General features: G+C 47.5%; 3 protein-coding genes and 1 pseudogene across 10 annotated transcripts in view; 2 read left to right on the top strand and 2 right to left on the bottom strand.

Moving 5' to 3' along the window:
- The window catches only part of LOC142576384 (cholesterol transporter ABCA5-like), a 152,245-nt gene extending 103,962 nt beyond the window's left edge, over window positions 1-48,283 (top strand). For 6 of the 7 annotated variants that reach the window (XM_075686494.1, XM_075686495.1, XM_075686497.1 and 3 more), the window contains 24 exons: window positions 1,128-1,400; window positions 2,780-2,915; window positions 3,626-3,744; window positions 4,716-5,418; window positions 8,059-8,221; window positions 10,907-11,255; window positions 12,727-12,846; window positions 16,132-16,270; window positions 17,797-17,887; window positions 18,698-18,983; window positions 20,991-21,089; window positions 22,221-22,304; window positions 28,388-28,501; window positions 31,773-31,965; window positions 33,565-33,707; window positions 35,094-35,366; window positions 36,832-37,116; window positions 37,495-37,632; window positions 39,292-39,594; window positions 42,481-42,687; window positions 43,515-43,687; window positions 44,598-45,127; window positions 45,638-45,693; window positions 48,058-48,283. In XM_075686494.1, the coding sequence (XP_075542609.1) occupies window positions 1,128-1,400; window positions 2,780-2,915; window positions 3,626-3,744; window positions 4,716-5,418; window positions 8,059-8,221; window positions 10,907-11,255; window positions 12,727-12,846; window positions 16,132-16,270; window positions 17,797-17,887; window positions 18,698-18,983; window positions 20,991-21,089; window positions 22,221-22,304; window positions 28,388-28,501; window positions 31,773-31,965; window positions 33,565-33,707; window positions 35,094-35,366; window positions 36,832-37,116; window positions 37,495-37,632; window positions 39,292-39,594; window positions 42,481-42,687; window positions 43,515-43,687; window positions 44,598-45,127; window positions 45,638-45,693; window positions 48,058-48,126 (5,046 nt within the window). In that variant the 3' untranslated portion in view covers window positions 48,127-48,283. The remainder of the gene's footprint in view (window positions 1-1,127; window positions 1,401-2,779; window positions 2,916-3,625; window positions 3,745-4,715; window positions 5,419-8,058; window positions 8,222-10,906; window positions 11,256-12,726; window positions 12,847-16,131; window positions 16,271-17,796; window positions 17,888-18,697; window positions 18,984-20,990; window positions 21,090-22,220; window positions 22,305-28,387; window positions 28,502-31,772; window positions 31,966-33,564; window positions 33,708-35,093; window positions 35,367-36,831; window positions 37,117-37,494; window positions 37,633-39,291; window positions 39,595-42,480; window positions 42,688-43,514; window positions 43,688-44,597; window positions 45,128-45,637; window positions 45,694-48,057) is intronic. The other variant, XM_075686500.1, reaches the window with a different exon arrangement.
- A 35,462-nt stretch (window positions 48,284-83,745) lies between these two features.
- LOC142576824 (U2 spliceosomal RNA) lies at window positions 83,746-83,915 on the bottom strand (annotated as a pseudogene).
- A 6,004-nt stretch (window positions 83,916-89,919) lies between these two features.
- Window positions 89,920-125,419, bottom strand: LOC142576383 (TAR DNA-binding protein 43-like). Of its 2 annotated transcripts, none has more exons than XM_075686492.1 (4): window positions 125,086-125,419; window positions 116,084-116,274; window positions 110,530-110,682; window positions 89,920-96,455 (listed from the first exon to the last, which is right to left on the bottom strand). In XM_075686492.1, the coding sequence occupies exons 1-4, from the start codon at window positions 125,321-125,323 to the stop codon at window positions 95,550-95,552; spliced, it is 1,488 nt and encodes a 495-aa protein (XP_075542607.1). In that variant the 5' UTR covers window positions 125,324-125,419; the 3' UTR covers window positions 89,920-95,549. The 2 variants fall into 2 exon arrangements, with proteins under 2 accessions (XP_075542607.1, XP_075542608.1); XM_075686493.1 differs by having other exon boundaries at window positions 110,542-110,682; window positions 125,086-125,418.
- Window positions 125,420-125,569: 150 nt separating this feature from the next.
- On the top strand, window positions 125,570-137,886 carry LOC142576382 (uncharacterized). The gene is made up of 2 exons (XM_075686491.1): window positions 125,570-127,317; window positions 137,129-137,886. The coding sequence occupies exons 1-2, from the start codon at window positions 125,626-125,628 to the stop codon at window positions 137,483-137,485; spliced, it is 2,049 nt and encodes a 682-aa protein (XP_075542606.1). The 5' UTR covers window positions 125,570-125,625; the 3' UTR covers window positions 137,486-137,886.
- The last annotated feature ends 2,969 nt before the right edge of the window (window positions 137,887-140,855 follow it).

Raw genomic sequence — 140,855 nt, 5'->3', positions numbered from 1 at the left:
CCCTTGTGCAAGTGTGGCACAAGATACACAATACAATAACTTCTGCATCAATAATTTTTATTCACCAATTAGCCGCCTGAGTCGACGCCCTAATTTTCGACTCTAGCTTTCGCAAATTAATTAGATATTACATTTAAAGTTCTCATAAGTACTTTTTAGAAATATTGAAGAGCAGATGGTCATAACAAGGTACTGATTTGGGTGACTTGGAATTTATTGATCCATGGCAGGCTTTCGAACAAAAAGATAGACAAAGCGCCTGTGTTCCATAATTGTTTTCCAGAAACATATGAAACATATGCATGTATATTTCCACATTCATTCAAATAGTCCACACACACACACACACACATATATATATATATATATATATATATATATATATATATATATATATATATATATATATATATATATATATATATATATATATATATAATACCTTACAGGCCCTATAGGGGCATTGTGTAAGGGGGGTTACAAAATCAGAGCAAAAACAAGAATAATCAGCCTTCTGAAGTCTAGTACGAAAGATACGCCTCAATGCAGGGCTCATCAACATTACCACAGAGATCAAAACATGAAGAAGAAAAATATGAAGTAATACAATGCCATTAAGGCAATATTTGTTTCTAGGCACACCGCCATCATTGGCACTCACCTAATAGTGCAGCATTTGTTGTTTTAAGAAACAACGAGTAATTATAATGTGCATTGTAATGACAAAAGATCGCTAACGTTGTGAATCCACTAGCATGCCAACATTTGTTTTATAAAACGGCCCCTCATTATTCGAAGACTCTTCGAAAAGTACTTCGTGTTTGATTCGATTGGTATTTTCTTGTATTCGATTCGGTCTCGTAAATTACTATTCTCATCCCCGCGCTCGGGATACCGGGGCAAAATTCGAACTCTTTGCCTGACGAGTTTCGTACGAAGGAGGATATTTCCACGTGGTTGCCCCGTCTAAATGTTGCCACAGTATATTATGCCCACCCGCATAGCGCAAACGCGCAAGCGTAAAGAAAACACAAGTTTTTTTCGGCGCAATTTTTTTTTTTGTTCTTCGGTCGGAGCCCCAGGCTCGCCACCTTCGCTCTTCTTCACGGTGTGCCTCCCCCGCGCAGGAGGTGGTGATGCCGCTGCTCATGGTGGCCTCCCTGATGAGCATCCGGAGCGGGCTCAAGCCCAGCTCCAAGCCCGCGCACCTCACGCCCGTGGGCCACGTGCGGCTGGTGACGCCGTCGCACCTCGCCCAGCTCACCACCGAGATCATGGCGGCGCCGTCGACGCCGCAGACTAGGCTATTCATGCGCGACGTCATCAACTTCCTCAACGCCAACACGTACACCGTCGGGTTCAACTTCTCCATGTACAACTCCTCCAAGGACATGGAAGCGGTACGCGTTTGGAGATCGAGTATACGGAGATTAATTTCCCTTACGGTACAATCCGACTGGTAGCTTTCGATCGCTGTGTGTAGCACTCTTGTCGTCTGCTCGCGCTGTTACTCTGTTACCGTGAGTCACCGACTACAGGCCTGACCAAGGCTCTGCTCGATGACGCTTCGGGCGGCCCGTTTTCTTTCTCCCGGTTCAATCAGAGTGCCGCGCTCCAACTGGGTGCGGCGTACTGACATTTCCCGTTGGCACCGCAACCTTGATCTGATAGAATTGCGGTCACGTGACTGCTCCGATTGCGCGGTAGCATCTGAACGTCAAGCCAAAGTAGGCCTTCTCTGACTCCGGTCGGCGAATCGACTCGGAATGCGGTGGGAGCCAGTCGAGTACTGCACCGTCTGTGTACCCATCCGCCCGCAAACACGCGTACCAGCACGCGACATTACGGCCTGTCAACTGCGAAAGCAGATTCTATGAAGTCGGCTATGCTACTAAACATGCATATGTCTACCCATGGGCTGAATTTAAGAAAGACGTTTCGTTCGCAAGTGCCACTTGGCGCTGGCCGCAAGGCGCCCTCGCGAGTAATGCGTCCGACATCACCATTGGATCGCGTTTGCTCCCACGAACAGATTTAATGGATGAATTTATTTGTGGACGCGAGCCCCCGTCCTTTGCATCAGCTTTGAGAAATGTGAAATTACGGCTTAAAATGCGCTTTTTTTTTTTGCAGTTTCAATCAACATTTTTTGTGATGTATTTTTTGCGCAGTGCGCAAACATATGTCGACTAGAACGGCATTGCTCTTAGCTAGAGATTTAACGTGTTGCAAGGGATTGAGTTTAATGAGACGGAGTTTCGAGAACGGTGTTACGCTTAGAGTACAATTCTGTCAACGTCTTCCGGTTCATTGGTCCGAAATGGAAATAGTGAAGCTTTATTAGTAACGGGTCGTATCAACGAGTATCGCGCTCTGCTGATGTCAACCACTGGCATGAACCTATGAAAAAATTAATACTTTAAATCGAGTCCCCCGTTTTTCCTTATCAGAAACGTTGCTTAAACACCTGGTCGATCAGTTGTCTAATTGAAGTGGAGAAAGTCACTGAAGAAGAATGCATCCATACTTGGGACCTATTTCCAGAATTATTGTAAACTGCCACTCTCTTCTGTTGTCTGTCTGTCTGTCTATGTATGTATGTATGTATGTATGTATGTATGTATGTATGTATGTATGTATGTATGTATGTATGTATGTATGTATGTATGTATGTATGTATGTATGTATGTATGTATGTATGTATGTATGTATGTACTGTCTTCCGGTTTCCCCTCACCCTCCTGCCTCATGTCTGCGCCGGCTTCCGATACGCACACAGGCATTCCGGCAAAACTCGACGCGGTCCTTAGTGGGCGTGGTCTTCGAAGGCGATGACCTAACCAAAAATGGCTCCTACCAGCTGCGTTTTCCCCTTCGGCACCTGCCCTCGCCTGAACTGAAGAACGTCGGCATAGGTAAGAATACGGAGGCTTCGTGCGACTCGGTTTCCACGCGTGGAGTTCGGTTCAGCAAAGCCATACCGTGTTGTGAAAGTTGGAGCGCGTTGAATCGGCGGCCCGTATATGTAAAACTAATTTGCCGTTGTCTGCACAGCTTAGGTAACGGCCACGGTGTTCCCATTGGCCTGCGCCTATGCGACCTATGCGCCTCTTTTGAATCGCTCTAACATGAATACGGCTCCTGTCCCTCAGAATATTTACAGGCTCGACCAGTATAAGAAGGAGAGCGAGTAAAAGACGCTATGTGGTGTAGCAGCCCTTTAGGGGCCACCGTATGTCTGTGTGCCCTATCTCTGCTTTCTTTTTTCTATTTCGAAATTTCGAAACTATACACTGCCTTCTGTTTCTTCCAATATATGCATGACTCGTCTGTTCGAGAAGTGTTGTCTAACTGTGCTTCCATTTTCAAGTGCCGCGTATTGTACACTTGAGCATTTGCCCTGCTATATTACAAAGCACTCCTATCCGTAGTCACTACAATTGGCTCTGCTACTGTCGCTTAGAAAGCTGACTAGTCCTCGAAAGAGCGGCGAAAATTTGACGTTAGTGGGTTCGTCATAGCGGGAGCTCAATTCTTATACGCATCTTCAGAGTTCGAGGGCCAATGTCGCCCTTGTGAAATGTCTGGGTTTTCTTTTTTTTCTTTTCTTCCTCCCCAATGGCAGAGATGTGCCGGATAAAACACTTCGTACACTCGTCTGACACGACGCTGTGCCCTGCCGGGGCCTACTACTCGAGCGGATTCAGCGTTCTACAGGCGGCCGTCGACTACACGTTCATCAAGGTGAGTAGGGTACACAAACGAATACGCCTGGCAACGTATCGATGCGATGCGAGCACAGCAATGTTGCACGTGTTCTCGATGCGCACCTGGGAGGCGGTCTGTTATTGCGAATAGCTTTCTCGAGGTTGGCAGACCAGTCTTTTTTTTTTTGGCTAGCTATCTATCTTTTCTCGTGGGCGGATCCCAGACATAGAGCAGTTTCAAAATGAGGACGCTTTCCAAAGTTAGCTCAGCCTGAAAATGTGGGCCTAATCTCGTTCACGGCGCTCTTCAATAAAAAAAAAGCCTTAAAATTTCGCAGAATTCATTTTCATCTCAGAAGAATGCTACTCTCATACTTGAAGAATCGTCCTCGATGAGTTGTGCCCGAATTTTTCTAGTGGGCCTTTTTTCGTCTACTTATGGAGGGTCTGCTCATGGGTAAAACATTCAACAGCGTAGACGTACGCCTTGTGTCCCGAAAGTTTTGATTGATTGATTGATTGATTGATTGATTGATTGATTGATTGATTGATTGATTGATTGATTGATTGATTGATTGATTGATTGATTGATTGATTGATTTTAACATATCCGAACTGGTACCTGTCGTAAAGGAGGATGCCGAATTAACGCGGATCGGTTGTGCCTTATTTTAACGTGCGCCTTCGCGCACGGCGCCTTCTGTAATGAAGGTGTATCGTATGTGAAAACATGGTCCACTTGATATGCGCTTCCCTTTGAGAACCTTAAGAGAAAGATGACTCACCGTCGACATCGACTATTGCGGCCCACCACGCAGCACCTCGAACATCTCCCATTTCAAAAACTGCAGACGCTGGAGCACTCCCAAATGAAAAAAAAAAAAAGGTTCACGCTTAGTATTTCCGCAAGTTCGCCACCGCGACGTAGCACGTGGAGGAAACTCGGTAGGTGCAAATTCGGCACGACCAGGTTCCTCCTTGACAGCAGTCTTCCCCGTCCTTTGCCAGCTGTGGGCCGGCAATGACGTGCGGCTGCCCGAGGTGGTGGTGCGGCTGCTGCCCAAGCCGGCCTACGTGGACCCCGGCACCACGTGGCGCACCCTGGTGCCGCTCTACCTGACGCTGGCCTTCTCGCCCTTCGTGTCCGTGCTGTGCGTCAACATCGTGCTCGAGAAAGAGCGCAAGATCAAGGAGGGCATGCTCATGATGGGCATGATGCCGTCCGCCTACTGGACCGCCTGGGCCTTGGTCGAGGCCGTCGTGGTGGCCAACGTGGCGGCCATCATGACCCTCATGGTGTACGTGCTGCACATCCTGCCCAACACGGACATCTTCATCGTGTTCGTGCTGTCGCTGCTCTACGGACTGACCATCGTCATGTTCAGCTTCATGGCGACGCCCTTCTTCAACAAGTCCAAGGTGGCCGGCTCCGTGGTGGGCCTGCTGATGCTCGTCTTCAGCTTCTTGTACATGCTCGCCGTGTTCCTCAAGAACCGCGTGCCCACGTGGGTCTTCTACGCGGTGTCGCTGCTGTCGCCCGCCGCCTTCACGCTGGGCGCGGAGAAGGTGAGCCAGATGGACGTCAGGGGCGGCATGCACTGGAGCGACCTGTTCGAGGACAACTTCTCCGTCGGCAGCGCCATTATCATGCTCAGCGTGGACGTGTTCCTGTACGGATTCCTCGCCTACTACTTCGACGCCATCGTGCCAGGTGAGAGAGAGAGAGCCGTGCTTGATGATTGCAAGGAGGTTCTTTGTTCAAACTGGAGAGATCCGTGAGCGACACGCGTCCGTTCTATTCATCATTAACACCACAGACGAAGCAGCAGGGGATTTCGTACGAGAAGCGAGCGTCTTTGTTAAGAACCAGCGGATTCGTATCAGCTAAATTCGAACAGTAAAGTGCGGCTGTAGCATCGCGCGCAAGACGACGACGCACAAGGATGACTATCGTCTGAGCTTTGTTGTAACAGATGGTTCGTGCATATTAGCAACAGAAACAGTGAACCCTGTAGAGGGTGCAATACTGCACGCAGTACCTTTCTGCGGAAAAGCCACCTTTACAGTTCGAAGTGCAGTACAGGGTTGGAAATATTTTGCGATTGGGACCCCACAGCGTCTGAGGTAGACTACAAGACCTTCTCAATTCCATCGCAGTTCTGTTAAGGTGCCTAGCTGATATGCGCAGAAACCTCGAAGCTGTCATATTAGGCCACTGTATTTCAACACTTCTTGCGATCATGTGGCTTTACACATTTTCTTTTCTTCTGTTTCGCCTGACTGATCTGTATTTACTTCTCTTCCACGTTTTCTCCTTGCACCGGTTAGATTTTAATGTCAGTTCTATTGCATTTCGTTTATTCTGCACTTGCACTAATACGTTTTGCTTTGCTTTGACCACACGGACTTCCCTTCTGCGATTATGATGCATCTCTTATTCGACACCCCAACGGCGTCCCGTAAGGTATTCCCAAAGAAAAATAAAATAGACGTACTTTGGGCATAAAAAGCGCAAACAGTTGACATAGTCACAACTACATGCCACCGTTTGCATGCGAAAGGCGCAAAAAAGGAAAGCGGCTCTGATTTCATTCGGGATAATTTGAAGCGCGTATTACCTGTGACGTATCGTGACGAAGTGGAGTCGCCGAGGAGCATTGGATTCGAATGATGCTTCACTGAAAAAAAATCGCGTATACGTGCGTCTATATTCATTCCATCCGTCACATACGCGTATTAATTGGCAAAACAACAGCCGGAAAATTTAGACTCTGCGACTGTGCGGCGCCATCTCCGGGAGCTCGCGGGCGTAAGCTCCGAACTAGCAGTTGGCGACGATGCTGGAATGGTCGCTCATATTCTTCCTCACACACGCAAAATATGACTCGCTAACATTGCTTTTTTTTTGTCCATATTTATTTCGCTTTGCCTTTAACGCTTCATGTCCTTCCTCCGAAATTCATGAACACTTTCGTCATCGACAACTTACCGTATTTGCGCAAATATAACGCGTTCTTTTTTCTCATGCGCCTCGCGTGATATTCAGGTTCACGACGCAAATATACCATGTTTTCCTTTGTTCTCTATGTTTATGCAGCTTCAAAGTGCAGTGACCTAAAAAAAACTATACGCACCCCCGCAATTGCTACTACGTAACGAGCAGTGTTCGAACACACCAAATTGAACACGTCTTCGTCATGTTTGAGCATCCGCACTTATGCATTCGTTCCCGTTTATTTGCGGTATTGACTTCGCGTTATAATCGTAATATATGTATTCTTTGTTTTCTTCTTAGTTGCGGAATGTACCCCCTCGCGTTATATTCGGGTTCGCGTTATTTGCGAGCAAAAACGGTATTTTACGTTCACAGCAGAACGAAAGTATCTGCTATCCATCTCAAGTCACGCCCCGTCTCTTGTGTCAACCAGCTCCGTCTTACTAAGCTTGCAAATGCTCTAATCTCATCACACCACTTAATCTTGTGCCGTCTTCAGTTTCCTTCTATTGGCACTCATTCTGTTGCTCTAATAATAGACGGACCGTTATTCCCCCTACGCATCACATAGCATGCCCAACAGTACATTCATTTAACTCTAGAATATCAGCTAATTTCTTTTACTCTTCTTCTATCGCTCATTGTGCGATTCTTAGCTTCTTTACAAGTTTCTTTGTTATGCTCCAAGTTAGGGCCCTGCAATTTTCTACTGCCATTGGTTGTATACCTTCCTTTTCAGGTATATAGGTAAATAGGCGTTTATTACCCAATACTCACTGTCATGAGTGCTCCAATACATTTTCATCCGTCTCAAAATGTCATCCTTACAATACCATTCTCGGTATGGGTACTTGACCTGGATAAACGCGCTGCTGCACAGCTTCAAGGAACTGATTCTCTATCACGTACTGCCACCTTGCCACGGTAATAAGCATTACCTAAATGTATTGAATAATATTTCCATAACATTCCCGTAAACTTTACCCTTTAAAGGCCTTCGATGATTACTTGTAAGTCATCTTCGCCGTTTCTGAACGACGGTACGATGTCATCTTCACGACGCAGGGACTGCCGATACAATCCCAGCTGGTGTTTTCGCTTTTTTCTCGCACGTAATCTTTTCAGTGTAACATTTGGAACGCCGTTTCACGAGATGAACTAGCAATGAAGAGATTGCGTCTTCCTGCATGACACCGTTCCGAATCGGGTGTTTTTCTGCTTATCGTATGCAGAATCACGCGGTAGCTGTAGCACCTCCGTAGGGCATTCATTAACGTTTTCTACAGCACCAGGATTCCTCCGCGAACAGGCCACCGCGTTTGAACGCACGACACGGCCCTCGACTATCCTTCGCAGGCGAGTTCGGCCAGCATCGCAGCCCGTGGTTCATCTTCCGCTGGTTGTGCTTTGGCCGAGGCGGCAAGTCGACCGAGCCGGATGACCTGGTCAAGCCGGAGAACACGCCCTGCCCCGACGTCGAGGACCGGCCGGCGGAGCTGCTCGGCAGGGAGGCCATCAAGTGAGCTGACGTTCTTTTTTTTCTCTTCTTTTTTTGGCTGGTGTGATCTGGCGTCGCGATGTGCGTACACAGTTTGCGAGACGGAGTAGTACTCAATCGGTGCAATGTGTCCATGCTTGGGAAGGCGAAGCAGCGAAAACAGTACAGCGGAGCAGAGGCGCGAAGGACCACTTGCGGCTCTTCTGGCGGGCTCAGCTGGCGCTAACAGAGAGCTAATTACCTCGTCCACCTGTTACCGCTTACGGAATACCGCGGGCTACCCGAGAAGCGTGTGCGGCAGCAACGGCGCTGTTAGTGACGTCTTGCGACGCTCAACTTAACTAGAGTGCAGACAACGCCGCAGTGCAAAGAGTTGGCAGCGGAACAATCGTTAAAGTGCGCTCATTTGATACGAGGACGCTCGCGCGACGCAAGATTTTCAGGCGCACTGTAGTTAGACAAAGCGCCACAAGGTGTCGCTGCCAACTTTTATAGCGTAAAACCCCTTAAACTTCGTAAAGTAGTGCCACGCTTTGAAGAATGCCGCTTCCTCCTCGCGCGCTCTGGCCGAGGCCGCCGCCGCGTTGCTATTGGCCTAATAGCATCACGTGGGTCCTCGCGCCTTGCTTCAGCGCCATTTTTGCACGAGAAGCGTCTACGGAGTGTCGAGGAGCGCATGTTGACGCATTGCTACGCTCGAGCAGTGTAGGTGGCGCCACGGTCGAGGAGGCAGCGTGAAAGAGAGGATAAACGAGGAGGAGTGAAGGCGGAGGAGGAGAGTGTCGCTACTTTACGAAGTTTAAGGGGCTTTATTCTAGTGTTTACGGAATCCTGCCTGCCATCCAAAGGACCAGGCATTATTCCGTAAAGGCTACTCAACAATAGACCATATTCTCACTATCAATCAGGTGATAGAGAAATGTGTGGAATATAACCAGCTCTTATATGTAGCTTTCATTCATTACGAGAAAGTGTTTGATTCAGTCGAAACCTCAGCAGTGATGGAGGCATTACGGAATCAGGGTGTAGACGAACCGTATGTAAAAATACTGAAAGACATCTGTAACGGCTCCACAGCCACCGTAGTACCCCACAAAGCAAGCAACAATATCCCAATAAAGAAAGACGTCAGGCAGGGAGATACGATCTCTGCAATGCTATTCCCAGCGTGTTTACAGGAGGTATTCAGAGACCTGGATTGGGAACAATTGGGGATTAGAGTTAATGGAGAATACCTTAGTAACTTGCGATTCGCTGATGATATTGTCTTGCATAGTAACTCAGGGGACTAATTGCAATGCATGCTCACTGACCTGGAGAGGCAAAGCAGAAGGGTGGGTCTGAAAATTAATCTGCAGGAAACTAAAGTAATGTTTAACAGTCTCGGAAGAGAACAGCAGTTTACGATAGGTAGTGAGGTACTCGAAGTGGTAAGGGAATACATCTACTTAGGACAGGTAGTGACCGCGGATCTGGATCATGAGACTGAAATAATCAGAAGAATAAGAATGGGCTGAGGTGCGTTTGGCAGGCATTCTCAGATCATGAACAGCAGGTTACCATTATAACGCAAGAGAAAAGTGTATAACAGATGTGTCTTACCAGTACTCACCCTACGGGACAGAAACCTGGAGGCTTACGAAAAGGGTTCTACTTAAATTGAGGACGACGCAACGAGGTATGCAAAGAAGAATGATGGGTGTAACGTTAAGGGATAAGAAAAGAGCAGATTGGGTGAGGGAACAAGCGCGAGTTAATGACAACTTCGTTGAAATCAAGATGAAATGGGGGGGGGGGGGGCATGGGCAGGGCATGTAATGAGGCGGGAAGATAACCGATGGTCATTAAAGGTTACGGACTGGATTCCAAGGAAAGGGAAGTGTAGGAGGGGGCGGCAGGAAGTTAGCTGGGCGGATGAGATTAAGAAGTTTGCAGGGACAACATGGCCGCAATTAGTACATGACTGGGGTAGTTGGAGAAGTATGGGAGAGGCCTTTGCCCTGCAGTGGGCGTAACCAGGATTATTATTATTATTATTATTATTATTATTATTAGTATTATTATTATTATTATTATTATTATCATTATTATTATTATTATTATTATTATTATTATAGTGCTCTTGCATGTCTCCAAAGAGATTCTGGAACCATGTAAGAGCACTGGGAACTCCAATTAAAAAAAATTGTAGACGGTTATAAGGGATGAATTTAAGGCAGAAAACTGGGCTAGTTGATGGTTATTCGTATAAGGGGACATTGCACCAGCGCGTAAAAAAGGACACGGACAGGAACATGAAAACCTAGCGTTCGGTGTCTCTTTTTCATGTTCCTGTCGGTGTATTTTTTTACGCGCTAGTGCAATGTCCCCGTATACGAATAAGGGATGAAGACGGTAACATCTTCGAAGGAGACGATTCGCTGTGGTATATCAGAGACGTTACTAAGGATAACTTTGGCACAAAAGAAAGCATAGTTGAGACTCACAGATCCAGCATCAACAGAGAAGTCTGGGAGATCAAAACTTACCACAAAAAAAGTTTTGCTGAAAAAAAAAGCCAGAAGAAAATTTCCTTAATGCCGTCGCAGGGCCCAATGAAATCCCAATACAGTTGTTGGCAATACAGCAAATGACCCCAGTGGACTGCATTTAGAGCTCATCGGCCCCTGCGCGTGACACGCGTTTACCCGCCTCCTCACAACGCAGGGTGCAGGGCCTTCGCAAGGTGTTCACCTCGTGGCGCAAGGGCCCGATTGTGGCCGTGGACGGCGTGAGCCTGACCATGCACGAGGGCCAGATCGCCGCGCTGCTGGGCCACAACGGCGCCGGCAAGAGCACGCTGCTCAACATGCTGGTGGGCACGCTCAAGCCCACCGCGGGCTCGGCGCGCATCTACGACCTCCACACCGACAGGCACGAGGACGTGGCCCAGATCCGAGCCATGCTGGGCGTCTGCCTCCAGGAGGACATCCTGTTCGACACGCTCACGGCCCGCCAGCACCTGCGCTTCTTCGCTCGCATGAAGGGCGTCCCGGCGACCAGCATCGACCTCGAGGCACGTCTCTGCACGTGGCCGAAATTTTTAGGGGTTTTTGTAGGAGAGAGAAACCCGCCGCTCGCTCGCACGAATCTGCGAAAGAAGCGCGTGCGGTTTCCTCAGAAAGGAAGCTTCGCAGTTGAGAATAATTAAGAAAAAAAAACAACCGTCCAGGTATCGAGCCATTGGCCGATGCCTATCTGTGGCGGCCACTCCTCTACCTGAGCTACAACCAGGAAACTAGCGCGAGGCCGGTCAACTAGCGTTTCAAAACGCAGGAATCCCGAATGTAGGCATACTAGGTATCAGGTTCGATTCCCAGACCATAGCGAATATTTCTTCAACTGCGGAGCCGTCTTTCTCAAAAACTCGTGCGTAGGTTCCCTTGGTATTGATTCAGCTTTGGCATTGAATTGTTCTTCGCCGCCACTACACCGTGACAGTAAGTTTGGCTGCAGTTCCGGGTGGATCACTGGATTTACTTAATTAAACCCATCTACCTTGCAGAGTTTCGCTGAACTTAATCTGCTTTGAAGACTTCGCCTTGTCAAACAAATCACGGTCAGACGTAGATGGCATCAATATACTATATACGGTCAGTACATACATACGGTCAATCTACTACATACTACATACGGTCAGGGCATCTTATGGGATTCGCAAGAAATGCTTCCACGATAACTCGACGGTAAAAAATCTTGTCGCGGAGTGTTCGACATGCCTCAGCCCGCTTACGCAGGCGCTGACGGTTTGCGTAAAGGACAAGTATATGCCTGCGCCAAGCCACATTTCTGTGCATAGAAATCAGGAGTTTGACGAAAACTCGTCTGGTCGGAGTTGCTCATAGTCGAGGGTAAAACTGCCGCTGACCAAAAACATTAAAAGAAAAAGAAGCCAAGACGTTTAGGCTCCCATACGGGGGCCTTCTTCACAAGTTTTTCATTGTGGACAAGACCCCCGTATGGGAGCCGAAACGTCTTGGTTTCCTTTTCCTTTATTGTTCTTTGTCGGCGTTCGTTCTACCCTTGACTATTTCCGTGCATTCTTCAGAAAGCGCCCACGAGCGAAACAGGTCGAATTGCTCTCCGTATGGCAGCGTAGCGTATTAAACCTATATCATTGATGGGAACAGAGAAGCTACAGTAAAGATAACTATGTTATTTCTCTTCGTATGTTACGGCGCGATGCGACAATAAACGTCAGCTCCGTAGAAGGTATGTAAAGCGTAAACCCGACGTGGACGCATCAGCGCAGTGTCGCCACCTTCGCAACCATGCCGCGCAATTACCGCGCTGCTGCGACCGAAACACATGAAATTTCCCATACGCTTGAATGAGTAAACCACCCGAAAGATTATTTGAGGCTGGATACGGATGAATGGAAGTATACATACAAGGTTCCAAGAACTGTTTTGTTTACGGCCTATAAAAACCTGCTTTCGGGCCGCCACGGTATAAGCGCGTGCTGTATGTGTGCCACTGTTGCGCAGGTCAAGAACATCCTGCTGGAGTTGGACCTAGCGGAGAAAGCCGACGTGCAGGCCATCAAGCTCAGTGGAGGACAGAAGCGGAAGCTGTCCGTCGGCATCGCCCTCATCGGGGACCCTAAGGTGTGCAGACACGGCGCGGTCCTTGCACAGTGCACTTGTAACAGGCCGCACGCTTAACGCGCAAGCCTGGCTCACTAGGTCACTTTTCTTTTCCCCATTTCTTAATGCGAAAAGTGTAAGCGGATAGTATTGCGTGCGGTTGCGCTATCTACAGGTATAACGTTAGCTCTTGAATTATGTAATTACTTACTGGCGCTATTGGAATCAATATTGTTACGTGTGAAAAGACAGAGACAAAAGAGATTATTGACACGGCATTTACACTGGAGCAGACCGCCAGGCAGACACGCGCCTGTGCCAGAAGCCCAAGCACTTCATCGTCTCTCTCGCGACGGCTCGTCCCTTGAGCATCTGTCGAGGGTATCGTAATACTACCTCTCTCCCACCCCCTCCCGGCGGCAAAAGCGCCGTGCCGGTGTTGTTAATTATCTAAGGCGCGTGGAGAGTTTAGTAAGGCTTGAGTCTGGCGACGTGGACAATGTTACTGGTAGTCACAGCGGAGGACGCAGTGGGCGTGGCTAGAACGATTTCATTGGTGACATCGGTCACTTGGCGGAGCACGCGATATGGGCCTGTGCAACAGGAGAGTAGTTTTTCACAGAGGCCAGCTTTACGAGATGGTGACCAAAGCAACACGCGGGTGCCGGGTGAAAAATCGACATAACGGTGGCGAAGATCGTAGCGGTGATTCTGTTTGTCTTGAGACTCTTGCCGACGAGCGCGTGCAAGTTGGCGAGCATGGTCAACATGGGCAATAGCATCACGAGCGTTATCACTAGTTGAAGCTGTCGTGGACGGAAGCACAGTGTCTATTAGTAGCGTCGGTTCTCGTCAATACAAGAGGTAGAACGGACAATAGCCAGCAGTTTCGAGACGGGAAAAGTTGTAAGCAAAGGTAATGTAAAGTAGACCAAGGTCCCGGTAACGCTGGTCGGCTGAAACGTATTTCGATAGCATGGCTGTAAGGGTTCGATTCGGTTATGCTGTATAAAGCATACACGCATGATGTCGTCAATGACTTTGGACAAAAACGTACGGCCACAGTCTGTGAGTATTTCCGTTAAAATGATATCGTGTAAGAGGAAGTCCACAAAATCAGTTGCGCAACTGGTCGCAAGAGCGCATGTTATGGCGCAGCGGGTCGCGTAGTTCGCAGCGACGGCAACCCACTTGTTCCATGATGTAGATTCAGGAAAGCGGCCGGGAAGGTCTACGCTGACACGATGGACGGGCTTGGTTGGGATGTCGAGTGGCTGCAGGTAACCAGCGGGGAGCTGGGATGGCTTCTTGCGTCGCTGGCATACGTCACAAGCGGCGACGTAACGTCATACGGAACGGGCAAGGCCCGGCCAGAAAAGACGGCGGCGTACTCGGTCGTAGGTTCGAGATACGCCGAGGTGACACGCCGCTGGTGCGTTGTGAAGCCCCTGTAGAACGGTTGAGCTGAGGTGTCTAGGTAGTAGGAAGTCAGAGCCACTCGGATGAAGGTTACGACGATTCAGAATACCGTCGCGGAGGACGAAGAGGCGTAGAGTAGCGTCGGCCGGAGAATGTTCAAAGCGGTCGATGAGTTCTCTGATGTAGGCGTCACGACTTTGCTCGTCGGCGATATGGAGTAGCGGTGATATGGAGAAAACTCAAGCAGCAGTGTCAGGATTTGAGTGGTCAGAGTCGTCAGCAGGGTAACTCGACACGATGTCAGCGTCTTGGTGGAGACGGTCAAACTTGTAAACCAAGGAACATCTTGGAAAACATCAAGGAAAAACTCTTGGAGCTTCAATGCCCATCGACCAAGCCTGCCTGTAGGATCTTTCAGGGTTGAGAGCCAGCAGAGAGCGTGATGACCAGTGACTACGGAGAAAGTACGCCCGTAGAAGAGAGGGGCGGAACTTAGCAACCACCCAGACAACAGTAAGGCATTCCCTTTCCGTATTAGAATAGTTGCGCTCCGACTTTGATAGGAGGCGGCTTGCATAAGCAATATGCGTTCCTGGCCACGCTCACGCTGGCGCCAGCGATCATGGCGTAGGACAGCACCTACGCCATGACCGCTGGCGTCTGTACACAATTCTGTAGAGGCATCGGGGTCGAAGTGGGCAAGGATGGGTGGCGAGGTGATAATAGTGACGAGACGAGAGAAGGTGGCGGCTTCTGAAGTACCCCACGAGTATTGTGCGCCTTTCTTCGAAGTATTAGTGAGATGTCCAGCAATTGCCGCAAAACCTTGAACAAAACGACGAAAGTACGAGCACAGCCCGACAAAACTCTGAACGTCTGCGGTTGTCTTCGGAACCGGAAAGTCTCAGACAGCACGAGTTTTGTCGGGATCAGGCTCTACTCCGGAAGCGTCGACGAGATGGCCCAGAACAGTAATTTGGTGGCGGCCAAATCGACATTTTGACTTAGCTTTGCTTTTCGAAAAACATCAAGTATAGTTGCTAGACTCTCAAGGTGAGTGTCGAACGTTGTCAAGAAGACGATGACGACGTCGAGGTGGCAAATACATGTGGACCATTTAGGCTCAAAGGTGCCCGGAGGGCCACTTTTGTCAAAAGGGCATCCCTTTAAATTTGTATAGGCCATCGGGCGTTATAAACGCGGTCTTTTCTCCGTCCATATCGAGAACGAAGATCAATAGAAGAAAAATAACTGGAACCGTGGAGGTAGTCAATGGCGTCGTCGATACGTGGGAGCGGGTGACGTTCTGCCGTCAAGCGCGAGGTCGCGGGTTTTATGGCCGAGCCGCCCGCCCCATTTCGTAAGCCGACACACTGCGGAAACTATTGCACAGGCGCCGACAAAAGTGGTATACTCCAAGTAGCGGGAGCCGAAGCAACGGCAAACTGCATCGCAACGCCATCTACAGGCAGCATCTGGGATCATGTCTGCCGATAATAAAGGGCACCCATTAGCTGTCTCGATCCCAGATGCCGCCTGTAGATGGCGTTGCGATGCAGTTTGCCGTTGCTCCGGCTCCCGCTGCGTGGAGTATACTACTTTTGTCGGCGCCTGTACATACCGCGATTTTCCGTTAAGGTTAAAGAACGTCAGGTGGAAGAAAATTAATCCGTAGTTCCCTCCTCCGTCCCCTTGTACCTCGCTACGTTGTTTCTCACAACCCCTATGATTACTTGGCAGGTTAAACAGCGCCGTTCAATAAATCAATCAATCGATCGATCAATCAATCAATCAATCGATCGATCGATCAATCAATCAATCAATCAATCAATCAATCAGCCAGTCAGTCAGTCAGTCGATAGATCGATCAGCCAGCGCCGTTTGCAGATCGTGTTCCTCGACGAGCCGAGCAGCGGCATGGACCCGTACTCGCGGCGCCACCTGTGGAGCGAGCTGCAGAAACGCAAGGAGGGCAAGGTCATCGTGCTCACCACGCACTTCATGGACGAGGCCGACATCCTCGCAGGTGTGTGCGCTGTGTCGAGGCGAAGAACGGAGAGAAAACGCTGCGTGTCGTCAGCGCTGCTATTGCGTCGCGCCGCTGTCAAACTCCGGAACGTTAAATTGAATCGCTCGTTCATTTGACCCCCAACGAATCGGAGAGCGCGTAACCGTCCGGCACGTTAGCCTCTCGGCGCGGACATGGTAGCGAAAAAAGTGGACGCTCTTATATCATTGTCATCCACGCGATAGCAGCGCGAGGCCGCGAGGAAAATTCTACGCGGGTTCCTTAGAATTTCACTATTTTAAGAAAAAAACGTCCTGGTCCGGAAATCTGACCCAGAACCGCCCCTTTTCTGGGCCAGTCGCTCTGCTAACAGACCTAACCAGACGCATGGTTGATGACAGGGCGAGAACTAAGTGTTGGACAAATCGAAGCGAACGAACATCGAATAAACAATCAGTATAACAAATCTCCGGAGTCGCACTTCGGCTGTTTATAGAAGCAAGACTCCCACGATACTTGCGGCTATTATTATTATTATTATTATTATTATTATTATTATTATTATTATTATTATTATTATTATTAGTTATAACAGATAAAAATAGGTGGCATTTGTAAATGTTTGCCGGCACAAACCGCGTTTCTTTCTCGACAAAAGCCACATACGTAGGAAAGCGGACTTCACGAATTTCTGCCGCTGGCTCTTACGAGTCTATATAGACCACTGTTATAGCTTCGGTTTCTCGATTCCGTTGTCCTAGGCTGTCATACAAACGTTTTCGCATCTGACAGCATCTATAGGCAAGGCGCTTATGAAATGCCGAAGTGTGTGTATTGCTTTAGAGATGCCCATTACTCAGCAGCACTACCATGTATTCGTCAATAGAGGGTTTTAGAATTGGGGACCCAAAACTCGGTCCCCAAGCCGCGCCGGGTAGGCTGCTCTTTGCGTTTAGAGGAGCAGCAGAGTTTAAGAAGTGGGTCAAACGCAGGCAGCATTGGGTCGAGCGCTCGCGACACCGCAGTGGGTAAAATAAAAAGGTGCTCGAAAGCAAAAAAAGAAACCAAACAAACAAACGAGAGCTTTTCTTACCAGTCAAAACTAACGGGATGAATTTTTGAGCATAAAGGGCAAACAATAAAATCTACTAAACGTAATAACTGTTAGTATACAAATGAAGTGTGCTGTTTTAAGGCCGAAGACGGCTTGGAAACCCACGCTAGTTCTCGATTTTTGGCTCGTGGGTCAACGCGGACGCAAGAGCCTAAGACTGTCTTGGGTTCTGCGCATGCCCATTTGCGAACCGCAATTTTCTTGGGTCCTCAAGCCGCTAGGGTCCCCAATTCAATATCTCTCTGATAGATACAGTCACAAACTGAGCGTCCAGCTGTCCGTCACGGTGGCTTTTCAGCGTTTCCTCAAAATCGAACAGATGGATGCACCCGTGCACAGGAACACTTGGCGTAAATGAGGAGCGCTTTGTTTCTTACCGAGCAGCTACAAGGCTTAATTGTCATTTAACTGTCACTTAATTGCGTCGCAGACTGGAAGGCTATCCTGTGCAAGGGCAAGCTGCGGTGCGCCGGGACATCACTCTTCCTCAAGAATCGGTTCGGCATTGGCTATCACCTCACGTGAGCGAGCTTGAACTTACCTTTAATACGAATGTTTTATTCAGGGTTGCGCTGGTCCGCTTGGCTGCATATGGCGCGGCTGAGCACGGCTGCGCAGGCCCAATCTTGAAAGCGATCTGCGCTGGGTACAGGGTCTAGGCGCGCCGACGCCTGATAGCTTCGTGTGTGCTGTGTTCCGGCCGCTTAATTTAGTTGGCGTTGAAGCGAGAGGCAGCAAGAATGGCAATTCGCTCACTGCTTCTGCCGCTCTTCCTCACGCCAGCGTTTTGAAAGCGAGAGTCCGCGGTCATCGAGCGAGAGGTGTTCACGTTTGTCTGTGCGCGCGCGACACCATGGTCGTTAATTTAGTTAGTAAGCGAATACTGACAAATTTATACGGCCGATAAAACTGCTAACCTTAGTTAGTGTAGCTGTCTACTAATTTGCTTTCATAATCGATGCTTCGCCTTTCGGGAGAAACTGCGACTTTATGCTAATACGAAGAGCAAAGCACGCTCAGACGCACCTCGGTGGAAAAAAGTAACACAAGCTGTCCTGCAACTTTTTTCAGCGTTAGCACAAAATAGTGAATGTATTAGCACGTGCTTCCAAAGCATGCATTAGAAAGCCAGCAAGCAAAGCCGACAAATGACAAGTGACGACGGCTTGCTCTCTAGACCGCGGATGTATTTGACGAACGTAACTTCGGGAAGCTTGGCGCCACGCCGCCATCGCCGGTGCAGTCTACACAGGGCGGTGTAGTCGCCGAGTCTTATTTGCTTTATTATTCCTTAATTATTCCGGAGTCTTTATCATTTCCCTTCGGTGCAGCATGGTGGTCGACCAGACGACGGACAAGGCCCAGATTAGCCAGCTGGTGCAGCAGTTCGTGCCCAGCGCGACGGTGTACCGCTCGACAGGCACCGAGCTGGCCTTCATCCTGCCCATGGACTCGACGTACAACTTCGCCAACCTGTTCGCCGCCGTCGAGGAGGCCATCGCCGAGGGGACGACCGGCGTGCGCAGCTACGGCATCTCCATGACGACGCTCGAGGAGGTCTTCCTCAAGATGGGCGAGGTGGAGAGGCCCGACGAGGTGCACCTGCGGGACATCCAGGTGGGTGGTGCCGAACATCGCGCGCCCTAGCCCCCCCCCCTGCCCCCCCCTCTGCTGTGTGTGCACTCGCGTGCCAGCCGAGCGCTGTAGAGGTGAACATTTTCACTTTGGAGGGCATGGTTCTGCTCAAACCCGCGAGATGGAGTACGTTCCCGGAAAAAAGAATGAATCCCACCTGAAGCTGTGGTCTGAAACATACGCAATTCACCCCACCTGTACGTAGCACGAACATGCGAGGAAACCCATACTGTTCTTGAAAAGAATGCTTCGCAGCTGGAAAAAACGAAAAAACTTGAACCCGGGATCAACGCCTATCTAGGACGCGGGCAGATAGGAGCGCTAACAATGCAACAGCCTCACTAGATTAGGTGTCCTGCTAATCCTTCTTCCGGTTTATAAGTACCAGAGTAACGACTCCAGGGAAAAAAAATTAACAAGTGACTGTGGTGCCGGACGTCATCCTTACGGAGTGGTCATGCCGTATGAACACTTGCCGTGACTTGACGTGCCGCGCACCTGAGCAGCGTGTAAGTTTGGTGAGCTACCGTTATAAATTTGACTTAGATCGACGTTACCTTTAGACATAAAGAGTGTTCAACGAATGAATGAATGAACGAATTTATCTCGCGGAGCATGTCTTGCGTCTAAACTGGGGAAAAAAAGGAAGATCGTGAGAAAATGGGTCAAGAGGGGCCGCTCTGCAGATTAGGGAGCAAGAATCTCGTATATGTGGCGGAGAAGCACTATACCGTCTCGCTAGGCGTGTACTCTGCAGGAACGCCGACGCCATCTTGGTGCCGAGAAAGGCCAGCACGTCAAATCTATAGCGCATCGCTAACATTGTTCAAGATAGCATCATGACGATCGCCTCCTTTTGTGTTGGAAAAATGTTTATCTTTATGTAAGTGTCTTTTTCTTCTGTTGTTCTTCTGCCATAATGTCCCACTTCCTTTCTTTCCCCTTTCTATTGAAATTTTCGTTTTCGCTGCGGCGTCAAGAGCACCGCGGTTTTGCACCAGCTGCGGCGCCACTGCGATAGCGTCACGTGCTGTCGGCTCATTTCTGTGCAACCAACTGCTGCCACACTGCAACCGCGAGTGGGACACGTGGAGCTTAGAGTGCATTGTGAAAGGGGCGGTCACGAAATGCGTAAGGCGAATGTGAAGCACGGCTCGCACGTCAGAGCTGAACTTTCATTTTTATTATTATTTTTGCGAAATATACACGCGATTACTATATGAAGTGTTAGCCTGCGTGTCTCTCAGTATCGGCTCAGCATTTCCAGTAGAGATGGAATTGAGAAAGCATCACGGATGTGGCCTCGCACCGTTTTCCTCATTTTTTGACCCGTTATGGACACAAGCTGTTCTGACCACCTTTTTATTCGGTCGCAGATGAAAGTTTCGAGTATCCAATTATCGTGTTGTGCGCGACCTTGATTGCCCAGACTGTTCAGTTGCGATTCGAAATTTCGAATCTTCGCACACCCCTCAAAATATGCAAATGCAGCTATACGCACAGGTAAGACGCAAATACAAAAGTGAAGGAAAACGAAAGAAAGACATATTTGTCAATATTCCACAAGTTTGTTATGCACACGTAGGAGACTAAGCATACTGCGCACGTAATTTAGAAAAAGAACTCATACAAACACTGGAACCCTAAGTCGTTCCCAAACGGACGGCCCGCAGCGTGACGAGGCGCCCCGAAAGACACAGCGAGCTAAGACGCAAATGCGTAAGATAAAGAAAAAGATATATATTTATCAAACGACATTTCTAGCTTAATCATACAGACGAAGGGGACTAGGCGTACAACAATAATAGATTAAAAATTTAGAAAACAATAATTCGTACAATCGTGCACAAAGCGGCCGAACGAAGAGGCCCTCCTCCCCGACGAGCCAGCGTAAGTCGCCTAATAATAATAATGAAAAAAACCCGACGAGGTGGTCGCCAACTGTCGTGCTCCCGAGAAAGGATGACTACATCGGCTTGTTCACGACAGACGGACATCGTCAACTCGGCCGTGCGGAACGCACCCCCACCTACGAAGAAAGCGCCTTCTCCAGGGGAAGCAGTTGGCTCCGTGTTGTCTACGCCTCGGGTAAGTGGTGCTTGCCAGTACTGCCTCCGTCTGCACTTCTATCCGTACAACTGAACAGCAATGTAGTTGTCTCGGCGACAACTTCGATTTCGCCTTTTGAGATGCGTGTAAAACGCAGATGTGATCTCGTGAGACAAACTGTAGCTGAATAATCCATTTCGCATAAAAGTTGTTACGCACGCTTAAGAGAGAAAGCTGGATGCTACTGGGACTCTAGCGAGCAAAAAGCTTGGTTTAGGGCCTTCATATCTTTTTTTGTACGAGAGTCGTTAGAAAAATTATTAAGTTTCATAAAAATAAATAATAGGCTCGGTGTTGGCAAATCTTTAGCTCAGAGCCAATATCAGATGCCTCAGTTCCGTGAACTTTATCTGGGTATAATGGTTAATGGCGGCGCTGACAACAGCGCGTTTGTTTACAGCGGCGATAGGCATGTGTGAGTAGCCGGGTATAACAAGGCTCGAATGAAAACTGCACAGATTAGCCGCGTCAGTAAATAAGGCGAATACCTGCCATGTAAAGGGACGCTAAAGAGAAAGTTAGGTTGAGCTATATCATAGCAAACCACCTTCCTCACAATAGTGGAACAGCCACTCATGGAGTGAGAAAGAGACTCCGTAAAAAGAAAAAGAAAACATGCGCAGACACAAAAGACTGCTGACGCGACTTCGCCTTGAAGTTCGCGCATTAGCTCGTAGTGACGACATTGATTTAGATGCCATATGCGCGAGCGAATGGTTAAATGATTACTGGTAAAAAAAATAACCGATACTATACTGCATTCTACGGGAGCGAAATAGTGAACGTCCCAAGTTTCGAGGAATTTTGACTGATACAAAAAAAAATGTATTTTGAGATCCATGACATCATACTTACGGATCAGCGCTGCAATTTCGGCGTGAAATTAAAAAAGAAAAGCTTTGACCCTTTCTTTATTTTCTAAGCAATATGTTGTTTCGAAATTGACGAGAATGGAACGGTGAAACAATACTTTATCAGTGTATAAACTAACCTAGCGTTTGCCAACCAACTTACTTTTCTAATTAGTGTCCTTGGAAGGCACGAACTACAGGGCTTTTTGGGTTTATAGGAAACCTTTTTTGTCTTTTTTGTTCTCCTTCTTTCCAGCAGCACAAAACGACTTGGCACTCTGGCGCCTCCGCCAGCCCTGCGGCATCCAACGGACGTCAGCTACTGCGTGCAACGTCTTCACAGGTACATTTGTCAACAGGCAACCACGCAGCCGTGCCAATCCGAGCCGCTCGTAGCTGTGTCGTCAGCGCGCGCTGCCAGCGCTCGTCTTCCCGCTGCTTCACGATCGGCAACAAAGGGGACGGGGTTGTGTATACACCGCACGAGGTGTTAGAAATGTAACCGGTGAAACGCGGGATCCTTGGGGCAACGCTGACGAGCGTACAAAGGTTCACAGCTCTGGAGCGTCGTCCAAACACTGCAAGCACCATTCTGAGAATATATGTTTGGAAGGACAGGAAAAGAGAAGAAAGAAATAATGCGCGCGCAGGGGCAGTGCTTGGAAAACAGTAGCAAATAAGACTGGTCTCAACGAACAATAAGAGCGACACGCTAAGCTTCCTTTTCGCCAGCTGTACTTCGGCAGCTCCAAAGCTGAAGGGCATAGCTGACTTGGGTTTTGCGAGCACGACAACACAGAAAATAAAGGCCAACTGCAACGAAATTTCAATTTCGCTAAATTTTTTATACATGAGTCAGCGGCGAGAGCTGACTGAGCGTTCCGAGAAGGGAGCAGGGATCGCCCATTGCGTGCTGCTAATGCTTCCGCCAAGCTTCCATTCTAACGGCGTCGCGTTGAAGGTGGACGGGGGGGGGGGAGGGGGGTGCCCTTCTCCCTGTTCTATTTCCTGGTCCGCTGGCGCAACCCTTAGTTTTTGCTGCACGACACGGAGTTATTGAGGTGGATTATAAGCGCATGACGCGTGCACCTGGTGGCTAGCGGATACGACGCTAATCCCCAGCCCTTCGCTTCCGAGTCCCGTAGGTCACGCCTAGGAGCCGCGCTGGTTCTTAACGTTCTTGGTAATCCTTCACTTCTGGCGATAAGTGATAACGATATGTTTTTTTTTTCAATTTCGGCATCAAAAACGTCTATTTTGGCGGCCTTTTCGTCACGCGTCCACTCATTTCAAGTGTAACATTTTTTGCGTGTAGGCTTGTCTATGCAGGCTGTCCAAGCTAAAAGTAACCCAGGATTTAAAAACGACGGAGTGTGCTAGTGGGCTGAAATGAACTCTGTGGCGTTAAGGATCATGCGACCTAGTTTGCGGTATTCTTTCCTTTTCTGCAAAGACAATGAATTAGTATGAACTAATTCCCTAACTTTTTTTTTCAATATTGTCTTCAGCAGGAAACTGCCAATGTGAAAGTTGCAGGTCACATTTAAAAATAGCCGACCGAAGTATTTACAACTAAGTACCATTGATGGAGCTTCCTGTACTTGCCCTTAAAGAAATCCAGCGAAATAAAAACAACAACCGCGCGATAGCGGCGCTGTTTCAGCGACCCCCAGACGACCGATCAAGATACGACATCCGCTTGTCGCTGCAGTCGCGTTGCCGTCGCCTGCACAGCGAGCGGCGGAGTTGGTGGGTCGAGTTTCGATGTGACGTGGCATAAGCATATCATTCGCTCCACTCGCGGAACGAAGCCCGAACACACAAGGCAACAAACAGTCACCGAGGATGCGAAATGCGAAATTTGCGAAAATAATGGGAAATTTCAGGGCAGCTCGGTACGTGTTTCCATTTCGCAATATATTGAGGCATCGCACCGATCACCGCACCGACTGGCACAGCCGCGACTTGAGGCGCTACAATATATAGACCGACCACACAGTTGCTGCTACCGCCAACTGCAGCTTCTGCAATCTTTGCGAGAAGGCGAGCTTTCAGGGTTTTTTTTTTTTTTCTTCCCGCGCTCTGCCGGCGCCACCGCTGTCGCGGATGCGCGGACGTCTTTCATCGCCCGCAAGTTCGTTCTTTCATTCTTCGCTCTGATCGTTCGCTCGGTTACGCCGAGGGGCAACGCCGACGGTCGCCGCAGGAACGGGCGCCTAAGAGCTGCGCTATAAAAAATGAAAATAAAAGAACCGGCTTGAGCAAATATTGACCGCAGAACTGTTTAATCGGGAAGGAAGGTGCAGTTGTCACGTTCGCGATCGTATCTTACTAGCGAGAGTTGTTGGCAAGTAATTTGCGGCCAAAGCCCGTCTCGGACAGCGCCGCAGAGACGAGCGGAATTAGTTTTTTGATCGCTCCTGTGGGAGCGCTGAACAAGCGGCGCTATCGCGCGCTTGATTTTGTATTTCGCGGGCTTTAAAGGCAAGTACAAGAGGCTCCATCAATGGTACTTAGTTGCAAACTCTTCAGTGGCCCATTTTGAAATGTGATATACAAATTTTCGTATTGGCTCTTTCTTGGTGAAGTCAATATTTTAAAAGTTAGGCAATTAGTTTATATTAATTCATTGACTTTGCAAAACGAGAAAAATACCGCAGACTAGACCACACGATTCTCAACACCACTCAATAAGTTTCAGCCCCCTAGCACGCTCCGTCGCTTTTTAAAACATTCGTTGCTTTTACCGGGGACACCCTGTGCGTACACTCTGAAACTAGGCTTCTTACGCAGCCCAAAAATTTTGTTGCAATTGGCATTTCATTGTTTTTCTTGAGCAGTTTCATTCGACGCGTAGTCGAAACAACTGACAGCCAACTACGACCCCCTCAGCAGACAATTCCGCACTCTATTTTTCACATTGCTGATAAGTATTAATTGGAACATTGATGCATTTATGGCCACATATTTTTAGGACGTATTTCTCGAGACTGCCGCTAGCACCTAATTTCTTCTAAATGCATCTTACTTCGTTACTACTAGGCTTCAGTTGGGCATTTAGAATATGTGTGCTCTAAAGGAAATTATTACAGTTAATTTGTGAAATCTCGGCCCCTATAAAGCAAAACTATTCCAATATGTTTTTATTCCAATCTGTTGACGTAAACCTTGTGTAACCGTCGACGCAAGCACCGGGCCGTCACCCGCAGGGTTGTCTGAACAGACCAATAAAACGCTCTCCTCGATCACAGGAGGTCACTTTTGTTTGCTTGAAAAGCGAATAACATTGCCTACACTTAGCAGCTTGTCTTATCTAATTGGCTGACAAGAGGCGAGGAGCACGCTCAAGTGGAGAGGGATTCGATGGGGCCGAGCCACTGCACTAAAAATCAATAACCGGATGAAGGGGGTGGTGCCGGCGTCTGCGATTTGTTCGTTTTCCCTTACTTAGATTGCGGTGGCTGGTCGAAAATCGCGGCGGCATGCAACGGAAGCTTAAGAATGACGCTAAAACGAATCCTCAGCAAAGAAGAGCTGGCAGAACGAGGTCGTGAACGTGCCGAAAGTGCTCGAAAACGTTACACGGCCACGAAAAAGTTTTATTATACGCATATAAACTCATGTTCTCCGGCAGGTGTGAGTAGCCAGTGCCTGAGCGATCGGCGGTAGCCATCTTTTATTCCTTTCGGAACGGGGCAGTCTGTGGCTATTCAGACAAAAAAAAAAGTTTTGTTGGGCATACTCAGGCATCTTTAACGCGTACACGTCACTTTGACGCGGTGAGTTTTCGTGGTTTTGAGACGTCGCGTGACAGGCAGGTGAAATGGGTGGAGCCTTAAACTTTCGACCAATAGCCGAAGTCTAACGGCGAAGGCGTCTAATCTCAAATAACTATTTTTCTTTTGTTCGGTCCAATGATGCATAATCAGTGTGTACGCGTCATATCAGATGGGTATCTATTGCGGTTTTCGTGACGTCGCGTGACAGACGGGGGAAGTGGGAGTGTTTCAAAAAAGTTTTTGACCAATCGTGGAGGGCTGATCGCAGAATTTGAATGGAAAAGTATGGAATAGTTTTATGTTATAGCGCCCCTCATTAGCCAAAATTACTCTAGAATTTATCTTGCAAGCAGCGTCCGCCTCTTGAACTTTCCCGCCTGATGCGACAGAATTGCGAATATGTGCCGCATGAGGTCTTCAACATATCCGCCTCCCTTAAAATAGAAAACCTGGTATAAATATGTACGCTAAGTGCAGATGTCCATATATAGATTACCCAAAGAAAGCGTACTAATTACGCCGTCCGTTGTAATACGCACGAGAATGATCAAACCTCCGTGACGATCTTGGTCTCGCTTTCTTTTCAGAGCTGCGCACCTGTTCGTGTCCTCCAGAGCTTCGATCGTGCTGTGCTTGTGTGCGTGCTGTACTGCTGCTCGAATTAAAGCGATGTACTAACATGGCCTGTCTCTGCTTCTCTGCTTTGCGATGCTGTGCTGTGAAGGCTTTACGTGCGTCCTCTTTTTTTTTTCTCTCGCATGTCACTTCAAATGTGTCTGTGTGTGTGTTCACATTGTGCGTGTCGAGGTGTCACAGCAACGAAAAACGCCCGCTGCTACTTTCAGTGTGCCGAATGTGCTAACGTTGTCGGCTTGCCCTCTCACTCTCTTCCTGCTTCGTGACGAACAAAAAGTTGGCCCACCCCCATATTTCAAGTTGGCCCACGCCTACTATGAGCTTCCCCATGCATCTTCTAAGGAGCCCTATGCATCTCCATGGTTATGCTCTTTTGATCATTTATTTATTTTTTGCTTTAAATTGTTCCTTATCACTTAAACGTTACCGATAATCTACACTTACACTATCATAACGATTAAATTACGCATTCTTTTTGTGCAGATACAAGGCATTACACTTTTCGCGGGACAGGGCTGGGGAGCTCGCCAAAGCATGCTTACGCACCAAACACCTGCGTCTTCCCGTGTTCTTGCTTTTTTTTTACTTTAGACAATACGTTACGCATTCAAGAAATATCGCTGGTCTGAAGCCATATTTCAGCGAACGTTGCAAGTGCGCAGTGGCGTAGCCAGCTTTTTTTTTTTTTTTATGCGTAAGCATTCTAGGAGTACTTCCATTGGAAATCTGTCCGTCCGTCTGTCTGTGACATGTGACACGATGCACTCTGCAGGTATACATGGGGTACTATGAGGGTATGTATGACAACGCCTTATTGCTACGTATGACTACGGAGGTTTACGATTGTCAAAAAAAAAAAGAAGAAAACAACGAACGTCGCCATCATACGACTAGATAGGTTCCGACACGTCAGAATATGTGCAAGATGAGCGACTGGAAAGAATGCGTGTGCACGCCATCTTACAATTCCCGCTTGGGAGTTCATGCGGTAATCCTTCTTCGGGAAGAGGGTGAGGGGTTAGGAGGGAAAGGAAGGGGGTGGGAGAAGGGGAACGCGTGCATGGCGTGCTCTCCTCGTTGTTTATGCCTGTGTACCTGCTCTGCAACAAGGTCGCGTGAGACAGCGAGTAATCGTTACAAAGGACATTATCTTTCTGCAGCGGCAATTATGAAGTCTCGTTATTGCTATATGATAGTCTGCTTTCTCTCGCAATAAAGTTAGAATGCCTGTTTTCACGACCTCTCACATTGCCAGAGTCCTGGGAAACAATCAATCGAAGGCGCCGTTAGGTACACAGGAACAGTGTGAAGTTTGTGAACAGCGGGCCCAAACAATTGGATGAATAGCATGTAGAGAAAGTACGCGCGCAGAGTTTGCGGGCAAATAATTCGCGTATATCTGCGTGGAAATCTTTGGATCGAGAACACGCCAATGCGCGATGGAAGGAATGCGGGGACAGGCCAAGATGTATAAGGTCGGCACTTTGCTAAAATCTTGCACATATCTTTTTTGTTCTTCTAGTTTTCGCATTCAGGGCCACGTTATGGTGCTTCGATCGACACCGTCGTTATCGCACTGCGGGATGTTTAGTCGCTTGCTTGTTTAGTGTGGGGCCAAATTTACAATTTCATCGTATGTATAATGTTAACGTGGGCGCAGCTGTGTTCTCGTGCATGGGCCGAGCCATTTCGGATATTTTCATTCAGAGCATGTCAGGCTTTTCACGAAGGAGATATATTCGACGATGACAACTCCAGTAACCTTCTTGTCACTTTTTTGCTTTCTCACGCCCTTCTTGCCTAACACCGAAACTGCCAACAGCGCCGCCACATCCCCGCGTCGTCATGTTTTACACTGTCACGCCCGGCAGCTTTTGAAATGTGATGCCAGCTGTCTTGGTTGTCTCAAGCGCTTCGAGCTTCCGAATACGCGTGGAACGTAGCAATCGACGGAAGTGACGTTAAAGTAACGGCCGACATCGTTTTCTTTTTCTTCCGATTCGGCGTGCAGACCAGCTACCAGAAGGAGATCGAAGAAATGGAGCTGCTCAAGGCCAACAAGGAGACCATGCCCGTCAGCACGGTGGAGCCCAACGCGCTGCAGGCATTCATGGCCTTCTTCAAGGCGAGTACGCGCGCCGGCATCGGGGGCAGCTGGGTCGCTTGACTACTTTTCGCTCAATCTGTCTGAACATACCGAAATTTCGTCGACCACGCCGTGGCACAATATGTTCCGACCAGATAAAGAGCGTGCTCGCGTGTGTGTATGGGGATTACTTTAAACTTTGCGTAATATTTCCGGTAGAACCCATCTCGCGATGAATGTCGATGTTAATACGATTAGCATTGACGCAATGTACTGACACACCGTATGGCCCCCGCCGAAGCGCCTTACGTACGAGGCGCGCACTCCAGCCGCGCTCCCCCTCTTGCGCGTCCCTCTGTACATGCCGAGTCATCGACCGCCGCCGCCGACAAGTCTGCGCGTGGCCTCCGAGATGCGTGGCGCGCCGGTGCCTGCGATCGCTTGTTCGCTCGCTGAGCGCACGCGTTCGTGGCGCAGCGCAAGCGTCGGGCTGCCGTGCTTTAGGGAACCCATGTGACGCCGGTGCGATGCCACCCAGCACCGGAGGAGTCTTAAAATGGTCTTATTTTATTTATTTATTTCTTTTTTAGAGTATGGCGCATGCCCATTCTTGGGGTTTCGACCAAGAATGGGCACACGCCACCTGGTGGCGCATGGCTAGTTGTGCATAGCCAGTCGTCCAAATTGTCTGTCTATTCGTGCACAGACCCGGTGGCGCGTACCCGCAGTGACCCAGGTTGCGGCGAGCGAGAGGTTAGGTACAAATACACCTCAAAGTGGGGTGAAGTTCCCGAAGAAGTGCTAATCGCAGTAAAACACACGCACACAATGCGCAAAAGAAAACTCGTTGCTCCTGTGTCGTCCCTCATAAATGCCGCTGAGGAACAGCAGTTCGAGGCGCGCGATCTCGCGTTTACATGCAACGGTGCGGGATTTTTTAATCGTATCGCCAGGGCAGAGTGAACGAGACACAGCGGAGCAGATATAAACTCCGCAGAGACAAGCATGTGCAACGCCGTGCGTCTATATAGTCCTTGTGGCCCACCTGCCGAGCTAACTAAGTGGCTATAGCCGTACCTGCCAACCTGTGAACCCTAAAATGTGTAAAAAAAAAAAAAAACATCCCGTCTACGCGATGAAACGGGCATTTCTTAAAGCTTGCCCTGACCACGCACCAATAACCGGATAGATGCGTACTTTATATTAACGACCATTTATCTTTAAACGCGACAATCAAGCAGCAAAACAAAAAAAAAGAAAATCTAGAACAGCAGCCACTCGCAAGCAACACGTTTCACCTGCTTAAGGAACTTTCCTGAATGAATTTCCTCCAAGCGAGCACACTCTGGTATACGTGGCGCCTCGCTCTGCCACGGGACGGCGGTCCAGGTACCATTGCAATAATCTCTTTACTGCGCGCACTGCTTCGCAATCTTGCACCGCTGAATCTTTCAAGAGCTTTAGAACGTGTTGGCGAACTGAGTATATTTTTGGCGAAAATTAACGCTACATTCGTAAAATAGTAAAACGAGCCCGAATTCATAAGCCTTATGAAAAATTCAGAACTGGCAGGTACGCTGTAGCGTTTTATTGCTGAGCACGAGGTCGAGGATTCGCTTCCCGCACGCCGTCATTGCATTTCGAGCCTCGCACGCCTAGGTTAGACGGCGCGTTAAACTAAGCCCGAGCCTTCCACTGCGTCCTTACAAAATGAGCGTTGAGTTTCAGTTGACGCCGTATCGAGTTCTTCTTCAGTCTACAGAAAATCAATTCAACGTCAATTTCTAATGTTTGCGCTCGGTTGAGATTTAATTGACTAAAGTTAAGAAAGCGCCAATCGACTCAAACTCGCTAGGAACGTAATTGACTAAAGTTAACAAAGCGTCAGTTGACTCACTCGATAGACATTTAATCGAATGTAATCCAGAAAAGAAACGTCAATTGACTCGCAGACGATGCACATTTGGCTGATTGTACTTAAGACAGCATCAATCATCCATGCTCGGTACACATTTGATTGACCAGTCATCGAACACAATCAAAATGTGAAAAACCGAAAGGCATTCGAGTCGCTATTCGCTAATCGAAAGGCATTCATTATACTGAAGCTTCATATTAACAGGATTGTGGGCTGTTGAGTCGCCTGTTACACTGCTATAAACATGCAAGCATACTTTCGAGATTTATTAATTGCGCAGAGCAGAAAAGCTTCTACCTTTACTACTTTGTAGGTTAAAAGACCACGTCTATCTAAGTCGGTTGAAAGGTCTCTGGTGCAGGTAGCGCTTTATGCGTCAATGTGTCGTGCGTATGTTCTGTGTAGGGGTTGATCTGTTGTTTCCGTATGATATGCTTGTATGTAAAAGTGCTCATACGTATATCAATCCTCGTGTCGCGTCCAATTACACTGGTAAGGTATTTCACACAATACTAGCAACTAACTAGCCCATCTTAGCATAACCAACAGCACCAGCCACAGGATCAATGACAGCGCACTTCGGCCGCTGAAACTATACATGTGTATACAGCGGTACACAGGGCCGCCGTCATGCGGCCCCGATGTTTGTCTCCGCTAAATTCGCGCCCGCCTGCGGCTCAAGCGGGTGGCATGTGCGCTTGCTGGCGCCAGATCGGGAACCCTCGACTTGGAACGCAGAGTGGTTTGTATCGTAAAGTCAGTGGCAGATGGACATGGTCAAGGTGCCCCCGGCTGTCCTCCTACGGGCCCGTCCGTGCGTCATGTTTAGTCTGGAAACCGTTTGCGACGTTGTGCAGCTGCCCGGATTCGAAAACCGAGTGCAACAACAACGGTCGGAAGTAGCAACAAAAACACCAACTCTTCGTCCTCTTATGCTACTGTGCAATACAGCAGAGCTAAACATTTTTATATCTGGTAACGTATATAGCGTTCGTATTGTAAACGCATAAGTGTAAATACCGATAAAGACGCACTGCATTTCTTTCGGACAACAAACTAGGAAGTCAACTGAGTAGGTTTCGAAAGGTTATATCCTGCTACAAAGACCGGTCTAAATGTGAGAAAATAACTCGAAATCCGCGTCGTCACGCAGGTGTACCACATGCACTGCGTGACGTCAAGAAATTAAAGAAAGACTAAGAGCCCGGCCTTTCTTTCTCCAGAAAATAATCAACCGATTTCGCTCAACAGCAAACATTACAAAAGTTGGATATCTAACAGTGGAACGCGTGGTGCAGCACTCGAACGTCGAGGCCCACCGAAGTGCGGGCGCGCCTGGACGCCACGCTCCGTGCTTATTACAGTGTGCACGGCGACGCTGCGCGCGTGCAGGCCCGGCTGCTGCTCTTCGTGCGCGCCCCGATGCACGTGGTACCGCTGGTGGTGCTGCCCGTGATCATGGTGTTGCTCAGCTACTGCTTCCTCAGCAAGAGCGAGGTTCCCGTCAACCGGCTGGGACTGTTCACGCCGGACTTCTACCCGGAGGCCCGAGTCATCGAGGCCTACAGTGCAGCACCCAGACAGAGTGAGGCTGCTCGCGCGCCCTCTCTGTCTCCGCGTCCTGTTCGCTGTAGGGCAGATTCGGCGAATTGTTCAGCGATTCGTGCTCTTCACTGCGCGTAAAATGTTTTGTGCTCGCACCTGCGCCGTGGTGGCCTTTAGCGTTGCATGGATATAAGCACGGAGCGGCCGGGTTTCGATGAGGGCGATATGCAAAATAACGCACGTTTGCTGTGCACGTGGTGCGCTTTAAAGAACACCGGGCGGTCAAAGTTAATCCAGAGTGCCTCATAATCATATCTTGGTTTTGGCAATTAGAACCGCGTAATTTGTTTTATTTTATTTTTTTAATTTTTTTTTTGACCCACACAAGATGGCGGACGTCACCCTAAAATTGGAAATTAAGCAGGAGCGCACAGACTGGTGCTGCTAGCTTTGTCACCTACTGCATACTCGCCGTTTGCAAGGCACCCCTCCGCTATATGCTGCCGTGGGCGGCCATCTTGTGTGGTACAACCCAATAGTCTGAAAAAGCCTACTTCCAGCATTTCGTACATTACCTATCCTTGCCCTGAACACCTGCGATACTGTATTGAAAGCAGAGGGGACCTGTAAGCCTAGCCTGTGCTTATTGTTGCCCTGGGGCAGGCCGCCCCCGACCTCGTTCGCGTTGAGCACTACAACCTTTGTGGAGTGGGTTCCAATATTCCCTGCAGATGGTTAGATGGCGAAGCGAACAGCGGCCGTCCTATATAAGGTCTATTACCAACTCTGATAAAGTCGACAAAGCAGCCAGCTTTGCGAAGACATCATCGTAGTCAAGAAACACGCAGGTTACCTTGCCGTTTCAAGCAAAATAGGCAGTTAAGAAGCCTGCCTCGAAGCTCGACGGCAAGCTCAAGTGCGCAAGAACTGCGTGACTGCCTTTTCTTCCACGCAGGTGAACTTGCTCTCGCGTTTCCAGATAGGCTTCTTAACCGCCATCTTGTTTGGAACGGCCAATGCAACCTCCTTCTTTCTTGACTGCGATGAGTGTTCGAAAAGTTGAATGCCTTGCGAATAATAGTCAACTTTAGCATACTGTCCTTCGCGTCGTACTTCCATCTGCATACACTCCACGTCAAACATGGCCTTTGTCCTCGTGGCATAGCTGCTTCTACGTCTGGCGGCATGCATTCGCACGAACCGCTGTTTGCATTTCGGCATAGCTTGTGAACGGTGTAGCGCATTAACGCAAACCTTGCATGGTACTAAAGTTGTGACCTGTGCGGTGCATAAACACACGTTGCACAGGATGACAGTAAAGATAAGTGCACGCATCGCATTTAGATTTATAGCATTTGATTAAACGTTTCACGACACTTTGCTTCACATAGTGCATTAAACATCCATGCAGTGTTTTACGCGTGCTTAAAATTCTCAATTTATGACAGCTCGAAGGGCATTACGCGAAGATCCATTTCCGATGTGCAAACAAAAGCTGTTGACGGTCGACGCTGTCTTAATTGTGCCGCCTCTCTGTCTGCCCAGCTCTTTCGCGCTGTTTACGAGTGAATCACAATCAACTCGCCTATAACTTCCCACACTTCCATGTCTTGCCTCTCTCCCATTCTCACCCGTGCAGGCGAGCAGGTTCGACTGTACGAGGAGGCCATGCGCAAGCAGAACATGAACGTCTCTTGGAGAAACAGCAGCGTCATGCTCGACAACATCGCCCCCAACAGCTACTACGCCTCGGTGCCCGAGAACCTTGGCGGGGACTACAAAGTGCGTGCTCCGCATATTGTCGAACGCATTCAGTCGTGTACATGGCGCTGGTGTGCCATGGACATAGAGCGACAGTCCCATGACCAAGCGCTTCTATCACTTAATGCATGCCGAACTTCCTTCCTAAATGACGGCCGCGCAACGAATTGGGTATTATACTTGTATCTCGTCAGACTACGTTCACTCTGTTGCGATGTGGCGACTTGTGTGTATGGGGATGAGCCCCGTCAGGTACTTCGCCTTTCGCCTTCCTTAGGCGTACACGTATTCGAACGCCAAGAACTGACGTTTCACTTCGCATATTACGGCATGATGGAGAACGTAGGATAGGCCAGCCTCTTCCAGAAATGGGGACGAGCCAGAGAAAAAAAAAAATAAGCGAGGTCTGGCACCAATGAACTACGCGCTTACAGTGGGCAAGTTTTTTTTTTGTTTTAGTTTGAAACTAAGGTTATTCGTTGTTTTGTGTGTGCTCCGTCCAGCCAAGGGTTAGCGCTTTGCAGCTGCTTTACGAGTTGAGCGTATTATTGCAACGGGTAAAATCTCAAGTTCACCGACCCGGCCGACACACATCTACTCCCAGCTTATCTGTGGCGGACTCTCAGGCTCGTGTGACGCTCCGTGCTCTCCGTGGCCGCCCCGGCTGACGTGGTAGCGGACTTCGCGCGTGCAGCATGAGCATGTCCCCAGTATCTGTACAGCATTAGAAGCTGAGCGCAGCTGCCCTTTTCTTTTGCGTTATTTTTGAATCGAGGCCGTCCAGTGTGACTGGCGAGGCCAACTGTGCGCGTCCAGTGGCTGAACCGTTCACCTATCAAGTGGGCGCAATCCATTAACTCACCGCATAACGAAACCGTAAAGCCGTCCTCCACATTCGTCAGGGCAGTTTTCGGTGAAGGGGCTTCGGCCCGGACGACGGGTTTCGCACCGCGTCGCACGCACGCAGGACAGTCGCATCGTTGATCACATCAGGGATCACGTTCTCAGGCAGTGAACTAGCTAATAATTTACGGCGCGTTGCTTCGTCCTGACAACGTGTACGCGAGCGCAGCTTTCATTTCAACAAAACTGTCGCAACACCCGACTCCCTCGTGAGTCAACCGCCGTGCACGCACTTGTCAGACTCTCTGTCTACTGAAATAGAACTTCCGGCGATGCTTCTGCATCTCGCATGTAAACGATTCGTTCAGGAACGGCGTTTATCGGAGGACGCTCCGTGATCTCTAAGGCTTTCTTTCTTTGTCGGGAAACGCCGCTCGCGCAACGTGCAAATTGCCGTCGTCTGTCGTCGTGATCGACCCCCCCGGCGTAACGCATGCGGTCACGCGTGTGGATCCATCGTCGCCCTTCCGGGTGCCGCCCGTAATGCCGAGCCCCCCGTTGCAGTACACCAACCCGCTGACGCTGCTGATCAACGACTCGCACGTGCACACGCTGCCCATCCTCCAGTCGCTGACGTACAACGCGCTCTACGCCGCCCTGGAGAAGAACGAGTCGGTGCTCGACGAGCGCCGCCTCCGGGTCTCCTCGTACCCGTGGCCCCAGCGCGGGGTCGACCGGGTGTTCGACGCGCAGCTCTACACCTGGACCATGATGATGAGCGTCGTGCTCGCCTACATGCCCTCGCTCATCGCCGTCGAGGTGGTCGAGGACCGGCAGGTACTGTCTTAAACACTGTCTCTCTCTCCTCTGTTGGGGTGCGGCTGTCGGTTTGGTCGCTTCCTTTGTCTAACGCGGCGTGCCTTATGCTTTCCTCGCATTTATTCATTTATTGTTTTTTTTTACTATGCAATGCATCGTCTGCGAGTCAGGACAAAGTGAGGCGATTAGCCTCCCGACACGGTCCTACTAATAGCGCTGGGCGCGGCAGCAACAGTGTTCATGTTACAACGTGAACAAACAACGCGAACGCATGAACGCAGACCGAGCTTCTGAGAGGACAGTACCCGACACGCTGCGTCGGAAACGAGAACTTCCCGCAGACAAGAGGATGATTGCTGTTTTTCAAACGAAGTCGCATCCTATAAAGCATTAATAATTTCAACAGTTACCGACTCGTAGCCGCGTAGCAGGGCTGCCGTTGCGTTTAAGCTCCGTGTAGTGCTCCAAGAGTTCTGGAACGCGAAGGCAGGTTGCCAATCAGATGGGTCTGAGACATTAGCGCGTTTAGCAGGGCTAGTTTGACACACAACGGCTGTAGTGCGTGTGCCAGTCGCATCTATGCTGCCATCGCGTAAGCTCGTGGATTTAGGCAGTTTGCTGGAAGTTCACAGAAGTATACAGGCGTGCTAGCACGTCTAGTACTATTCGGCATTATTGCGACCCCGCCTACAAAAATTCTACATCCTACAGTTTTCTAAAAAAAAAATTACTAGACCTAACTCTGACGCTGCCATTGTTCCGCCACCAAAATTGGCATGGTTAGTATATATTTATTTGCCTAATATTCGTGCTTGCGGCTTCAAACATTCTTGTGAGGCTATTTATTACATTTTTATAAATTTCCAAGCGCTAACAGCTTTCTAAACACAGTGAGGACGCTAGTGTTTGCCGACACATGCGTAATCGTCGCGAATTGTTGCATTTACAATGCAATATACTGTTTAAAATGATCAGTGTGCAAAGTGACAAGGTCGTTTGAAGCCAAAAGAACCTGAATTTTTACGCCTTCTTTTCGTTGAAGCAGCAAGATATTCTTTTTTCTCCGCGTTCAATAGAACGCTTCTTTGCCCGTCCGGTTCGTGCGAAAAAAAAAATTATTTAGGACAAACATTATTGTACATGGAAAAATCGGGTGTGCGTAAATCTTGCAAGGTGAAAGGAAATTTCACTGGAAAGGAACAAAAAAGAAAGATTGGCGCAGAAAAGTCAGCGCAAGAAGGAGCCAGATAGGAAAGCGCAACCGCACACACGCGGCGTTTGTCACTTTCGTGTCATCCACCCGAGTGTAGTGAGAAGCTGCAGAGATGAATTCGCACGGCTTTCTCAAAAAAAAAAAAAAAGACTTCGCAGACTTCACTCCTCTTCGTCAAAGCTTGTGCCTAGAAAATAATTTATGCTCTTTCTTGGAGCGATGGGAAGAAACAAAGAAAGACTCGCGTCTCGGCATTCTCCTCGTGTGCAGAACAAGGTGAAGAACCAGCTCCGCGTGTCCGGCCTGCTCTTCTGCGGCTACTGGTCCACGGTGCTGCTGAGCCACGCGGCGCTGTACCTGCTGTCCGTGCTGCTGACGGTGCTGGCCCTGGTGGCGCTGCAGGTGCCCTTCCTGACGGAGCCCGCGGCCCTGCTGGCCATCGTGTCGCTGTTCCTGCTCTACGTGCCGGCGTCGCTCGTCGTGTGCTACGTGCTCACGCACCTCTTCAACAAGCACGAGACGGCCAAGGGGGTGCTGCCCTTCCTCGCGCTGCTGGTGAGGAGGGGCCGCTTTGACGGCGCAAGGGCGGCGCCGGTAGATTCTGTGCCGCCGACGGAGCCTGTCGCGTCTCCTTCGTTCGCTTCTCTGTGCTAGAAAAACGAAATCAAGGTTCCGTGAGAACAAAGTTCGTTTTTCGTCGCTCGTGTACTTAGATTTAGATGCACGTTAAGGCACCCCCAGCGAGACAAAACTAAACTGGAGTCCCCCACTACTGGGTGCCTCGTAATGACGTTGTGGTTTTGGCTCAAAACCCCCGAATTTTTTTAATGGGCAATAACGAAATTTTAAAGCAATATTTAGGGGTACCATGTGCTCTTGCTGAGGGCTTTGAAAGTGCAGAGCCCAAACAGATCACTCTGCTTTCTTGCTCAGTGCTCCATGTTCCCAGCCGTGCCGGTGACCATCCTGGACATGATGGGCTCGTCCCGAAGCGCCACGGCGTTGCACTACACCCTCTGCCTGCTCGTGCCCTTTTACATTCCTAACGGCGGCCTCTACTACATCACCAAGGTGCGTACCACCTCCGTACTGTCGCTCCTGTCGAGCGACAGTAGCGGGGACGCATGCCCTTTCTGTTGGACGAGTAGACCTCGCTTCCTTCGTCTTGGCAACGGCGACCACCTTTACCACTTCCACTGTCGTTGCTGCGTATTCCCTCCCGCGATGCATAATGTTTCACGTGAGCTATATTACTGCCTCCTATATGCGTCTTTCAGCGCCCGTTTTGTCCACATCGCCATTACAATTAAGAGTATACAATTTTTTAGACTCCAGGTTACATTTTCCCACTTGCGCTGATTACGTTACGTTTGGTCACAGTGACGCTATCACGCGCTTGTTTTTTTGTATTTCACGGGCTTTCTTTAAAAGCCAGTGCAAAAAAAAAAAATCCGTCAATACTACTTAGTTGCAAACACTTCAGTCAGCCATTTTTAAATGTGAGCTACAACTCTCGTATTGGCACTCTATTGGTGAAGCCAATATTTAAAAAAAAACTTAAGTTAAGAGTTACCTAAGTTTCACCTTGCAATACGAATGAAATACCACAGACCAGGCCTCGCAATTCGCAACACCGCCGAGTTGGTTTTAAGTTCCCTAGCACACTCCGTGGTTTTTAAAACATCGGTCACGTTTAGCAGAGAAGCCATGTATATACTCGAATGGATTGCTCCGGACCACCGTCAGTTGCACTTAGCTTCTCGTAGAGGCAGGACGCGTGTCGAGTGAACTCTTGAATGCCGTTTAAATCGTGGATCCTGGACCTCAACAAGGTGCGAGGTAACGCTCACGCTTTCCTCTCACATTTACCGCTAACTCTCCACTGAATATTTTTTTCTGGCACCCCAGCCTTTAGTATCTGGCCTAGAGAAGACGATAAAACCAATCTCACTAGACACCATGAACGCAATTAATGCATCTATTGCCATCAGATTGGCGGGGGGACAGGATTCCTTGTCGAAAAGGCTGGTCCAACGCCGCTCTGACACTTACTTGTACGCCCACTCTATGAACTGCGGAAACGAGCGCCGTAAGTTGTAAATACGCATAGCTGTTGGAAGAGAAACGCCAGTCATCGATACACTTAAAGGAAGGGCGAGTGTCTGTCGTCTTCCTGTCCGCGTGTGTTGTTGATTTGCACTCCTCTTGTAATAGCTATGCATCGCCAAATAGCCCAAGAAGTATTCCTACTTGTAAAGATGCCTTTTTCACACACCGTTCTATTGTGCGGCGGTGCACGCTTTACAGGCAGCAAAAGGAACTAATAATTCGAGTAGCGCTATTTCACTAATATGATTATACTCGTTGCTAATTGTTGAATTGTTAATGGTGTAACTTGTCTCTGATTAATGGACACGGTAGGTGAATGCTATGCAGCAGCATTTCCGGACGTTTAGGCTGATTTTCCTGTTTTTTTTTCTTTTTTTGCCGCCATAGCGATATTGTGTGAAAGTCCCTCTGCAAAGATTCGGTACCTCTCCGTGATTTGATTACCCTAAACACTAGGCAGTCATCTGCAAGTAAACTTAATGGGAGGGGTAATAACTTCAACGAAGCTATCAATATAACTTGAGAACAACGGTGGTCCTAACACGCTCCCTCGTGACACACCAGACGTCGCGGCATACCGCAGAGACGTTCGCGCAGCGTGACGCCTAGCTCTCGTCGCAGACGTCGGTGGTGATCGAGACGAAGCTGTCGAACGGCTACGAGGCGGACAAGTGGATGTACTTCGACTGGGACAGCAACATCCTGGTGACGTACGTGGCGTGCGTCATCCACACGCTGGTGTACTACTTCCTGCTGCGCATGGCCGACATCGGCAAGGCCGGCGGACGCATGGCGGACGCCTTCTGGATCACGCGCCGCATCATCGACATCACGCCCAACGGCGACCTGCCCGAGAAGGAGGACGCCGACGTCAAGGCCGAGCGGCAGCGGGTCTCGCAGATGGACATCAGCCTCATGCCCAAGGTTGCCACTCGGGACAGCTTCTTTTCGCAGCTTTGGCTTGGCTCTTGGCTTTCCGCTACATTAGTGTGCCGCCCGCTAGTTCGCCCGCACCGGGAGATGGAAAACAACGCGACGACGAGGTGTGGTGGAAACAAGTTTTTGGTACTTCGTTGCTTTCATAAGTTGAACATTTTTTTCAACGCCGTTAGCAATCTTTGGAACTTACCCTAGTTCGCGGTATGTCTCCGTGTCTTTATGTATCTTATCTACGTGTATACGTCCGCGCCTAACCTCTTTCCCGTCAATCGGTCACTCTGTAGTCCATGGTCAAATGTGTGTAGGGGACTGGACTGCTGTGCTTGTTAACATTTCGATACTTATGGGCTCGAAACAATATCCCATTTTCGTACTATTAATGTTTCAACAGTATTATTCTGTACGCCTGCCAGCTATAAATAGTAATTAAAGTCCGACGCCACCACGTCTCGTCGACATGCTGTTTTCCCGCTGAGTCGCCAATGCTGAACGTCACAGGTTGCTTTAAACGCAATCTGCGAAGCCGTAAGCAGGAGGTTAACTTGCACATATACCGTGCATCGAAACAAATGACGCGCATCTCACAACAGTAATGCCCTTGAAATTTTACTTTCGAGCATAAAAAGAAAGGGCCAAGCCGAATGACTTTGGCCTGTACAAATGCATTTCGCGTACGTGTAGAAAGCATTTCGAGACGAAATTCCGCTAGGTGATTGCAGCGCAGCGCGGCGAATGTAAGTTTCCACAGCAGCGGTCGCGCCGCAACGGATTGTCATTGTTGTGTTCCTTATAGCTCCATAACTCAAGGCTGCTGTCTCTGTTTCTGCGAAAACCAAAGCCCGCATCGGAGGTCGCAGGGGCCCCCGAACAAAAACCGATAAAGGTAGGCAGAAATGTGAGAGCCTTTAATTGCTCCTTTTGGGAACTTCGAAAGACGCGTGTTTGATTATTATTGTCAGCTCGTAATAACCTTTCTTTTTTCTTGTGTCCAGTTGAGAAAAAAAATGAAAAGTTAGGACACATCAGAAGCGCGTGTGCATATTGGGTCAGTATAGTTAGCGCCGCATTCTCGGCTCTCGCTCGACCTCTTCTACAGCTTTGACACGAGCATTCTTTTTTCCAACTGCGTAAACAGTTTTGCGAGTGCGAATCCGCTGTCGCCGGTACGTTTCTTATTTTTTGTAAGGCACAAGAAATTGAATCTAGGACACGCAAGGTACGCTACATTCTGCTATTGATTCAAGTGCGTGAAGCCGATCTTCGTAGCTAGCTTTGATGAGAAGCGATTGAACTAGGAAGTCTGGCGAGTTGGGTTAGTTCGTGGTATTGCATTGCACTAGAGTAAGAGCGCAAGAGTAGTACACGTGGCAAAACGAGCGACGAGGAGAAGTACTAGTGTCCGCCGTTTCTACAGCCATCACAAGCGTATGTAACTTCGCGAGTCAGTAAGGTGGACCACAGCGGATTGTACAGTGGCGCGCCCGTCTGGCGTTCCGCGCCGACACTTGAATGCATGGCACTTGTAGATGATGCGAAACTAATCGGCGCTCCTATTCCGCAATGACTGCAGCCTGAGGAGGAGGCGGTCCTCTTTTGACAACAGTTGCCGACAGCAGAGTAACGCCGTCACGTGACTGTGAATCTGTCTACAAAGCTTTTACGCATAAATTACGGGCAAACAAATTTGAACGCCCCTTACTTTTATTTGTTTTTTTAAAACTCGCAACCCTTAAAGGGCCCCTCATGAGGCCCTATAACAAATTTCAATTATATGCTGGAATTTGTTACGTGTTCTCTGGGGAGCGTTCTGTCGCAAAAAAAGAAATTCAAATCGGCCCCCCATTAATAGCCGAGATAGAAATATTTCAGTGTCTCGAACCCATGATTTCAGGAGGCGAGCTTCACCGCAAACATAGACGCTCTCTCCACTCGCCCCGTCTAGCCTCCACAAGCGAAATTCCTTCCCTGCGTTCTCCCATGCCGGAGCTCGAGAAACGCGTGACGCATACGTTACGGGTCCCGCCTTCTTCTTTTTTCTCACTTTTTTTGCGACACGGCGCACTTCCGCTGACGGCGTCCCGTACGAGCTGTTGCGATTGTCTCGTTTCGCGCAGCGCACCATTTTGCGCGCTGTGAACGAGGACACCTAACTAGCGGTATAAGCCAGTGCTACAAGAATACTGAGGCACACGCAAGCGGACTATAGAGCATGATCGTGCGCTGGAACGCGGTAGAAAACGACAGTTTCGGTCTCTGCGCGCGCGACTGCACAGCGTGGGAACGAGCAGACGAAACGGAAGTACATCTCTTTTGCTACGGTGTGGAGTAAAACAAAAACATGTAGACAATTGGTTTGTGTTTTTGTTTCTCTAAACTTTAATTGGTATATTTTAGCAACATAATATACAAACAACACATGCTGCCTTGAATAACTCTCAAAGTCACGCGTCACCACGAGCGACGTCGCAGCGAGAACACGTCTACGTAGGCGCACTAGCACGTGTGCGTCATCCTCAGGCCTGGAGCGTCGCGACCGCGACGCTCCAGGCCTGAGGTTTGAAACGGTGTTCGGTTTGAAATTTCAGATCTTTCCGCGGCGCGTAGCGATGTAATAGTTTGCAGACACGATCGTTATGGCGCACTGCATGCTCTGCGCTTGTCGGCTCAAAATGGTCAGACCTGGTGACGGGCCCTTTAAAATCTGCGTGGCTGACTAACATCAGAGCGTGCGTAGATTCAACGCGAGGGGGGAGGGGGGGATGTTACGGTACAGGGTACGGCAGGAAGGCAATCAAGTGTTTACAGGGCAACTCAAAGTAACTTGTCCTTGGGCTCTAGTTGGCAAACACTCGGCGATTGTTGTACGCGCAGCCTCCCGTGGTGTACGTTCACGAGCTGCGCAAGGTGTACGAGGAAGGGGCCCGGTTCCGGCCGCGCAACCACGTGAAGATCGCCATCCGCAACCTGTCGATGGCCATCGACAAGGGCGACATCTTCGGCCTGCTGGGACCCAACGGCGCCGGCAAGACCTCGACCATGAAGGTCATCGTGGGCGAGGAGAGCCCCTCCAGCGGAAGGGTAATCGCCGCCACTCGCCCGGATTGCCCGCGCCTGCCTACGCGCTTGTGTTTGATTTACTTAGCACGCCCTGCACGAAAAAGTTACGCGCGGCGATCGCACCTCGTGAAAGCAAAAAAGCAAGAACCGAGCAAGAGCGCAGCTTCCCGCCACTCCTGGCGCGCGCTAGACATCCCGGTGTTCGCACGAATTTTACAAAAGCGGGTCGAATACGCGGGCAGAGCGCGTATCGAGTCGAGCGGACCCAGACCCACTATAGGATGGGAGTTGCTATCCGGGACATTAAAGTACCGCCATACTGTCGAAATTGCCACTTTGTCTCTTCTGACTGGAGTGTTAGCCAGCGCCTCTCGTGGCCAAAGAACCGCAATGGCCAATCTTTCACACGTACGCAAATACTCAAGAAAGTGTATACGAAGGGATGGCCACCGGCGTTATCTTCACAGGTAAAGCATCACACGGGTAGTTTTGAAGGTGCGGGTTCGGCTAGCTCCAACCTTGCGAGTCTTTCAATCTACTTTCATTTCCCTCTTCCTTGTTATTTCTACACTTCAGTTAAACATTGCAATTAGCTTTTGCCGTGCTTTCTCTGGCTGCGTCGTCTGTCGCCTTCACACGGCTGTCACTAACAAGAAATCGGGCCCCTCTGATCACCTTGCACTCCTCGACAACAGCACTGCAGCAGTCGCAACCGCACTGTTGCGTCTAACGGCCGCCTCAGAGTATATATAACCTATCCGTGGTAGTTCAGGATCGGCCGCGAAAATACTTCGCGAAATGCCGGTCCTCCTCGCCTCTTTTACAACGTGCTGCGGCTTCGCGCGCAGGTCGCCGTGGGAGGCTTCGAGATCACCTCCAACCTGTGCCGGGCCTTCAAGATGCTCGGCTACTGCCCGCAGCACGACGCCCTCTGGAACAACCTGACCATCCGCGAGCACCTGCAGCTTTTCGCGTCACTCAGGGGCATACGCTACAACGAGATCGATTCCGTCACCGACTGGTGAGCGCGCACGAAAGTGCTCGAGCCACTCTGGTGCGGCAATGATGCAACTAGCATTAGGTCGGTGCCGGGGTCTGGTCGGCACTTAACGTTAAAGAAAGCCCGGATGAAGCGTATGAATCTGTCAATGGATGGAGCAAAATGCGCCGAAGAGCAGCCGTTTTTGAAAGAGGGTCGTACACTAGGTCACTTATAGACCTGCTTCAAGGATTTGTATATATCGCTGTACAAGGCTTGTGCTGGCAAGCTGCAGAGCGTGACGGCACGTTATGTGCTGTCACATTCTTTACGGGCAAACTTATAGATAGAATAACTCAACTATATATAAAGCACGTATTTTCTCGGCAGGCAATGTTAAGAAACGTGGCGTCAATCTTTCCAATGGTTACATCTCATCGCGACTGTTGCCAGAACTGGTGAAAAGCGAAGAACCGTTAGCGGCGGTCTGCAACCTTTCACGTCTGTACCGTGACTGCAATTTTCCCCCTTTGCTATCTACAAGTACACGTACTGCCTGTACGCGCCTTTTTGTTTCGAAAAGAACCACTGGTGGCGAGTTCGAACCCGGTTACGGCGGTCGCGTTCCTAAGAACGCCGAAATAAGAAAACTGCATGAGACCGGTGCATGATTAGTAACTCTACGTGGTCAGATCTTATTCTTAACTAATGTGTAGCCTTCTTTATTGTTTTTAGTTCGTGTTGCATCACCTTCATATAATCGCGGTTCTTAATGCTCTTGAAAAACTACTGCCGCACTATCTCGCCAGCAAAAAAAAAAGTCGCACACCCTTCTGTCAGTCAGGGGCATCCCTTCGGGCGAATAAAAACAAACAAACCAGACGACGCTCCGCCACACAGACGCGCGCGGGCTGACCCAGCGCGGTGGCGCCGCCTCCCCCTCCGCGCGCAGGCTGATGGACAAGCTGAACATCCGCGAGCACGCCGACAAGCGCGCCAAGCAGCTGTCGGGCGGCACCAAGCGCAAGCTGAGCTACGCCATCAGCATGCTGGGCAAGCCGCGCGTCGTGCTGCTGGACGAGCCCTCGACGGGCATGGACCCGCAGTCGAAGCGCTTCCTCTGGGACACCATCTGCTCGACGTTCCCGCAGGGCGGCGAGCGCGGCGCCCTGCTCACCACGCACTCGATGGAGGAGGCGGACGCGCTGTGCACCAAGGTGGGCATCATGGTGCGCGGCGCCCTGCGCTGCCTCGGCTCCACGCAGCACCTGAAGAACCGGTACGGCGCCGGCTACACGCTCGACATCAAGATGCAGCGCCAGGAGGGCGCCTGGGAGAAGAACCTGGGCGACCTCAAGAGCCACGTCAAGCGGGTCTTCCCGTCGGCCACGCTGCGCGAGGGCTTCCAGGACCGGCTCACCTACGACATCCCGCAGGCCGGCGTCACGTCGCTGGCCAACGTGTTCGTCGCCATGGACGAAGGTAGGCGGCGGCGTCAACTTATATATGTGTGCGCACGGCCTGCACGTAACCTGTATCTACGACTCTTAATCCCGCGACGGACCTGGGGTCGAACTTATTGTCGTACGTTATCGATATGGCAGAACAAAATATTCGGTAGAAATGAAATCGGGAAAGTACCCAGCTAATGCGTGGTCATCATGGTGGAATCAATGACAAATTCGAAGCACCTGGGCAACGCGCGCAACGTTAAAACCATGTTTTCTGTCGGAATGCTTAGAGACGTGCTTTTACCGAGGATGGTATTTCACTTCTCTTTCACGTCTGTCTTTCGTCATAAATTTCGTGAATGGACAGAAATTCCTCCGCTCGTCAACTTTAACCGTATAGCCACAAGCCTGTGCACCTTCTCAGTCTAAATGCAAAGCGAAATTCGCCCGTTACAGCGGCAGTTTCGTGCCGAACATGTGACAGGCACAGGCAGTGCACATCGCTTACACGGCCATGGCCCACGTCTGTTTGTCGTTTCAGCCAAAGCCAAGTTTTCTATAGAAGAGTTCAGCTTCAGCCAAACGACGTTAGAACAGGTAAGCCAACACTGGGTTCTGCCCTAAGCTATTCATATAGATTGCCGAACGGACATCAGCAGCGAGGATTCGTTAAGGGGAAGCTCGGGTGCTCCTACCTAAATACACGTAAAGGTTGCCTTTAAAAGAAAAACTTAAAATCTACTGACTGTTGGTTTCGGATTTTTCATTTAGATCGGAATTTTTATTAAAAATTGGCAAAGATCTAAAATTTTCAGAAAACGATATTATCAAGTTTACAAATCTGTAACTAAGCAAGGAAAAACGATATCACAATTCTGTGAATTACATGTGATAGTACATCTGAAGCGGACGCAATTGATATGTTACGCATGAATTTTTTTAACGATTCAGTAATATGGAAATACAGCTTTTGCCGAAGCCTTGCACACAACGTGACAAATTCACGTAAGATATCAATTGACATAACGAATTTGTCCGCTTTGAATGATGTTATGGATGCCGTTTACAGAACTGCGACATCTGTTCTTGATGCAGAGCGATTTGTAAACTTGGTGCTTCTTTTTTTTTTTCAAACTTTCGAATATTTGAAAATTCTTGCAACAAAATTCAGGCCTTAAATCAAAATTCCGCTTCCAACAGTCACTAGAATTTAACTTTCTCTCTCAAATGCAACACATTTCATCAAAATAGGCCCGGGGGTTATCTCAGAAAAAACGTTCTTGCGTTTTACATGTATCTGAATAGGCAGTGCGGGAGTTGGGGCCGAGCTGAAGCTTCCTCTTACGAGCGGCGAACACGTGCTTTCATTAAGTCATTAGCCACGCGTCGTGCACCGTTCGTATCGCGCAACACAAGCGTCACACGGCGTCTCCCATGGCAAACGATTAACGGACGTAGTACTTTTGGGGCTAAAGCACCAAGCAGGACTTTTGCACGAAGCCAGCGAAGGCGCGGTCATTTCCGCCAACGCGAACCTCCCGGTATTCGCATATGTGTTCACACATACAATGCCTGCATCTTGTTTGTCATTTTTTATTCCCTATAAAAAGAACTTCACAAAGAAAAAGAACATTAGGCCATACCGATGCATTCTTTCGCTGAAACTTCGCAAAAAAAGAGAAAATGTTCGCTTCTTTTTGTCTGCGTGGCTCGATAAATAACTTGACATATATTTGTTCGTGCCCTCGGACTCGTAGTTGCCGGCAGGCGGTAGCGGTAGCCCACGTTTGTGCAACAGGGCACTTCTGCGAAGGCGGCGTGGAAGCAAAATTTGAGCGGCAACAAGCCCATCACTAGGCGCAAAAATTTCTCTATAACTAGTTAGCACAGCTAGAAGCGCGCCGAACGCTATAAAAAAAATCACGCCCGCGCCTGCGCTGCTGTTAAAGATTTTGCATGAAATTAGATGTTTTGTACGAAGCATGGCAGGATGAAATGTCTAAGCGACAATTTGCTTAATCTGCAAGGCCCGGAGGAAGTTTCACACAAACAAGAATTTCTCGTCCGCCTCGACTACATTCCTTCCCGGAACCACAACCCGACCGGGCAGTCGCTCTATATATACTATGTATATACTATGTATATAGTATGTATATATACTATGTATATATACAGTATATATACTATGTATATATACTGAGCCAACTGGGGAGGTTGGATAGGTCAGCGTGATGTCGCTAATAATCGACGCTTCGAACCGCACATACTTTGAAGCAGAAAAAAAAAACGGGAGTTTCGCGGAAATCCGTATGGCGGGGAAAGCTGAAGGCAAAGCCATTGCGCGCCTGCCCTTCAATGTGCAAAATAACGGCCGGACAGCACACCATTTTAGTTTGGCCAAACGGACCCCGACTGCCACGTCGTCGCACCTTAAAGGGGACGCTGTATTAAAACGCCACAGTTTAGACTTCAATATTTTTTAAAAACTATCATTTCATTCATTTACGAGAGAAAGGCTCGCAGAAAATGAAAACCGAAACTTCCGAAAATCGCACGCCGAAAGCCCAGCGCCGCTTAGGTCAGTGTGACGTCACGAATTTTTGTCTATTTGGTTGTATTCGGGCAAACCTTGGCCAAGAAGGTTTATTTAGTTCCTTCTTTAAATGCAACGTATAGATCTTTACCGCTAAAGAACTTGCCAACAGTCACTAAGTTCGTTTCTTTGCATCTATTATGGCTTGTCAAGGCTCCTTCCACACGAAGAGGCCATTTTGCTATTGCAAAAGTGTAGTCCCTTTCTTTTTAAATACAACTTAACGACATATACATCTTTAGTGTCCAAATATGGCGAAACCGCACGCGTCGTCGTAGTTGCCTTGCGTCCCCCAGCAGCCTCACTGGGATTCGCTGCATGCAGCAGGGATGGCATCGCTTGCCTGACGGATATTTCGTGTCGCGCAGGTGTTCCTGGGATTCGCCAAAGAGCAGGAGCTCGCGCAAGACGACGAAGACGTCCAGATTAATGCCTGAAAAGAGAGAGTGCGTGTGTGTGTGTTTCCTTTGTGTGTGCGCCCCCCTCCTCCTCTTCTACTTATGTTCCATCGTTTTCACTTTGACGCTGCCTCTTGTGCTCCGAGTTGGGATGCCTCATCGCTGCATTCGCAAAGAATAAATCATGCGCATGTCATTGCCACGCAACATCCCACCACACGCCTGCGCCGTCACTCCTTCGGCGAACAGAACGCGCGATTCGAGCGTGGTGGGCGCACCTGGCAACTGGGTACGTACGCTGCAGACTTGCGCGTAACGAATTACGGGTAATTAATCACTCGTAATCAATTGCGTCTTCTATCAGTCCTGTAATTTAACGGTTGCTTTGTTTACTCGTTAATGCTCACAGTAATGAAATTTTCTGTAAACAATTACGCGTAACTAGTTAAAACTTTCACGAGGCAAGTTGTAACGGGCGACGCTGCTTCGAGCACTTCAATTTGCTGGTGACTGTACGGTGTCCAAAGGGACGAAACCAGGTACCTTGCCACCACGAGTGTCCTGCAAGTACGCTTGAATCACCTGAACGGCTTGCAGGTTAGCGCACCTTTCTTGGAAGTCCTACCTCTCATCTCTCTCCCCTGAAATGTTTGCAAGCGGCATTCGTAAGCCGCAAGAGCTGCTTCTCAATTCTTCGCTTAGTGCATTGTATGGCTCCTACGATATAAAAACGTTCTTGGTCATTATACCCATATGCCTAATATGCAGGGTGTCCAAGCCAACTTGAGTCAAGCTGTTCAACGAAAGAAAAAAATTGTTTAACAAACGATGCAAGATGCACTTGTTTTTCTTTTTTTCGTTGAACAGCGCGGCTTAAGTTAGCCGGGACATCCTGTAGCCGACTCTTGTACACCTATTGCGGTCGCAACACGCGAGCACTACTTTTAGGGATGAATATTATGCAACTTTATCTTGTTACGTAGGAAGACTCCAACGAAAAGCTATATACAAGTATATTTACAAGGCAATACGCCGCACTTGGCCAAAAGGAAAGCAGTGTAGTAGGCTTTGAGCCTATTGACGTGCACATCACTAGATGCCAGAGTAGATGAGTTTGAACGCACAGGAGCAATTTCATACGTCACAGGCGTCACCTGGCGCAGCACGCGGTAGGGCCCTGTGTATCGCGAAAGGAGCTTCTCTGAAAGTCCGACGTGACGAGAGGGCGACCACAGGAGCACGAGCGCACCAGGCGGAAACTGTACGTCACGATGGCGGGAGTTGTACTGACACTGCTGAGTGGTTTGAGAGGCCGTCAGTCGAGCACGGGCAAGCTGGCGTGCATGGTCCGCGAGGGCGATGGCGTCGCGCGCATACTCGCTTGTTGAGATCGCAGCAGGAGGAAGTGCCATGTCAAGGGGCAAGGTCGGTTCGCGACCGTACAGTAGGTAAAATGGAGAAAATCCGGCGGTGTCGTGGGAAGGAAGGGCAATGTCCCAGTCGCGGCAGTCCTTGGAAACTTACTTGGAGAGCATATCGGTAAGAGTACGGTTTAACCGCTCTGTCAGGCCATTGGTTTGAGGATGGTATAAGGTAGTCAGCTTGTGTTGAATAGAGCAGGAACGCACAATGTCGGCGATAACTTTCCAGAGGAAGTTACGACCACGGTCAGTAAGCAGCGCATACTCGCTTGTTGAGATCGCAGCAGGAGGAAGTGCCATGTCAAGGGGCAAGGTCGGTTCGCGACCGTACAGTAGGTAAAATGGAGAAAATCCGGCGGTGTCGTGGGAAGGAAGGGCAATGTCCCAGTCGCGGCAGTCCTTGGAAACTTACTTGGAGAGCATATCGGTAAGAGTACGGTTTAACCGCTCTGTCAGGCCATTGGTTTGAGGATGGTATAAGGTAGTCAGCTTGTGTTGAATAGAGCAGGAACGCACAATGTCGGCGATAACTTTCCAGAGGAAGTTACGACCACGGTCAGTAAGCAGCGCATACTCGCTTGTTGAGATCGCAGCAGGAGGAAGTGCCATGTCAAGGGGCAAGGTCGGTTCGCGACCGTACAGTAGGTAAAATGGAGAAAATCCGGCGGTGTCGTGGGAAGGAAGGGCAATGTCCCAGTCGCGGCAGTCCTTGGAAACTTACTTGGAGAGCATATCGGTAAGAGTACGGTTTAACCGCTCTGTCAGGCCATTGGTTTGAGGATGGTATAAGGTAGTCAGCTTGTGTTGAATAGAGCAGGAACGCACAATGTCGGCGATAACTTTCCAGAGGAAGTTACGACCACGGTCAGTAAGCAGCGCATACTCGCTTGTTGAGATCGCAGCAGGAGGAAGTGCCATGTCAAGGGGCAAGGTCGGTTCGCGACCGTACAGTAGGTAAAATGGAGAAAATCCGGCGGTGTCGTGGGAAGGAAGGGCAATGTCCCAGTCGCGGCAGTCCTTGGAAACTTACTTGGAGAGCATATCGGTAAGAGTACGGTTTAACCGCTCTGTCAGGCCATTGGTTTGAGGATGGTATAAGGTAGTCAGCTTGTGTTGAATAGAGCAGGAACGCACAATGTCGGCGATAACTTTCCAGAGGAAGTTACGACCACGGTCAGTAAGCAGCTGTCGCGGGACGCCATGAAGCAAGATAATGTCACGCAAGAGACTCAGTGGCGCAACTGGTAGGGACATCCCGCGTGATAGCGTATCGGGTGGCGTAATCAGTTGCGACGGCTACCTATTGTTCCCGGAGGATGACGTGGGAAATGAACCGACGAGGTCTAATCCTACACGAAAGACTAGGTCTAATCCTCAGAGACGGAGATGACCGGTAGGTAGCACCTGAGGTGTTTTCCGACGCTGGCAGGGATCACAGGCAGCGACATAGCGTCGGACGGAGCGAGTGAGACCAGGCCAATAGAAGCGGCGGCGGACACGGTCGTACGTGCGGGTTACCCCAAGATGTCCTGTAGTGGGTGCGTCATGCATCTCAAAAGAGCACAGTCTGTCGTAGATTTTTTGGCACTACAAGAATAAGATCACAGCCGTCAGGGAGGAAGTTCCTTCGGTAGAGAATGCCGCCCTGGAGGACATATCGGCGAACGGATGCGGCGGTAGGTGTAGAGCACAGACGCTCGATGAGTACTCGCAGCGATAGGTCTCGGTACTGCTCATCGGCGATGTTAGCGAAGGCAGACACAGAGAAAATGCCGTTGGCGGTACTACTGTAGGCGTCGTCAGGCTCGTCTACCGGGTAGCGAGACAGGCAGTCAGCGTCCTTGTGTAGACGGCCAGATTTGTAGGTTACAGAGTACCAATATTCTTGGAGGCGTAAGGCCCAGCGACCAAGTCTTCCTGTAGGATCTTTCAGTGAGCATAACCAGCAAAGCGCGTGATGGTCTGTCACAACGGAAAAGTGTCGGCCATATAAGTATGGGCGGAACTTCGCAACCGCCCAAACTAGGGCCAGACACTCACGCTCAGTGGTGGAATAGTTGCGCTCCGCGGGCGAGAGGAGCCTGCTGGCGTAAGCGATAACACGGTCGTGGCCACGCTGGCGTAGTGCAAGTACTGCGCCAATCCCGTGACCGCTGGCATCAGTACGGACTTCGGTAGGCGCAGAAGGATCGAAATGGGCCAGAACGGGAGGCGTTGTGAGAAGATCGATGAGAAGCGAGAATGCAGAGGCCTCGTTATCGCCCCACTGGAAAGGGGCGTCTTTTTTCAAAAGCTCGGTTAGGGGTCGTGCTATGGCCGCGAAATTTTTCACGAAACGGCGGAAGTATGAGCAAAGGCCGATGAAGCTGCGCACATCCTTGACACACTTTGGAACAGGGAAGTGCGTAACTGCATGGATCTTGCCTGGGTCCGGTGGCACTCCGTTCGCGTCAACGAGATGTCCAAGGACGGTAATCTGGCGACGGCCGAATTGGCACTTCGATGCGTTGAGCTTCAGACCGGCTCGACGAAAAACGTCCAGGACTGCTGAGAGGCGCTCGAGGTGCGTAGCGAACGTTGGGGAGAATACTATAACATCGTCCAAGTAGCACAGGCACGTGGACCATTTGAAACCGTGAAGAAGGGAGTTCATCATGCGTTCAAAAGTGGCAGGAGCGTTACATAGACTGAACGACATCACTTTGAATTGATAAGGACCGTCGGGTGTTACAAAGGCAGTCTTCTCGCGGTCGAGATCGTCCACGGCAATCTGCCAATAGCCGGAGCGAAGGTCAATAGAGGACAAGTAGCGAGCACCATGGAGGCAGTCAAGGGCGTCATCAATCCGAGGTAGGGGATACGCGTCCTTTTTGGTGACCCTGTTAAGGTGCCGATAATCCACGCAAAAGCGCCGTGATCCATCCTTCTTTTTTACCAGTACAACACGTGACGCCCATGGACTACATGACGGTTCAATAATGTTCTTGGCAAGCATTTTGCGAACTTCAGCGTGAATAACTTGACGTTCAGCCGGTGATACTCGATACGGGCGGCGATGAATAGGAGGGGCATCACCGGTATTAATGCAATGTTTAACAGCTGTAGCTTGGGCCAAGGGACGGTCGTTAATATCCAAAAATATAACAGAACGCGGTAGAGCTCACGAGCGTGCTCGGACGGCATGTCGGGCGCAATCATTTTCTGTAAGTCGGTGATGGTACAACTTGACGACTGCGATGGTAGAGGAGGATCGGCTGAATTGTCGTCTACTGCAATAGATGCTACTGAGTGATCCTCGAATGAGCAAAGCTGGGCCAGCGACATCCCGCGTGGCAGCACTTGTGTCGTCAAGCCAAAATTGACCACTAGCAGGCAGACGCAATTCGCGGTAATAGATAAAATTGTATGAGGTACTGCGATCCCGTGTGTAAGGAGGACGTCTGGCATAGGAGCCGCGATGTAGTGACCGTCGGGGACTGGTGGGGAAGACACTAGGCCAACGTAGGTCAGTCCCGAAGGTGGCAAGCGAACGAAGTCGACGGAACTGAGGCGATTGGGGTGTGGTTCAGCGGGATCCAGAAAGGGCCACCTGAGGGGCGAGAGTAGGCAGTATAAGTAGACCGGTTCGGGGAACTCCAGCGACTGCGACAGTGCCGAGAAATGTGCCCGATTCGATGGCAGTGAAAACAAATGGGCTTGTCGTCAGCAGTACGCCATTCAGACGGGTTGCGGAAACGTGGTGGGTAAGAAGATGCGGGACGGGGCGGAATCGAAGAAGCCGGGTGGGTATCAGGGTGAAGGGCCGAGCAGATGGTGTGAAGACCCATGTTGGCGAAGTCCTGGCGGATCAGGGAAACCGTGACTGTAGGTGCGTCGGAGGGGCTGGAGTCAGTCGAAAGCAGCCGGATAGGCGGCCTCGATCTCACGCCGGACGATTCTGGTAACATCGCCAGTGTTGTTGGGACGAGGAGCGTCGGCACAGGAAGATGTCGCTGGGGTGTTGGGCAGACGGGCAAACTGCTGGTCGATGCGTCGGCTTTTAGTGAGTTCCAGGCGGCGGCACTCTTTTATAACTGCATCCACCATCGCCACGTTGTTGAAAACGAGCAAGTTGAAGGCGTCATCGGCAATACCTTTGAGGATGTGGGAAACCTTATCTGACTCAGTCATGTGTGTGTCAACTTTGCGGCACAGAGCCAAGACGTCCTGAATCTATGTGGCGTAGGGCTCTGTTGACGTCTGCACACGGCCGGAAAGCGCCTTCCGCGCGGGAAGTTGGTGACCGTAGGGGTTGCCGAACAAGTCTCGGAGCTTTTGCTTAAGCGAATCCCAACTGGTGAGCTCGTCTTCGTGCGTCCGAAACCAAACTCGAGGTGTGCCACTGAGGTAAAAGACTACGTTGGCGAGCATGATAGCAGGGTCCCACCGGTTATTGCGGCTGACGTGTTCGTACAGGCTGATCCAGTTCTCGACGTCTTCCCCATCTTTGCCCGAGAATACGCCAGAATCACGGGGAGCGGGGAGAGTGATGAAGGTCATCGAAGTGGCAGCAGGTGTCGGAGCCGGCGGAGTCGAGTTGTTGTCGCCGGGAGCCATAAAGGAAGGCTCGACATACCGTCCACTGCGAAGCTCCGTGACGAGGTGCGGGGATCGATACCCCACACCTCGACCAGATATGTTACGTAGGAAGACGCCAACGAAAAGCTATATACAAGTATATTTACAAGGCAATACGCCGCACTTGGCCAAGAGGCAACAGCCCGCGCTAGCCTCTAATCGTCGTCGTCGTCTTCACCCTGATCGCCTCTTTGTCATCGCAAATACTGCTCCGTAGCAATATTAAACTACATTTTACATTTCATCACCTTCTTGAGAAACGAAACGTTTTCTGGCGCGCCTCACAGTTTAATTAGGTCTAAATGGTTAACGAGTTAAGGGCGTCGTGAGGAGGTCCGCCGGACGTCGGCCGACAAATATTAACTGCTCTTCCGTGGCTCAATAGCGTTGATGCCAGGGAATCGCCAATGGAAGACTTTTTAGTTTTTCACGAGCTCTATCGGTAACGCCTTCCCTTAGCCCCAGTAACAAGAAGGCGCTGTGTTTCACAGGGGACCCAGGTCCGAGCATCCCAGCATTAACCCGAACCTTGTGCGCGAGGTTTTGCTACGTTACAACACAGCCTTTCTCTCCAGTGCGCAAATCGAGCGAATTTCACTGCCCACAGATGTCTTCACAAAAAAAGGAAACATTACCGGAGAAAATATTGAAGATGGTAACTGTCCTGCGCGAGACCGTGAGCTTCAGATGCTTGAGATTACGGAGAAATGCAATTGTTCCCGTGCGGAAGCAATAGCACAAACTGAATGAAAAGCGTGATTTCGGTTAGGCAGCCACTGCATCCAGTCAGTCTACATCTCTAGAAGCCACAGTTTCTGCCGCAGTAGACGCAGCTTTTGACAAGGCAATACTGATAGTTACGGAGCGACTTTTTAACACGTTTGCCAAAGGTTTTACCGAGATGCTAACTGCCAAATTCAACAGCCTCCTACAATCGCCCACTACTGCTGCGCTGCCCTCCAACTGCTGCTGCCCCCACTTTAACTACCTAGTATTTCTGCTCAACATTCAAAAGAAACAAACATTGACAGTCAGACAGAAATTGAGTATAATACTACCGTGTGTTCTCCACTACCTGTGACTGCGGCACCCAGGCACTCACTTGGACACGTGAGGCTTGGAACCATTAACAATAGAGTTCCCCACTGATTCTCCTAAATCTAAGGCAATAAAAAACAGTGAACAGCCCGAGCAGGTTCCGTTGCGTTTTGCCGTGGAATCGTCAATACTATAGGATCACCATAGCATCAGTAAAATTTCTTCAATGTAACTACCGCTCTATATCCTCCGGTTGCGCCGACCTACTTTTGTCCAGTTCATAATCTAATTCCATATGTTGATTTGCTTCAATAATCATGGCTTTCATCACACCAGCGATTTACTATTAATAATTTTCGAACATTTCGTTTAGATCGCCCTGGTAGAGGCGGTGGGCTGCTAACATCGCTTTTCAAAAAATTACCGACGATTACGTTACTTCCTAATGCGAAATTTGAGCGCAGCAAATAAGCTGTTTCACCTTTTCGATAGATTGAGGCAAAGAAATCGAGCAACACATGTATGCGCTATCACAGAATTTTTTTTTTATATTTCCCGTACTCCTGGATCATCTCGACGGCGGCGACGGTAAGCTTCTGCTTCGGCGGCACGCACCTCTGGATTCTGACGGCGACGGCGCTGGGCCTCTGCTCTGGCAGCTCGTTTAGCAGCAGCAGCAGCAGCAGCAGACGGAGGACTTCCATCGGTCGTCTCGCTCATGGCTCAGAAAGAACTGGCAGATAATTTCGCAGTGGCGAACGGCAGCGGCAATTTCGGCTCGGGCGGTGCACATATACAGATCCGCCGCCACCGATCTGGCTCTCTGATTGCCACCGCACAGGGCGAACGGCAGCGGCAATTTCGGCTCGGGCGGTGCACATATACAGATCCGCCGCCACCGATCTGGCTCTCTGATTGCCACCGCACAGGGGTTGCATTGGAGGAGGAGCGAAGAAAGGAATTAAGTTCGAGCCGGCGCTTTGACAACCGGAGACTCGCAGGAAGAGGGGGGAGGGGGGCAGCGTGTACACCCAGCGGCAAACGATGGGGGCAGAAGCGCGCGCAGCAAGCGGACAACACGATAAAGGGAGGAGGGAAGAGATAGCAGCGACTGACTGATGCCGCTGACGCCGATAGTGAGTCAACCCCAGCTGCGGAGTTGGTTTCAGGGACAACGCCGCCGATGCCGACACAAACAATATGATACCCTCGCTTCCGCAGCGCTAAGAACCAGGTCTAGCCGTGGGAAGGTGGTCACGTATTCGTCGACGTGCCGGGGCCTACGTGAAATAACCGGCGCGTCGGCAACTGAAGAGCACCCTATCCGCCACACAAGAACAGGGGGGGGGGACCCTTTCCTCCTCTTTCTGCATGGCGGCGACGGTGTTCTATGCAGTCACGTTATCTTGACTCTCTAGCGGCGTCAGCGGCATCCAGCGGTATCAGTCGGTCGCTGCTAGCGCTGGGGGGATGAAAGGGGGGCGGAGCTGGTTACGAGGCCGACGACAACGCCGACGACGACGCGAAACCCAGGAACGGACGCCAAAGAGCTGCGCTCTAAAATGTATCATAAGGTAACTGTCACTCTTGCATATGGTTGTTCAGACTAGCGAAATTTTAGGATTATATTTTTTACTGCGTCTTTGGCTGCGTTTACAGTGGTTAATGCATACTTGTCGAACGGAGTGAAGTGCAGCGATCACCTGGACCCACTGTCCCGAAATTTTTCAAGTACAATGCTCCTGGAGTTCAGATTTTAATTCTCATCACACTGCTTTGGGAATGAAAGCAGACGTTTGTGGAAAGAGGTCGTGGAATTGGGTAAATGATAACAATATTCAATGTCACAATTCAGGTTGAAGTACTTTACGTTGGCGATTCTCATCTGCATGAGACCTGACTTTCTCTTCCGCCCAGATGTCTACTTCATCTATTTCATTTTTTTCATTTATTTATTTCATACTGCAGATCATGTTACAGATCCAAGCAGATCAAATACATAAAGTGATAACATAGAGTCAAAGGTAGCAAGTAAAAAAAAACGCAGCATCGCAATGCGTTGTCAGGTATTGTGTCGGCGAAACAATGGAACAAGTAGCGATCACTAACCATTACATCTGAAATATGCTTTCACGTCAGGCTCCTATTGTGCGGCTCGTTAATTGCAAAACTTATATGTCAGCTTTAAATTCACGTGTGCCATCGACGACCATTTGTGATGAACAGCGGAGGGTTGACTCGTTGGTATCGCTTTTAAATTTGCGATTCAGCCCGCCGAGTTTACGGTTATGTCTGGCAGCTCGCCGTCAAACTCATATTGGTGGAAAGCAGCATGTATACGGACTTATAGGCGAAGGAAAGCCGCGTGGAGAAGTCTACAACATAATCATTCACCGAAAAACTGGATTGCGTATAAATTATATGCAGCTGTGTTTAAAGGAACTGCGGCAATAACTAAATATGAACAAAAAGAACGCACTACATGCATATTTGTCAAAACCAGGAAGAAGATTGGCGCAGTTTAGCTTTATACGGAGCAAAAAATCTTTCTAACAGTCCGTATGGTCACATTCCGCTGTTCTACCCCCAAAGAAGCGGCGGATTCACTAGATGGTATCGAAAAAATGGCTTGAAGCACGCTTTTCTTCACAGTGTCCCACAGCTAGGAGGTTTTATAGTTGTACCAAAGTCCTTGCATTCTTTTTTTTTTTTTCTGGTCACGAAACTGCCGCCTCAGTTTCATATAGAGCCAGCGCCCGCCGCTAGAGGCGCAACCGTTCATGAGAGGGCATGCGAACGCCGCTACTAGGGCCCTACCGCTACCCCTGTGGTTTTGTGTGGGGCAGCCTCGGTATTCTAGCTTTCTTAGCTTCCTCAACCGTCGCTTTAGTTTCGCGTAACTATTTCTGACATTGAATATGCTTAAATTACTGCCTGAGCGCGTCTTCTGCCATGATATGAGCGCCCGGGACGAAAAAAAAGCCGCTCATAACATGGAGCTTGCGGCGGTCTCAGACCAAAAAAAGAAAATAAGAAATCTGGGATTTTAAGAGCCAGAACCGCGATACGATTATGAGGCACGCCGTAGTGGGGGACTCAGGATTAATTTTGACCACCTGGGATCCTTTAAAATGCACCTAAATTTAAATAAACGTAAATAAATGTCTGAATGAGGTTTAGGTAGGATTAATGCAAGACAAACTTCCCTACTAAATGTCTTTAAATGCACCGAAATTTAAATAAACGGGTGTTTTGCATTTCGCCCCCGTGAGAAATGCGTCCGCTGTACACGGCCGGGAGGTCTCGGTCCAGATTTCTTCATCATTGCTGTTCGCCTCAACACTTCGGTGGGCTCCGCTTTTTAATATTTTCCTATGGGTGGGCAGCGCAACCAGGACGAAGGACAAGAGGAAGTACGCAACACGTGCGCTCGTGTTGTGTACTTCCTCTAGTCCTTCGTCCGGGTTGCGCTGCCCACCCATAGGAACATGTTCAATCACCAACTCGCCCAGCTTGCCGTCTTAATTCAGTTTTAATATTTGCCTGAAATTAAACGCCGCGCATTCGCAACAAAGCGCCAGTGGTCCCACTTGTCACCAGATGCAAACATATGGGCTGTTGCACCCCCGCTTACCTGTAAATAAGCGCCAAGTCCCCGTTGCGCATAGCGCCAGATTGTTCGCCGAGCACAGTTGTTCACTAAATTTCTGTTAAACTGTGGCAGAGAAGGACTCTGACTGTGGGCACTATCTTATAAGGAGATCAAAAGAAAAAGTGTTATTGCAAAGGGCTGCTACCGTAGAATACTTAATGACAAAGAAAAGGAAATTGAGCTGCTCCGTGCGCTCAAGATTTCTCTGCAAAAGCGATGCCATTTCTGAATGAGATTTTTGTAGGATTAATGCAAGACAAACTTCGCTACTAAATGTCTTCGGTGCGGCTTTTAGCAACGGATTAAGGCGAACGTGAAGTGTTAGGACCTGCACAGTTGAAACTAGACGTACTTTAATTAAGCAATTGCCTTAGCAAGCAGTCGTTTAGAAGCGTCAGTACGTAAGCCCAGCACTTATTCACGCTGCTCGTGGTTTCGACGCTGAAACGACGAGACTAGGTATTTTGGTTCTTAATGCGCAACTATTTACAATATGTTAAAAAACTTTATAATTCGATTAAGAAAAGAAATAGAACGTGTTGGTGCAAAAATAACAAACAAGCACGATCATTTATTTATCATGTAAAATAAGCGGAGCGAAGTACAGACAGCACAGAGGCGTCCGGTCACGAATGATCCACCATTTACAATGCAAGTTTGTTAAAAGCATGACACTGATATAATAAGCATAAAGAAATAACATCAAACGTGAGAGATATGCATTTGGGTGGCAGAAAACAAACAGCAGCAAACGAATGGCAATAAATACAGAATGCATAATCGATTGTTTTTATAAACAAGAAAGTGTAAAGCATAAGCATTTCATAACACACGGCAAAGCAACTCTCAAACGAACACAAGTAGCCACATCACAAATACAGCTATTTTTTTAAATGGCTTGTTAGTGATACCACCATTCTACTTCTTCAGCTGTTACTTGAAACACGTGTTCGGCGTCGTTGTCCCACCCCGCCACTTAAACTAAACAGCCCAGCACTCCAAAAATAGCGCTGCACATGCACAGAACGCACCCGATCACTCAGCTCGCCTCGCACTGCGCACGCGTTTCGGTACGCGAACGATGCCCTCTGTGGCACAGTGGCGCCGCGTCGCGGCACCTTTGGGCAGTATATGAACCTCTCCCACAGCGTGACGGCGGAGTTTCGTGACCAGAAAAACATGGAAGGACTCTGGTTGTACATATGAGTTAGTAGAGGTCACAATGACGGAATTATCCGATGTCATCCTAACTGCACATCAGTCGGCTTCTGGACCAGACCGCATCCCAACAGCTGTGATTAAACTGTTATTTAACTCTTTTCTTAATGACCCTTTGAATATAGTTAACTGTTACCTTCAATATACATGAATCCTGGACTATTGGGAAATTGCAAGAAATGGTGCTTCCACTTAAAATCTCGGATATGTCTTGGACAACATTGAGGTAATAGTACTTACATCAAATCCAGTCAAAATTGTAGAAGTAATCCATGTCCGGCTCAACAAATTCACTTATTTCCAGGGCATTCTCTGCCCGAAACAGATTGGATTTTGGCCTCAATGTTGCATGTGGTCAGCTCGCGTTGATTTAGACAGCCGCATTCGACTCGCAGGACTACCAGGAGATGTATCAGCTTTGGTAAGTTTAGATATTGCAAAAGCATATGACTGTCGAGCACGGAATTTTAATTTCTAGATTAGCAAGCTGTTCTGTTCCAGCTGGACTATATAGTGGCCTGGATACAAGATTTCCTTTCTGATGGACAATTATATTGTTTCAAGGATGGGGTGACATTGGGTACATATAGAAAGACGAGAGGCGTACCGCAGAGATCAGTTTATCCTCTTTTGTGTAATGTTTTTTCTTCTGCCCCCGTTCATCAGGATGTGCTACTGCATCTCTATGCTGATCGCATTGCAGTTTTCTCCTCATCAAAGGATCTCAATGCGTTACACCAAATTTTACAACCATATTTGTCTGAACTCGAGTCCTGGCTGGATGGACTGTCCTTTTCCCACAACGTCAAGAAATGCTCGTTACCTGTGTTTCCATTGTCAAATCCTGTTTTTATTTTTTCTCGTTATCGAAATGTTACTTTATCGCAAGTTGCAGCTTTGAAGTAATTAGGAATAATATATGATGGTACGCTAAACTGGCAGCAGCAAATCGAAACAAATGCTAGTAAATGAAAACTTGCAAATGAATAGTTGCGCCGTTTCAAAAATAAAAAGACGGGTATGCATAGGGCTACGTTACTGACAATTCATAAACTTTACGCCCGCCCCATTCGCGAATTCGGTTGTGTTCTTTTTTCAGGATGTCCAGCACCATAAGCTAATACCTTTAATACTACTAGAAAAGTAAGCGCTGCGTCTTTGTCTTGGGCTGCCAAGTTTTTTGGCTAACGATGTGCTTCATCTGAGGCTGCAATTTTTCCGCTTGAGTCCAGATATAAGCAGCTTACGGTCCTTACTTTTCTGAAGCTTTACGATGCATCCATCTCCCGTTTGCGATCCGTTTTCGTCAATTCTCCCGATCAATTTTTTCAGAACACGTTGGTGGCGTTACCGACTACCACGAGTTGTTTTTGTTCAGACGCATGTTCGTTTACCGTGCCTGATTTCTCCAAAAACTAATCCGTTAAAAGTGAAACTGATTTTTGAGTATACTTACATGGGGGCAAAACTTCTTCCAGCGGGCATACCTGAAGGTATCCTCCTTCTCGCTGATTACACGACAGTATTTCTTGCAGAATTTCTGCAATTATTCTGGCCATCGGAAAACTGGGTCCACAGGGTTCTAAAGTAATAATTGTTACCCATGCGCTTTCGGGTTGTCACATTCAACTTGTAATAATGGGTCACACCTGCTGACTATATTTTCTACTCTTAACGAGGACAATTTGTCTGAAGTCCGCTTCGTCTGCGTCGCCGGGCATAGCGGTATCTGTTTAAATGAATCAACTGACTCACTCGCATCGTCGTCACTGAATGGTGCAGCCTTATTCTTCCTGATTTCGCTTTTATAACAGGAGCTAGATTTAAACGCCTTTTATTTCTGAATTGTAATGAATGCTGCCTACTTTCCGCAGATGATTTTCAACAGCTAAATTTCCAATGGAACACGAGCAAATGCCTTTCGCAACAATGTGAGGTGACCTTATCAAGCTTCGGCTGTAGAGTTTTCCGCCTAAATTATTACCTTCATAGATGTGGTTCATCCATAGCTAATCTCTACTCTTCTTGTAGTGAACCAGAAACTATGGACACAAAATGTTCCTCATATCTCCAACTATAGTCAGCTAGGGTTAGCGCTTACTGCACCAAACATTTTGTCTTTTGATGTCTGTTAATTAGGCACAAGCCATAGGTCGGTTATTACTGCTCTACACAAGTTCATTGAAGCGTCAGGAAGGTATCACTGCTAGGTTACCAACCGTGAAACACTTTTTTTTCCCTAAATTTATGTATAGGCCCTCTAAAAATTTCTGCTAGCATTTAGTTGCCTAATGCTTCGCTTTGAATGTTCGCCTTTACGTAACCCTTGTGGTATTTTGTTAGATGCACTTTTCAATCAACCCAGCGTGGACAATGCCCCCTGTGGGTACGAGCCATGCTTTGACACAACAACAACCAATTATTAGTGAAGAGAGAGAGAAGAATACAGGAAGGCAGGGATGTTAACCAGTCAAAATTATTAGTGAATGTGAACAACATGTAAATGGCTCTAGATGACGCATTGACAGAGTCCGGCCAGCTCGTCCTGTTTGCTGTATATTGGTGCGATGTTCACAAAATATATAGGGAGTAATGCAACATTAAATCAGTCGATTACCTTTTACTAACTGTTCAATTACTTTCGTCGAACTGTAATCAATTACATTTCTGAGAGAAGCAATTGCAATTGTTTTTTTCTTCTCCAACGTGTAGAAATCTGGTACATTGTAGACTAATTTGCACCCTTTAGGATGCACAAGGCTGTAAGACAGTTTACCGTGTACACTGCTGCTCCTGTACCAGGAGTGAACGTGTCGTCGCTTCTACGGATGAGTCGGTAATACCCCTCTCGAAGGACAATGACCGCTCAACCAATGATAACTGGAATCTGCGAGCTCCGCTGCGGCTCCGCTTATGTGAAGCTCGCCGATTCCAATGCTCTTTGATTTCAATGTTCGTCAAAGGTTCGGCTGCGATAGGGGTGTCATTGGATGGAGACGTTACTCGCATGCCACCTTCACAACACTTTTAAAAAAGGTTGCACGCTTTGGAGCATATCTTTGTCCAACGACAATAATCGTCATCTATCTTACCCGCATTTCCGTTCTTTAACGCTTCGAGCCCGGTACTTCCAGGCAACGAACGGCATCCGTGTTATCAGCGCGACACATAGCATTCTCGACAGGAAAGTAGCGAGCGCCGAGTCTTCAAGAAAGGAAACGCGAGCAAGGCAGATGGTTATTGTTGTGGGACAAAGATACGCCCCTAAGGGTGCTAATTTCTTAACACTGAAGTGGGCGGACGGAGAAGCTTCATACACTTTCGACTAAAACGATCGGAATATGCCAAGGTAATTTGAATGCATCCAATTGTAAACGTGACGATACACCTGTCTGTCACCGGGGACGTACAACCGCTTGATCTGCATTGTACGCTTCTGCATGCGTGTTCAGTTCAACGCGAAATGAAAGCCCTGCCAGTAAGCCCGGTGCGAGCCACGTGATTATTCTTTAGTAGCATCTTGGCGAGAGGGCTTAGTAGGTTCAGCTGTTGAACTGATCTTACAAAGCGCAACGAACAAAACAAACGCCGCAGCGCGGGCGTAGTCGGGTACCGGATTTATCTGTACAATAGCACTGTGTGCTGACGTCTTTTCCCGGCAGCAATCTTGCATTGCGAATCTCGCAGATTTGCACGCCCACGGGAGATCTTCGCAAGAACTTGCTATTCGTTAGGATGACGCCTCTAGCGTCGCTTCACCTTCAACTGTCCCTTTCTTTGCAGGGATATGGTAGTTGTTTTTACGGCACGTTCGATTGGTCGTTTTAGAGCGCTCTGGCAGAAGGACATTATAGGCAGCTTTAAAGCTGGATGTTTACAAGTAAGCTGGTCTAGCAGCCCACTTCCGGCTTCACGTGCCCAGTAAGGACCCCGCTTACTTTCGCAGTAAACCTTCGTTGCTGTCTTTAACGATTTTCAAAGTCATGCCAGAGAGCTGCGACGTGACCAGTCGCGGTCAGCACAACGAAGTCCTTTTCAGCACTTGCGTCTCTCGTTTCCCCTGTCTTCCATATCCAAGTGCCGTTACTATTTTCTGCACAGAGCTTACAAAACGGCAGAGAGGTCGGCCTGAACGCATATTCCCGCCTGCTAGTCTGCAGAGCAGGGAAGGGATGACAGGAGGGGGAGGTGAGCACGCGACATCTTTGAATTCTTTGTTTTTGTTAAAGTCGTCTGACTGCTAAACAATCAACGCGCTGTTATTCCTCTATTCTTAAGCATCAGTTGAAAAACAGTTCCAGTCTAAATATTCTTATTACTATTGCTACTAATCCCCAATCCCATCTTACTGCTTTACAGCCCGCGTCTTGGCCAATCACCGCAATGGGTATGTGCCAATCTGTAGGATCATAGTCATCTAATGTGTTTGTGTGTGCGCGTTGTAAAAAAACAATATGCTGATACAAGGCACGTTCTGGAATCTATGTGAAGCAAAGCTTTCATGAAGCGGTTTATCAAATGCTATCAATTTGCCCATTACATCCCTGCGTCTTTCGCACAATGGAAACTGGAGCGCGCGCTCTCGCGAAACCGTGCCCCGCAATGCAACAACTCTTACATTGCGTTGTATTACTACCGCGACGGTGCGGCGTCGGCGTCCTGCGTCCCGCGCCGACTGTTTTTTTCGCGAAAGATCATTCAGAACCACGCGTACCCAACCATGCTGGCCCTCCGTGTAGCGCAGAGCTGCTACTGAACTAATTGATTTTCGAAAAGTAAAATGCGTCAGAAAAATTGTAAAGTACGACTTACGCACAACCTACGGACACGATAGCGTCGGCCTGTAATTTGTATATACGAGAAAACATAATTCCGTTACGCGGAAACACAAACACAAAACCCGTTTCAGGCGTTTCTACCGGCCATTCGTAGAGCGGCGCGCCCGGTTCCTTGCAACACCTCCAGATGGCGCTCGCCTCCGCGCATCCACGGCCCTCGCAAGAGGCCGCGTGCATAGCGCTCGCCGACAGCGCTTCCCGGTAAACGTGGCGGTTACATAAGCTGCAGTTGCCGGGAAGCGTGAGAAGCAGTCAAGGATTTTTGAATGCCATCGCGTTCTACTCTTAAAGGCGAAGACCCCCCCCCCCCCCTTTGAGCGTTCTCCAAATTTTTTCTTCATTTCTTCTTATTTGTTTTAAGAGGAAGCTTTAGCTCGGGCCGAACTCCGACGCGGCCTATTCAAATACATGTAAAAACGCAAAAACGTTTTTCTGAGATAACCCCTGGAGCGATTTTAATGAAATTTGTTGCATTTGAGAGAAAAAGTTAAATTCTAGTGACTGTTGTAAGCAGAATTTTGATTTAGGGCTTAAATTTTGTTAAAAGGATTTTCAAAAATTCACACGTTTGAAAAAAAAATAGAAGCATGAAGTTTACAAACTAATAGCTCTGCATCAAGAACAGATATCGTGATTCTGTAAACGGCATCCATTAGACCATTCAAAGCGGACAAATTTGATATGTCACTTTACATCTTAAATGAATTTGTTACGTTGTTTACAAGGGTTCTGCAAAAGTTGTAATTACACGTTACCCCATTTTTTGAGGTTCATGTGTAACATATCAATTTTGTCCGTTTTAATGTGCTATCAGGTACAATTCACAGAATTGCGATATCATTTTTTATTGCTGAGTTACGGAGTTGTAAACTTGATAGTTCCGTTTTCTGAAAATTTGCGATTTTTGCCAAGCTTTTATAAAAATTTGACAACCTAAATCGAAAATTCGAAACCAACAGTCACTAGATTTTAAGTTTTTCTTTTAAATGCAGCAAACCCCGTCAAATTTGGCGCAGTGGTTGCCGAGAAAAACAAATTTTCCTTTTACATGTATTTAGATAGGAGCATCCGAGCTAAAGCTTCCTCTTAAATAAGCCGGGCCGATTCGTGTGCCTTAGTACGTAAATTATCATCAGCATCCTCATCAACGACACGCGACGATCATCTCAGAGACCTTATTGGCGTTGACACTATAGAAGTATACGTGCCATTGTGGCCTAATAGTTAGCAAAACAGGCGCAGAAAGGTTTAAGAAAATTTAACCGAGGACTATGATACTCCCCAATGCGAAACCTTGAGCGCAGCTCTATACGTGTTTTCATCGCGACATATTGGCTGGCGCGGACAATCTTTCTCGTGCGGCACGTTGCAAACGAAAAGTCTGGCGCCACTGCCTCGCTAATTGGGCGATCGCGTGGGGCAGCTCGTGGGTGACGCGTGCGCGCGATTCACAGTTTGTTTGTACGTGATCTGCTTGAATATGCGTGTATCCTAAATATGCCTGTTGTTTTAGTGGAAGATTTCAATATTGATATTTTGACAAACAGCTCCCCACGACGCTTTCTTTTGTTATTTATGAAGCCATTGATACATTTCACTGCACCAATGTTATCCAGTCACCAACAAGAATAATCTTAGAGAACGACACGTTAATAGATCTCTGTGTCACAAACCATGAGTTGTCTAGTGTTCTATCTTGTGTGCTCACATTTGATTTAAGCGACCACCTACCTATTTTCTGCTTTTTTCCCCCGGTTAATAAGAAAACGAAAGAAAAAACTGCCAGCTCAACAAATCGTATACCGAAGTTTCAATCAATATAACCTGGCTACGTTTAGATATATGATCGAAAGCATTGAATAGAGCGATGTTTACAATGAGAAAAATCCTAGCATAGCGTACAATATTTTCCTTGAGTTAGTGAAAAGCAAATATGATAGAGCATTTCCATTATTAGTAAAAGAAACTACAAATAATTTCGAAAGCCATGGGTAACAAGGGAGTTGTATAAACGAATTGTAGCACGTGACACACTTTTTTGAGAAATTCATCCGATTAAGAGACCCAGTCATACTTAAGGAATATAAGAAATGAAATAAGTTAACTGCTGATATTAAAAAAAAGCTCCGAAAGAATACTACAAGAATAAATTTGCCGCAGTTTCAAGCTGTCCTAAGAAAATCTGGAATTGTCTTAGTAACCTTATGGGAAGGGCTACTTGTCATGTTTCTAACACATTAACACTCAATAATGTTGACTACAGTGGCGTTGCCTTGGCAGACAAATGCAATGTGCATTTCTCATCCTCTGGTGAATCGGTTCAAAAACAAGATAGAAAGCATGAAATTAACCAGTACATTTCCTCTCCAGTTGTAAGTTCTATATTCTCAAAGCCGTGCAGTGAACATGAAGTGTTCACGTTCCTTCGAAACCTAGATAAATCCACTGCGGCTGGAGCAGACAAAATTAAGGCCGGACCCATTATTGCTGTTGCCGATCTAATCAGCTCGCCACTACAGCATATTTGTAATGATGCTTTAGACCAAGGTGTTTTTCCAGGCGGTATGAAAATTGAAAGAGTGGTTGTTTTACACAAAGGTGGCCCAAATGACAACATAAATAAGTATAGGCCTATATCTGTCCTTCGTTCGTTTTCTAAACTACTGGAATATTTGGTAAAACAAAGACTATGTAAGTTTCTTGACACCAGACAAATTCTCGTGAAAGAACAGTTCCGGTTTCGGGAGAGGAAGTCAACAGAAATGGCACTGCTTAGTATAAAGGAAAAAATACAAATTTAATGCGCATTTCATATCCTCTGGTGAATCGGTTCAAAAACAAGATAGCATGAAATTAATCAGTACATTGCCTCTCCAGTTGCAGATGATACCAGTGTATTTTTTTCTGGTATGCATCTCGATAATATACATGTCGAGTCTAATGCATGGTTAGAAGAATTATCATTATGGTTGAATATAAATAAACTCGAATTAAATGTTAATAAAACAAAGTTATTGTATTTAAAGCACGCAACAAACCAGATGACTCTGAACTTCAACTTACATTTGAAAACAATGTAATTGAACGAGTTTCATTCTACAAGTTTTTAGTTGTCCTTTTTGAAGAACACTTGAGCTGGTCCCAGCATATTAATAAAATTCATGCCAACGCATAAAGGTCACTCTGTGTTCTACAAGTTTAGAAACCTTGTTCCCAAATGGCTGAAGTGGCAGCTATATTAGACCATAATTCATTCACATCTTCACTATTGCATACTGATTTGGTAATCTACAACCTAAACTAATCTTATGAGGTTGATAACACTACAGATAAAAAAAGCGATACGATATATCGGAAATCTCTCGTGCAACGACCATACAGGTTTGCACTTTTTCGAACGCTCTGTTCTAAAAGTGAATCAATTATATGAGTTGAAATTACTTTCTTATGTCTATAACGAAATCAAGCTCGATCATTCTAAATATCGTGAATTGAACTCTAGTAGTAATGTGCTTTACAAATTAAGGCACGACCATTACAGAACTCCACTTGTGAGGACCAACTACGGAATCCAAATGCTTTCATACTTAATTCCCACTCATCTCAATAGACATACACAGGCCATAGAAATTATTCAGAAATGCGTGTCCCTAACTCTTTAAAAAAGAATGTTAAAGCTTACCTCCTTTCCTGTCCTAATGATCAATAGGTTGTGCATATAGAACTTTTTATGATCCTGAGGTTTCTTATTTGTAAGAATTTTCCTTTATGATTGCAAAAGTTTGTACCTTGTTCCGCTGTTTCTTTGCATAAAACTGTGTTCTGTATGTAACGATAGTGTATTATGTTCTTGTTTCTGTTCCTACATGCTCCGAGTGTGTGTATTCGGGTGCTGGGGTCCCGTCAGGCAGAGCACACCTGCCTTTTGCCCTTGTATCCGAGAGCTTGTTGTCTGAAATAAATAAAGATTATTATTATTATTTAGTTCATGCACTTCAGGTGCCATGAGGCGTCCGCCACAGTGGTTACCGACGGGTATGCGTCCGCTCTCAGAACAGCTTTTAAATGAAAGGCTGACGTTATCCGAACTACATAGCTTCATTTTTGTTCCAGGCACTCATTTGCGAGACGCCGGAGGTCTGCCGCAAGTAGACCTGTCTATCGGACCTTGGTACGCAATGCCTGGTGTCTTGTGTGTACTGCATGCTGCTGCATGTATGGCGTTCTACTATACCAGGCTGTAAAGTCATTCAGAGCTATTTATGGGGCTGGCTATCAAATCCCGCAAACAAGCAAGGAACAAAAGCAGCACTTGTTCGGGTATCTTCTCAGACTTCTTAGCTCCTTCGCTCCGAGGATTACACGCGCTTGACATGCGCGGATACGCTAATGCGGCTTCGAGAATCATTGAGAAGTATGCATTTTTACCGCAGTGGAGCTCTTGTTCTCCAGCCAAATTTGAGATCAACTTGAAGGAGAAAAACACATGTTGAGCGAGCAGCCACTTGAGATGTTCTTAATAGCTTATCTCAATGGTAGAGAATTAAGTGGAATGTGTATATTGGTGGCTAGAGCGTGGTAAACATTCTGATACATAAACTGGACGCATTTTTGGTGCGCCATGCTTTATCCGAGAACGTATAATGATTTTCTTGTGTATTTCATGTCCAGATTTTAGTAACGTTCTCGTCCAGGTTGTCTATTATACATGCAGATGGCATCTCTGACCAGCAGAGAAACCAATATGCATCTTTCAGTACTGTTATCTCTTAAGGATTTCGGTACGCAAGTTTGACAACTCGTTGAGTGGCTGATCCTTGTAGCTGCTTTTGCAAGCTTCGTCTGCCCGGCCATCAAAACCAGCAATACGGGTGCATCACTAGCTTTGTTTACATACCCCAGTAAGACGCACGAATAAAATTTGTCAGCGCAGATGTCAGTATTTTATTTCACATTGGTACACGTCTAATGTTCGTACACGCACAAATGAGGAAAAATACAAGGCATCGATACATTCCGGTGCAGACATTCTTCAATTCCACCGTGTCATGCACCTGCATAAAATACTCTGCGAGACCACTTACCTTGTTCGGGGCAGTCTGGTACTTCTCGACAGGTGTCCGAAACTGATCTCGTGCCTTCTCTCTGTTGCATTTCAAGCTTGCTTTGCAAGTACGTCTCTCTAGGTCAAACTCACGGAACATAATCGGAAGTCACGCAAATGCATGTAGATAAATTTTAAGTATGCAACAGAAGAACAAGAAGCTGTAAGCGCAAACGCGTGGCGGCTCTTGTCTTGCAACGAACATATCTCACGTGCCACCACTTCTGCTTCAGCCAATGTGCGACGCCTTGCCCCTTTTCGATTGCATTGCCAGGCGACCCAAGCGTAGGTCGGCAAAAGACTTACTGCATACTAGAGTAACAACCACATGAGGCACCAGTGGCGTAGACAGGGTGTGGCACACCAGACACGTGCCACCTGCAATCCCCTCCTTTCCCCCAATTTTTTGTGCTGATATGCAGCCTGCCCAGCACCCCCTCACCCAAAAATCCCCTACCTTGCCCCACCTCCCGTTCCCCGGCCTCGGTCAACTGCATGTCCCCCCTCCCCCTTGAAGATTTCTCGCTACGCCACTGAGGCTACAGACAATGAGTGCAACAAGAAAGAAAACAACATAAAGAAAATGAATCACTTTTTGCTTTTTGCTTTTCTAATGGGACGTACAATGAACTTAAATAACTTGTGACTTCGGCTCACACCAACCTCAAATTTAAACCGGCCTCGTTCGTAATTAATTTTCCATTTCAATTTCTTAATTTATTCCTTCAATACTTTGCCAGGCTTCTTGTGGTTGTTACTCAAGATCGAGCCTCTCAGTTCCACCGCTTCTTCTCCCTCACTGCATAGCGATGGCACCAACTCTGGCAGCCTTGATGCCCTGAGGTAGGACGGCGAGGGTTTGTTGGCCGGTTGCCTGCTCCTAAGATTGTTTACTATACACGGCACCCTGTTCCCCATCTGCTGCCACTACCGATATAACTCGGGCGCCCACACTCACACTACCTCCCTTTCTCGAAGCAACTCGTGGAAAAAATGAGAAAAAAGAAGACGCGTTACCATTGCGCCATTTGTGTGGATATGTCACCTAAACAGATTAGATAGATAGATAGATAGATAGATAGATAGATAGATAGATAGATAGATAGATAGATAGATAGATAGATAGATAGATAGATAGATAGATAGATAGATAGATAGATAGATAGATAGATAGATAGATAGATAGATGGATGGATGGATGGATGGATGGATGGATGGATGGATGGATGGATGGATGGATGGATAGATAGATAGATAGATAGATAGATAGATAGATAGATAGATAGATAGATAGATAGATAGATAGATAGATAGATAGATAGATAGATAGATGCTCTGTCGCTCGTTCTCGGCAAGGCGGCCATAGTCAGTGTGGCAGAATTTATTAATTACGTATCCCGCTTGTACGTAGCATTGAATGTTCGCTGTAGCAATACTCGAAAATGAAAAACGGCACGTGCTGAGGCGAGCATCCATAAAAGGTGAACAAAAATGCCAAAATGGAAAGAGGGACTGCCAAGCCGGCGCAGCTCACGCGTCAGCGGAGCTTGCAGTTGGCAATTTTTCCCTATGCTTTCTTTGCTTTTATGCTATTGGCACTAAAGGTCGAGCCCTTCGGTTCGACTGACCATTCACACTTCACTGCATATTTCGAGCAGCTTCGAATAGGGAGCCGAGCAAGGCATTCTATGGTACGCTAAACCGATGCCGAATGGTGGGGTTACTATTAGTGACTATTATTTTCATTATCTTAATAAAAAACAGTTTTTTGTTACTTTAGCGGACATTCTCCACCTCATTTAGAGCCGTGAAAGCAGGTGAAAGCAGCGAAATGTGAATTCACAGATTTCAAAGTATTTTCTCAAATTAGCGCAGCTTTATCGCGCGAGGAGTCGTAAAATTTGCTAGGTTCAGTCTGCGATTCGTGTAATGCCAGAAGACATCTTTGTTCCAGGTGGACCTGGCTTCACCGAAGGACGCACGAAAGAGCCCAGAGCGGTGGGCCTTCTGGAAAGAAGCCCAAGGGTGGGCAATGTAGTCCTTTTTTTGTGTGTGTGTCAATAACCAAAGAATCACCTCTCGAAGCTACTGCAGTACGACACAACCGTGGTCCGTCGCTCCTCCGGATCCTCTCAACGCGAGGGGTGATGCGACAGACCGTGCCTAGTACCTTCAGAGCGCTGCATCACGTTCGCATCGGAGGAGGGGGATGCAGAGAGAGAGAGAGAGATACGCTCGCTAGCTCGCCTTCGCATTGCCACGTCGGGCCCGAACGATTTGCTGACCGAAGCGGACTTGAATGAGCGAAAGGAGAAACGTGCAGAGTGCCAGACGCCGGCCCGGGGGCTATGCGTGCACTCAAGAACAATTTAAAGGCGACTCAACGTCCAGTTGACGTCGATCAAGCATTGTCGCGCTCCAGCGTCGGCTCTCACAATAAACTACGCGCACAATTCATAACACCCCGTTGTTACCGCCAACTCGGCCAGGAAGACATTGTCTTTGATCGACTTCAACGAGAGGTACAATCATGTTCCAACTTCTCGAAGGTTTTTACCAGCTCAGCGAACCTCTGGTTATACTATAAAGTGAAGCGTTATTTACCAACACAGCTCAACGTCGTTCGATCCCGAATGTCGCTTTAGGTGCCATCGTGCGCAGCAACCTTCGCCGAATTACTTGTGCCTGTTCGGCAGATCTTCTCAAAATATTTCAGAAACAACGAGTCGCGCAGATTATTTGCGGCGTTGAAAAAGCGGTTAATTGGCGGTGTATGCCTACTCGCGTGCTTTTGCTCATACATATGCCGACGGCCTAAAATAAGTGCTGCGCACACTGCTGACATGTAAAGCTGTGCTTAAAAGTCCCCTTACCTGCCCCGTAGAAAAACTTCAAGTACACCGTAAGATGTAAAATGCTGTTAAGAGAGTTTTCTACCGCGCTAATTCTTTTTCTTATTTTTTAAAAGAAAGGTTCAGCAGTAGCCGAGATAGAAGGAAATAAGATGTCAACGGGATTCGTGTAAGGAGGCGAGGTATACGTTTGCTGCAGCAGACTCTCTCCGGTGAAGATTATAAGACCTCTCGGGCCATTGTGACGGGCCACCACGCTCCCGCATAATGGTGAAGCTCTTTTAAGCAACTTTGATGACCTTATTGCCTATAATAAGCTCATGATTGCTCTATTACGCGGCCCTGTACCAATCCTTATTCAACATCACTCAGGTTCTTCTCTACTTTTGCGCCCCAATCTACCCTACGTGTCTTCTTGTGCTCACCGCACCAATGTCAATCCTTTCGTTAGTCACTTCAAATCCCGGGGTACCAAGGGCTTCAGGGAGACTGCCCGCACTTCTGTCCCCTTCTGTATGTATATTTACTCTGGCATTTTAACAACTGAACTGTATCCGCAGTATTTTGTTTATCTTGTTGCGTTAAACAACTTCGCGATCTTAGCTTTCCGTAGCCTCAGAAAGGAGCGCACTGTACGTTCAGTTATTATAGCACATTTCCATATCTCTTTTGTGTGTACGTTCAATGTATTCTTAATTTTCTCTTGCCACTTCCACACCCCTGCCTGTATTTAAACTTTCTGCTCCCTGTTTGCCTCACACCCCGAAACACCGTGTCCTGCCTATCAAATGGCAAGTTTCCTCATTTTTTTCGACCCCTGGGAATCCGCATTTTGTCTGTACAAGTACTTAAATGCCCTGGCTGCCCATCTGCTGTCATCCTTGTATGTCTCGATTCCTTCTCGAAAGATATTTTACTCTGCACTTGGCCTACCTTAGGAGATGCCCATTTCATATCCCTGGAGAGAAAAAAAAACCCATGCGACCCACAACCTCTAGCTATACCAAATAAGACTACATGAACACGCGACGTTCCCATATACAAGCGTGCATGTTTTCATACATCACAAGGAATTATTGAATATGGGAGTCATGAGGGCATATATTCCTCGATAGGCATGGGTCTCCTTGGTACCACTTCATTTGTCGTTTTTCCACGAGTTCCTAATGCTAATATATCTACTGGATTTTGCTTTGTTTCAAGCTCCGACTGTATTTCCGACAACCATACAGCACTGCATTTTCAAACCTAACACGCAGTATCATTGTGCTCCTCTGATGAAGCCGAGAGTCTTACGAAATCTAGTCTGTTCGGGAAGACCCACGGCGAAATATAGACAGACGTCGACCAAGGTGGAAATACATTGTACTATAGGCGCTTCCCTTATACCTCGGAAGGAGTTGTTTATTCATTGTGGACAATTTAGGCCCCTGTGTGGTAGCCAGAACGCCATTTTCTAAATAACAAAAAAAAGAAAGAAACTGTTCATCTTTGTCGGCAGCTACTGTCGTTTTTCATTTCGCCGACTTTTCAACTGTCTCTGTACAAAACGCTTTCACGCATCTGCAGATGTTTTTGTTTCTTAAGCAATCGTTCTTAAACGTACGACGCTTGCGTAGATCTACAAGGACTTTTAATAAATCGTTCCTCTTCCCCTGCCTGAGTGATTGAATCATGGAATGATTTGCCTGGTGAAGTTTTCAGTGAACGTGAGCTTCCAAAAAATTTAGACGCGATTTCTCCGCCCCCCAATGTAACGCACATCAAAAAGCTTTTTTTTTTTTAAGGTATAGTAAAAGATGATGATGACGACGACGAAGACGACGAAAAGTCCATAAAAAAGGCACGCTGCGTTTACTGACAACTGATTTATTTTCGCGACCAACCAATAAGTGAGCCGGACAGGTTCGTCTTTAAGGCATGAAGGGCCACGGGGCGGGCACGCCCAACAATGCATGCGCGCGGAATGCCGCGTGCCTCTTTTTATGCCTTCGACGAAGCTTTCCAGCGTACTTAAAGGTTTGCCTGTCGCAATAATAATAATAATAATAATAATAATAATAATAATAATAATAATAATAATAATAATAATAATAATAATAATAATAATAATAGAAGATCAGTTGCCAATCATCGTAGCGTGCCGCCTTTCTACGTTCATTTATGCCGTCCTCGTTCTTGACTGACAACTGGCCAGAACGTCTTGCGAAACGTTGGTGGAAATGGAGTGACCACGATTTACAGTGACAGAATCCAGCACGCCACTAGCGATTTAAGTAGCAATCATAATTTTTTTTAATTGGCAAAGACAGTATCAGAAAACCAGTAACTGGAGCGAAGTTGGCGGTGAAGCCATGGTACTTCGGATGCACAGTACATATGAGTTTACTGTACGTAAGCCGGCTCTTACAAATAACTGCATATACTTACTGCTTAAAATTGCAGTTCGCACGTTATTACGCTTCCTGCGCTTTATTTCATGCGTGTCACGAAGTAAAAGCGCGCGCGCTAACACGAGTGCCGCTAGCGTCCCCAAATGCAAAGCGGCGCACACGATCGCGCGCGCGCGAAATTCTGAGCACAAATACGCGAGCCAGACATCATTTGTTCCAGCTCGCTCAGGTCTTCGAGAGACGACATGCTCGGGAAACCGAAAGTCGATACGTTGCTATGGCAACACGTGCGCTGCACGGCGTATCACGTGTAAAAGCGTCCCCAGTGAAAGAAAGGCAACAACAACAAAAAAAAAAAAGAAATGCTCAGACGAGTTGGAAATTTCCAGTTGGGACGAATGATATACTTCCTATTCTGTTTTGACAACACTCATTGAGAAAATCCAACAGGTCCAATTGGACCAATAGTTTTTTTTAGTACAATGGGACCCCATTGGTCTCATCGAAGCGCCATAAGCTCCCATTGGGCATCATGAGAAGTCCCGTTGGTTCCAATTGGACATCACTGGAGTTTGATATATCAATCGGTCCCAAGTGAAGCCAATTGGAAGTAGCAGATGAGTAATCTCGTGAAACAACAAAACATCGATGATGATAATAATAAGAGAACAATTATAATGCAAGTTGTCAAGTAGAAGACCTTAGTATTTCGGAGGGATAAATGGAGAAAAGCATTTGTTTTTCTCTCAAGTTAAAATTATCTCTTGAAATTTTATCAATTTCTCATGAACTACTGGCACCACTTGGTGAACCAAATTTTGCTTATATACATGAACCGCCTAACATGTACCTCTTGTATGAAGTGTTGAATGGTGGGTATGCGAACGAAGAGAATTCCCGTAGTGTGCTCATGCGACGAGTATGCTTCTTGCAACGAGTTTCAAGTATATCCGTGTCATACCCAAGATTAGGTTAGGCCCATCTAGGCGATTTTTTTTTTCTTTTCCTCTGTTTTTTATGTTCAGCGAGTTGAGTCCCACTGAAAAATCCAACTGGACTCAATGTTTTCTTTTTTTAGAAAACTTAACCTAGCGTAGCCAACACACACACACACACACACGCGCGCGCGCGCGCGCGCGCACGCACGCACCTTTCACGTGTTAATCACAAAACCTGTTGGATAGGAAACCACAAAGGCATGTAGCTATTATTGTAGAAATAATTAAACTTCGTAAAACACGAATCGCAGTAACATCGACTCGATAAACAGAATAATACTTTCTCACAGCTGCGACGGCACTTGTCTGCCTACCACCAATGTCGGCATCGCCCTTTCCAGCGAACGACTACATCCTCACTGCAGGTGGAAAAATTGATAGAAAATTGTTGCACTGCGTTTTAAGCGTTAGCACTCCATGATTCGACACTCTGGCCTGTGAGCTTTCGAATGCATTAAAAAAAGAAATGGGTGCCATAAAAATTGGTTCTCAGCCCCTTTCAGCACTAGACAATATGCCTTCACATTAAAAGGAGACTAGAAAAGAAACACGATAGTTTGTGTTCATTTTTTGTGTACTTTATGTGTTTTTATTTTATTAATCAATACCATACAATTTAATTTTGTGACCATTTTATCTAAAAAACATTATTTCCGTTATTCTCACGGTAGATTGATTACACGGAAAATAGAAGTCCAAGTTCCGATTTTATAATTTCCTGCCGAAACACCATGCATTGCCATGTGACTTCACAGATTTCAAAGTACTTTAAAATGTATTTGAGTCGTTGTAGCTCAGTAAATGTTTTCGAGACTTGTCGAGTTCAGTCTTTGGATCACTTATCATGCAATGCAGGCCACGTTAACCGATAAATATATAACTAGGCCCCAGCGGACGGCGTAAACATCTGTGACGTCACCGTGGGCTGGTGCGGGAACTTCGAGATGGTGCAGGAACAGGTATTTCCTTCTTGTGTCTCTTTTGCCTAACCAAGCCTCTTGACAGCAAGAAGTTGTTTGTATATTACTAAAGTGTGACTAACTAAAACATCTGAAACATGTTTCTCTCGTTAGTAACAGGTTCCAACAATGTTTGGAGATCGCATTTCATCGCTTGGACTCTAATCCTACATCGGGCGCTTCATAAATCTTTTAGACAGAATTTTTAAAGATCGCCTGAGGCAGATAGTATAGTTATGGTCCTTGAACTGTATTTCTCGAAGAGGAGGCAGTCGCTACATGCGTGAGAAATTCAGATAGTCGACTAAACAACAAAATTTCACTAATTTTGTTTCAACGAATTACTTTAAGGCACATATTGAAATTTACAAATTGTAGCCGGCGAGTAATTCGCAAGGTGCATCCACTTGGAGCGAATTCCCAGGGTGGAAGTTTTGAGATACTCATCCCCAAATAGTGCAACGAAATCCATGCCGTTCCAGTTATTTGTAGTGCAACTATATGGACACTCGAGGCACATTTCTGCCGTCGTCGCGATGTTTTGTATAAAGACCAAGGGCGATAACATCGTCGCCGCGCGCCGTATGCCGCATGTGCGAGGGTGAGCCAACGAAGGTGGCTCAATCTTGCGCGCGCAAGGGAGGAAAGCGCGCCGTCTTCTGTCGCGTGCTAGGCACCGGGGGGGGAGGGGGCGTTCTACTCCGGAGGCGGCTGTGTATGGACGACCGCACGCCAAGTTTCATCCTAGACGCCAGCGCTCGTTTCTCCCCTGGCGGAACGATTTCATCTCCAACGGGTGTAGGTTTCCGCCGCCGCTTCCCTTAGCGGTCGTGCCCGCGTTCAGTTCGCGCTGCGCGCGAAACGTCTCTTGTTTGCGACGGCGCCTCTTCGGATGACCGGAAATTATTATTGCGTTGTTTACTGTCACGACAGCAATGTAAACACGAAAGGGTTGATGCCACCAGTGAAATTCTGCCGATTCACAAGAAAATGGTACGAAAAAAAGAAGACGACAGACATGGATTACTGCGGTGCGCCGAGTGAAGTAAACAACTGGCAAACGAAGCGAGCGCGTTCATTAATCACTCCTGAGTGTATGACGGTTTTTATATGTAACCCACATGAATTTAAAAATTACTCGGTACATAATTCTTTTATTCATATAAAAAACTTTGAGTTGTTCGACGAGCGCTTGTCTTGTCTTCTTTCTCGTGTTTCGTTTGTGTGTGCGCTGCCAAAAAAATGGAAACCACTTCTGTTGTATGCGCTAGCAGTGGCCGAAGTTCACGCGTGCCGAGAAATTGAATACATGCACGATGCATTGAACATGACCGGAGTTCATTCCCGCTTCACCACTGCATCGCTCGATCGACTTACTGGACGATACACGCCCGCGTCTTGGTCGCGACGGCATTGCTGAAGCAGGAATGATTACTAATACTTTCAACTTCCGTCTCTTGGGCACTGTTAAAAAAATGGCCAAGTTGTCTACATTGCTGCCTCTATTCCATATTGTAGGGGACGTACTAGTTAAAGTTGTGTGCGCATGTCGTACTTGTGCTATGCAGCGATATATCTTTTTATTTCCGCACAGTGTCGATGGAAGTCCGTGGTCGCCATCAGAGACAACACGGATTTGTAGCAAACATTGTGAGACACTGCAAAAAATGACTTTAGCTCGTATGTGCCGCATCGTATGTGCTGACGATTTTTTGCAGCGGCACATACGATGTCGTTTACAATTACCTGCTCAGCGTCACTTACACGGTTAAACAGACGCTGCCCTTTTGCAGCCATAAAAAATAATCGTCAATCGTATCGATCTTCTTAAAGGCAAATAGAAGCGTGTACAGTCTGTTTCACACTTAGGGGAAAACTCGGAACGTATTGCATCGCGATGCGGCAAGCAATGGAGTCGTGCGGTGGCAGCAGCTCGAGCAGGCGCAGACGCTCGAGGGGGCGGAGTCGTGATCTGCGTCGTCTGCTACGGCGGCGCGCGCTGGCCGCATTGTCGGGAAGCGTGCTACCGTCAGGGGCAGTGCACCGATTTCATCGGTAATGCGGGAGCTGAGCTTATATTCTTTACTAAACGTTGTGCGAAGCCAAACTCCGAGGCAATGAAGGCATTGGCGATAATGGAGTTCCACAAACTTCTTTTGACAGCATGCTTCGTTTGTTCTTTCGAAAGGCCGGGGTACTGAGCGCGTGCACGTATATTTCTTCACTGTGTGTGCTACCGTAATGAGCAGCGACGAAACGCACCAAGCTGTGCGCGCAACGTGCTCAGTCTTTGTTTGACTCGAAATGAAAAAGCACTCAACAATGACAACTATGGGGGTTGAACACGATGAAACAACCAGGATACGATTAAAGGAATGTTTTAGGTTAAGACAATGAGCTGGAAGTGATTTTTCTCGACAATCATTCACTACAACAGACAGACCCTGCCAGCCGGCGGGGAATTGGACACGTCATGCTCGGAACTTCAGTTAGTATCTCGTCATGTCCCCAGCGGCAGCGATGACAGCGCTCATCCTGGAAGGCAGTGAAGTGTAGAATGACATGATCAGGGATGTGTTCATTCGCAACACGTCTCAGTCACTGACAATGGTGGATCGAAGCCTATCCTCGGGGGGCGACTGATAGAGGGGATGTTGCGCCAGTGATACTTTCAACGAGCCCCAGACATTTTAAATGACGTTGGCGCGCGGGGATTGAGGCGGCCACTCCAAGAGAGTGACTGCGCGCTCTTCCGGCAGTTCTTGCACAACAGGAGCAGTGTGGATCGGCGACCTATCGCGTTAGAATATACAGCCGCCTTCCAGAAAACGGGCCGTCAAGAATGTATGGAATCAGTACGTCGTCTATGACTGCCCTGCACCTTTCAGCGATGAACTTACCTTCGAGGCGTATCAGTGGGCGTCGCACAACGCTTAGTAAAGAATACCGGCTCATTTCACGCAGTAACCATGAGATCGGCGCCCTGCAACTGACAGTAGAACGCTTCCCGACAATGCGGCCAGCGCGCGCCGCCGTAGCAGACGACGCCGTTCAAGATCCCGCCCCTCGAGCAGCTGCGCGAGCTGCTGCCGCCGCCTGACTCAAGCGCTCGCCGCATCGCGATGCAATGCGCTCCGAGTTTCCCTAAATGTGAAACAGACTGTAAATCGCCCTTCGAATGAAATGTCCACGCGCACACACGTAGGCACACACCGCGCGCGGCACGAAACGTGCCCAAACACGCGCAGTGCAGGAGGCAATCAAGGCGGTGCGAACGAGAGATGGGAGAGGGGTGCCACCCGCTATTAGAATTTTGCTTCGCATGCGGCGCTCGCAACGCCGGCGCAGCAGCGCCGCTCTCGGTGCCGTTCTTGTCCATGGCGCGGCCGCGCGGACTTTCAAAGCGATCTGCGATGAGGACAGAGTTCGCCGAGTGCTGATAGCTTCGTGCGCGCTATGTTGTCTCCGCTTAGCTTGCGTTGCAGCGAGAGGCAGCACGAAGGTAAATTTGTTCGCTGCTGCTGCCGCGCTTCCTCACTTCAGCGTTTTGACAGCGAGTGTGCGTGGTCATCGAGTGGGATGTGCTCACGTCTGCTCGTACGCGCGTGACACCATGCTTGTTAATTAGTAAGCAAGTGCTTACAAGTTTATACGGCCGATAAAACTACTATTCTTACTTCGCATCGCTGTCTACTAATTTGCCATCGCAATCGATGCTTCGCCTTTCTGGAGAAACTGTGACTTTTTTTTTGCTTCGACGCATAAAATGGCGCATTGTTAAACATAATTCCACCACTAACCATCTCAGTATGACTATAAACATTCAAGGAGTACTGACACAAAATTTTGAAGTGGAGATAACGTACGAGATGGGTTTACGTGGGTTCGCACATATCGTCTGCAAAGTATCAACGGCGAATACAACTGAAAACATATTTAAAATCAATCTTAAAGTACCTGCACGCAGCCAACCGCAAAACGCAGCAACTCGCGACATCGACGTCAAGTAAGGGTTGTAAACAACCGAGAAAACGCTACGTCACGAATTTTCGTTGGCTGTCATGCTGCTTAAACGTGATCTTGTTCTCAGCTGTTGCTTGTAGTGGGACGCTCTCCGTGTCGCTGCAATTGCACAATTAAGTGGCAATTTCTGACGTGCCCGCAGATTGCAGTAGCGCTCGCTTGTGCGGGCACAAAAGAGGGAGTAATGTTATGCGATAACAAATTAGCTATCCGAAATTTTAACAAAGCGAGAATCTCGGAAGAAGCCCTCCACATTCTACTCAAAAACCCTCTCAGGAGGGACATAACTTTTATTTGGGTACCGGCCCATGAAGAAGCCCCAGGCAACGAAGCCGCTCACGAGCTCGCCCGAGTACTCTACCACCGGGCAACTCTAGAGCAGCCAGTTCCACGGATAAAAGATAGCATGATCACGTACAGGGAAATTGTCGATCATTACAAAGCCGAAAGAAGAATCTTTCCGCCTCCGCATCGGTCTCTCTCTCTGGAGGACGCTCGCATTTGGCGACGCCTCCAGGGAAACAATTATACATCACCACATTGGATCTACTTAACACAGACGAGAGACTATAACGACGCCCTCTGCAAAATTTGTAAGCAAAAAGTTACGCTAGACCATATAATATGGGAGTGTGCTGGCTCCCCAGGGGCCAAGGAAAACATTGACAGTAGAGAAGCCTGGGAGGCCTTGCTCCAGAGCGAGTCTGAAGACGACCAGCGTCGAGCAATCCGCCTGGCCGTTGAGGCCGTGAAGACTCACCGTCCTCAACGCGCGGGGACTGCTTCGTCCTCCCCCCCTACCTACGTGTAGATTAAGAGGCGGGCACCCCAGCTCGGTGGAATAATAAAGTTTTCAATGAAATCCCGCACTATCAGCTTGACTGCCATTGAATGTGGCCGATGCGAGGGTATTGAGGTTCGTCCTCGCTGTCGCCGGCCGCAATAGCCGAGCCGCTGCTTTTCTAGTGGGTCGAATCTAAAGCGATAGGCCACGTCTAAAACACGGCGGCGACTCCCGCCTGCAGGAAATCGCCGCCCCTGGACGACGAAGACGAGCACAACGACGAAAACGATGATGGTGGCGAGGACATCACAAAGCACGTGCAGGCGTAGCAGACGAACTAGCAACTCGAAGCTCGCGCGCCAGAGCATGCGCCAGAGCATACGCCAGAAGTTCTTTTTTTTTTTTTTTGCGAACACGTGCTTAGTTGTGTTTACATCCCTTCTCCAGCAATCTCGTTGCTTTCCGAAACCGAATTGGACTGGTCGCTGGAAACAATACTCCAAATAATTACCTGTCGCGCTCTGAAGGAAATGAGGTTTCGTGCCGTGATTACTGGGTCACTAGCTACTTAATAAAGTAGAAAAAAAAACAGACCGAGATTTTTTGTGTCAGTACTCCTTTAATGCGAAGTGCATTGTAGAAATGCAGCGACACACCGTAATTCCACCACCAAAACTCGTCATGAATCATGGCGTGTACTGCACACTGGCTCCTCTTTCCCTCTGAACACGCCGAGCGGCGCCGCCACGACGTCCACGCGTGTCTGAATATATATATATATATATATACAGATTAATGACACGCGGTTTCTATACTGCCCAGCACACGAGAAACGAGAAACTTTTTTTTGTAACTGAAGAGAGGCACATACCCAGTTACCGAAGTTGGCGTAAAAAATGTTCAGCAATCCAGTTCAAGGACTAATTGTGCCATCTGCCAGAAGCATTTTTTTTTCATTTCATGTGGACTAACAAGTTGGAAGGCGATTCAACGTCTAATTGACATCGATCCAAGACAATGCCCTCCTGACCGATTAGCGAGGGGGTGATGGCAGGCCGGAGTCACTGCCCATGACACTCTTGCTGCGTGACCGCTCGAGCACGAGTGCTCCTTTAACTCGAGTGTGTGAAGTGCCCCGCGTCGTGATAGTCCGGTGTCGGCGTCGTCGTCCGTTAGAGAAAGATCATCTCGAACCACCTAGGCCCTCCGCGTGGCCCATAGGCGTTAGTGGACCAATTGAACTTCTCGAAGTAAAATGCGTCAGAAAATTCTTAAAGTACGACTTACACACAGCCTGCAGGCACGATAGCGTCGGACTGCAATTTGAATACACGAGAAAACGTAATTCTGCTACGCGGAAAGTCAAACACGAGCCCCTTTTCCAGCTGCCGTTTGAGGTTTGTCTTAGAGTTACTGTATATGCTACCTAAGGTAGCCACCTCTGGTAACTCTAGTCTTAGTAGGAGCTGAGCGCCCCACTCGGTTCCTTGCAGCGCCATCCAGATGGCGCTCGCCTCCGAGCATCCGCGGCTGGCGCCGCGGAGAAAAAAAAAAACAGGCAAAAAGCTCGCCTTCGTGCGTAGCGTTCGCCGCAAGCGTTTCCAGGAAAACATTGCGGTAAGCTGCAGTTGCCGGGAAGCGTGAGTGGTCAGGTATCCTTGACTGCTACCGGGTTCCACTCTCAAAGGCGAAGCGAGTCCAAGTTTTACAGCGAAGCTGTTTATGGCTATGCTTCGTGCATTTCTTTCTGTGCGTTTGCAAAACCCGTGGGCCGATCCCGGAAATAGTGCAATACCGGGCCAACACGCGGCGGAGGTGAAGCAGTCTGCAAGCACACCACAAACTTGCAAAAATAATTGTAATAGCTTGGGGCCAAACTACCCGTGTCGGATATTAAGCTGATAAGAACAGACACGACCCGCGTCAGCCACGTCCACGTTGCCCTTTCTCTGCGTCACAAGCGCTCGCGTATCTACTTTCTCTCCGGTCTCTCGTGGTGGCGGTCCCGTCAAGACGTCACGTGTCCGTTACCTCCGGCTCCTCGGGGCGGCGGTCCCGTCGTCTACGCCAATGTATATAAAAATCGCGGTAAATCTGTTCGTACCTTTGTCTAAAATTCTGTGTCACCTGTGTCGTGTGCTAAACAGCTTCGCTGGTCACCCACCTTCACAGAGTGGAATGGCTCATGCATTTTCCACTGTTTATGTTCGGGATCGACCCAGTTTTAGACATGTATTAAACACGGGAAGAATCACAGACTTTTAAACTGCACCACTTTCGTGTTCGGCCCAAGGGACGTTAGAAACATACACACCCACTTTTCCCGATTCTGGGAATAACTTCTTTAAAGAATCGCAAACGGTGTCTACCATTAAAGTCTTAATTCCATTCTTCTGCCTTATAGATCAAATTCATTCTGATATGCTATGAACTATCCCGAGTTTTCTTCAGTAATTATGCGGTTTTCAAACACTTGTCGGAAAGCATCTTTAGCTTATGTCCGCATTTCGTTGCCTTTCTACAGAAATTCCTATTTTTTTGTCACTGTGCACTGTCACTGTGCACTTGAAGTCCACAAGCTGTTTTGTATTTTTCCAGTCCGGGGTGCCTAAATCCCCGTTCCAGTCTAGGGTTGGTAATATCGATGAATGATTAATGGATTAAATGTATCCTGCAAGACAATTAATCTTCATCGATCTCCACCTTTCGCTTAATCGATTAGATGTGTTCGATTAATCATTTTCGTAAGTTTGGCAGGGGTTGCATGTACTGGAATGGCGGCGCACAAGCCGCGACTGTGTGGTTGTGGTAGAGCAACTGTCGACTGTTTTCCCCAGTGATCTCGAGCCGAGCGCTTCCCCTCTGTTCCGCCACATGCCACCACTCCGCTCGAAGCCCGAGGCTTGAAATGCCCTTGCAGCTCAAAGGATACTAAGGCAACCTAGTCATTCGTCATGCCCCTCCCAGTCCACCAAAGACGTGGCACTGCATGTGGACTACGGCGGCTCCACAGTCACCGTAGTCCTCCATAAAGAAAGCAACACAATCCCAATAAAGAAAGGCGTCAGGCAGGGAGATACGATCTCTCCAATGCTATTCACAGCGTGTTTACAGCAGGTATTGAGAGACCTGGATTGGGAAGAATTGGGGATAAAAGTTAATGGAGAATGCCTTAGTAACTTGCGATTCGCTGATGATATTGCCTTGCTTAGCAACTCGGGGGACCAATTGCAATGCATGCTCACTGACCTGGAGAGGCAAAGCCGGAGTGTGGGTCTAAAAATTAATCTGCAGAAAACTAAAATAATGTTTAACAGCCTCGAAAGAGAACAGCAGTTTACGATAGGTAGCGAGGCACTGGAAGTGGTAAGGGAATACATCTACTTAGGGCAGGTAGTGACGGCGGATCCGGATCATGAGACGGAAATAATCAGAAGAATAAGAGTGGGCTGGGGTGCGTTTGGCAGGCATTCTCAGATCATGAACAGCAGGTTGCCATTATCCCTCAAGAGAAAAGTGTACAGTAGCTGTGTCCTACCAGTGCTCACCTACGGGGCAGAAACCTGGAGGCTTACGAAAAGGGTTCTACTCAAATTGAGGACGACGCTACGAGCTATGGAAAGAAGAATGATGGGTGTAACGTTAAGGGATAAGAAAAGAGCAGATTGGGTGAGGGAACAAACGCGAGTTAATGACATCTTAGTTGAAATCAAGAAATGGGCATGGGCAGGACATGTAATGAGGAGGGAAGATAACCGATGGTCATTAAGGGTTACGGACTGGATTCCAAGGGAAGGGAAGCGTAGCAGGGGGCAGCAGAAAGTTAGGTGGGCGAATGAGATTAAGAAGTTTGCAGGGACGACATGGCCACAATTAGTACATGACCGGGGTTGGAGAAGTATGGGAGAGGCCTTTGCCCTGCAGTGGGCGTAACCAGGCTGATGATGATGATGACTGCATGTGTGTCAATTTGGAGCATATATTTGACGTGGCGGTGCAATTCATGCCAATTCCAGCAAACCTATAGCGTCCATACATTCTCGTACGCTGGCTGTGTGGCCATCAAATAAGGTGTCGGTTTGAGCCAAACGTTCCAGCCAATTTCGATTCCTTGGCTCTACAGAAAAGAGCATATGGTTTAAAATCTTAAACCGGTAATTTTCTTTTCCCCTGCGCAAATTGCAATTTCTTGCATATTTCAGTTGGACTTCCCTTCGCACCTTTGCTATTTTTCTTATTTCTTGTTTAACTGTACTGTACAGGGATTCACTAGTGCCATGAATCTTATTTAATTTTGCACCAAGTTTCATTTTATCACATATTGTTGATCTTTTCAAAATCCACTAGTGCCAACTATATTTTGTGCTTATCCTTTATCAAACATTTATATACTTGTTTCAAACTTCGTTCCACCTCTCAAACATTAAAATAAGGGCCTACAAAAGTAGATAACCGTGCATCAAACTTTTTAAAAGTGCCCGGCAAAAATTTCGATTAATCAAGTTTTCGATGACAAAACCCTGCATCGAAAACGATTAATCGATTATAGGCTAAAATTATAAATACCTACATAATCATTAATCGAACAAAAAAAATTAACGGACCATCCCTATTCCAGTTAGCATTTTCCGGAACCATGTCCACGGACTCCACATCTTGTTCACCTGTGCTTTTCTAGAGCTTCAATGTGCCGTGCCCTCATGCCTTCACATACAATCACTTTATTTCCCTATGTGTAACTTTTTGCTTGCTCCATCTAAATTTCTAGTGTGGTTCTATATTCTGAATGCTGTTTAGAGAATAAATAAAGAAAATGCATTCTCTATATTTTCCCGCACTGGAACCTCAAATTTTCTCTGCCAATACTTTCCCCCATTTTTGTATGTTACACCCAGTTTAGCTTGTCCTCTACATGCGTCACACTTCACCTTAATTGCCTTTATTCCCGCTGTGCCCTCACGTGAGGGCGCATCTTTTTCTTATGGAACAAACCTCACGTTTCTTACTTTTTCTCTTTCTATGCACTGCATTCCTTGGGGCTACTTACTGTGCACATTCTTTGCCTTACAGAAAACCTCAAACTCGCACTGCTGCGGGTGCCATGCACAGCACCGCCGTGCACATCTCTCCTGCGGAGCGAGTAGCTTCTCCAAATGCTTGCAAATGTTTGATTTTTCTGCTGTTTTTAAGGCGTAATCAGCGTAATTTTCAGACGCAATCATCACGGCGTAATCTATACACTGCACTTGCCAAGTTGCAATGTCTAAACCCGAGGACTAGGGGCATTTCTTAAAGAGAGAATGCGTGTGAGGGGGCGTGAGCACCATTTAGTTTGTGCATTTCCCCGTTTTCTTCCGTGCAAAGTTGACAAAGGAAGTTCAAATGAGCATAAAACTGGACGTGTCACTGCGCATTGGTCATGAAGCAGACGAACCTTGCGGATTATCCCGAAATTGGGCTACGGCTGGCTGCATTAAATGGATGGAACAGTGCAGACTACAAGACCCCATCTCACGCCCTCATCCCATTACCTGCACCGTTCCATCTTTAGCGACAGCAGGAATCTGAAGACGGCGACACAGAACCAGGTCAGCCGCACCTCACAGCCTGTGCATCTCATTTATCTCATTTCTATCAACACCGAAAAGGATGCGGGCAACAGGCCGATTTCACGAGCTTCCCTAAGCCACCACTTCCTACAAAACATGCCAGTAGTGATACAGTAGCAGTCCTTGGTGGACTGAACGTCAACTACCATAAAATGCAATTGTACCGTGACAAATTAGATCAGAAGGAAAGGTGAAAATTAAGAAAAGTCTATAGGAATGGGGCTGAAAAGATGTGCCTGAAACTTCCTGTTAAGGGGGGATGGTACCCAGACGACTTTAATGCTTTTGGCGATTATCTCAACTTCCACTGGCAACAAACAGTTCAAAATTTGCTCAGCTATATCAATGTGTTGCTGCTTCTTCCATATGAAAATTCGACCATAAAGGCCGAGTAGTATGTCATTTATGAAAACATAAATGACACAGATTTGTTACTTTGGTGAAGGAACATTTAAAAGATAATTCCTTCTAGAGCAATGAAAGTGCCTTCAAGTGTTCTTTACGACACGGGCTTCTTTGCTGGACTACAAGAAATAAATTCTACAATTGCATTCCTCAAATACAATTTTTTTTTAAATTTTACATTCTAACAAGGCAGTTTTTGTACTGAGAAATCGGTAAACAAAAAAAGTTTTCAGTGAAAAATTATGTTTTAGTTCAGCCTCTGCAAAGACCCTTGAAGAATTACCGATTAAAATTTCCAAGAAAAACATTCATTCATTGCAGAGAAAATGTTCTTTACACAAGTTAAAATGGTGTTTTCAGAAATCCTGTTTGAAGTTTCGACTTTTCGACCATCCTAGTATACACCTGGGCATAGCCTGCAGCATCATCTGCATCAGATTTGCTTACCAAACCTTTTCTGGCACTTTCCTTTGCCTTTCTTCGTTGCTTGCATTACTTTATTTAAAGTGAAAATTGCAACAAAAGCAATCTTTTTAGAAGGCTTTCACGAGCGGGCATGCATCAGAAGCGCGATTTTTGACTCGCTTGTGATGCAACTACAAACATCACTCGCAAGACATGTTCTTCATAAGATTGGTCCTACTTTAAAAAAAAAAAGATGTTTGGGGTTCCATCTCCCCTTAAACTTCAGGGGGAAAAGCCAGTGATATTCTCATGGGCACACCACTCGTGCTGCTTTGAACCCAAGCCACAATGACAGTATGAGCTCTAAACGTGGTGAAATTGGTTCATTTTTGCCACCAGATTAGGCATGAAGCAACTTCGTTTTATGCAACAATGGTGATTTCACCAGTGGGCTTTCACAAAGTGGACTTCCCTTGCACGATTCTGGCAAATGTTCGTCTTCCCTAAGGGTTTCACTACCAGTGCTGAAGCTACCAGTGTGACATACGGACACAGATGCCAGACTATACAAAATGAAGGAACAGCCCAAACTTTTCCCCGAATGCATATACACAACCCTAGTGAAAAGTGAACGCTGGTGAAACCTTCACAGGTACAACATTCTACATACAGTGAAAAACTTCACCAGCCGGTGAGTGCTGCAGAAGCCCTGGACAAGACTAGGCCTCCGATGGCTAAAGGTTTTTGCCTCAACCAATGATTGCCTTGTACCTAGTGTAGAAGCAAGGTCTAGCAGGGCTGCCATCTGCATGCACTAGATGTGTTGAGCAAATCTGTTGCCTTATGGCCTCGTGCTATCACCTCGCACACGCTCCATGTCCATGTCAGGCCGATACAGCATGATGTGCAATTCCTGTCCACAAATAACAATAGTGGCTGTCAAGGTACACTGAAAGTGGCAGAGAGCTCTTTTTGCCCCATCAGGCAGCTATAGCACGATGTCGATGGAGGGGCTGTCGCACAAATACGCGGTATGCTCACGATATCCAGTACCCAAAATGCCCACTTTCAGAGGCACAATGCGGGGGAAGAGCACCAAAGTTGGCAGACTGCTTGGTCATCAATTTCCAGACTGTTGGCAAGACTAAAGATCCAGCCAACTCTTCTGGATGATTACGGGGTAAGGACTGTCACCCAAGAAACAAAGCTCACGGCACATTTCAGGCAGCGAGTGCTTCCGCTGCCGCGCAGGTTGCTTAGGGTGCAAAGAAAGGGAGGAGGCGCGGTGGTCGCCGTGGCTAACTCCATCCTCGATTTCCACTGGGTGTTGTGTGTTTAGATGCCTCAGCAAGTGTGGCCAGGGAAACGCCTGCCTTTCCCGATGCCAAGACAAGCGTCTGGCAAAAACCTTGCAGAGCCGCCCTGCCAGGCCACACACACTGCGAGCAAAGAACTCGCATCCACTCATGCCCCCATCACACACACGTACACACAAACACGCACAACAGGAGGGCTGTCCGATATAGAAACGGCTTTTATTCGTTTCCTGTTTGCCGCAACACACACATCATACACAACATGCATCACACACGCACTCCACCCACAGCAATGACCAACTAAAGGTAATACACATCTTTGTTGTGCACGCTCACTTTACACCAAGACCACAGAGCAAGAAAAAGGGAGAGAAAAAAATGCACGCACTCTCTTCTTCCTACAAAGAGAAACAGGCTGCTCGCTGCTGCTCTTGTTGTTCCACATGCTTTTTGGCAAGTATGCGCAATGCGAAGGCAGGAGTTCCTCAAGCTTAGGTGCCGGAGCATCGGTCAGAAGTCTACGTCACTCGTCGAAGGTGCTGAAGGAACAGAAACAGGCACAAATAACCTCAACGTGCAGGTGCTTCGGCTCTTGCAAAAGAGCGCCGTCAAACATGAATCCACCCTTTGTCGGTTACGCCAGCGTGCTATCCCTTGGCAGAAAGCCCGGCAGCATCTGTCGTGCTGCGATATCGCCAATGTCCACTACAGAGCCTGGTTGTTCCAACAGCACTTCTTGTCATGTGTGCAAACAGGTGTGCTACCTCTTACAGCAGAGCCACACATGTACACTGTCAACGAGAGCCAAACGATAAGACGGCAGCACCCCCTGCCAATGAAGAAAAAAGGAGGACGTCGTTCTGACCAATGTGGCTGGTAATTTCCCAGGCTCGCATCACACAGCAAGGCAGCCAGATTTGCACTTTCAAGTAATACAAATGACACACTGTCCAGAGTCTGGTTTTAGGACTAGGTACGTTGGGCACTCGCACTCTCGTTCCAAAAACCACGTGCACTCAACAAACAAAGCACTTACAGTTATTCCCCTCTGGACTATGACCATCAAAACACATCATCACATCAGCCACAAGGCATCGGAAAAAGTTGTTCCAAAGATGGTCAACAAGTTTTCTTTGACACTCATACATTTCATTTTGCTCCTCTCACATTCAATCACCATTTCGTAAGCATATCTACACACCAATCTCACTTCGTATGTCCAAAATTTACATCAGCTAAATGGAAACCTTGGGAAATTACCAGCCTGCAACACCCGCCTGCACAATGTGAAACTTGCCACAAGTCATTTCGTGCTAAAAGCGTCACAGCTCACACAAAAGTGTTATTCAAAACCACACGCACACACCCTTTTAAAAAGAAGTTACAAGCAGAACCCAAGAAGGAAGTCTATAACAATATAAACAGTGTTGCCACAATTAATTCATAATTTTATCCTCATCTGCACAGCACATACTGTCCTTCTGCCTGGCAATTCACTCTGTTAAAGGTGACAAGTCATTTCTGTGAGTGTGTGCCAGTTTGTTTTCCAGACAATGGGTATCATCATGCACACCGCAAGTTTAAAAAAAGTGAGGATGACAAAAGAGAAAGTTACAATCGTCTTGCTATGTACACATCCACAAATGGGTGCACCACTCATTAAAAAAAATATATGTATATAACAGAAGCAAGCAATCAAGGAGGCAAACCACATCAAACATCAAACCCCACTAAAAACAGAGCTAACTGACAATGACCAATTGAGGCATTTTCGCACCCTCGCGAACAGAGCCCATGCGTAGGGAGGACTACCAGCTGCGCCGTGCCAGCTGCACCGAGAGAGGTGTGCGCAAAGTGCTGCAGTCTGCCTGGGCCACCGAGGCCCGAGCTTCAGATCTGGGCAGCATCTGCATCCGTGACAGATGATGCAGCCATTGTGGTCCAAGGCATCCATTGGCCAACTACTGCCCAAGTAATTGTGTCTAGTACGGGTCAGGACAATGTAGGAGAAAGAACACGAGGTCTCCTCCAACAAGTGCTGCTAAAATGGGATTGTGTTTGAGCAGACAAACTGGCCAATGTTGATGCCTGCAAGTCCATGCCCTCTGGTCCAAGCTGTGCTAGTGTATGCCTTGCACTAATCACAACCAGTCGGAACTTTCTTTTTCATATTTTTTTGACCTCGCCACAGGTTCACTGGTTGACATCTACGCAGAAAGCAGCTGGCATAGGCAGAACCGGTAGCCACACCTTCCTTCTTTCATCAAGACAATGGCAGATGGTGGTGTCGGTGGCAGAAGCAGCAGCAGCAGGTTTTCTCTTATGCACAGCTAGGCTAGCTCCTGTTACTCCAATGGATAGTATGGACTGCACAGATGCACCCGCTATGTACACACACGCCACATGCAGCAATTTCGAGGAGAGAGCGTCACATCCTACTCAAAAGCCACAGCCTGAGGTGGGAACCCCGGGGTTCATTTAGCAGCACGACTGCACTCGCCACTCATCCAATCAACTGGTCACAACACACACAGTCTCGGGAATGGCAGAACCATTGTTTGTGAGATGAGATGTCATCACTGTACTGGTCAATGCCAAAGAGTGTTGTATCGCAATGTGTGACACGAACGAGGCGAAACTTTCAGGCAAGACATCATTTGGCGGAGGCCGACTTCTGAAAAGTTGCCCTTTGCACTTTCACCTTGAGGTCTAGAGAGTGGAATCGTGCAAGACGCAAGGCCTTGAGCAACTCAGCCACCAAATTCCTATGACCTAAAGATTTATGGATGCTCTTGAGAAGTGTGAAACGGAATACTGTAATCGAAATCAATGATTAATTACACAAACCGAGAAATTTGGCTTCTCCCAAGCGATCCTCTAGTCCTAGGAAGCGGAAGCGCTAACGGCATAAAGCGGCTAACTTTGGCCTCTCTGTGGACACACTGTTTATAGCCATGAGGGGGGGTGGGGGTGAAAGGTTTGTCACAACTGCGTTTAATAAGTAAGAGCACCTGGCACTCAAGTTATTTTTGTTTCCTTTCTTTTGAAACATCAGGAAATCTACCGGAGACAGCTGATGTAAGCTTCCTCAACGAAGGAACAGAAAACTTATAAGGTGGCACAATTTCCAGGCACCAAAGAAGTGAGAGCAAACATGAAAATATCTGGGCAGCGGAATCGCTGCAAATGTGTACAGGTACTTTGTATCAGAGGAGACCGTACAATAGTAATAAATGACAGTATATAGCAGGGAGCGCGAACCTGCAAGAGTGTTTCCTTCGAGTGAAGCCCTCTTTCCCTCAATGTCAGCTCACTGCAAAGCTACCAAAATGCTTCTTTCCTTTTTGAACACACTTGCGAGGCTCAAGCAATATATACAGCAAGCACAACACCGCTACGAAGCTGCAACAATCGCAAGAGAGACTCAACCCCTTTGCTCACAGCAGCGCCTTGTCGCTTGCTGCAGCCGAAGATCGTGCAATGCAGCTAGGAGAAAAACGCTGGCTGTAGAAAGGAACCCACTCTTGCAAATCGCCTACAAAGCCCAAACTACCGCACACAGTTGCACACGCCCACGTGCCCTGCCGCTACTACTACTGCCCTGCAAAGCGAAAGGCATTCATTTTCAAGCAGATGTGGCCAGCCAGACCAGGAGGCCACGATACGAACAAAAGCGCTTGGTAATGACCACTCTGCGTTCCACGTGCCACAAAGATGTGCAGATGGATTTACAATGAAGTGTGCCTGCCTTTCACCAGTACCGAAAGCATGCAACCAGACACAAAGTACTCGAAGTACCTCATCGCCTCCTCTCTGCCCACAGCAAAAGTAATTGGAAGAATGCATGCCTAAAGTGCAGCGGCAACTGTGTCGATTTTTTTTTCCCCCTCCAGTCAGTGCACAAGACGTGATGGAATCGGGAGCGCTAGATCTTGCACCAAAAGTACAAGCCAGTAGTGAAAGCAGTGCGGTCGCACGCATGTGCGTGAAGGTCACAATGACAGTGGCGTTCCCAAACAATCCGAAGGAAGCTTTGGTTGCTGAAGCAAGCAGAGGCTTGACACAAAGATGTGCAGTGAGCCACAGAATGCCAGGCTGACACTGTTCCAGGCACCCATCATCCCTAGCTGATGATGCAGCAAACTCTGCTACATAATGTACACTGAAAGTACTATTGGCCACAATAGTCTGAGGCATTCCTGTCACCAAAAGGAAGACAAGTGCGCGACTGGCTCACAGAGAAAGGCAAGCCGACAGCAACAAACAAAAGTGAATTTCTTACAAACCTATCTAAGCAAAGCCAGCTAGCTATTCAGCACACAGCAAGTTGTTGCACGTGTATAAACTCTCGCCTTGTATCCTGGACAGGCATACGGAGCAAGAGAAAGCCCAGATAAGCAGAGCCACCAGAAGAAAAGTCAGCTCATCACACAATGCATCGATATCGCAGCTGTTACCTAAACTGACAGGTACGCACTATCAGAGGAGCCACATCTGCGCCGATGACAGCTCCTCGTCCCTGCTTCTTCGCACTCGAGGGAGCACTCGTACTCGAAAAGTGCTCTGCAAATGCACTCGCACAGATGCGCAAAGCTAGGCGTTCTCTGCGCACCAATCTGCAATCACACTACCCAGGGCTGTCATAATCATTTGGGGCATCAGCAGTGGCAACTAGATTATTCAGCATGAGCGTGCCAATTGACTTGCACAATGCAATGCAGCGATTGTTTCCTGTGCACCACTCAAGGCAAGCAGGAGGCATGAATGCTCATGGTGCCTGTGGCTACGTACACCGAGAGAATTTCTCGTGGCCCCCAACACCCACTCAAATGCGCAGTAAAGACAGGCATGTCCCAGCTCTTCATTCATGGTTACCTGCACACAAATGCACAGTAAAAAAAGTTCGGCCTCCAACTTTTCGTTTAAGGTTACCTAGCATGACACTCATCTAAAGGACAAGAAAGCTGCAAAATGTAAAGGAACGGCTAATCGATGCCAGGCCTCAGATACCATGAGCAGTCAGATGGCCCTCGCCTTTTTTTGACTACAAGAAAGAATGGGAGCGCATCTTAAGCATCCCGCCTCACGCATGCATATATGCACAGAACAACTTGCTCTAGAAATGATACAGGTTTATGTACAGCAGAAGGAAAGGGAAAAATAGAGAGAGAAGAGAGAGAGAGCAGTGGCAAGAGACAGACTCCTCCAGACACGCACCATGCACGCCTTAAATACACGTGACATTCGCACGAGCTTTTGTCCTCGCAGGCCCCACACACTTGTAATGCATCTGCCCAGAAGGAGGAGGGAGGCCGGCAGAGGCCCACGCGAACCACCAGACACACCCACACGCACAGGCCAGACATACCACACGACACCCGGACGGAGCTGCTGGCGGCCGCGCCACCTCCCTCCTCCCGACCCGCACCTCCAATGCCACCCCCCACTGCAGCAGCAGATTTCCCCCGCCAGTACAAGCCAGTGCACGATAAGGACTCTCCCTGTTACAACCTCCCCGGGGCGGCCGCACCAGTGCACTCGGGCGGCCATGGGAAAACAGCAGTCAAATGCATTAGCCGAGACAACGCGCATTTCACTTTGATCGTACCAATTGTGCAGACACACTCACGTGGCCCCCAGAGGCACAAGAGGCAGTGGTGGCATCTTTTACCCTCTACTATTCACCACGTGCCCCTCCCGTGCCTTGGACCAATCGCGAGACCAATACAAACTTGCCAAGTGGCTGATGGGGGACCAATGCGGCCCCCAGAGTGCACCAGTGCCACCAGAGAGCGGGCAGACCAAACGGTCCCCCAGTGAGCGCAGCCGCTCAGGGGGAGACGGACATGCCGAAGCCCTGCTTGCCCTCGCGCTGGGGCCAGGGTCCACCTTGGCCCGCCCCGGCATCACCGGAGCCGCCCGCCTGCCCGGCTCCTCCTTGTCCCATCCAGCCCAAGAAGGAGCCCGACCCGCCAGCACCCGAGTTAGGCGGTGGGGGCCCCCCGGGACCCTGGTCTCCTGCGCCCCCCTGGAACGAGCCCCCGAAGAGCCCAAAGCCTGCCGCCTGCCCTAGGGCTGCCACTACGGCAGAGCTGAGAGGCAAGGTCGCAGCGCCCAGGTTGAGTGCGCCCATGCCCAGTGTGGGAGGCGTGGTGTTCACACCCTGTGGTTGCGTGGCCTGCGCCTGTGCCGCCCCAAGGGGCCCCATGCCCAGGCTGCCACCAAGGAGGTTTGGCAGGTCAGCGCCGCGATGTGCTCCCCCGGCTGCCTGATGGCCCCAGCCACCGTGAGGTGCCAAGTGGTGCGCGCCCGGAAAGGGCCCTGGTGTCGCGTATGCTGCACCCTGACCGGCGGGCCGGCCCACGTCGAGAGGCCCGCCCCTGTGGGCGGGGCCAGTGCCCGGGCCCCTTCCCCCGGCGCCCCCACCTGCCCCTCCGCCGCCACCTGCGAGCGGCCCCAGAGCGTGGTGGTGCGACGAAGGTGCCGCCTCGCTCTTCGGCACCGCGTTGCTGACGTGAATGCTGGTGCCGCGAATGATGTGGTCCTCGCCGCACAGTGATTGTGCCACGTCTGGGTCGACGAAGGTGACAAAAGCGAACGCACGGAATGGCTTGGGGATAAACACATCCGTCACCTCGCCGAACTTGGAGAAGTAGTCACGTAGGTCATCCGAGCTCAGGTCCTCGGTGCAGCGGCCCACGAACACCTTGCGGCTAAGTTCTGATGCCTGGCCGTCCTGCAAGAAACCAAGGGGTTTACGTCACATGTCAATTCCACAATAATCCAGATACAACAACACTGCACACAAGATAGCTGTAAGACAGTACAGGCCTTTGTACGTAGGTAAAACTTGGTTTAGGTTCAATTTTTGCACGCTTAGCAGGTCTTACATTTGGCACTCAAAATTTTGTCCAGTAACAAGCCTTCTAGATAACAAATGGTAATGAATCTACGCTCAACTACAGTGGAGAAAGAGCCCTGGCAGAGCATCGCTTTCTGCTATGGCATGCTCATTGTGAGCACACAACTATAAGTACACTGTCTGAGGAGTCCAAACACTATGCTAAACCTTGCTATCACTCTCACTGCTTGGCCCTTAGGACAAAACTTGCTTCTTTTCTCAGATGCTTTCTGGTTGTTTATGAATGTTCATGACATCAAGGTGAGCTGATGCAGGAACCTTAACACTTTCCTGTCCATGCTTATACCCATCGATAACCCACTATTGATGGTTTCAACTGCAAATTCTGCCTCGCTTGGGGTGCTACAGAACAGCTAGCATCAACCAAAACATAAAAGAGAAAAAAATTTTTTAGTTCCGCTTTTGTATTTCTTTTTTTTTTTTTTTTTCACCATGGGGGGGATTTTAAAGCACCTTTTAGTTGGGTATATTGTGTGCTCGTAGATTCCAACATGGTGTCGACATCGTGTGCTGATGCCCTTCGGAAATGGCGAATTTGGATGTATTCCGATGAGTCTGCGTCATAATTTTTGTATGGTTGTAGCAGCACAGATTCAGAAGATGATTCAGACTCGTTGGACGCGCGGATGGCAAAAACGCATCATATAGCAAGAGGGTTTGCTCAAACTTTCAGGCAGTGTTCCATGAGTCCTTTTGCAGGACCTTGCAGTAGCAGACTTCGTTCATTTCAAAAATTTGTCAGAGTAGCTTTGCTAAAACCATGGTCCAGACTGACGGCCCTTCACTAGCAGCAGGTGTTGGAGGCTTGTGTTGCACACTGATGATCAGAACTCAGACCTAGTTTTTCGCGCCATGCTAAAAATCCTCTCGCACTCTGCGTTGCTATGCGGTATCACGAGTAAATCCAGAGTCACCTTAACTCAGCTTCCAGAGCATCTAAAGCGTCTTCAGCAGATTCACTGGAATCTCGGAGCAGTAGCTGAGGAAAACTTTGAATAAAGAAACAGAGACTCAAGAGCGATGCCTGCGAAATGAATTTCATGTTGGCCACCTCCGCATTCTTCAGAGTTGCATCCACATCCATAGCGCTTCGCCTCCTCGCATTTTGGAAATATTTTCCGTAGAAGAGGCATAACGTAGTCGCTGACACGGCAGGTTGTGTTCGACGAGGAATCCCGTAAACAGGCACTCCACACGTATAACACTGTTGTCGCACTTGTTCCGGAGAAAGTTCACTATGTTGCCTTGCTGCTGCTCAGCAGTGCGAACATAGCTTTGATGCTTCGCCGTGGAAACGTGCAGTTTCAAGTGACCTTTGACACTGCAAGACACGCTGACGTTGCATCCACACATTGTAGAAAATGCAAAATGATCTCCTTTTCTTGATGTCGAAAATCACGGAAATTCAGAAATATAAGATCGCACAAACTTGTGCAAATAACTTTTCTTGGGCTTTGATAGTGCCATGGCATCAAGCACGCGAGGATTCTAACATTACACAGTGCACCGCACACAGACGGCCTAGCCAACAAGCAGCAGCAACAAGACGCACCATGAAGGAAGGCTACATTGGCTCTGGCTTTGGTCGGATTACTAGGCACAGTAGTCGGCTGCTTAGTTGATGATATCGATGGTGCTAGTGCAGCCGTTGTTCGTGATACTGACGATTACGATGTGGTGTTGATTCCGCGGTGCCGGTTTTGCAAAAACCATTATTGCGCGACCGGAGACCACTTTTCAGGAGATATAAGACAGTGGTCATACAACCGGAAAGTTCAGTAAAAAATCGGGAGTCTCCCGGGCGAATCGGAAGAGTTGGCAGGTATGCTACTGCGGTGTAATAGAGGGCACCGTTTAACACTGTTTAGAATATGTTGAGGACCCTTGTGTTTAAGCATGCGCTGCCAAAAGAAGCAGGCTGCACTGCTGCAGTACTTTCAGTCAAATAAATAAATGCTTTTTGTGAAGCTTCTAGTGAGCCTTTACAATGCCCCACTTGGGGCGTGATCGGGGATCGTTGTTCGGAGTGCGTATTTGGTTGCGCCGCTTGCGACTGGCCTAGGCCGCAGCGACTTTGCTCGGCTGATGAAGTCAGCGCTGCCTAGGCAAATTGCGTGAGGTGCAATCAACCGCGCGCTCCGTGCAACAATCCCCTATCACGCCCTTGGTTCATTGATTTGCAGAAGTCTGACACATTGTTTATGTTATTCTATATATCGAATTCATCATCAACCAGGCTGATGATGATGACGATATATCGAATTCTGGCTATATCAAACTATTTTGTGATCACTGCGCTGTTCTATCTATTGAGGTTCGACTGTATATTTTGCATATACATAGTAGTTGCCGAGATAATTATTAATTACCTTCTACTGGTCATTTAAAAAATTAAAATTTACCTGCTAACAGGAAAGTTGCAAACAACATATAGCTGGACACTACAGCACATAAGAATAGCAAAGCTGGAAACAGATTCGAAATTGAACAATTATTTGAAATTTTACAGCCCAATGAAGATCTGTGTTCACAGTATAAATAATTAGTGCAAATGTTAATAAAAAAAATTTGGAGCTGAAAATTTAAAAAAGCTCTGCTCGCACCCTTGCTTCTGAATACATTTAGCTTTGTGGTGCAAAGAAATAATAGCTCTAGCTGTCCTGGCTCCAAGGATATTGATTGATAAAGCAAAGAAGCAAAGTGACCAAAAACTGTATTTTGATAAAAATGAGAAAAAAAATTTACTCAGTGCTATACACTAAAAACTATTTAGATATTTACATTCAGAATTGACTAGCAAGCCCCATAGTAATCTGCTTGCAGCACTTGAAGCTAAGTGCATTTAGCTTCACATAGAAAAAAAGAATGTGTGCAGCTGCCACTAGTGGTGCAAGGCTGGAGCCAACAGCAGAGCTTGTGATCACCTAGCTTTTACGTGGCTTGCCTAAGTTGTTTGTAGGTTTTACGAGGTTATGATAGGTTTTGATAAGTTGGTAGGCTTGGCTAAGTCGTTTCTAGGTTTTGCAAGGTTATGGTAGGCATGGCTAAGTTGTTTCTAAGTTTTGTGAGGTTATGCTAGGTTTTGCCAAGTCGTCTCGGCGGGCTTGACGCTGGATGTTTTCGAGCAGTCGCAGGCTGGGACCACTTTCTCGGCGACATCGAGCGTTCAGGTGCCGATTCTCGCATTTCCTGAACTGAAACTCGGGATCCTAGACTCAGTATTGCCTCTTCTCAGCCGCAGCTTCGACACAGTGTTCCGGATCAGCTCGGCAGCAATGCATTGCTTCTCGCTTGGCAGTGCGGCGCCCTTCCTGCCTGCTTCTTCTTCTGGCGTCCGGACTTTCTTCGGTCTGCCCATGGCAGCGGCACATATGCATAGAGTAGAGGAGGCAAGAGGTGTATCGCCGTGCCAGCTGTTCTGAGGCCCATGACGTCACGAATCTGCCCTATGCACATGGGGTACGAGGAGGTTATATGGCTCGGTGCACTCGCAGGTGGTTGCTAGGCAACGCGAGGAGGCGCACAGCTGGGCTGAGTTTTCTGGTAACGCTCCATGGTGGAACGAAAGCTTAAACAGCTCTGCTGTTAAAAAGCATTACAGCTGTAGCTGTCCTACTCTTGCCACAACTAAACAGGCTGAGTGGAAAATTTGTTTTGAGAAAAAACGGACAACTCGATTTATTCAGGAACATAACGAAGGATTTACATGTTACCAGTTGTAACAGGCTAGTTAGTATGCCACTAGCACATGCCCCAGTATGTATGTCCCAGTGTGAAATGTTTGTTATTGAAAAAAAAAAAAAAGTGTCATTCGCCAATTGCCGGTGCTCTGCATTTCGCACGCAGCGAGATTGTTCATGAGGAATGGGTTGGACGTTTGGCGCAGCATCACCGCAGATCGCGCACATGAATATCTTTAATTTCACAAAATATCATTTAACGCCATTTGACAATTGACGGTGCTCCACATTTTGTGCACAGCAAGTGTTCACGAGGAATGGGGTGCACGTATGGCCGCCCCTCACGCGCGGCGAACTCCCTGCTGGCGCGGCATCGCCGCAGATCATTGGTATAGCCGAGGGGGAGTTTCGGGGGGGGGGGGGGTTGGAACCCGTCCCCCTTCCGAAATTTTCTGACGCGTCCTTTCCCACGGAACAGAAAGTTTCTGGAGGTGTGCTCCGAAAGAGTGACATGGATGAAAGGGAAAGTCCGAAGGGGGAAGAGGGGGTTGTCATGTCTTAAGTTTATCTTGTTTCCCAACAGTTGCTGTCATGTCTATAGCAGTAGTGTTTCTTTTTTTCTCGTGTCACCTTTTCCCTATGCCCCCCTTGTATGGGAACTGCGAGCGAAGAATGGCGAGGTTGTTAATCCTGCAATTCACGACTGCGTCGGTCCTGCCCATTCTCTGTTTCATTCTCCCCCTCTTCTTTACCATTCTATCTAGCTTCACTCTGGACTTCGGTATAGTAGAAAGGCAAGCGCTGCAATTTCTGCAGTGGTTTTATGGGGGGGTCTCAGATAGTTACAGTTGACAACAGGTTAATGTAATTGATGCGCAGGGAGCTCCAGAAGGCATTGTGCATATTCAACACGGTGCAAAGGTCCAAACAAGTTTCAAGTTTCTCGCATCGTCTTTCTTGTCTGCCACGCTACTTCCATGTATATACATGCTCTGAACCACCCCCGATGTGAACAAACCTTCAAAATAAAGAAAGAAAAGAAGAAACGAAAGCTTTGCTTTAAAAGAATGTCGATTTGTGCATGGCAATATATATTAAGGACGTGGTTGCTGGGCAAGGGAAGCTAAGAAACCGTCCCAACAAACAGGTGGGAGGGCAGGTAGGAAAGTGGCCTCAAAGTCCATGCAGAAACAGAAATAAAGGAATGCTAGCGGCCGCAGCACTGTTCAACCAACCAGTGAATATTGAAGAGTGTGACAGTAGCTAATGGAAAAGAATGTTAAGGAGAGTGGAGTGATGGATACGAGTGGGGGGGGGGGGGGGGGGGGGTATGTGCATAAAAGGCATCGAAAACTAAGTTGGTGGATAATTATGGACATAGGGAGAGCGTCTCGTCGCTGCCCGATCACTCAACACCAGACAGCTGTGGCCAGTCGCCTAGCTGAGGCTCACACACCATGTAGTAACACATGCTGCTTGCTGCAAACCCCCCCAAAGTTTCCAGAATAGATGGGCATCAGGAGACACAACTCTTTCAAATTTCTCGGAGCTGCTGGCCCTTATTTTACTGTGAACAATGGATGCCGTAATTTTCACAAAGGCTTCTAAACAGGAAGCAGCCCTGCTTCGGACTGTTTTTGTCATCAGTTCCCAAGTGCGACCAAATAACAATATGTGTCGCGTGATGGCTACAATAACACGATCGCAAGTTACTTCCAAACATCTCTTCAAACAAGCCGGACAGCAGGTCAACAAAAGTGAGAGTTTCATCATATGATACTATCTATGTTCTAGCCAATGCCTCCTTTACTAGATGCCCGCCGCGTTGCTCGCTTTCCCATTGTAGCGGCGGTTCACTTAGTTCAGCATAAATTCCGTGAGGCGGCGCTCGTTGCCTTTTCAACTTCCGGCGGATGTGGCAGCGGCGGCTGAATGCTTCCACCGGCGCATTATACGCGCGGGCATCTGTTAGCGAGCGTTATAGCCGGCCTTCAAGACAGTGACAGATGCCATGGTAATCTCAGAGGCCGCAGCATGTGATCTAAGTTGCAGGCGTTCGCCATGAGAGGCGCTCGTTGCCTTTTCGCGGAGACGAGAAAAGGGAGAGGGCACGGAACCCAGTTTACCGGACAACGCGGCAGGCATCTAGTAAAGGAGGCATTGTTCTAGCGCAAATCTTCGTTCCTTTATTTTTAAATCTGGAATAATACAACATGCCCACAATGCCGAAAGCGCGATTGAGTGATAGGAAACTTGCAAAATAGTGCCCGCCTTTTCCTGTACGTAGCCGTGGCCGTACCACTCACTAGAAGGTCTGGCTGGAAAACAGTGGTGATTTCCACTTTTACCTGGGCTACAGCAAGTCAAGTCTATCTTGTAAATGAGAAGACACACGATAGTGTGCTGTCTTGTTTTTGTATGGCCCTGTTTTTGGCACTGTTTGTTTTTCCACATGATGTGCCAGCTAGGTCATCAACATACATTATATAAATGCATCAATTCGTAAATAAAATTTCAATTGTTTTTAATATCATTTCTAAAAATAGCATAAGAATGATAGCATAATTTGATATGAAGGGGCTGCAAAACATGTGTCCTCTTTGTTAAAGCATTCTTGTCCAGGGAGTTTGTCTTTGCGTGGTGTACAACCTCCATATGCAGTGTGTCCCAGCAAACTTTAGCCAGAGTTTAAAAATATGCTGATGCACTATAAGGCAACACGACCAAATGCATGTTGCTGACTATTGCATGGAGTAAGTCGCACTATATCTTGTAGTGTGCTTAATTCATAATAAGTCAAGATTAGTTAACCAACTTCTGAAGCAACGAAGTTAGGCAAAAAATTCAGATTACAATGAAACCTCGTCAAACCAGACCCGCTTAACTCTTTCCTTACCACGGCACTAGGCGTCGTTCACCAGTGAACGAAGTTTTTGAGCACGCATTAAAAAAAAAAAAAAACGCTATACCCCTGGACTTGTGGCGCCATCTCGGTGATTGTATACAAAGCAGAGTTTCCGTTTCTGCATGGTTCACATTTCAGGGTGTCTACCAAGTTGACATTTGCAAATTCCCTGAGTTTTCCAGGTTTTCCCTGAGTCCCTTTGCAATATTTCCTGAGTGACACAGAGCTTTGTTTTATGTGAAGACGGGCTCCATACATCATGTCGCCCAGTGGTGTCACTCTCTAGTAAGCATGTTAAAAAACAAAAAAACAACAACTTAATCCAGTTTGAATAGTAAGGGGTAGTGTTCATTTTATTCAAAAAGAAAACAGAAGGGAGGGGTTAGTAAAATGCACAGCGAATAAAATATCTTCGAAGGAAACTAGTAAAACCCATTTCAAACTGAGTCGAACATTCTCAAATGTGAATGAAAAAAAAAAAAAAAGATGCATACAGAATATTTTCGACTATGAGCTATTTCTATCAATTCATAGCAAGCTAACTGGTATGCAGCCCGAACTTTATCACAAGTTAGATTCTCTCGCAATAGCTGGTAAGTCAACCTCAACTGTCCTGACATACTCAGCCCACGCACAAAGCCTCAGTGTTGCGTTTCACTGCTTTAAAGAGTTTTTTTTTTACTTGGGTGACGGACACCTGCATCTCCGTGTCCGCCGACACTTTGCTTTTAGAGTGCAAGCTCCCTCAAAAAAGCGGCAGCGTGCTTCCTTTCCCGTTCATTTCTCAACGCCTAGGTCCTTTGTCGTCTTGTTTTCCTTAGGCTGCGCATTCGCCACACGGACTATTTGAATCATCCTCTTGGACAATTGTGCAGTCAGCGTCCGATTTTTCGGACTCCACAGGGGCCGACAAAACGTCCAAAAAGAAATGAATGCATGTCTTTCACAGCCCTTAAGGGTTCAAATCGCCACAGGCACGAACAAAAAAGTTCTGAAGGCCTGCCAGTACACTAATTAGGCATATAGGTGCTCGTATTGTGACAGAAGATGGCGGGTGTACACATGTATAATTAAGGAATATATGTCATACTGTGTCCCGTGCCAGCTGCCCCTTCACACACTTGTTATGCTTCACAGCATAACATTTCTGTAATGCGGTGAAGCTGACTTTCGGGAACCGGCATTATGCAATGCGCTGTGCTTTCCGAACTTCGAAGCCAGTCGCGATGACCACAAAGGTGGTGTCGGTGCCATTGCTGATAGCGGTGAATTCTTTCAATGAAAAGCACGGTACAGAACGGTAAGAAGCTTAAGCTAGGCCTAGCATTGCTGCGGTGGTTGCTACGGCTGCCAGCGGATCTGCGTGCAAGTGTGCCGGTTCGAGGGGGCGAGGTTATCAAAATGGCGGAGGTTGTGGCTTTTATTAATGCCGTTTCGGACCTGCAGTCACGGCAAAAAGTCCGGAAAATTTGACGGCGAAGGGTTCTTGCGTCCAAAATTTCAGCATTTTTATAATACACCCTATGGGATAGGTACTGATGCCGCGAAGCCGTCCGAATTAGCAAGCGTCCGGAAAATCGCTCGTTAACTGTACTCTGACCACTCCTCTAGCCGATGAGGCGGCGTCAAAGACCATTTGTTACGATTCCTCTCTGTTACTCGGGCCAGCATTACCAAGACTTTCGGTTCCATTTCAATAAATTTACAGCCAATCTTCCCTGATAAAAGCACAAATTCCCTGAGTTCTCCCTGAGTTTTTCCAGACTACTCAAAATCCCTGAGAATTCCCGGTTTTCCCGGTTGGTAGACACCCTGCATTTTTACCGTGCAGTGGCGATTTTTAAAGGGTGCGCGAGCTCAAAGGTTGATGAGCACTTGAGCGGAGCGATGGCGTCGACATCCGGAACTGCGCGCGTTCGGAAGATCGCAGTTTCGGTCTATCCCGATGATCTGGCAAGTGATCTTTCGGACTGAGCAAGCACAGATGACTAGGACATCAATGTCGCGTCGTCAGAGTTCAGCTCAGATGCGGAAGATGCAGCCGATCAGCCGGAAACATCAGTTGTTACCCGCAGGTAAGTTTCGGATTCGCCGTATGCTTTGTTTATGGATATCTAGAGCCGGTTCCATTGCCCTGTTGGTGTACAAACTATTATTTTCTTTATTTATAGAGTGTCCACTTCATTTGGGCAAGACGTCCTTCTACCAGCTCAAAGAGGCATGGAGTTTCCACCCGAGAGATCCGGGCATTGACCTCGGGATGATGCTCTGTAGCGGTCCAAAGCGGCTATCGCGAGGGCTCGATCTTTTTCACCTTTTCTTTACAACGGAGGTCATTCACGCCATTTGTGCAAATGCCAACAAGTATGCATGGATGCACATCCTCGAGAAACCGACCTACAGTGAGAAGGATGGTTCTTGGAAAGAAGTAACCTCAGCGGAAATGATGAAGTTCATCGCCCTACTGTTGTACATGGGAGTACTGGAACTGCTGCGGCTGCATTTGTATTTGAGTACATCAAAATTGTTTTCCGGGCTTCTCTTTCCAAACATTATGTCAAGGCGACATTTCACCGCGCTCCTGGCCATGCTGCATATTTCTGACCCAGATACCAACAATGGCGCTGCCGTACAGAAACTGCACACAGTGTCCTGGCTCCTTCAGCACAAGAACGACTGCTCCGCGTAATTGTTTCAGCCGTATCGTGAAATTTCAGTGGACGAAAAAAAATGGTAAAATCCAAAGCACGGTCTGGAATTCGGCAATACATTAGAGACAAAGTTGTGAAATGGGGCTACAAATTATGGGTTCTTGCGGACCTGAAAACCGGCTACACTATCCAGTTCATAGTGTATAAAGGGAAGTGTGAAAAACCTAGTGCCAATGGAATGGCCTTTGATGTGGTCACTAGGCTTTGTGACAAGTACCTTGATCGTGGGTACATTATATATATGGAAAACTTCTACACTTCGATCTCTCTTCTTGTGCACCTCTTGAAACGCAAAACACCAGTGTGCGGCACAACACGAAAAGATCGCCGAGGATTCCCCACAACACTGAAAGGCGTCACTTGGGAGAGGAGAGCTAAAAGAGGAGACCTCCGCCGGCTGAGAGACAAGGGAGTCTTGCATCTTCAATGGAAAGATCGACGTGTTGTGCATATGGTTAGCACTGCACACACAGCTAACTCGCACGTAGTTGCCAAACGGCGAGAAAAGAAGGACGGGAAGTGGCAACAAATCGCCATAAAAAAGCCACAGCTCATTGACGAATAGAATGCTGGAATGCTTGGAATCGATAAATCGGACCAGCCGATTGCCACGTACAATGTTTTGAGGAGATGCATCTGCTGGTGGAAAACGTTCTTCCACTGCGTCGACATCGCAGCTGTGAACAGCTACATTATTTTTCAAGCATATTGCACGCAGCATCCCCAAGCATCCATGCTAGATTTCTAGGCCTTCACGATTTGACCAGCTGGCCTTCGGTACAGAGCTGATTGGACAGCTCCTAGAACTGGAGGACACAGCACCCAGTTCCTGCCCCTCCCTCGCCAGCTGCACCACGCACAGCTGCACGGCTGCACAGCACAAGCCTGAAAGAAAGGACGTCCGCCGGAACTGTAGGAAGTGCTATGAGGAAAAGAAAGTTCAACACAAGACGAACATGTTCTGTCGCACATGCAGTGTGCATTTCTGCTTACGAGAAACTGTTTCGACGAGTGGCACACCAATCTGGCTGAATGAAACATTTGTGGCTCCAAAAGCTATTGAGCTACGAGTTTCAATTTTGATGTGATATTCTGCTATGGAGTGTTAACTATTTTGTGTATGTCATAAGCCTTGTAGAATTTCTTGCTCTAAAAATATAAGCTAATCATTAAGAATGTTTACGGTGAATTTCATTAATTATTTGTGCTTGCCAATTTTTATTACGCATTTTGTTATTACCGATTTTTTTTTAAAATGTGCTTCCGCAATGTGCATTTAGTACATGCGTATTGGTATATAACATCGTGCTATAAGTTAATCTTTTCCTTGAAAAAAAATTGTAAGTAGGACCAATCAAGAACTTGAATATTTCACTATGCGTCTTGTAATTTTTTAATGCATGGGTACAATATTTTAAAGAAATGTTGCCTAGGGATATACCCACAGTTTGTATATTTTCGAATTTCGCTAAAACATTTTTTGCCAGAGATATTACTCCTTACTCAAACATTTTTTGAAATTTTCTTGTTAACTTTTTTTTTCAAGAATATTTCTATGTCAATAAATATTTTTGTATTTTTTAAAAATAAATACTATTTGAGAGCGCGTTTCTTTACCTTCACTTTTGTGTACTGCATGACACTAAACTTAGTAGCTGTTGCACAAAAAATTCCCAACTAAACCATACAAAAAAACAGCCAATTTCCCCATGGTAAGGTAAGAGTTAAACACCAGTTTCGTTTTAAAAGCAGTACATTCAGATCGGCGACTCAGCAGCCATTGTACATAATATGCATTGATAAAGCTGCATCATCGCGAGCAAAAGCCAACTTCTCAGGGCACTGTTGCTCCGCTTGTCGTTCGATATGTCGGGAGTCGCTGGTATTTTTGTTTGATGTAAGCGTAATTTTTGCTATATTTACTCATTGTAACTATACCGTGTTCAGAAATTCTTCGATATACAGAATAATTCGATGTAAACGGGTTCGATATAGAAAGTTAGAAACTGTCTAATCGGACGTTTTGCAACGCACTCTCAAACTTTCTAATTGGAATTTTTTGGCTAAATTCTTTTCTTCAGAAGTTGGTGAAATATTCTTGACTAATTATGCAATTAAGCAACGTACAAAAAACAGCGCAGCTTACTCCATACAGTAGTCAGCAACATGCATTTGGTCGCGTCGTCTTAGAGTACATCAGCATATTTTAAAACTCTGGCTAAAGTTAACTGAGACACCCTACACGCACGCACGCACACAAGAGACTGAGACAAGGGGGAGAGAGAGAGAGGGGCGAAGGAGTGGAAGGAGCGGTTGGTGCCGCAGATTGCACGCGAGACGACTATCTATATGGTGAGACTGCAGTCACATTCACCTTTGCCCGCTGCCGCACTGCAACTTGCGCTTTACACAAGGCAGCAGAGCACTTATAGAATTGCGGCTACATCAGTGTGAGCGAGAAAATCAGATTTTCACTTGGTAGCAGGCGTTGAAGCAAAGTCTCGCAGTTTTTCTAGAGCCTTCTTCACTTTCTCCAAATCATCGGGCTGCAGCAGGTGTGCTGGAATGCCGCATCAACACCGGCCGATGTCAGAACCGCTTTCATCTGCTAAACCTGTTCCGCAGTCACGGGGGGACTCCGGCGGCGCTCGACACGGGTAGCAAACTATTGTCGGCATCTTCCAAAGCTACTGGACACTTTTGAAAATTTAAACTACTCTTCTTTTGTTCACCGAATTTATGGCTTGTAGCAAACTGAATATGACATCGTTTCGTGTCGAGTTTCGCATGCCCAAGCAGACAACGGCGAAAATCCGCCACTGGTATGGCGTTATTACGGTCACGTGTCTCAGTCGACGAATGGAATCGCACGTGGGGACTCCTTTTCGTCGGCTTTTCTTTCATAGCTATTCAGCGCACAGAGCAATGGCAGCGCGAGTGGCTCTTTCAAACAAGACCAAGATACTGCGATTGGAAACCTATAACGGCAACTGCGTGTCAAGGAAGAAAGCCCTTTTTTGTGCATTCATCAGTAAAAGATACAGCTTGCAGACGCGATATAAAATGCTATTACAACCAAAATATTGGTCCAAGATGGGTGAAAATTTCTGAGATAATGCATCAGATACTGAAGTATCCAAAAATAACCTTTTCAAAGTGATTTTTCCGCGATATTTCTGTCTCCCAAGACCTGTGTCCCTCCTTAAGCTATTTCCATTTATTGAGATTCCACTGTAGTACCATCAGAAAGCACATTCTTTCTTCTACAAATTCATGCCACACATTCTAATATCCAGCATTTGCTCTAGCCGTAAAGAAATCGTTTACTAGATTACCTAAAAACTGTATTTTCCCACAGACAAGAAAGTGTTACGGGAGGTGGGGGACAATCAATTTTGCAATCGTCAGCTGCTTTTGAAGCACCATCTGCTAGAAATGACTAGGCCTAGCAGCACCGGGACTACAGTGGTGGGCAATTATGAGCTAGCGTGCTCGCCTCAAAAGAAAGCTTCCTGCCCCGCGACAGGCAGTGGCGGGAAGCTTCCGCGTGTGGCAGGGGAAAGTTACAAGCAGTGCACAGCCGCACGCAAACATCGTTGCAGCAAAGCTTGTTGTCTATGCCTTATGTAGAGAAAATTTTGCACCCAATTTTGTCTATTGCAGCCTAAAGTTTGATACAGTTTAAGCCCATCAACAGTGGAATTTGTTGCCAGAATAACATACGCAAACCACGACGTATGGTCTGTCAAATCTGAAACTCTCACATATGCAGATCCATTGTGATGAGCTTGGACTCTCATATTTCACCAGGGCACGGTGCAACTTCACGACAAGCTTTCCTCCACCACTGCCGCAAAGCATGCTGGTAGCAGTAGACTTTACCGTACTGAAGGCCAACTATGGTACGATGTATGTAGTCTTTGTGCCATGAAAAGTCCACTCAGCTCTCTAGATAAAGGCCGCGATTATGTAGCGATGCCTCTTCCCGATGCGAATGCCTTTTGGCACTTTTTGCGTTCGCAAGTGGCCGTGTTCCAATGCTCTGGCCAGGGTGAAGTGTCTCTTGACTGCTCACGAATGCAAAAAGCGCTGAAAGGCATTAGCATCGGGAAAAGGCATCACTACAATATCGCAGCCCAAAAGGGAGGCAGACGCGAATAAGATGATCCTACAATGAGAGAGGAGTTGAGGAGACTCATTTCCCTGCTTACCCTTAACATTCGCTGGAAAATATACAATGCCTAGGCCCTCAATGTTGCTTCAAACTAAAGTGCAGCAAAAAAGCAGCGAATACTATTGTAATAATGGCTCCAGCATGCCCACTGACCATGTGGTCGGAATGTGCTGCAGCAACAATTGAGTTCTTTCTCGAAACATTTAGCACACAAGTAGATCCAAAGTACACAATGCAACCCCAAGACCTTGAGGTTTTCCCTCACTGATACACACACAGAAGCACATCTGCTGCTTCTGTGGAAGGCCCTGAATTCCGACTGCACTCCAAAGCTTGAATCTGCCAACTGTCCAGGCACGAGCAGCCCCCACGGGGCCAAAGAGAGGAGAGTCAAGAGTAAGAGCGAAGGTGGCCTTACTTGAGCACTCACTTTGGAGTTTGGGATCTTGACGTCACACCAGCGGCCATCGATGAGATGCCGCTTGGACAGGGCCCTCACCTGGGACTCGTAGCTGGAGAAACGGATGAAGCCAAAGCCTTTTGACTGGCCTGTCTTGGGGTCCTTCTTCACCTGTACGAAGGGGAATCACAAGTGGCCGGGCAGGTTAGAATGCTGCCTCCGGTACAGATAATACAGCATTTCAGTACAGTCGCTGAGCGATAAAGCGCGAGACGCATGGTGCGATTTTACGTGCAATCCGTCGTACAGCGCGTCGTATGCGTCTTGCCGCATGCGGCGATTCGGGACGCATGGTATGAATGAGCGAGCGGCACCTAGCTCCACCCAGAACCGGCGCACCTGCATGGAAGCTCAAAATGCTGCGTTACTTCGAACACAAAGTGAAAGCAAATGTATTGGCACAGCTCTCTTGTTTGAAACAAACGATGACAATATAAGCCCGTCTATGCAAACACCGTAGACGTGTTTCCGCAAGGCTGCGTTCACAGTGTCGGCTCCGTTGACACCCGCCGATGGCTAGGAGTGCATGCCTTTTAATGGCCTTACAGGCTAAACTCACCGCAGGTACATCTGAAAAAGCTCTGAAGGCATGCCAGTACAATTATTAGGCATATCAGTGCTCGTACTGTGACAGGAAATGGCAGGTGCATGCATGTGTAAGGAAGGAATGCGTACTGTTTCCCGTGACTATTGCCTCTTCCCACACTTGTTATGCTTCACCGCAATACTTTCACATATGCCTCACCGCGTAACATGGCACCATTGAGGTGAAGCTGACTTTCGGAAACTGGCATTATGCAACGCGCCGTGGCTTCCAAGCTTCGAAGTAAATCGCAAGCACCACAAAGGCCACTGCTGACTGCGGCAAATTCTTTCAATGAAAAACATGGCACAGAACGGCAATAAGCTTAATAGCCAATGTCGAAGCAGCTAGGCTTAATGTTGTTGCAGTAGTGGCTACGGCTGCCAGCGGACCAGCGTGCGCGAGCACCGGTCCGAGGCGGCACCGTAATCAAAATGGTGGCAGTGCTGGCTTTGATTAATGCTGTTTTAGACCTGCGGCCACTGCAAAAAATTCGGAAAATTGGACGGCGAAGTGTTCTTGCATCCAAAATTGCAGACGTTATTTTACATAGGTGCTATAGACCGTTTCATCAGGCGAGGAGGATAGGGCGCGCGGAGAGTTTTTCCTCCTCTCTGGCTTGGGGGATCCGGCGCGGCGCTGCTTGAAAGTATTGCTGTCGCGTGCTGCGGAACGATTTCGAGATGTTTTAGACCTTACTTTGTGAACTTTACGCCATGTTCGTTCATATAAGGTCGTCAGGGAAGCCTTTCGGTGCATCAGTAACTATACTGTAGGCAGAAACATGTCTTAGGGGCGCAAAAATGTGACGCACATAATCAGCCGCGATGTACGCGCATTATCAGTCGCGGTGCGTGTTTGTTTACTATTTTGCTTACATCGATATCAATTCAACAAAGAAAGCCGGCGTCTCTGCATTACCAGCATTAAATGGTAAATCAGCTCACTGTCTGATCGATTGGCGTAGGGAGTAAAACATAAAACATACGGGTGCATGCTCGCGCACGGCCAACCTAAGGCAACCACGAACCATCTGAGCGGCAGGCTTTATCAAATATTTGTGATGCACTGGCATCGTTCTCACGCATTTCAAGTCTAGTATGCTTCAAATTACCATATGTCTTGCTGCATGAGGCCCATGGTGCTGCTCAACACAGCGATCACTGCGGTTGGTGAGCCAGCACGATACATTTATAAGCTGTGTGCTTCGGCATTGCCTTTTTTGGCCGTTATACAGCCATACTATATGAGAGGGTTCGCATAAAAAGAATGCGATGGCTATTTTTCAGCGCAAGATTTCCGTAATACGTGTGAGCGCGTCGTAGAGAACTGAACGAACACAACTGCAAAAAAAAGGAAATTTGTTACCATCCTCTTTCTCTAAAAAGCAAGAGAAAACGGGCTAATGCCGCACAACGTTTATAAATATATAACCGCTGATGCCGTATGCTTGGACCATGCGCTATATAGAACAAAGATATCTGTAATCCAGCACCTACCACTGCTTAGGACGCTCGCGCAGTTCGCAAATAGTCGCTTTGCTGGACAAGCTTAATTCAGACTATAAGGTATGCTGCTATTACTAGCCAAAACTATTTTATTCATAGGTGGAAACCTCATCCATCCAACCAAGTAGTCACGCAATGAAACCTGCAGCGAACAGTTTGAACGCTTGTCAAAGTATAACAGCACAGCTCCCATCGTAGCAGAACGGTACCCACGCTGTTACGATCGTCGCGTATGTTTCATGGCTCATAAACTGCAGCTTAGAAATAGAGGATAATACTGCAATAAGGTCACATTAGTGATTGGAACATTCAGAAATACACAATTGATCTCCGAGGCTGATTGTAGGCTCAAATATGCGCGCACACATCGCGCTGCGTGTTCCGTCCACCTCAACGCCAGCAGAAATTCCGGCCATGACGCCTTAAACCACTTCAGCACGTCTCACAGAACCGTTTACCACGTAGAAGACGCATGTCATACTAAACAGACCACACGACCGCGAAAACAAACGCCAGAACCTACCACCGAGCGTATACCTGCCATGCAAAAGACCGCTTTCACCCAAGCCAGTATGGCGCTGCTCATAGGCGGCGCCACTGCGTTCACAATATGGCGGCTCCTACGAAAAAACGGTCTATAGAGTATGTGGTCGTGCCGCAAAGCCACCTGAATTATCAGGCGTCTGCAAAGTCAGTTGTTGACGGTACACAGGCAACTCCTCCAGCTGACGATACCACGTCAAAGATTCTTTGTGGTTTCTCTCTGTTACTTCGTCCCCTTTTAATAAAATTACAGCTAATTAACTCTGAGTATTTCCAGACTATTAAAATTCCCTGAGAATTCCCACTTTTCCCAGTTGCTAGATGCCCTGGTTATCAATAGGCACCATTTTCAATTCAAGAACAGTAGAGTCTCAGGTAGAAATTTTTTTTTTTTTTCGCTTGCTTATGGGGGTATGAGCTATTCATTGTCTTACATGGCAGACAAATTTCTCATTGGCTAGGGAAAGAAATGCTTACGCATTTAATAACTGAGGTGATACAGGAATCTGTGTTCGTGCCTATCGTCACAATGACCACCAATCAGGACGATAAATATGTTCGTACCTTTGTTCAAAACTTTGTTTCCCCTCTGTGTCGCGTGCTAAACGGGCTGTATTCTGAAATGGTCCCCTTCGTCGATACTATCGCCTTGGCCCCACCTTCACCATTGGTGCGCGCAGCAAAACTGGATGAGCTGATTGGCTGCTTGAGCACTATGTCATCCGATATTGCTCAACCAGCCAATCAACGCACGCCTGACGGCGATACTATTGCCGAGGTAATATTGTCACCGAAGTGCACATCGAAGTGATATTACTGCCGAAGTTTGAGAACACATCCCCAGCTTGGCTTGTCATCTACTTTCAGAGTGGAATGGCTCATGATTTTTATTATCCATGGTTGAGCACTAGTGGGATAATTATAATGAAAAGTTGCTACATCATTGGGCTAGCACAGTAAAACCTCCTTAATTGTATCTTACATTAATTATATTAAAATGTCTGAATTACCCGAATTATCGAGGGTATCAAGAAAACAAAAATGGCTATTGCATCAACACGCTTTAATTTACAAAATGCATCAGCAAATCCGGTTTCTATTTTTCACAAAAGCAGTGTGGAAGCTACAATTCTCGTCACCTCATGACTGATTAGCACTCGTAGCGGCACAGGCCTTCGCGACTTCTTTCGAAGCGTGGCCACGGTGCACGGCTTCATCTGACCCACAATTTTCACTACTGCGCGCACATCTTGATTATTTTTTTCACCAGTGAGTTGGTCGCCAACACAACATCCGTCTATCCCAATGGCTTAGCCGGTGCACTTCATCCCGGACAGCCTTCCGCTGAGGTAAAACGAAACTACTGTTTGCCCCACAACCGCTACAGACAACACTGCGGCCGTTATTGACGTGATCATAGACAGTGACCTTGCAGTTATGAAAGCCCGCGGTCAATGCATACACCGAGTCACAACGAAATTGCTTGTTGCAGGAACTGCAAATGAAATTGTGGCTGCTACTGAGGTGGTTCTGGATGGTGACTAAGCAATTTTGAAGGCACAGGCCGACGTCTGCACCGAACCAACTAAACTACCTTTCGCCGCAATTGCTGGGGAAGAGACGGTGGTCACCATCAGTGCGAACATGAGTGGTGATACGCAGTTATGAAGGCACACAGCCAACACGGTGTTAAGTGCGGCGGTTAACACAAGAATAAGGGCTTTAAAGGCATGATGCGTTCCGGCATACAAATAATGTATGATTTCTGCTGATGACTGTGGCGACGTGGACTCCGCTATTTCGTTTTGGCTGAGCGCTAACGCTATTTTTGCTCTTTTGCGTCGCATATTTGCATTGCTCCGCACTCTCCCAGCTCGAAGAGTTGTCTGAATTAACTGATGTGCACCCGAATAGGTCTGAATTAACAAGAGTTTGATAAAATAAATGAAGAATATGCCTGCCGACACCAGAGGAGTCTGAATTGTGCGACTTTCTGAATTAACAAGGGATGAATTAACGAGGTCTTACTGCACTAGAATAAGTCTCAAATCATGTCCTACATCTACTTCAATTTGTCGCTTACTAAAGCTCTGTGCTCCATAATATTGTCATGTTGCAGTGATGGTGAAGAACATAGTAGCAAAACTGTCAACCATGAAAGGAACCCTTTATTGGGCGAACTTGTGCCCATAAAATCAAGTGGCACTCAAAGTGCAATGATAGTGGCAAACGCAGTTAGTGATCGTCGAAATTTGATCTGCAGGTCAAGCGCATTGGCTTTTATACATGTCTTGTCGAAGGTTCCAGCGTAATCGCTTGTCCTCGCATACCTTCTAGAAAATACAACACTATTTGCATTGCACATACAATCTGATTACACAATGGTCAGTACGCACATATGCGACAGGTAGAAACAATGATAACATTCGAGTTCCAAATCATGTAGGCACATGTTGTGCTGGGCAATTACGTTAAGTTGTTAGCAGGTGAAACAGTCTCTGGAAAAAGAATAAGAACACATGTCAATATTGATGCCTTAGACGTTTCCCAGTATTCATCCATCACTTTAGTTTGACTTAGTATTTGCCTTAGTGTCTTTTTACATCTGAGTACACAAGTGCTTTTGCGAAATGCATGGAGGGAGACTTGTATGACTGCACTAGTTGTGTTACTTCTGCAGCACTGCTGCTAAGCATGAAATGAAGTAGAGCAATGTCCCAGCCATTCGTGTGGGGCCGTATTACGTATGCGTTCTTTTCCTTCGATTCTTTTTATTTCTTATCACCTATCAAAGCGAGCAGCTAATACTAGTGGTGATGAAGGCACAATGCCATATCTGCACAAAGCGCTAAGCAGCTGCCTTGAGGAGGTCACTCACCTGTGCCATGAGGACCTCCCCAAAGGTCTCGAAGTACTGGCGCAGGTCCTGCTCCGAGGTCTTCCAGGGTAGGCCCAGCACTATCAGATCGGAGCATTTCTGCCGGTTCTCCAGCCGTTTGGTCTTGGCTGTGCTGTTCTCCAGCTGCTCGTCGCTCTTGCGCTTGTTCTCAGAGTTGTGCAGGCACGCATCTGCAGAACGGGTGCACAGAGGAAATCAATCTGTTGCTATTCTCTCCACCAAGACTAAATACTTCGGCAATGCGTGCCAGCTGATCTGCTGGCACCTACTTTTCCAGGGTTGCCACCAAAAGCTCTCCTTGTTTCTAGTGCCCAATGAGAGCCATGCATTGCGAAAGAAAGTGACCACACACCTGCAATATCGTGCTAAAATTAACATGTCTTAGGAAACTAGTTAAATGTGTCTCAGACCTTCCCAGCAGTACAGAAAATAAGGATAAAATTTGCGAAAGCATTTGACATAAGCCTCCAATGTAGACCTGTTTGCAGCTATGTGTGTAGGTGATTCCTTGAGAGATCAAACATGCATGTCCACTTGATATTTTTGCTTTGTCTCTTTTTTTAATGTCGTGTAGGAATATTCAAACTGCATGGAACTGAAAATTTTGTTCCCGAAAAGCATTCCCAGCAAGCCAAAAAAACATTTGAAGGTCACGGCACAAGCATCCTCCTATTGCTTACAATATTTCCCGAATTCATGGCCAAACTAAATGCAAACTAAAAGTGTGACGAAAACCTTTTCTGCTCATTTTAATACGCTTAACAATAAACTAGTTTCATGCATTTTTTTTATGCTGTCCACAAATATAATAAAATGTAACAAAAAACCTAAACATGGACCAAATCAGAAAAATTTTGTAACTTTGATGTGTCTTGGTGAGTTTTCTATTTCACACAGAAATTTGAAAATTGGCCCATGTTGAGCGTGCTGACTTCAGTACCTTTGCTAGTTGTCTATCAGTCTGCATTGTATGCAAATATAGTTTTAATTTCTTTGCTGCTTCAGAATTCTGCTTTACAGCTTGTTTTCAACAAAAATGTATTGCCAGATTTTTATTTGTGTCTAGAGTGTGTGGAGATGGGGGAGCTGCCAGCCCCTAAAGTGCTAATATGTGACGAGTTTGCATCCTACAACTTCTGTGGGCATCGTAATTACACTCCCGTTATTCGCTTGTCAACAGCATGCGAGACACCGCGAGTACGTGTTGTGGCTGATTTTGCAAAAACCTTCCTGGTGCACACAGTAAATCACCAGTAAGCAGCACCAAGAAAAGCTAATCCGTAAGCAATGGAGCACCTTCATAATAAGTAGGTGCGCCATAATTGGAGGTGCCACTTCACTGCCTGCTCCCCATACTCCACATGCAATGGATACTGGAACTTCCAACGGCACTACCGTGTCCGACTCGCACTGCTTTTCTAAAAACGTATCTGAGTAATTTCCCGAGCTATTTATCTTGTTTCCCTTTATCAAACATTCTCCACATGGCTCACAGATAAACTTCTTCCTGTCTTACCTTGACCTTCACCTCTGTCAGTGCAGTACAGCCTGACTGAGCCAAAGGCTGTCGAAGTTACCTCATTTGTGAAGTTTTGTCCACACTTTGCTGACACACTTTCCCACACTGAGAACAGCAGAGGTCACTGGTGGCGCCACATCGACATTTGTCTTTTGATAACGAGCATGGCCCACACATTTTCACAGTGAAAAGCGTTAGATGGCCTTGTCTATAAAACATGAAACCGTGAGACATTCTGGAGGCTCAGTAACGACAGCGGGGCAGAAAAAGTGAGAAAAAGTGACAGAAAGAGGACAGCGCTGTTCAGTATAAATGTTTCGACTTGGTCTAGCTGTTCACTATACACGATGCATGCGGCTCATAGCTCATTCGGTCCTAGTATTGTGCCGAGAAAAAGATTGCCACGAAAAAAATAATAATAATAATTTGTTGTGTAAACATTTTGCATGTTGTCTCCCTGCAGAAGGTACTGCAAGAGGCTTAGGATATTCGTGACACCAATGAGGTATGCCAGCACTGCTTTACGTGCCTCAAGGAAACCCTGTTTTCACCCACGATGTTAGTTACACATGCTAGATGTCAGTTACACCCACGATGAAACAGACGAGGCATTCCTTCAGGGAGAAGAAGCGATTGATGACCTGAACAGGTACGTCCACCTTTCTTCTGATGTTTCACAACTGAAGCCATCTTCCATTCCCAAACACAGCTTACGGAAAGAGAAAATGGGTTGAGACTGAAAGTCGTGGTGACGAAGATGCGTTCAGCCTTAAGAGCTGCATACGGAGGCATCAGTGCACCTGAACTGTCTGTGACAGGATGTTGTGCATGCGCTAGTTGGTTCAATTGCTTGAAGCAAGCATACGAGGCTTCAAGGTCCTATTTAGAGCGCCTCCGTCTCTTTAACCATCGTGCCACCAGAAGTTGAAAACTAATGCGTTCAAGAGGCAATCCCAGCTGTCACAACGTACATGCTCAGAAAGGCCCAAAATTGGCGCGAGAAGCATGGAATGTGGTTAGATTGTGATCTGTACACGAGGTCATAGTCCCATGGGATGTAGAAGCTGCGCTCAACTAATTCACGAACGACGAATTTGGGTGCTCGTGGCAGAGCCCAAACAAAAAGGACGTTGTGTCAGTCTCACGAATGGCCAGAGAGAGTATGTCTCAGAGCAGTTTATAACACATTCCATCCACGAGACATACCAGATGTTCAAAGGAGCTCACCCACAAGTGCCATCGTCCTGTAAAAGTTTCACAGCCTGCGCCCAAAATGGGTACTGCTCGCACAACAAGAGGTTTGCGTTTGCATTTATTGCGCTAAAGCCAACCTTTGTGTCTTCGCGCTTGAGAACATAACCGGCACGGAAATCTCATTGGAAGGCATGAAAGCATTGTGCCTTTGCAGCTCCCCAACCACAGATTGTATGTTAGGTGAATGCGATCACTGCACATGGAGCCACACTTCGGCCAGTCTGGCAATGGTTGACAAGGACGAGGTCACATCTGCTGTTTGGGAAAGTGGTGACTCTATCGAAACGGCGACGTCTCTAACCTTTTTGTGAAAGAGTTCAGCAAATGAGCGACCAAATGGATTCCTCACGAATACATGCGCCGCACTCAAGTCGCGGCGATTCATGAGCCAAAGAAGTGCGAGCAGTGCGAAAGCATTGTTCTGCCTTTTGATTTTGTGAAAATCAGACTGTCCTTCTCTCAAACGAAACACAATCGTACCATTGGCACAAGAAATGAATCTCAATTTTCACCCGTGTTGCCACAAAAAGGAAAGCAACACGCACCTTTGCCGTCATAAGTAACAACATGCATCACGACTCAGCACACGCCTGCGATGCCCTAGGCAGAGTGCGCACTGTTAGATGAAAAAGCACGCACCTACTTTCATGAACATACGTCAGCGATGGTGCAGAGAGCCATGTTAAAGATAGGTGCCAGCTGCATGAGTTGTGCCATTCCAAGTATATGTCCGCGAGGCTACCAGGCATGGGAGGAATCCCTGTGATGGTGTGGGTGGACACCTTAGCACCAAGCTCCCCAGCACACCCTGAGGTCTGGAAGTGCCACCTCCATTCAGTCGGCACATAAGATGGTCTCCCAACTTAGCGGCAGCCTCAGGAATGTGGCCCTGCTTCATGCATCTGCTGCAGCCATTGAGGAGCACCGTCAGCAGAAGTCAGCGGAGTGAAAGTTGGTGCCGTGTGTGCCGGGAGTTCAGTCATAGCATGTGTGGATGTGTGCCCGCGATCAGTAAAGCGGACACGCGCTGTCCATTGTGAGGACTGCCACTAGTCAGTTGACAGTGATTAAACTCGTTTAGATACTAAGTGCAAGGGACACGCAATAAATCTGTTCAAGCACCATAATTAGTCTCAAGTTCTTTCTCTCTTGCGTCTGAGAAAACAAAGCAGAAAACACGTCTGTTCCTGCCACAATAAAAAACCCAGGTAAATCTTCCTTCATTTGTAACAACTGTTGATGTTTTTTTTTTTAAGAGAGTAAATGTTAAACCGGAATGAGTCATCGCAGCACTAAAGCCACCACACTCAACATGGGCCACTTTGGCACCTTATATTTTGTGAATAAAGCAAATAAGGAAACATTGGACTCGCATTTTGCCCGACATAAGCGGACTTTCTTGCTATCCTTCCAAATTATGCAATATGGTGTGCATGTATGGAACTATGGCCACCTTTTTTGCTTTCGTACTGTCGGTCCGCTCCCCGAGGTCTGCCCTACACTTCCTGCTCATATTTTCAGCTACGGCAGTCAACAGGCTTAGAAGATAACCCGAGTCGTCTAGACGTTTCGCTTGGGCCCACAAATTTGTTTCAAGCTTATGCTGACAAGACTTCATCAGTGAATTTTGAAAACACGAACTTATCACGGCATGTTTTACCATTTTCGAGTGGGCAGAAGCAAATGAAAGTACAGGCTTATTTCCTCTAGGTTCTTAAGTTCAGCACATGCCTCCTGACAAGAAATACAACCTTAAGTCCAGATATCTTATGAAGTAGACTGGGGCTGAGTACCAGTCTACAAAGACACGACTATTCTAAGTAGGGCCCGAGGTAGAAAGACACGCAAGATAATTAAAGCTCATGAAATTGACAAAATGAAAGAAAAAAATATGTGAGCTTTCCATCTTTGGCCTTATCGGAGAAAGAAAAGGGATATCTAGATGACAAGATGACATGGTGCAATGCGATTACAGTGACGACATGTTTGGGTTCAGTACTGTACCTTTATATGTTTGTCTCCTTAGTTTTATTTTTGATCCCCTGATGTTGTATAAATAACACATACGATTGAATAAAATGTTCAGTTGAAAGTTAGCGCTGTGTATGTGTCTTCTCATTCTTGGTCCCCGTCACATTGTGCTGCTCCGTGTCTACAACGGCACCATGATGTCAAGCACGGGGGCTGTTCTGAAGGCAAGCGCCTAACACGAAGGGGGTCAGGGTGTTGAGCCAAGGCCTCCACAAATAATGAACCTGCATTTTTATTCTAGCAACTATATGAGAAGTTGAACCATCTGCTGCTTTGTTTCTCACTTAAATTTTGGGGCAAGGACAAAATTCTTCTTTCAATAAAACACTGCATGATTGTTTGCCTTGTTCCCTAAAGAAAAAAAATCAGAAACCGCTGTTTTGTCAGCAACTCATCCCTGGTGAAATGAGCTCCTGCAGTTATTCAGATCTGTTTTACCGCCTCGATGACTAAATGTCCAGACATATTGTTATGAAGTGAAGTGGTCATGCCAGCACCTGTTTGAATAAACAGTATCGGGCTGGGTGGAGTATGCATGGCTCACCGTAAAAAAGTGGTGTTTTATGTTCCAAAAGGCATGCCATAGTGGGGCAGTCCGAATTAATTTTGACCGCCTGGGGGTTCTTTAATGCGCACTCAATGCATGGTACAAAGGCATTTTCGCATTTCAGCCCCATTCAATTGCGGCCAGGATTTGGTCCCGCAACGTTGTTTCGCCAGCCACTTTCAATATATTCGCATATGGTTTGTAAGTATATTGAGTATATACCTCCTGCATCTCCGTTACAAAATGTCAAATGCTTTACTGAACAATGCAGATCAACAAATGCAAGCTTGTTGCAATATTTGAGGAAGAATGATGCAGTGAGAAACACTAAATCTTCTCTAAATGTTTTTTGAATAAAAGCACAGATTGCACAACAAGCGAACAGATTTCCGCCGCAGTCCTCAGTGAGCAGATTTCCATATGCAGCAACCATTTAATGCTCTACATTACTGTCGCTGATCTGACAGCATTTCATTTTAGCTCAGGTCTGTCCTAAGCTGGAGCATGTGTATTCATGCCCTTGACTATCTTGTCGCTGTACAGCAGTAGGTATGAATGCGACAATAATATTCAAAACCGTGGAACTGGGCACTTGTGTAAAGCTTGATAAAGTGAGACCCCACAAGGCATGCTACAGATTTCAACATCATTTTTTTTCTTGTTTCTTTTCCTTTTTCCTTTAACCAATCTTCTCTCACCCAATGAGAATGCCGCAGAACTGAGCGAGTTTTGACTGCTATGGCTCCGTAAAGTTTAAAGTTGACGGTCACTTCGCCCTTGTTAGCTCAACGTTTATCGCAACTGTTCCACAAAATTAAATTATGGGGTTTTACTTTTCAAAACTAAAATATAATTACTAAGCACGCCGTAATGGGGGTCTCTAGATTCATTCAGACCACCTGGGGTCAGCCCAAGCCTAGCAGCTTTCGAAGAACACAGGCTTTCTTTGTATCATTGTACTGCAACATTTCTTTAAGGTTACCACATTATTAATTTATTTTAACAATTGATGTGGTCCATGCCGATACAAAGCCTTATGCCTCCTCTTACTATTCATTATCATCAGCCTGTTTTATGTCCACTGCAGGACAAAGGCCTCTCCAATTACCCCTGTCCAGTTAGCGCTTGCTTCTATTCCAGTTAGTGCCTGCAAATTTCTTAATTTCATCACCCTGCACTGTTACTATTGGTGCTCCACAATATAACATCTTTCAGATCTGTCAAGCCTGTTTTGCAAGCCTGCAGCTTTAACAGTTACAGCCTACGTTTTAGAATGCAGGGAAGTGGGAAACAAGCCTGTACAAATATTTCTCTCATCACATATACTTTGACTGGCTTGGCCAATCGATGCATTCTGGAAGCAACACCCACAGAGAGGTTTGGTCAGGAACCATTTAAGAATGAGGCTTGACTGTGCACGTTGCGTACAATCAAGTTACCTATGTCTCTTAGTGACACTATAAACACACAAACGCCAATGAGATAAAAGAATCTCGTCTCTAGCCCTCTCATGCAGTGGTGTACATTCCAACTTTGGCGAGCTTTAATTTACGTTGAATAAGGTATGACTGCACGTGATGGTGACTACCATCGCGATAAGCAGTCAAGACATGCTCAACAGCTCAAGCGCTTTTATAAAACATAGACAAATACAGTAGGGGCACTCCCCAATCGGACGATGCCAGCTTTCGGACACCTTCGTATTCGTGGTTCTACACGGCCGGGCACCCCTAATGCCAAGTGTTATGTTCTTGATGCCGACGACACGTCCGGAGTTAGCGGCCCTAACCAGGCGGAAAGAAACATATAAACGAATGGGCGGGGCTGGTAACACGCGGGTAGCGGCTCGTTTCGGGCCGAAACGCGAACCGGCACGGAGGAGGGTCAGAGAGAGAAAAAAATAAAATAACAACGAATTAAGCACGCGAGAGGGACACTGGCATCCAGCCGATTAGCGTAATGAGTGGTCGCGCTGCTGTTCCGGAGGGACCACCAGACGACATAGGCACTTCGCGGGGAGGGTTGAACGAACGCCGGCGCTGTGAAACTGTGTCAGGATGGAGGAAGGAGAACCACCACTACCACCGCTGGGAAAAGGGGGAAAAAAAAAAGAACGGAAGACAGGACCGCCCTGAGGCGCACCGGGCGCGATTGTGCCCGCCTAAAAGTGGGCCGCAGAAGGCACGCAAGTATGGGTGGATATAGCACTACGGACACTGGTATTTCGCAAAACAACGCGATCGCACGGAAAAAACGCACAGCTGTCCAAGCTCGGTTTTAAAGAGGGATGCGGGGGTGGGTGTATGGCGCAGCTAAGGCAGGTTTGCCACGAAGGAACTGACACACACTCGAGCCGTTCTCGACTGGCGAGGGACGAAGCATTGGCAAGTCGGGTTCAAACTGCCTACACCGGGAGAGACCTTTTTCTTCCCCTGCACGGGGGAACGAACGCCTGTGCAAGTTGTATCGTATCGGCGCCGTCGGCTCGATTACCCGTGAAGGGCCGTTCGTTCTGCACGTGTATAAGGAAGTGGTCCTGCGGCCAGCGCGCCGATCACAAACCGCAACCGAGTCGCGGTGTCGTTGAAGAGGCCATCCATGTCCCCCCCCCCCCTCCCCCTTCCGACTCTTTCCTCCACAGCTCGCGTGGTTACAGTCGTGAGGATCGCAGAGACAAACGAGGCCGGGTGAGTTTCACGCCGTCGAGCACGAAATGTGCGACGGTGATTTTTATGTTGCAGTGCGTTCGATGGTGCTCGCCGGAGGAATTTCCGCATCGAAGTGGGCGCGCGTTTCCATCAAGCACAATCGACGGCCCCTTCTCCCTCTCTCTCTCCCCGACGAGCAATCGGGCCCGGTGGTGGCGACGACCGCCGGCGACCCGGGCAAGAAAACGACGCTTACGGAAGAAAAAAAACCCAACGCCGCTGTTCGTACGCGCGCGCGCGCGAACCGCCAGCCCGACTACGCATGACGGCCGTGATCCGGCACTGGCGACGGTTAAAAAAGGAACGCACAAGAGCGAATGCGCAGCCACTTCAACGTACTTTAGGGCTCTGAGCACTACGTTAACGGAGGCACACTTGATGCGTACGCGATGGCGGAACTAAACCACACACTCGCACGGGCTTTCCTCTGCCCGATGCGATACGCATCATCGGGTAGCGGAAGAATCGTTAAACCGGTTAACGAAGGAAGCAAAGGTGTTAGCATTTAGGCACCGATGCTCTAAGAACGCGTTTTTCAAACGATGCAAAGCAAGGGTGGGCCGCGATCACAGCAAGCCACGCAACCTATCGTTACCTCCCTGAAACTGGATCGCGACACATGCTATTGAAGCGACGTTTACAAACAAACTTGGCGTCAGGGCGCCAGTCGGCTGCCGTCGCGCAGCCGGCTCGCGGGCAGCGCTAGACACGAGCAGAAATTCCGACGAGCCGCTCTCGGACGCCTTGAGGCACGTAGGCAAGAACGGCTCGCGTGTCCCTGAAACACAAGCGATGAAACCCCGACTGGCAGAGGGGGACTGCTGCAGGGCATTAGGCCTAACAATCGAGCTTGTGTTCCTGGCACATTAAGCGCGGATAGGAAACCACCGTCGCAGCCGACGGTGCCGACACGTTGGCTTACCTTTGGGGAAAACACAGTAATACACAACATTGCCCCATCCGTTGTCTGGCGGGTGAAATCGGCCGTCGACCAAACGCACTCCACGCATCGTTCCAGACTCTGGGTTTCGATATTTGAGTCCGCATGTGGCCGGGAACTGAGCGGACAGCGTTGTCAATAACAGTGTGCCATCGTCTTCACACGGAAGTTCAATGGGTTCTTCACTTTCATCCTCTGAAACTTGAATAAAACAGCTCATTCTGAAACTTTATATAAACAAACACACAAGCATACACTTACACCACAACACACATCAAACTTTGGATACTCTCGCACCACTACGAGAGAACGCGAGATTCGAAATGTTTTGGAAGTAAGTGACGTCTGGTGGCCACATTTTTGAGCTAGAAAATGAAAAGATCCACTGCGTAGCCAATGCACGCCAAGCGGCGCCAAGGCCGAAGCCGGATGTGCTATGCGCTCTATGCGCTGCAGAAGCCTATGTGCGCGGGGGCGTGAACCGGTGAAGGCGCGAATGCCCTGAAGTCTTCGAAACCTACCATGACCAGTAATCCGCACAGCCGAGCGCTCTTCGTGAAAGCGGATGGCGGGCCCATGTACTTTTCAATGGTGCCCTGCTCTGAGCGAAAGGAGATACGTGAGCTTATAGAAAATGGAGGCGGCGTTCTTTTGCAGCCGGATAAGAATCCTGACGCCGTCCGTTTGGTGCCAACTTGCATTACAACGACGGAAGGCCCCGATGACGCTTTCTCTGCCACTTACATACGTGCTTGCATTTCCAGCAACAAGCTCTTTCCTCTGAAAGAATTCAAAATTCCGAGAGCGTCAGCTGCGGAGACAGACAACGACGGAGATTGCAAGGAGCGTAAACTGCGCTCCGTTCGCTCAAGACGCGAGTACACGCTTGGCGAAGAAATTGCGATGGCGAAGTACATAGCGAAGAAGCCCAGGGTCTGTGTCCGTGGCAACGAGGTATACAAGGAAATGGCTGCGGCCGGTGCGGTGCCTGGTGCTCACTCGTGGCAGTCCCTGAAGCAGCACTACCTGAAGAAAATACTCCCGTGGAAACACCTGTACGAGTCACCTGACGCTAGTAAAGTCCTCGTCAAGAGACACGCCCACGAGGCACAAGAAGCGCGTGACGCCTCGCCGAGCGCCACTTCGGAGTGTGGGTCAGTTATCGTTCAAGACAGCAGCAGCGATGACGAACAGTTGCCCAAGCCGCGGGGGGCTACTGACGGTAGGGTCGAAAACAACTGGGATACCGAAACTGAAGTTGTTGCGGAAACAGAAGGCCAGGGTGCATCGTCTTATTCGCAGGACTGCGACACACCCGCTGTGAGAAAACATTCCAGTAGAAGGCGCAAAATGAAACGCAAGAAGCTTTTACTGTCTAGAGCATTTTTTTCGGGCAGTTGCAAGGAAAGCTCCAGTGAAAGCTCCCCTAGGCACAAAAGTAATATCCCGGCACGTGGGAACAACAGTCACGACGATGGCATTGCAGAGTCTGCCCAAAAGGCTGCCTCGGGAGTCATTGAAGGGCAGCTGTCCCATGCCAGCAAGCTTAGGTCTTTTCGGTTGCCCATAAGAAAGCAAGGAAGTACCAGATCCCACGCAAACCTTAGCACACGTTTGGACGCACAGTCTACATTTGAATCGACTCACAATGACACTGCAACAAAGGACAGATTTCCTCGCGTAGAAGCTTTTAGCGGACAAAGGCCCTTGCGATCGCCCCGAAGCAAACGGCTGAGCACAGCTCGGCAGATTGATCTTGACGGCCAATTGGATGAGCTGCTGAACTCGGAGTCTACTGATGGCATCGTGACAACAAAGGCTTTCCATTCTTCACCCGAGTCTGTCTACAACACAGCAGAAAGCGAGGGTACATCCCATGGCACTGACCGCATAGGGAAAGATGACAAAAATGTACCGTCAGCACAAAAACAGCAAGCAGAGCCAGATTCAACAGCGATGAAAACACGCAGGAAAGCATTGCGAGTGCCTGCATTACGTAGGAGTGATAAAACTTTACCATCTTGCAGTGAGAATGCACGCTTGAGTAGCACTCGTCGAGCTGCAGGTTGTGAAAAGGAACCGAAGTCGATGCCACGCATTGGCAGTGGGACATCGGATTTTGACAGTGCTGATGATGCCCTGCTTGCGAGGGTTGCAAAGCAAGCATCTGCGCTTCGTGGTTCATCTGAGGTCAGCTCTGAAGAGCAAGATGACGTGAGTTTCCTTCTGGCATCGCAGATTCTTGGCCACATTCGGAAAAATTGAGCTTAAAACTACTGCTGTTGTGTTATCTCAGGTCGTTTAGCACCAATAGACGTCAAGAAGCTTGCTCTATCACATAATTGGATGATGTGTAACATGTTTTGTGCCCAGCACAAGGTAAAGGTAAATGTTGTGGACTGTAGTTTACTTATTGGGATACCCTAAAGAAAAATGTTCGCTGTGAGAAAAGACTTGGCAAGCCAGAAAAGATGCAAACAAAAGCCTGGTGGGCCAACAAATTGCTGCACTGGCTCGTCTTGATGTCACCCGCCATGGTTGCTCAGTGGCTATGGTGTTAGGCTGCTGAGCACGAGGTCGCGGGATCGAATCCCGGCCACGGCAGCCGCATTTCGATGGGGGCGAAATGCGAAAACACCCGTGTACTTAGATTTAGGTGCATGTTAAAGAACCCCAAGTGGTCTAAAATTTCCGGAGTCCTCCACTACGGCGTGCCTCATAATCAGAAAATGGTTTTGGCACGTAAAACCCCATATATTATTATTATTATTCGTCTTGATGTCATAGATTTTGATATGGTTAATTTTTTATTAGTGAAGCTCTGGACTAGATTATAAGAGCTAACGATTTTACTTACTAAGTCTTGGGAATGTTTACTGTGCCACATCAGGCCTAATACAAAAAAACACTTTGTGACCCGTGATGCCACAATGGCGAACCAGCACTGGAGTACTGACGTGAAATTCGAGGGTGGAACTTATAATTTGAATTTCTCTTTTAATGATCGACTTATTACAGTGAAACTTATTAAAAAGAGAGTTTTGAAAGGATGACTAATCAGGCTAAACTGATTTAGTGCTTCTCTTAAGTGTCTCACTGTCGCTTCACACATTGTCATTGGCGTTTAAGTTCGTCAGAATAAGTCTCCCTCAGATGTCTCCAGTCGGTTTTGTCCTGCATCGGCATGTTTCTCCATAGGCCCACAACTTTCCTAATTCTATTGTCACCCAATTCTGTGTTGCACTAAATTGCACTTTCCATTCGTTAATATCCATTTCATTACTGTAACTTATTAGTTCGGTTTTACATGGCATATCCAGCTTCACTTGTGCTTGTCTATAACTGTATCTTATGCCTGTGCCCACTTTCTAATCCACACTGCTGTTACCCACCATGGTAGCCCAGTGGCCACAGCATTGCTGTGCTGAGGTTGAGGGTTCAACCTCAGCCGCAGTAGGTGCATTATTATTGGGGCGGAAGGGAAAAATCGACCGAATCCATCTCACGGCGACTTGTGATGGTAATGCACTCAGCGTTGAAGCAATATAGCGACACAGCGTATCGCCACCGTTGAAACGAGTTATGTATGAGGCATGTACTGCAGCAGAACTCCTCTTTCGCACTTTCCCAAGAACACTCGATGCCGTTTAGTAGAGCCACCGCAAAGCCTGCATGACGTGCCGGTGCGTGCAAACACCGAGAAACTCGTGAAATGCGATAACCGGGCTCTGACATGTACCCAGGATTTTTATGGGGGGGGGGGGGGGGGGGCGAGCGTATCTTTGCTAGTAGAAACGTTAATAATTCCCAGCGTTCGCTATAAAGGTGCCAAAAGAGAAATGAAATAAGGTGTATTTCACAAGTACGTCTGTGATATACACATATCCTTTACATAGAAAACCAGGAACCATATCAAATTGGCTCAAGCAGGAAGGAAACGGCCAAGAACAAGTAAACAAACGAAAGCGTAAAATGAAGATTTCTGGTAGTGTTTTCCTAATTAGCTCTAGAAAAATTATCAAGAAATATATATTTGCAGAATAATTGCAGTTCTTTTATATCTCTCGTTTAGTGCTCTACCAAGTTAGGTCCGAAAACAGACTCTTATCGTTATTTGGGAAGTTGCGTAATGAAGCATGGCCACCAGTCCCGTACAACCACGTAGAGGGCTCAACGCTGCAGTTCTAGACGTACTGCGCCCCCGTGGAAGGTTAGGAAAACATCCACATAGGCACAGCAGAAAAGTGGCTATGTCAGGCGGCTTGAATGATAACTGTAGAAGTGTCAATCAAAATACAGGGAACCATTATTCACTTCCAGCAGCATTTTCTCTACTTCCTTTTTAAATAAAAGGATTTTCGTCAATAACTATTTTCACAAACAATTAAATTTGTTAATTATTGCTCTTCCTTCCTGTTTGGCTGTTTCCTCAACTCTCTCCCTTAGTAGATCGCTTAATTTTTCACATCCTTGCAACTCTTTTCTCCCGTTGCCAATTTTGCATGAAACATGCTCTACGATTAAGGAAAAAAGCCAGACGAGGTAACAGGTGACATTGATATTTCTTTTGGGTTGAACGGTTATTGAAGGGTTTGATTGAAATTTTGAATTTGTTTTTGGGATGGCTGTAAAACGCAGATCGTTGAAAAGATATCAGTGGGGCCTTTCCAGCGGCAGCACCTTGAGATTTTGAAACAAGCATCGAAATAATGAGAAAGGCAAAACATTCCACCATCTTTTATCTGAGAGAAAATCAAGCCGCTTCACACCCTTAGTTCAGTGACCTTTTCCTTGACCCGTTCAGTGATCGCTTCGACACCGCAGCCATAATAATATTGTAACAGCAGTCCAGTGTTGACCGCCGAATAGCTGTAAAGTCTCAAGACTGATTTGACGACGCTTTAGGAGTATGGTTGAGGAGTGGTGGCAGGGGGAAGAGGGGGTATGCCGCCTAATTTTGTGGGGGGGGCGCCCCCCCCACCGTGCCCTCTCCCTGGGTTCGTGCCCTGACTGGGCTCCTCTCCTGCACTTCTTTCTAGACACATTGAGCCATCTGGTCGAGAAGTCTGTGCATGGGGCCTCCGAGGCTAAGAGGCATGGTGCGCCGGTGCCTGTGAACACTGAGAGTTGTTCCTTTGCTTGCGCACATTAAGTGGCACATACTCAGTGACCCAAGTTGGCGAGAGGTTCATTCAAAACCGGCACGTACCTTCGTGGCACAGCTCGTAAAACTTTGGTGTGAAAGGCGTTCATCGAAAGCCACCCATACCCAGAGAATTTGTGGCTCAGCCTGGTGATGCATCGGGTTGCTGTCCTTGGGGGAACCCTTGTCACGTGGGTTTGATTCCACTCAGCATCGGAAAAATTTAAGGGATCTATTTTGTTGTGTGCGCTACCGCAATGAGATGGTGCTATGTACGCCGTCATGTGAGATGCAGAATGACACCTCTAGGAGAACGGACCAGACCGTGCGAGCTGAGCCGGCATGCAGCGATGTGTGTGTTGCAAACGTAACCTATCAAACACTTGTCAGTTAACACTTACGTCTAGTCAATCACATCGCATACTTGTCACTTGATCACAGTGTGAAGGCAGTGGAAGGATACTCGAAAATGCCTTAAGAAACACACCACGCAAGTAGAAATCAGAAAACTCTGCCAGCGCAGTGTAGCAAGTACAAAACTTGGCTACGTGTGGTTTTGCCTACATTGTCCACAGCCCAGCATGCAGCTCCGCTTTACCGGTTGGTTGTCAAACTGCCAGAAAAACTTGACTTTCGGTGACCTGAGGACTGGAAACGGTGGCTCACGAGATGGGAGCACTACAGAGTTATCTCTGTACTAAAGAAGCAAGACGCCGAGATGCAGGTGAACACACTCATCTGTGCCATGGGTTGTGAAGCCAAAGACCTCCTAGCCCCGCTCAAGCTCTCTGATGCCGAGAAACTAGACTTCAACACATAATGTGAGCATCTGCGAAACATTTCGTGCTGCAGATGAACATGATATATGAGTGTGCAAAGTTGACAGCTGGAAGCAAGAAGTGCACGAGACAGTCAAGGCGTTCGTCAACAAACTCTCCAGACTAGCCAAAACCTGTGAGTACAGCGACCTGAAAGAGGAACTGATCCACGATAGACTCGTGGTCAGTTTCATGGACACTCAGTCTGGCGCGGATGCTGTCGTTACCAATACAACACAAATCGCGGCGGACGGAGCTGGGGATCACGCGGACGCCGACTGCGATGTCAAGGAGTTTCCGGCAACGTACAGAGAGGTGCTTGGTCACTATAGGAAAGAACGAAGAAAATATCCACAACCCCACGGGCGCCTAGACAGGTCCCAGGCGGTCGACCTGAGACGGTTGCGGACGGGCACTTTCACCAACCCCTACTACCTGCACCGCCTGTGGCCCGCGCTGCACCCGTCGCCGGGCTGCCCGTGGTGTGAGCACGAACTGGCTGATATGGCCCATGTGCTTTGGGAATGCCAACGCCACGTGGAACAAGGACAAAGAGGAAGGGGGAATACAACACCAGAACCTCCTGAAGCGGGGCGCCTCGCTGAGAGATGGCAAACCGCCCTCCTCAGCGAGGCACCCGAAGACCAGGAGTGGGCCGTCCAGCGGGCCAGGGCCGTTGCCGAAGATCTCGAAAGATTTTCCTCGGGCGATGGACCCCTGGCAGCCTAGCCCCGGGCATCAACATCAATAACCGTTGGACAAATAAAGTTTATTCCTATCCTATCCAGTTAAGCGAGAAGCTGGAACTTAACATTGAGCGTACTCTGGAAGCTGCCGTCATTGCTGCTCGCAATATGGAAACAATCAAGGAACAGAAATATGACCTACGATCGCAACTATAGTCACCTGCAGCTGTGGACGCCATGCGACTCGAAGAGCAAAAAAAAGTCAAATCGGAACTCTTGAAAAAACCAGCACGATCAAACCGCACCGACCATCACGTACTATGTGCCCAGCAAACGGCAAAACTTGCAGTGCCTACTGCAAGAAGGGTCACTTTGCTGCCGTATGCTTATCTGCTTTCAAAAAAAGCAAGAAGAGCACAGACCGAGCTGTTTTGAAAGAGGTTTACTTGGGACAATTGACACACCAACACCAAAAATCAGTGTGACAGTCAGAGGGTCACAATCAGGAGGCTTGCCAATGAAGCCCAAAGTGGACACTGGTGCAGATGTAACTATACCTACAAGCCTCTATGATGAACAAATCATGGGCAACCTGAAGCAAGCAAAGAAACAGCTGCCCGGACCTGGCAGGACCAAAATAGCAACGGTTGGACTGTTCAATGCGACCCTGTGCTGGAATGGCCGGTTGTGTTACCACTCGCTTTGATCCGAATTCGGGCTTGTTACTGGCTCTCTGCCCTGTCAGCAAGAAACAAGCGAAAAAATCCGTCATTGCTAAGTCTCATCTCAAGCTGAGGTCAAATCATTAGGTATGTTTTGTTGTAATTATTGTGATCAGCTGTTTTCATGCTGCTGGGACTGTAGACAGGGCATCATCGAACTGTAAGACTGATTTGATTTCTATTTGGTAGATCACGCCTCAGCATTAGGATTGGTGATGCGTTGACATTGCGGAATGCTATAAAAGCCTAATTTTTGACTGCGTCATTAATTTACTACCCTGCTCTGGCATGGTGCATGATGACAGTAGCGAGCAAATGCCAAGTACGTAGATGTTTAGCAGGTGCTGCGGTGCAGATGGACATTTGTAAGGGCATTATCCCATACTACTTGCTAAGGAGACTGCAAGGCAACTGCAGGGAAAGTGTACAGGTAAAGGGAAGCAATGCTGTAGCATGCCTGTAAACACAGCCTTTGGTTACGAGGTCAAAACATTTTTTGCGACAATTCATCAACCAGCGAGCATGTAACAGGATGGTGAGCAGACACTGAGCAGACGATGCAGTGCAGATAGCACATCTCAAGGGTCATTCGGCCTTCATTTTAGCTAAGAATTCACATAGCTTCCATAGTACTGCAGCCAGCTTGTGAGATGGAGTATAGGTACATGTTGTCACATACTGAGTGACCCATGTTGGTCGAACCATGTTACCACAGCAAAGCCGCCTGATGCACTACCTATTCAACCATTGACTACCCAGTGGCCCAGGCAGGTGTGAAAATGATTAGGTACAAACATAGGTATATAGACGGATGGACGAGTTGATGGATATATGGATGGATGGCCCCTGGGAAGTGCGTTATCGAAGTACTCTTAACAATGCTCACACACGAGCAACCACTCAAAAGAACAGCATATATGCTTCAGAGATTTCAAAAGTATGTTGGTCGTTGCACATTACGAAAGTAGATGTACATTTTAACAATAGCATGCACTTGCACTTGGCAAAATGACTATCTATATTCCTTCAGCCTTCATGCACTTCATGCATTTTCTGGGGGGGGGGGGGGGGCTATCTATGTATGTTTGTTTGTGTCTATGTTAGTATCTAGCCATTTTCCCTTCTACTTGGGTCACTGGGTAGTCCATGGTTGAACGTTTAGCACATCGGGCTGCTGTGCTGAGGTAACAGGTTTCGAAACCAACCAGCTTGGGTCACTTTGTATGTGCCAGTGGGTACGTACATGCCTCTCTTCATCGAAGCTCTTTCATGCCCACACGGGTAATTGTAGATGTGGGACTAGGTAGGCACTGCTGCTCGAAGAAGTTCTTTGACGCGAACTTGGAGCACTGGGTATGTTCCACTTGGTCTGCGCTGGTATTCTGTGAACCCCTTTGTTACCAACTGCGGTCACTGGGTCTATGGGCCAGCAGGTGTGTGTGCTGCTCTTCAATGAACATCTTTGGGGCCAACTTTGGTAACTAGGTATGTGCCACTGGGAAAGTTCACCCCTGCAATGACTAAAATATCCCTGAATTTCTCCGATGCCAAGTGGAATCGAACCCTCATCACGAGGGGTCCTCAAGAACAGCAACTCAACACTTTAGCAGGTTGTGCCACAAGTGCACGGGGTATGCGCCGCTTTTCAATGGATGTATTTCATGCCAATGCTTTAGTAAGCTGCGCCATGAATGCATCGAATATTGTGCCGCTCTTCAATGAACCTCCCGTCAACATTGGTCACCGAGTGTGTGCGGTGAGTGAGGGGACGATTTTAAATGTTTAGAGGCACCGGCACGGCGCACCTTTCGTCTTGGAGGCTACGTGCAGACTTCTTAGCAGCACCACTAAGTGGTGCAGCATGTCCAAAAAGAAGCACGACAGGTATCCCAGTTGCCATAATGACGTGTTTCTCAGCATTCGCATGCACCGGCGCGCCATGCATTTCGGATGCCACCTTAGGCTTTGTGGTGGCCGCCCTAGATGCTGCCGAGTGTGTCTAGCAAAGCACGAAAGAGGAGTTCCACTGCAGTACATGCCTCACACATGACTCGTTTCGATGGTGGCAATACATTATGTGGCTATATGATTCAATGCTAATGCTAAATGCATTGCCATCGACAGTCATCATGAGATGGGTTCTGCTGAATTTTTTTCTTTAACCTACACTTCTACCTTTTTAATTTTTCAATGATTGTCTATCACCTTCTAGAATGTTCTGAGCATGCTTTCAGGATTTTTTCATTAGCCTTTAAGTTCAGATCATTAGGTGAACATTGGTGTGGTACAGCAAATTTCTACTTTCAATTTCAAGCATATTGGTAAGTGAGCATTAGTGATTTGGGAATGCCTGTAAAATGCATCCTTACCTCTTTTTTTTTCTGGAGAGTTTTATTTGATAGCCTAGGTGGTGGTCACACACCGATCACTCACCAGCAGCATGTCTGCCCAGTGTAGAACAAAGCCCTCTCCCACTTATACTTTCCTTGCATCAGCCGATTACATCCTATGCCAGCAACTTTCCTAATCTTACTCTAGTACTAAATCCGCTGCTGTTTTCAACTGTGTTTCGTCTCACGTGGCATGCATTGTGGTACCGCTGACAGACTGCTGGTTATGTTCCTCATGCATACTTGTGAACTCTCTCCAATTTTTCAAAAATATTACAAATTTCAGCTCATTCTGTAATTTTACAAATGTTAACTTAAAAAAGAAAAAAAGCTTTGTTTGCAAAAAACTTTTGTTCATTGATCTCCAACCTTACCGTTGAAATTCTGGTCGGGAAACAGTCAGAGGAGTAGTACTTGCTTCAAGTAAGTTGCTACAAGTTTTGAAAGCAAGTGACATCGATAGCACTGAAGTCACTGAAGCACTCGCTGTGATCTAAAGACAATTTTAGCATGCTTCTTTCTGCTATTCTAAATTTGCCGTTGCTTGTGTGCTCAATCTAAAGGTAAATCATCGTTAATAAAATGCAAATGTACCCCCACAAAAGATGTGCTCAGGGCACGACAAAAAAAAGTTGTGTGCTATATTCCCCCTTCCCCCCCCCTCAGTCACGTTCGAGAGATTCCTTACAAATTTAAGGTTTGCAGGTTGGCATGTATGCCTATGCATTGCATGACCTGCCCATCTTCACTTGGTCCTCCTAATTTCAGCAGTGCCAGTTCATGGTGTTTAATCTCTAATCCATGCTGTCGTCTCCCCGCCTTTTGTGTGGTCCTCATCCGTTGCTCGAGTTTTGCTTATTATTTTTCGAGCTTGAAATACCCTTCATGACGGTCTGCCAACCAAGTCAACCAAGAATGTAGGGAAAGCTCTTTTCACAAGTCTTTTGCTCCTGCTCGTCAATTTATAGTCCCAGAAAGTATTTTCATTTCAAATCACGCAGGCATGAAGACAACGACCTCAGTGACTCGGCAATGATGACCACATCACAGTCAAAAACATACACACTATAATTAAAGATTGGCAGGTATGGTGATGGAGGCAGCATGCTGCACAAACACTTGCGTATCGAACAGACATTAGAGCATGTAAAAGCATAGGAGATGTGGCCTTTTCTTTTCAATGCATAACTGTCACATTAATTACAAATGAGGCTTAATCTTAAATTCTAAAAATTCTGCCTTTTTGCAGCTAAAACCACAGTGATTATGAAGCATGCCTCATAGATTAATTTTCACCCCTTGGGGTTCTTTTATAATGTGCACCTCAATCTGTAGGCACACAAGCATTTTTGCGCTTCGCCCTTGCCAAAGTATGGTCGCGGTCATAGTCGTCCGTGACCCCACTGCTAGGACACATATCTGTCCGATAGAGCCAAAGCTGCATAGCACCACAAGGGTAGCGCATGTTCACGAGCACTGTGTGCTTTCATGGTACATCATTTCATGCCCTTTTTGAGCAACTGCGAATACAGTAGATGTCATTTGCCAAAACAAGGAGCGCAGGGGGGTTTGTGGCTTGGCCTAGGTAGTTCACCAGTCATTATTGGCCTCTCAGTTTGTCTTTTGCCCTATATGGTTCACCAGTCATTATTGGCCTCTCAGTTTGTCTAGCATTTGCAGGAGCTTATATCTGTGCTGAAACCCTTTGTGTGGCTTCCATTTTCTGCCTTACCGATTGCTAGATATGGCTTCTGATCTTCAGCCAATCCACTCATGGAACTGCATTAACCTGTGATCTCGTCGAAGCCTTGGCATGCTTCGTACCTTTTCAAGCACTGCACGGATGGCATTCTCAGGGAACTGAAAGACTGCATCAATAAATTTTCTGCTGTATTCCGCATTGGGACAACGATGCATACATCTTCCCTTAGATGTGAGAATGCTGCCCTGAGGTTGCGGTGGAATGAAGAAGGGCGGTGGTCATGGTGATTATCCACGGAAGGTCATGTCTTGGTGATCTGGAAAGCGTGGTTCTAATAATTGCACGAGGCCTTTTTGTCACGAGTAAACAGGTGCCTTTCACCTTTCATTTTAGTGTGCATGCAAATTGACCCAAATGTAATTTTGAGAAGCAGAAATATCAAGCATTCAGCTCTTCCATTCAGACTGCATTATTTATTTTTATTATTTAGTACACTGCAAGAAAGTTTTCCTTTGGGCAGCTCTTTGCCCTCCCACTGACATTCTCTGTTCGGTCTCTCCGCAGGCAACCACAGTTACGCTGTCGAGCAGCAGCAGTCACTCCGACAAGGACTCCACTTTGGATGACGAAGTGGAGAATGTGCAACAGGAGCTCTCCAGGCTCCTCGCCGCTCTCGAGGAAGGGAAGAGCCAACCACCACACACCACATGCCCGCCGCAGTGTACATGCCCTCTCACAAGCTGGTACGCCCAGTCCGCGCGGGCAGCCGTATCGCTGAGCGCCTTTCTGGCCTTCCACGATGCACCACTTCCGGACCAGCCAGGAGGGGTCACCGACCCCGTTGTGGCCATGGCACTGGAATGGATGCTGCGCCACCTTGAACAGGGTGTCAACGAAGGCGACGGCAGTGCTTCGCAGTGAACGTTATTCCAAAGACCTTACTGTATCGCCGCTCCGGTGAAAAGACACAATGCAATGTTCTGAAATTTGTACTGGTGACTTTGATGATAGTGCATTGTGAAATGTACCACGTGAAGTATAATTTAAAAAAAGAAGTGACTTGGCCTCCTAATCTGTGGCCTTCTTTCTTGTGTTGAAGTTGTCTTAATTTTAGTTATTATTTTAACTTTTTATTACTGCATGAACATCTTTCTTGTAAAACAATTTGCTGAGCCCTTCTTCTTGGCCAAAAATGTTAGAATGAAGCTCTGTCTTCCAAAAAACAAAAAAAAATAACGAGGTGATATTGTATGAGCTGTACAAGCCACGTATCATATACCAGGTGCTTTTTTCTTATATGGCACAATAAAAATAAAATTGCATATCTGGGCCCCTGCCTTTTTTTTTTTTCGGAAAGCCTATCTGGATAAGTAGACATTAGCGGAAAGAATAATTTCGCTAATTACCTAAAATGTGCTAAATAACTGAACTGTCCACCTCGGGGAACATCTTGCAATGCGAAACTGAAGTGGGGCAGTCGTCAAGCCATGTCTTGATAACAGAACTCCTGAGACTAGCACCACTTTAAAGATACATGACCTTAACTTAAAATGTGCTAAGAAATACCTTGACATTAAGAGACACTTTTAAACTCGAACACAGTTAGGCACAATTATAGGGACGGTTAAGGGAAATGCTGAAACAGTTTATGCCGACAAAGCACTCTTGGAAAACTATATTGACTAATTTCACTATAATAGGTTGATTATTAGTGGACGAAATGAAGGTCAAAGTTCAATTTTGTTGAAATTTCGTGCTGAAATCGCGGCGCTGGTGCATTAGTGCGACGTCGCAGTATTCTTTCCTATTTGTTCCTCATTGGCTCAGCAAAAGTGCACAGAACTAGCCAGGTGCTATCTTTATCTTCTTTAGAATACAATGTCGTCAATTTTTACCAATGAACAATTAACCATGCTGTAATATTCTGTGATGTAATGGCAAGCTGCTGCGAGAACTTCAAGGTGGCATCAACACCCATTTTTTGTTCTTGCGGCTTTTTCAGGCTTATCAAACCTATTCTTGGGGTAAGAGTGGCATCTTTTTTTTTTTTTTTCTAGAAGGGCTGCTTACTGATACAAGTGAAATCATTTTTCCTGTAAGTGCTCCTTTAAGTTTCCCAAAAGTGTGGCTCTTAGTTTTATAAAGGTCGTTACTTGTGAGCCTTGTATGCAGCGGCCATAGGGGGGTGCCACAGTAGGTTGGGGAACGATACATAAGGGCCTCGAGATGGGAAACAAACATTCTTTGGTTTTCGTACGCTACTTGTCTGCCTCGTGCCTCGGTTTTCGGACCAAACATGGTGTCAGAAGTGGGAAGCCCATGCCCAAAAATGTGTACCAGAACTTGGGTCGGAATGTGAGACCAGAACAAGTTTAAGATGTTAACTGTAACACTAAGGCATTCCTTAGCAGATTTTGGGGACAGATATATTGAAAAGTGGGCTAGTGTTAGCATTTCTGGTAAGCCGGTGTGGCTTCCCCTCTCCTTGGTTACAGTTCTGCAGTTACAAGTGCCTTAAGCGAGCTATTGAAAAGTCAAATTGGCACACTTTAGGTAATTAGGAAAATTATCGTTTAACATTTTCTTGCCACTAATGTCTGCCTAGCATTGCTGTTTATCTGCAAGAGAAGGCAGGAGCCTAGATACAAGTTGCAGCTTCAGCTAGTGCAAGTGCAAGAGTTTGACGTCATCCTTGATTGACATTACCTTGCAAGGGTGAGCCACAAAAATGCCTGAAGAAAATGTTCATTTTTCATCAAAATGTGTAAAGTACACCTAGAATAATGGTACTGAATGAAAAGAAAAATTATTTTGTGGAAACTTTTCCAGCAGTAGGTTTGTTGCCTGTGAGTCACACCAGAGAAAATACTGGAAGTAAGCTTCACCCCAAGTCACCTGTGACTTCGTAAGAAACATATATGCACAAGCAATCCTCATGGGATGTCAAACAGGTTTGACAAAGGTGGGGCCACAAAAATGTTCAAACAATTAGGCCTGTTTATATGTTTATAAAACTTTATATGTTTATGTATGTAATATATATATATGTATACATATGTTATGTTTATATGAACTGTGTTGTAGTATACCAGTGCAGCTGGGAATTTCACATCAATGTTTCTCCTGTGAGTGTGCATTCAAAAGAAAGCGAGTTGCACACCGAACTTGTTCCTTGTCCTCTGTTCCTGCTCTGATCCAACAAGTGACCCTTACTTCTATCATCCATTGTTGGCTGAAGGCGTTTAACCAGAATCTCCAGTTTCAATGCCCAAACTCAGCAAGAAAGAAAGAAACATTGTAATGCAATTCAACCTTTAGCTGAATATGAAATACTACGTCTTCCTTAGCGAGTTGGGGGTGAGAATGGGGCGTATGAACTATATGAATAATTTTGAAGCCATGCTGGAGTGACAACGTTTGATGTCAGCTGGAGGTTGAATCCCCTCCCCAACTTTTGTCATTAGTTACCAGCGCCATCATAATCATCATAAGCGTCATCATTATCATGATCAGCATGTCTCTCAGAATAAATCTTATGAATCACCTACATCATCAGTTTTGTCACATTTTTTAGACTGCACTGCTTTCAAGATCGTCCCACAAAGAAGCTTAGAAACAGGTTAGAAATGGACATATGCAGTACGGAAAAGTGTCGCTACGTCGCCAAAGAAGACATTGTATTCAAAATATTGGTCTGGCTTGTTGCCACTACTTTCTAAAAACAGTTTACACCCTTCGGGGTGGATCTTTGGCCCACAATAATGATTGTTGCCTATTTTTCTTGCTTTGCCTTTGTTTAAAGGGACCATGAAACGATTTTGATGATTTTATACAAACGTACCGAGTCGTTAGAGTAGGTCCTTGTGATCATTAATTAACGCATCTAAGTGCTCCGCATAAAGCGTGTAATTTATTATAAGGTTTTAAAAATGTAGATTGCTGCCGGTCACAGCACATCGCTCGGCCGAATTTTAAGCCGCCCCTGCCCATTTGACGTCATTTGCCCCAATGACGTTAGTAGGGCGAGCTATCAGATCGGCGCCAGGATGTGCGCGTTTGCGGCTGTCACTTTCTGCTGGAGGATTACTACTGCAATAGCGTTTCGCGAGTCCCTTATTCGGCTAAACGCAAGCGCAAGGGGACAGGGCCTGGCTGTTTGACCTTGCCAGTTCATTGGATGAGCAGAAGCGCAAATGTGAATGGTCTGCATGGTGCAGCCACCAGGTGGCACAGAGCTCAACCACACACAATAGCATTAACGTAATGTATTCTTCTTTGCTGCTGGTGTAAA

Source organism: Dermacentor variabilis, chromosome 3, assembly GCF_050947875.1.
Source record: "Dermacentor variabilis isolate Ectoservices chromosome 3, ASM5094787v1, whole genome shotgun sequence".
NCBI lineage: Eukaryota > Metazoa > Arthropoda > Arachnida > Ixodida > Ixodidae > Dermacentor > Dermacentor variabilis.
This window is presented reverse-complemented; position numbering and strand designations above follow the sequence as displayed.

Bases quoted from the DNA above. Each gene is read 5' to 3' on its own strand.
- LOC142576383 (XM_075686492.1), bottom strand. From the start codon at position 125,323: ATGAGCTGTTTTATTCAAGTTTCAGAGGATGAAAGTGAAGAACCCATT. The intron at 116,275-125,085 runs GTAAGCCAACGT...CCCGTTCTGCAG, and splicing joins TTACTGTGTTTTCCCCAAAG to ATGCGTGCCTGCACAACTCT. The intron at 110,683-116,083 runs GTGAGTGACCTC...CCCTTCGTACAG, and splicing joins GGGAGGTCCTCATGGCACAG to GTGAAGAAGGACCCCAAGAC.
- LOC142576382 (XM_075686491.1), top strand. From the start codon at position 125,626: ATGACCAGTAATCCGCACAGCCGAGCGCTCTTCGTGAAAGCGGATGGC. The intron at 127,318-137,128 runs GTGAGTTTCCTT...GTCTCTCCGCAG, and splicing joins GCTCTGAAGAGCAAGATGAC to GCAACCACAGTTACGCTGTC.